General features: G+C 42.0%; 9 protein-coding genes and 4 non-coding genes across 16 annotated transcripts in view; 6 read left to right on the forward strand and 7 right to left on the reverse strand.

Moving 5' to 3' along the window:
* Window positions 1-7,773: 7,773 nt before the first annotated feature.
* nus1 (NUS1 dehydrodolichyl diphosphate synthase subunit) lies at window positions 7,774-20,980 on the reverse strand. Its single transcript, XM_076272600.1, has 5 exons — window positions 20,446-20,980; window positions 18,856-18,987; window positions 14,769-14,921; window positions 10,966-11,065; window positions 7,774-9,550 (listed from the first exon to the last, which is right to left on the reverse strand). The coding sequence occupies exons 1-5, from the start codon at window positions 20,810-20,812 to the stop codon at window positions 9,460-9,462; spliced, it is 843 nt and encodes a 280-aa protein (XP_076128715.1). The 5' UTR covers window positions 20,813-20,980; the 3' UTR covers window positions 7,774-9,459.
* trnar-acg (transfer RNA arginine (anticodon ACG)) lies at window positions 11,631-11,703 on the reverse strand. The gene has a single exon. It is a non-coding gene; the product is annotated as a tRNA-Arg (tRNA).
* Window positions 20,981-21,791: 811 nt separating the features above from the next.
* On the reverse strand, window positions 21,792-25,417 carry LOC143110208 (nephrocan-like). 3 transcript variants are annotated; one of them, XM_076273095.1, is made up of 5 exons: window positions 25,379-25,404; window positions 24,947-24,977; window positions 24,181-24,295; window positions 22,640-23,541; window positions 21,792-22,384 (listed from the first exon to the last, which is right to left on the reverse strand). In XM_076273095.1, the coding sequence occupies exons 3-5, from the start codon at window positions 24,199-24,201 to the stop codon at window positions 21,973-21,975; spliced, it is 1,335 nt and encodes a 444-aa protein (XP_076129210.1). In that variant the 5' UTR covers window positions 24,202-24,295; window positions 24,947-24,977; window positions 25,379-25,404; the 3' UTR covers window positions 21,792-21,972. The 3 variants fall into 3 exon arrangements, with proteins under 3 accessions (XP_076129210.1, XP_076129208.1, XP_076129207.1); XM_076273093.1 differs by having other exon boundaries at window positions 23,985-24,295; XM_076273092.1 differs by having other exon boundaries at window positions 23,985-24,977; window positions 25,379-25,417.
* A 45-nt stretch (window positions 25,418-25,462) lies between these two features.
* ginm1 (glycoprotein integral membrane 1) lies at window positions 25,463-30,770 on the forward strand. The gene is made up of 8 exons (XM_076273098.1): window positions 25,463-25,600; window positions 26,014-26,076; window positions 26,195-26,291; window positions 26,411-26,568; window positions 26,893-27,052; window positions 27,360-27,568; window positions 28,039-28,202; window positions 28,928-30,770. Exons 1-8 carry the CDS (start codon window positions 25,520-25,522, stop codon window positions 29,076-29,078), a joined length of 1,083 nt encoding a protein of 360 aa, XP_076129213.1. The 5' UTR covers window positions 25,463-25,519; the 3' UTR covers window positions 29,079-30,770.
* Window positions 30,771-30,836: 66 nt separating this feature from the next.
* katna1 (katanin p60 (ATPase containing) subunit A 1) lies at window positions 30,837-42,225 on the reverse strand. 2 transcript variants are annotated; one of them, XM_076273096.1, is made up of 11 exons: window positions 42,067-42,225; window positions 41,407-41,569; window positions 41,160-41,302; window positions 40,372-40,555; window positions 39,850-39,965; window positions 39,241-39,346; window positions 38,941-39,099; window positions 38,444-38,570; window positions 38,090-38,221; window positions 37,426-37,552; window positions 30,837-31,849 (listed from the first exon to the last, which is right to left on the reverse strand). In XM_076273096.1, exons 2-11 carry the CDS (start codon window positions 41,566-41,568, stop codon window positions 31,651-31,653), a joined length of 1,455 nt encoding a protein of 484 aa, XP_076129211.1. In that variant the 5' UTR covers window position 41,569; window positions 42,067-42,225; the 3' UTR covers window positions 30,837-31,650. The 2 variants fall into 2 exon arrangements, with proteins under 2 accessions (XP_076129211.1, XP_076129212.1); XM_076273097.1 differs by lacking the exon at window positions 42,067-42,225 and adding an exon at window positions 41,917-42,019.
* Window positions 42,226-48,279: 6,054 nt separating this feature from the next.
* On the forward strand, window positions 48,280-70,021 carry LOC143109246 (cytospin-A-like). Its single transcript, XM_076271902.1, has 12 exons — window positions 48,280-48,477; window positions 49,230-49,331; window positions 50,299-50,772; window positions 51,242-51,315; window positions 65,247-65,851; window positions 66,877-66,973; window positions 67,447-67,534; window positions 67,693-67,744; window positions 68,044-68,140; window positions 68,320-68,436; window positions 68,735-68,794; window positions 68,900-70,021. The coding sequence occupies exons 2-12, from the start codon at window positions 49,292-49,294 to the stop codon at window positions 68,987-68,989; spliced, it is 1,794 nt and encodes a 597-aa protein (XP_076128017.1). The 5' UTR covers window positions 48,280-48,477; window positions 49,230-49,291; the 3' UTR covers window positions 68,990-70,021.
* A 24-nt stretch (window positions 70,022-70,045) lies between these two features.
* Window positions 70,046-71,197, reverse strand: spata45 (spermatogenesis associated 45). Its single transcript, XM_076272608.1, has 2 exons — window positions 70,654-71,197; window positions 70,046-70,556 (listed from the first exon to the last, which is right to left on the reverse strand). The coding sequence occupies exons 1-2, from the start codon at window positions 70,895-70,897 to the stop codon at window positions 70,537-70,539; spliced, it is 264 nt and encodes an 87-aa protein (XP_076128723.1). The 5' UTR covers window positions 70,898-71,197; the 3' UTR covers window positions 70,046-70,536.
* Window positions 71,198-72,068: 871 nt separating this feature from the next.
* Window positions 72,069-75,816, reverse strand: grcc10 (gene rich cluster, C10 gene). Its single transcript, XM_076272607.1, has 4 exons — window positions 75,630-75,816; window positions 75,137-75,211; window positions 74,653-74,829; window positions 72,069-72,997 (listed from the first exon to the last, which is right to left on the reverse strand). Exons 2-4 carry the CDS (start codon window positions 75,186-75,188, stop codon window positions 72,858-72,860), a joined length of 369 nt encoding a protein of 122 aa, XP_076128722.1. The 5' UTR covers window positions 75,189-75,211; window positions 75,630-75,816; the 3' UTR covers window positions 72,069-72,857.
* A 7,871-nt stretch (window positions 75,817-83,687) lies between these two features.
* On the reverse strand, window positions 83,688-85,509 carry ptger2b (prostaglandin E receptor 2b (subtype EP2)). The gene is made up of 2 exons (XM_076272411.1): window positions 84,729-85,509; window positions 83,688-84,518 (listed from the first exon to the last, which is right to left on the reverse strand). Exons 1-2 carry the CDS (start codon window positions 85,440-85,442, stop codon window positions 84,240-84,242), a joined length of 993 nt encoding a protein of 330 aa, XP_076128526.1. The 5' UTR covers window positions 85,443-85,509; the 3' UTR covers window positions 83,688-84,239.
* Window positions 85,510-86,207: 698 nt separating this feature from the next.
* On the forward strand, window positions 86,208-86,281 carry trnai-aau (transfer RNA isoleucine (anticodon AAU)). Its single transcript has one exon. It is a non-coding gene; the product is annotated as a tRNA-Ile (tRNA).
* An 8,954-nt stretch (window positions 86,282-95,235) lies between these two features.
* On the forward strand, window positions 95,236-95,308 carry trnaa-agc (transfer RNA alanine (anticodon AGC)). The gene has a single exon. It is a non-coding gene; the product is annotated as a tRNA-Ala (tRNA).
* A 220-nt stretch (window positions 95,309-95,528) lies between these two features.
* Window positions 95,529-95,601, forward strand: trnaa-agc (transfer RNA alanine (anticodon AGC)). Its single transcript has one exon. It is a non-coding gene; the product is annotated as a tRNA-Ala (tRNA).
* Window positions 95,602-129,450: 33,849 nt separating this feature from the next.
* agbl5 (AGBL carboxypeptidase 5) overlaps window positions 129,451-143,587 on the forward strand; it is an 18,610-nt gene continuing 4,473 nt past the window's right edge. The window contains exons 1-12 of the mRNA XM_076271818.1: window positions 129,451-129,546; window positions 130,692-130,961; window positions 131,143-131,314; window positions 131,560-131,729; window positions 131,850-132,027; window positions 132,318-132,496; window positions 132,841-133,426; window positions 133,601-133,770; window positions 134,014-134,149; window positions 134,374-134,564; window positions 135,197-135,408; window positions 141,310-141,501. Of these exons, the coding sequence (XP_076127933.1) occupies window positions 130,759-130,961; window positions 131,143-131,314; window positions 131,560-131,729; window positions 131,850-132,027; window positions 132,318-132,496; window positions 132,841-133,426; window positions 133,601-133,770; window positions 134,014-134,149; window positions 134,374-134,564; window positions 135,197-135,408; window positions 141,310-141,501 (2,389 nt within the window). The 5' untranslated portion in view covers window positions 129,451-129,546; window positions 130,692-130,758. The remainder of the gene's footprint in view (window positions 129,547-130,691; window positions 130,962-131,142; window positions 131,315-131,559; window positions 131,730-131,849; window positions 132,028-132,317; window positions 132,497-132,840; window positions 133,427-133,600; window positions 133,771-134,013; window positions 134,150-134,373; window positions 134,565-135,196; window positions 135,409-141,309; window positions 141,502-143,587) is intronic.

Consider the following 143,587-nt stretch of genomic DNA (forward strand, 5'->3'; position numbering starts at 1 on the left):
GAAGATGGGCATACCTTTTGATGCTGTCACTCAACCAGACGGAGCCCCACAAGTAAAAGCCTGTCAGTAGTTTCTTGGCAAAAGCATCCTGTTTATAAATATATATTCATAAATGTGCACAAACCAGCTAAACCAAAGTCCTTTTAGGCAAGTCCCCCCACTCGGCAGCCATCTTGAAATTGGCAGTTGGGCAGTTATCGGGCATCTATTTTCCTATTCAAGTGAATGGGGAGGCATACAGGAAGGAGCGGGATATGTGTAGAGCCTACTGCACATGGCATTTCGAACTAACCCCATGCATTTCTGTGGAGGATTCTTTGAGTGCTGTGTCTCCTCATTAGAAAGTCACTGGCTAAACTAAGCTGTCCCGCCTGACACTCACTCCTGCCCCCTGCTCCCTACACAGAGCACTCCATCGTGGGCCAACCTGCTCTGCTTCACCAAGACCTCATCGCCTAGCAACAGCCCCGCTCACTACACCTGATCAGATGTGTAGCCACCGAGAGCACTATAGTCTTTACAGCCAAAAAGGAGGTTGGAAGCCCTGGAATGGTTGATTGTGTTTCAACCCCCTCACATGATCCAACTAACCTTCTTGCCAGTAGACACTGGCATGACAGAGATGTGTCCTTTTAGGGTGCTCCTTCAGTGGAAGGGGAAAGGAAAAGGCAGTGACATGTCCCACGGTGATGATGTGGATAGATAGTCTTCCCACAGGCAGCAGGTTCTGTTCATATTGGCCTAATCTAACTCTTTGACGGATGAAATCGAAAGATGATTCAGGCTGGATTTTAGCTATTGAGGCGGTTTTAAATTGGAGCGTTGCATCTTTTAGGTAATGCCCACTTAGAATGACACTGACATTGACTTGTTCAGTTTCTTCAGTGCAAAATACAGTTCATGCTCTGGATGTGTCTGTACAATTGTATGAGGCATTTCCACTGTATTCTGAGTTATTTTGTTGAAAGAAAAATGGTTCAAAAATCTTTTGACAACAAAAAAAAGAAAAGGATGTCCCCTGTCCGAACTCTTGCAAAGAGTGACTGAACTCTTTATGTAACTTGCAAGGCTAAGTGGGCATCAGAATTGGGGTGACAGCGAAGAGACAGAACAAGCCTATGGTTGAGCATACTTGGTCACATTTTCATGACATTGTCATTTGTCATTTTCACAATGACAAAAAGGCTTTAGGCTGACTTTAGGATGGTATCATAGGACCATATACTGTAAGCACAATACCTATACATTATATGTGTTGTACACACAGGGTATGGTAACAGTAACATTATAATGTTGAACTATAACTCTACATTGGTGAGAAGTAAGGGTCTTTATGCTCATGAATGCCCTTATCATATCCTTTCAACTTCAGAAGAAATGAGATTCAGTATGATAGTAATTCAGTGTGGCAGGTTGCGAACAATTCCGAGGTTTAAGACCTTCTTAAACCTGCCTCAGAGTTTTTGTAGGACCTTCTTAAGGACAAATGTAAGAAAATTCCTAAGAAGATATTGGTGAATGAGGCCCATGTATGCCTGGGGAGGGACCTATTCCAACAAATCAAATTCTTTGTTCCAATTGTGGAACAAGTCACCTCTATCTCAGCATTGTACTCTACACAAAGGTAACATCCTCATGGCCTACACCTGATAAAGGCCTACCATTTGTTGTCTATGATACCTGCAGATAACACAGTAGCCTCTACGGGGGTCTGACCTGAGATATTGGAGACCCAGGAGCTAAATTAGAGCACATGCCCACTGGCCGTCCTGCTCTTTGTCCGGAGAAATCGGTGGAATTGATCCCACTCAGGCTCAATAACTCCCTGTGGATAATGAACCCGATTCCTGAGCGCTTCGGCCAAAGCAGGCCATGCCTTCGGGACTCCGGCGCATCAGATTCAGCCGATTAGCTTCACCCTCTGTGTTGCTGTTGTGTGATACAGTACCCTCCAGAATTATTGGCACCTTTGGTAAAGTTGACTAAAAACAGGTATAAAAAATAATCTTTTGGTGATTTATTGTACTCTCACAATGAAAACAATGGGGGAAAATCCACCCTTGAAGGGAAGCAAATTTATTCTGAGAAAAGGGAAAATCTCATAAAGAAATTTTAATGAAAACATTTTCATTGTGAGATTACAATAAATCACAGATAGATTATTTTTTTATACCGATTTTTAGACAACTTTAGTTGCCAATAATTCTGGAGGGTACTGTATCTCTCCAACTCAATTCTGAGGGACCTGCTGGGTTGAAATATATGCCTGTGCATGACGTTAACTCACATGTGCTGTGCGATAAAAGCTATGGTTGGTGTGGAAGTAGGTTCTTCCCATGCCACAATATGGTAATGGGAGTCAGAGTTCAGGTGGATGTTTATTAAAATGCTGTTCATAAAATGCTATCATACAGATACGCTTCAACACCATTACCTCGCTCAGTTTCACTCTCACTTTCTCCATGTTGTCATGGAAACACATGATCAGGAGGAGCAGCTGATATTATCGGACACGTGTGTGTGTGTACCGGTATGTGTGTGTGTTTCAGAGCAGGTTCCATCCATCCTTCCACTTGGTAGGGCGAGAGGGAGCTTTGAATTCCCTGAGAATTCGGCCATCTTCTCTTCAGAGGCTCTGAGTAATCCCTTATGCCCTATACCGCTGTGTTAGATATGGAGAAGCTTAGAGAATGTATAATAGGCCTCTGCCAAACAAATCAATAGACTTCAAGTTCAGAGATCAAGCTTTTTAGTGTCTACCCTGAAATAGCCCTATGGAATTTTCATCATGAATAATCTTTAAATATATACTGCAAATGCAATCATACCACATATATTGCATTACTATTGCTTGGGAGGTAACTACACTAGTATTGTTTAAAATATGTTTTTGAGAGTCCATGATTGGCCTATTATGTGTGTTAGTTCTCTCGAATCTTAGAGCCCATTTGAATTTATTTATCTGTCTGGTGATCTTCTCATACTGAATCACCAGAAACCCAGGACAGTCAGCGCACCGTTGGCACTGCGTTTGAACACGACCAATGACTGCAATGATTGCATCAGTATTACACAATACAGACGCGTTTTCTTTTAAATTGACTGAACATTGAAACTATTGACTAAATTGACTACATTGAAAACCTTCATTTACAAGAAAAAAATATGTGCTTGCCGTATACCTCCGAAAGGATTAAGAGTTTAATGTATAAACATGAGCTTATTTTCACCACTGGTTTCACCCCTTGGGAATCTAAAGTGAACTGAGAGGTCCCAGACCAATATCTCAATCGAGGAATTGTTCTGGTGTCAGCCAGGCTACATGGTTGGGCCATTTTATTGAAAAGATACTCCCATTTTTTTCCCTTTTTATCAAGAAAAAATGTGATTGCCAATTGGATATCAATACTTTAAGGTAAGCCGCTTGACATTGATGAGCACAAAGACTAATCAGATGGAGAAAACAGTCAAATCTCTGGTCTCTAGCTGTTCGCAAAGCCTCTTGTCCAATAGGCTGTAATCCACAATGCCTCTCCGGTGTGGTAGACTGAATAAAGCACAGTGACACATCATCATCAGTTCACTGTCTATTGTTTGAAGGGTTATCAGAGGTCAAAATCTATTCCCATCTATGGACAAAGACAATGATTAAACAAAAATACAGTGCATCAGTGCATCATTCATTGTGTCAGAAGAGAAAATACCACGGAGTCCAGTGTCATCACTGATGTAGTTGCTTCCTTGAGAGGTGGTCAGCCACAACAAGTAGCCTGGCAGCCTAAACACAATGGACTAAACAGATCAATAAATATAAAGACCTGGTAGTGTCTGCACTCAAAATAGCCCACTGTACAAATCAATAAAGCAGAAAACTCTCAGCTAAGGCCTCGTAAAAAAAAAGTAAGGCTTCAGTTACATATATACACCTCCACAGATAGGCTACCTTGTGGCTGGGTTGTCCTTTTGCCCTTCGTCCTCCACCAGTTTAAAAAAGCTTTGAATCATTTATGGAAGTTTTGATTTGCTCTTTTGATCAAAATGATATCTTACCTAGATGTTGCCCCCCCCCTCTGCAATATTTATCCATTTATCTTGAGGGGGTGTGGGTTATCCACCACTGATCCATTTCCTGCCCTTGTATATTTGCTCAGATATTGGCCATCTTTTGGCATAAGGGAGCTCAATTTAAAGGGACACCAGGCAACGTTTTCGTGTTAATTAATCATCTTCGTAACTTGGTATATGGTTAAATGACTCTTTACGGGGCGAATGAAGGCTCTCTCGCCCGCCCCTACTGCCTGAAGGAAGAATATCCCACTTGCAAGTTCGGTGTATCCTACTCGCCGACCGAAGCAGGATCAGTTTACAGGACAGAGGCAGGCTAATGAAACGCTAGAGATTGTTGCAAACGTGTGTATAATGGCAGAGCCGGCAAAGAAGCAGCGAAAACCCTTGATGGAAGACGCAAAGAAAAGGAAAAGAGCTTCAGACCGAGCGAGGGGGAGTTTCGTAGAGAAAAAGCATCAGGCTTGCCTGGTGTCCCTTTAACTACAGCTTTGCTCTACAGCAGCTCTCTTGTCAAGTTAACTATAAAGCCCACCATTCTGAAAAACAATTTATATTATTGGAATCATGTTGTTGCATTTTTATGTAACAACAATACCCCATGTTGTTGCATAAACAGCAAACAAAACAAAAATAAATTCATTGAAATGTTTTAGCACATGGCTAATCTAATTGAAACAACATACCAGTGTTGATTTGCTGTGGTAATAGACAATATTTATTTAATGTCTAGTTTTATTTAAAATAGGTATACATGTACGGTGTTCATCGTTTCTGTCATATTGATCAATAAAAACATTTGTTCTGTTGTTTTGTTTTACACATTATGTACAATCATACCAAGATGAACAACAGGTAGCCAGGGTTACTTCAGCGCAAAACAGAAAACAAAACACATTCACAATGCAACATGCCCCAAGAACCCCAGCCCCAATTACCCCTCTACCCCAACCCACCCATGACCTCTGACCCCTCACAGTGTCACCCTCTTTGTCTCACCTTAGTACCACAAAAAAGTAAAAAAAAAAAAGATAAACAAATCAAACACAAATTTAAAAAAAAAAATTCCATCACATTTATTAGACTATTTCTTCATCCACATATTGGTTTGTTGTCTCTCTCTCGCTCGTTATTATTTGAAATTCTCTTTAGTCTCTAGGCTACAGTTTTGACGTCACGTCCACTCAAGGATGTCCTTGGTAAAATGCTGGAACCATTGGAGTCACAAAGAAGCAGACAGTGTCAGTTCAGATCAAAGATTCTAGAACAGAGCTCTAGAATCTTTGGTTCAGATGTGCTGAAGCACCACGCGACTAGTTAGTGATATGCTGACATGACACAGCGGTGCCCAGATGGGCAGTTCAACAGGCGTCTTGTACCTGATGGACAACATGGCAGTTCAGTGTGTCAGTGGCTCAGTAGCCGGCCTCATCACAGGTGTCAAGAAACTGAATGTGATGTAGGATGAGATGAAATCAAATTCCATTTGGACATCATGGGGTTTTAGTCGATCATTTTGTAGCAAGTTCAAACCACCTCAGCTGTTAAAGGTGGAACATTTGGAGTTCTATTAAATGTCATCATTCCATTTCTGATCTCTCTTCTTCAGGTGGTTACTTCACTTCCCTACTTCCCTGCAGCAGTAGAGCGGCATTACTGGAGGCTGATATGCAAATGTGCTGGGGAATGGTGGCATTGCCTCTCAATACAAAATAAAAACAAAAAAGGCGGACATGCGAGTCACCTATGTCTGAGCCCGGTCTGGTCTGTTACATAAATTACACACGCATACAAAAGCTATGAGCTAATAAATATTCCTAAGGAGCTTACAGCGCTGCAAATCCCTTCGCTTTTGTGCGGGAGTTATGTGTGGCCCGGCGACGTGATCTGCTGTAATTCTTGACAAATCCCGCAAATCTCTTCACAGAATTGGGGTTGATGTTCCCACCTAGATGTTACACGAGGCTGAATGCTCCAGCCCTCACTAGAGGGCATCTGAGAGCAGTAAACGCGGCGACTGCAAAAAAAGGCCAATCAGCACTTCTCAAGGTGAACAAACCCACCCATATAATGAGTGGAAAGACACTGTATTGCTATTCATTGTACTGTGCAGAATGCATTAATCATTTGATTCAAATTTCTAGGATGTCAGGTGGTTGACAAACATAATCCTGTGGTCCTCCAATCAAACTGATGCTACTTACAAAAAAAATAAAACTAGGTGTATTTGTGACACCAGATCCACCACGGTTGGTATGACTTCTGTATAATGGCTTTTCATAGAGTAAACTGGATCAAAAGAAACATGCACTGGAGTTCTGATTTTTGCTAAGACACTAAGTGTTTCAACTCGGCAGGAAATTAGAAGATGATCAAAACCCTTTGCAGCCCCATTGATGGCATACCCAGGCATGCTGAAATCAACACTAGTGTGTGAAACGTGATCTAGCACCCAACCCGCCGCCAGACCTCTTGCGTTCAGTCTGCAAAGTAAGTAAGTTTTAAAATGTTCGACAGGAGATAAAAGAATCAAGGTCGATGGCAACTGTGACAAGAGCACTCTGCCTCTCCAAGGCCCAAAGACCTCTTGCGTTCAGTCTGCAAAGTAAGAAAGTTTTAAAATGTTCGACAGGAGATAAAAGAATCAAGGTCGATGGCAACTGTGACAAGAGCACTCTGCCTCTCCTAGTCCCAAAGCTTTGTTTATGGTGCGCACTTGAAAAGAGACACAGGGGACAAGATTACCGTAAAAATAACACTCCTGAAATAGGCCTGGGCATTTTTTGTTCGATGCAAAGTGCGCCTTTCACTTTGAATGCGTGGTGTAGGACTACGACAAGGAGAAGCAAGACATTTAGTGTTCCCCTGTAAAAGGTCAAATAAACAGGTTCTTCCCTGGCAGACACGTCTTAAAATCCTAAAACTGCAGTTCATAAATCAGAGTGAACTTTAAAGGCTGAGTGTTGAGTGCTGTTCACTCAGACTCTGGTACCTCAGTACCTTGGAGAGCACACATAGGCAAAAAAGACCCCAGGGTCTGGTCGGTGGGCCCTGAATAATGATGAGGGTTCTCATGGACTCTATAGCACCCCTCCCCCCCCACCCACCCACACACACACACACACTTCCCCTGTGTAGCCACGGCCTTGTGATGTTTCTTTCTGTTTGAATTGTGCCATGCCCCCTGCGCTCCGCTCCCCCTCCAAGATACTGGCCGTGTTGGTTCAATGTGAATATAGATTAGAGAGTTTGGCAGTCATCACACACGCCTGCCAGCCAGACATCAAAGCCTCGGTTTTCAGTCAACGTCTTCAACGTAGACTGCAGATTCTTCCTACTCTGCAAATTCGGCCATGTTCCCTGGCAAGAACTGCTCAGTGCAATAGTGTCTTTGCACGACGAAGCAGATACCAGCCAGGCGCATACTAAGAAAAGATGGCCTTGCTTAAAGCAAGAGCACCTTTTTGCTCTCTTAAAAGCATTTTTTCACTCCTGTCACAGTGAAAATTAATATCCAGAAAAACGAATCCAGCCTTTTAAATTACAGCGTCATGTTGAACGTCCTCTGGAGGGACAGCAAATGTCTCAATGAGGACAGACATCTAAATAAAAAGGCAAAAAATGGCCGTCGCATACAACAAAATGGAAAGTACCAGGGTTTTTGGTGCAGAGTGAGGGTAGCCAAGAAGCCAGGGCAGGGGCAGGAGCTGACTGTTTCAGTAACTTTTTATTGTTTTAACTGTTCATTCACATGGACAATTAGCAGATCGCTTAGTTTTACCAGTGCCATGTTAGCCAGCAATTTTGACAAGTCTTTACTGCACACATGGGGCCCAATAGCAGTAGTTTGGTGTAAACCCTGCACACGCATGCTTTCTTTATTCCAACTTGAGTTAGAGGCCCAGAGAGACAATTCCGGTAGAGAAATCTCTGCTGACAGATCTGCAAACGTTAGCATACAATCACAAAGATGGACAAGAAAACATTTCCTTTTAGATTGCTGGACGGAGAAATAATGACAGCGTGACAGATCGATGCAAAGCCACAGCAGACTTAACAAAGACAGCAACAGCAATCGAGAGGCAGGGAGAGGGAGGGAGGGAATGAGAGATTACAAGTAGGAAATCTGCTGACTAGCTTAGTGTAATCATTTCAGATGCCTCACATTTACAACCCTGGGAGTTACACAAGATTAGTGTGATACACAGTCACTGCTGGGCATGTGCCCACACACACACACACACACACAACAAATTTAAAACCCCCAAACAAGTACTTAATCACAGCAGCGGTTTTGTAATACGTTTTTTTCTCCAGTCACAGAGTTTCCATTAATGTGTGTGTGGTGCTGATGCACCCTGCTGCTGATACTGCTGCCTCTGAAGCCCTTACTGGGTCTCTGTGTGATTCCTTCCTCATGGTCACTCTGCTACTCCTGCTAACTCCTCTCAGGAAGGTCCGGTCACCAGCTGACAAACACTACTCCAGGCCACAAAACAAAAAGAAAGCATGAAACTAAGTCAAGAAGAAGAGAGTCCAGAAAAGTCTATTGAGAACAGCAAGTGTTTTCTCCAATGTTGCATCCCTCTCTCCATTGGCAGGTCAGGAGAGAGTTTCGAGAGCGAGAGATGACAGAAAATGGAAAAAGGAGACAACAAATAAACACCAAGTTGTGTCCAACTGTGTCCCTTCAAAATGATGTGGCCATGAGTTCCTCGCCTTAAGACTTGCTGTGTTTGCAGGACAGCAAAGGTGGGGTAGGGTGGGGTTAGGTGGGGCGTTGGGGGCAGAATGTAAGGGAAGGGCACTCTCCTGTGGGCAAGAAAATGTTCACCGTGTAGTCACATGGGCAAGTCGGGCAAGACAGAGGAACACGCGCACACGCACGCGCACACACACACACACACACACACACACACACACACACACACACACACACACACACACACACACACACACACACACACACACACACACACACACACACACACACACACACACACACACACACACACACACACACACACACACACACACACACACACACACACACACACAATCTGCTCACAAACAGACAAATAACAAACATTAGCAGAGAGAGAGGGAGGTGCCCCAAGGCCCCTGGCCCATATAGGCAGAGGGGGCCTGGAAGAGTCCTGTGTGGGTGAGCGATGAGGGGAGAGGGGGGGGGGGGGGTTGGACATAGACGCTGGACCTCTTGTGCTCTCACTGTAAACTTTGAACTTTGAAGAGCGCGGTTTGGTAACACAAAGCCAAGACCTTCTTCTTCCTTCTCCTCCTCCTCCCTCATTCTCGTCGTCCCTCCTCCAGCACCAGTTCCTCCGCTGCCCCCAGCATGTGATTTCCCAGTTCTTGCCCACAGGGGGGCGCTGTTCATTTACCAAACCTCTGCTCACAGGAAGCAAAGCTCTGAAGGGCACCCAGTAAGTCCTCATAGGAGATGTTGGCGTGGGTGGGCAAGGAGCTGTTGCAGGAGAAACACACACACACACACACACACACACACACACACACTTAGCATCATTGGTGTGCTGCAAGAAAAAAAATATAGCTACACACCATTAGGCATATTTACCATCCATTTTATCTTCATACCATGAATCATCACTGTCATCTCCATGGATAAAATATACCAATTCTAACTTATTCTTAGGGAGTTGTAGAACATAACAGCCATATATTGAAATTCTCATCACTTCTAGAGAGAACATTGTTTAAAGCTGCAGTAGGCAAGTCTGACAGATTGAGGGGACACATTTCATCACATCACATTTTGGTAGTGATGATGGACTCCCTTGTGTTCACGCCGCGAGAGCTACGTCAATAAAGTGTCATGTTGTGTGAATTACATAACCGCTAGAAATTCAGCCCAATCTCTACAAGTGCAGCTTCAGAGAATTAACTTGGGAATGCAATATTGACACCACACTACCATCTAGTGGTGGTATGTGGCAATTTTAAGTGCTAATTTACTGGAGTTCCTACTTATACCTCACATCAGAAAATGAATTAGTTATTACTTATTCAAGAGGATTATCGTGCTGAATTGAGGCACTTTAGAGGATCACTGATGAAGACAGAAATAGAAAAAAAACGACTAGGACTCAAATACAAAAATGAAAAATGATGAAAAAGATCACTAATGGATGATTCTCCTGTGGACGCTTGTTTATTTCCCTCCGAGTGTTTGTCAGTCATCGTGAGTCCTAAAACCTTCTACACCTCTGCGTTCCTGTAGAGGGGCTTGCTGCAGCAGGAGGGGCTGTAATGATGGAGGTGACATGCGACTCAAGTGTGTGACGACGAGTCGCGTTTAACTATTAATCTGCCCAGGTAATTACGGCCTCCAGGCATACCTACACTCCACTGCAGAGAGGAGGCGTGAGTGCACATGTGTAAACACACACACACACACACACACAAACACACAAACACACACAAACACACACACACACACACAAACACACAAACACAGGTGTGTCTACATATGCATGCTCAATCACACAGAGTGCAGTTGTTTCTTTCTCTCATAATAATCATGCTTCTACACACCCACAGACACACAGAATAAACAATCACTACTTGTCTGCACGTTGTCGCATATTACTAACAGCTTTCTAAACACAGGTTGGCAGTTCAGAGATAAGGTTAAAAAGGAATGTTAAAAGCGCTATGTAAATAACCAGACGGATCAGAAATAAATGAGACAAGAAAACAGAAAGGCAAATATGCACCTGTGGGTGCAAGTGCCTGTTGCTAGCATATCTAGCTTATGACTCTGCCTGCCTGTCTTTAGGGAGCATTGCACAGCCACTGTACCTGTTGGCTACCATTCCACCCACACACTCATGAAGAGACACACGGGCAGCGAATACTCACATGAACTCTGACAGTCTGATGTGCCAGGGCAGATATCCCAGGGTGCTTTGCACCGCTCCAAACTTCAGCACCAGGTCTGGGTCTGGGATGTTCCTGGACTCTACAACGGACAAATGAGCAGGGAACTGTTAGAACCGTGAGCTTTGGGAACATCTAAGATCTGCATCACCCACCCGATACATAGCATGGTTGGATTATCTGCTGGCTGCAGCAACTCGAACAAGGTAAAACTGATTGTCTTCGGGGTTTTTTTCTCATACTGACAGTACTCGGTGACCTTGAGAAACGGAAATCTATATAAAAACTTGTCGGATTTTTTCCATTATTATATATTCAATTAAATGATGCTTTTACGGGATGAATGTTTGTTTAGTATGCAAAGGGCCCTATCGTGCACCCGGCGCCAAACACAACGCAAGGTTTGTTGTTATCTTACACCCAATTCAGTGATGAATTTTTCGCCATGCACTCCACTTCAATTCAACATTGCGGCCATAGGCGTACATTTTTTTTTTTTTTTTTAAATCATTACGCCACAAACATACATACATACATACATACATCCTTTACATTACAAGTATGAAATCAGTATTTCTGCACCCTGGGTAGTGAACTAGATAGATAGATACTTTATTGATCCCCAAGGGGAAATTCAAGAAAAGCAACGAGCCAGCCAGGAGTTGAACCTAGAATCTTCTGATCCGTAGTCAGACGCGTTATCCATTGCGCCACTGGGCCGCCTACCCCTACTATCCTGAGCTACAGAACCACGCATCTCTTGCTGCATGGCAGATCAAGCAGCGGACATTAGGTTTGATCCTGGTTGCCTAGAAACGCTACTCCAGACCTGGGCCCTAACTCCTCACAGAGTGTTCATTTTGGAGCAGACAACAATGAATTCATTGGTGTGGTGCAACTCGCGTTCAAGGTACTTGGCAGACTTTCTGGCCGCCTCAAAACGGTGGCACTGGCTGCAATAGGATACCAGTGATAATGAATGAGTGGTCACTCACAGGTTCAACGGCCACATCCATTAGCACTTCTCTGAGCCTCTGAGAGAACAAGCGCTATGGTCCAGAATTAATGGCTCATGGTAATGTAATGCGTTTTTAAACCTTTTTTCCTTCGTTTCAGTGGAAACTGTACTCCCAAGGGGGTGGATACCAGAATCTCGCTGTGTAACGGCTGACTGCTGTGGTATGCACCGCCATGCTGATAATCTTGGGCAGGTGGTCCCAAAAAGCCCAATACAGTCAATGTAAATAGACACGGTGGCCTCAACTACACTGCAGCAGAGTTGTATTTAGAGCAACAGTGCACAGGAATTGACACATTTTCGAGGCGTGCCTTTCTACATTGCAGGGTTGTCGTATCATATTCAAATGAGTTTGTCAGAAAATAACAGTGGCTGTTGCTATAAGCTACCCTGGCTATGCAGTATGCAAACATCCTGCACAAGGGAAAAAATAACCATCAGATAAAATCTGAAAACTGGGGGGAAATGGACATTGTTTGCCAAGTTTACTGCCTAGGTGCAATAGACAGCTGACATGCTACTTTATAGGAATTCACATTATAATGTCAGGTAGCTTTGTCGACGAACGACAATCACTAACACTAATAATTATGTTTAAAGTTAGCTTTTCTAAAATTCCAAGAATAGGCTATGTATGGATGCATGTACGTTTAGTCCCGCTGTCCATAGGCACAACCGTGTTTTCGGTGAGCATGCTGCAACTTGCTGGCAGTAGGCTACAATGTACCCCGGCCAGCTAGGCTATTGCACTGTATTATAATCTGTAGGATAATTGAGTTTATTACGATTTTTATGTGACCGCCCTGCACGAACATATTACTCTGTCAGAAGTTATTGTTATTTTAATATTAGTCAGTGTATAAAGAACATGCAACAACAAAATCAACTTAGATATTTAGATACGTTTTTCTTTGATGTGTTGATTGCTTCTTTACATGAGCCTATTGATCGCTAATGTAGTGGAATAGGCCTAATCCATTTTACTTACTTAAGGTATTCCCAATATTATGCCAGGTAGCTTTGTCGACGAACGACAAACAAATAAAATAGCCTACCTCATGTGATGGACATTATAGAACATAGCCTAGTCCACAGTGCCTCTAATGATCAAGAGGGATTATTTGTCACATACAGTTACAGTAGGCTATATAATAACTACAGCGTCTTAAGTTGCATAGGCTATAATCCGTTGTCATTCACTGTATGGCTGTCAAATTAATAAATGTACTTTTCGAAAAGCAGCATGGCCATCATCACGTGAAATGAGCACAACGAATCAGGGAAGGGAACATGGGCTTCTTACACTTACGTCATGTTTTTTCAAATGGTTCCGCAACACACTACTGACACACCATCTGCGGCTGCGGAGCAAAATGACTTCGGGTCTCCAGCTGATTTAAATTGCTGATACAATGGTCGAATGTGGACGGGAGGGCGAATCGTAACAAAAGTGTGTCGGATACATTTCTATCCGACATAATCTAGATGTAGTCTAAGTGCGTCTGGTATGCGCAGTAGAGTAATAGTGTGAATAAACCACCCGATCAGTATGCATAACATTAGTCTGAAAAGTTAGTTTGGAGAGGTGTTGGATCACTGGGAGTCTGTCTCAATTGGTGTACTTACGTGAGTACACTTTTGTGTAGTACACTATGTGCACTGTGTGCTTACTGGCGGAGTGCGCAAATTTTAACAAAATAGTATTGTCTCATATCAAACACTAACTCCGTGCACTTCACGGAAATGACGATCGCAAACATTTTAACATAACTTTATTGGCGTCCTCAACTCGACAGTGTCATGGTCATACTGTGTCAAAGCATGAAGCGTTTATGTTATAACTTGCTTGTACCTCCATAAAGTCTGTTTTACACTGCTGCTGCTTCAGCTTTCTCAACTGCGATTTCCACAAGTTTGAAAACGCTCCCTCCCCTTCCGCTATTTGGCCAAGATGGCGTCCGTTAAGGGCGAAAAGTGTCCAGCGTTGCACACTCAGCTTTTTGACCATTATGAGTGCACCATCCGGGAACTTGCAGCGCCCTTTGTGTCGTTGGAATTGTCAGTGTGAACACCCTCATGCACTCAAATTAGGTATTGTAAGTGCAGAAGTACGCGATTTGAGACACAGTCTGGATGAAAGAGTGAAAGGTCTTGGGACAGGATTGACCTAATGACCTCCTCCCTCTTTAACAGAGATAACCTGGCTCTGTTGCTAAGATGCATGGCGGCAGCTAGGCAACGGCTGACTCCACACTCAGAGACTTAAGCACCCGAGTGGAGACAAGCTACTTAGGGGTCGAGATGATTACAGAGTCCCTTCCACCGCAGGGTCCTGAAAGCCACAGCTGCCCAGTTCACTGCCTGCATGAAAATGAGATTAGATGGCCTCACTTGGGAGCTGAGGCTAAACCTACTGTTCCTTTTCAGGAGTAGTCCGGATATCCTCTTTGGCAGTAATGGTCTGTTTCACAACCAGCATCATTACAATGTCAGCATTACAAGGACACCATTTCAAGACAGGATCGACAACAGAATATGAACAGCCTACTTTCCTGACATATGTCATTTATGTCTGCATGATAAATGTGTCTGCATCCATACAGGTGCCTTCTCAGGTGCCTTCTCAGGTCTTCATTGAGATGACTGTACTAGAAGAGAAGGCTTCTACTCGTATCTGTGTGTCAGTCTATAAACTGTGAATGTGATGCTACAGCACAGTGAAGATGGTCAGTGTGTGTGTGTGTGTGTGTGTGTTGTTCTAACTCACCTCTGAGTAGCGAGTCGAGCAGAGTGACATCGATGTCTTTGGCGGCTCGCTCCCTTTGCTCGACCGCCCGGCACAGCTTCTGTGCCGCTTCCACGATGCCCTGCCGCCCGTCTTCAGGAGACAGCACCTTCACCACCGCCTGGCATGACAACACTGCACACACACACATACACACACGTCAAAGAAATCCAACACACACACACACGCCTGGCATGACAACACTGCACACACACATACATCAAAGACATCCAACACACACACACACACACACGCCTGGCATGACAACATTGCACACACACATACATCAAAGAGATCCAACACACACACACACACACACACACACGCCTGGCATGACAACACTGCACACACACGTACACGTCAAAGAGATCCAATACACACACACATACACACACACACGCCTGGCATGACAACACTGCTCACACACGTACACGTAAAAGAGCTCCAACACACACACACACACACACGCCTGGCATGACAACACACACATGCACACATGTCAAAGACATCCGACATGCACTGTCTCTTTTACACACACAAACCTGGTAAGACAACACTGCAGGCAAACACACATCACACACACACAGGTAAGAGTCTCAACATACAGCATGTCTCTCACACACACACACACACACACACACACACACACACACACACACACACACACACACACACACACACACACACACACACACACACACACACACACACACACACACACACACACACACACACACACACACACACACACTGCAAACAAACACATATATACGGGTCAGGTCAACAAAGTGAACATACAACATCTCTTACACACACACACCACCGCTGCCTGGCAAGACAACACTGCAGACACACACACGTGTCAGAATCTCAACACACACATCACACACACGGGTCAGAGTCAACATAGTGAACATACCACTGCCTGGCAAAACGTCACACACATAGTCAGAGAGATTCAACATGCACAATCAAATAGACACAAGAAGCAAAGATGTGAATTTTCTATATAGCCTAAAGGCCCATTCACACCAAGAACGATAACGATAACTATAAACAAATATCGTTCTCGTTAATATGAATGACCACGTTCACACATAAACTATAACGATAACAACATGAAGAACGATATCGTTGGGGATCACTTTCAAAGCGATTTTGAGAACGTTAAAAAGCTAATAGCCAATCAGAACCCATCGAATTTTAGCCGTCACATTCATTAACACAACGAGAGAATTTGTTTATCGTTGTTCAGTGTGAACGCTTTTATCGTTATGGTTATAGTTATCGTTATCGTTATCATTCTTGGTGTGAATAGGCCTTAACACGCAATACTGGGACATCCTCCAGCACACACATTAACAAAGCCCACCAAGGTGAGACCAAAGCAGAACAGAACAAAACAGAAACTTCAATACCGACAGGACGCAAATCCCCCTGGCTTTATACAACTCTTAAAGCCTGGTTTATCAAATTTATAATACTTTCATGCTCTTAACAGTCAGTGGCAGTCTAACAGCCCTATGACTGGTAAAACCTTTAACATTGTCAATGAATTCACCAACACTGAGGTGTCTGATTTTATGGATGTGGAAACGCAGATGCAGTTTTCAAGGACGTGAACAAACTAGCCACAAGTGAGAGATACCAACCTGAAGTCATGCACTGTGATAAAACGCAACTGGCACGTAATTAATGAACTTTTTTACTATTCCACGCAACCCCCCGCCACCCCCCCCCCCACACACACACACACACACACACACACACACACACACAGACACACAAACACCGGTCATAAAACCCTGATCACAAAAGAGTAATACAACACTGCAGTAAAAGCACAGATGTCAGTTAGAAATATATCTCCCACACACACACACACACAATTTTTCATCTCAACATGATTTCATTGAGACACAGCCCTACTTGAGAGGACACTACTCAAAGTAAGTTTTCACTCAAATTGTCCACATTATATAAACACTGCCTTGACGCCATTCACTTTTAAATCAAACCTGGCATAGCTAGGCCTGGACAGAGCTTCTTATGGCCATCAGTTTTATAGAGTTTTTGTTTTTTACTATAATGAGGTTTCCCGGAGTCCTATAAAACTGTTCTGCCAACTCACAGTGGAAACGATTTAACCCTGATACCCTTCAACTTCAGTTTGGATCCACAGAGTCTACTGCATCCAAAGCAATGGCAATGACTAATAACTACATATGCAGTCAAAATGTCTCTTCCATTTCCAGTGAAAGAGACAGATATCTCAGACACACACACACACACACACACACACACACACACACACACACACACACACACACACACACACACACACACACACACACACACACACACACACACACACACACACACACACACACACACACACACACACACACACACACACACACACACACACACACACACACACACACACACACACGACACCACCTTGTTGCTTCAACACAACCACCAACCTCTATGCAACACTAACAGTAGCCATAGAATTGGATTAAAACAAGGCAGAAAGAGAAACTATTCAAACTCCAAGCAGACTTCGCCTGCGGCCTTGGATTGAAGACAAGCATGGATAAATGAACTTCCGTAACATTCACAAACACAGCCAGACAGACAAGGACATGTCTAGCCTTGGTGTACTGAACTGGAGATGGAGACAGACAGACACACGGTTATTTAGCATTTTCTTTTACTATAATAAGGTTTCCTGTACTCCTATAAAACTGTCTGGCGGTGGTAGCGTAGTGGTTAAGGAACTGGGCTAGTGTTCAGTAGCCTGAAAAGCTGTGGGTTCAATTCACAGCTTCCACCATTGTGCCCTTGAGCAAGGCACTTAACCCCAAGTGTCTCTGGGGACAAAGGCCCTTGTAATATAATTGATATAAGTCGCTTTGGATAAAAGTATCTGCTACATGAATGAATATATGAATACATATTCTGTCAGCACACAGTGAAACACACACACACACACACACACACACAGTGTAAGATTTTGTTTTATGTGACCTCCATCTGGTTAGGGGCAGGATTTTATTTTAGTTCAAGCATCTCATCTCAATAAGACCCTCAGCTGTGCTGTTTGGTACCGACCCAAGACAAGCAGGCAGGCATCTGCAGACACATTTGTGGCCAAGCCAGCCAGCAAACAAACAAAACTCAACATTCCAACGATTTCCAAAATATTTAGTGAATGCCTTGAACAAGAAGGGTGACCACTTGTACAGACATGAAGAGAGAGAGAGAGAGAGACAGACAGACAGACAGACACACAACCCTGTGAGGCCATCAAAAATTAGCCTCCCGTATGTTCTGTGCATGGTGCCCACCAGGCTGACTGGCTTAAGACATAGCTCTTGTGTGCCATTTCAGATCTAGGAGTGGGAGTGAGGCATATTAAAATAAAGAGGCAGAAATTAATCAACCCATAGAGGCAAGGTTTGACTGACTAATACAATTTCCCCACATCCTCCATATAAACATGCTCTTATATGAAATATGCTCTATGCTCTTATTAAACAAGTAGTATAAATAATCTAGGATTCAACTAAAGGCACATTACAAAAGACATGATCGTTTCATTTCTACACCACCACCCAGACATTCTGAACAGATCAGCCAATGACCCAGGCTACTACTGTATACACATACATCATGCACACACACAAAGTACAACCTGGAGTTGCACTCGTTTTCTTGCATCCCATCAAGTTTTTCCCGGTGTAACCTAACTAAGTAGGGTTGCATCTGTCTCTTCCTCTCCCTTTGTAGGGAGCATATGAATCATAACGGAGGATAAGTAAACCGGTTTCTACTGGGTGTTGAGATGATTTCGCAACTTTTGCTTAATGTTTCGTTCAGTTCTGCCTTTCACCCAAATCCAAATTCCACCCAGATGCTTTATTGAAACAGTTGGAATGCTGGATATTCTAAACTGATTATTAATGAGTGGTGAGTACTGGGTAACGTGAGAACAAATAGTCCAAATGGGCATATGTCTATTGTGCCTTCTGTGTGTGTGTGTCTGTATAGTGTGTGATCTCACCTTGATGGTCTTGTTTGTCGCTGCCATTACTTAAAAACTCCACAGAGTACTTGGAGCCGTCTGCCCCCAGCTGCTCCTGCTGCTGTTTGAGGATCTCCTCCATCAGCCGGGAGTTATTCCTCCTAAACACACCTGAGAGAGAGAGATGCATGTTAGAGGAGTGATGGACAATAAGAACAATGGAAGATGACTGAGAAATACAAAGAGATGAATAGAATAGATGGTAAGAATACAACAATATTTAGAGATGAATGAAGTTGGAGTGTAAGATAAAAAAAAAATTACATGTGATGTTGACCTGTTATATTCTGAACATAACCTTAAGAAAAGACTGATTTGTTCTATTGTGTCAGAGCTGAAGGACTAACTGTTCAGCTAGGGAAATCTTTTCTATTACATTGCAATATCTTAATCCCACTCATTCATTACCTTTATTTGAAATGTCAGCGAGATCTAGTCATCTTTGCTTTTATAACTGTTCCATGCATCCAGCTGTTTCTTACATTAACTCATGAGGGCACGGTCACGTGACGTCCCAGTCATCGTTCAGCTGAGACTTGCAGACTTCAACATCTCCCACCATGAATAATATGAACAGTTCCATCATGACACTAAATTTACCACAAGCCTGAAATCTATTCTACAAGTCCTCAGTCACATGCTGTAATAAGCGGAACATGGGAAGACTTCAGATTCAACAACGAACGATCTTTTCTTAGAATAGAGGAAACTGGCATTCATAACGTACATAACCAGGTGAATTGAGACAGAACAGATAAAGATTTCACATGCCCGTACTTTGCGAATAACGTAATTCAACGGACAATTTGAAAACAATGAAATCCCTTAAAATACGATGTTTTAGTGACCATGTTGCTAACACAACAGAAAATGCAAGATTGCATTACGATATCACAAGACGAACCAGTTCCTACATCCCCAAAGACAGAAGAGCGATTTCCCTCATAGACCTACACCCATTGTTAGTAAAGAGCACGTTTCCTCAGACCAATTTTATTTTAACTCCCTCTCCGTTTAAAACTAGCATTCTCCACTCTCAACGTGGACATAAGAGTAGCTCAACAACAGAAATCTGTCCCAGCTTTGTTATTCCCATGGATATCACGTACGCAAAGATGCCAGGGGCTAATGGGAGAGGCGATGAGCGAGTCAACTGAGTCAACTGTCCTTTCATCCCAGATAAGGTGGAAGACGGTAATGATGATACATCAACAGGTTTAGCCTAAGGAAGGAAAGCTCAAAGTTTAGACAGAATCGTTGTAGCTAAGTATCATGCTATGCGATTCTGTGTCATTCACCACACCCCACTCACAATCCAAACACATGTTACAGTCTGAATACAGCAGGCTATCTGAAAATAGAGAAAGCGTCAACGGCTTTCTCAGGGATCAGAATAACGCTAAAGTTGCAGATTGGCCAATATCAATATTTAGTATTCGAGCATATGGCTGACGACGGTGCGCGTGACTGTCATGGTATGTTACACTACTAGGCTAGGCTACTAGCAGCTAAGCCATAGATTTTTCACACTTGATTGGTATGCGCTTCATTACCTAGAACCAGCCTTACCTTGATTATCGTACACGCTAACATATGATATCCCCACTGCCATGCACCAGACAACAAGGTTAGCTATGTCCGAATATCGCGGTTCCTCTTCGGCTATCAACAAGCCAACATGTAGAGGTAGCTTCTCTAGCGCTTTCCCGTCCGCGCCAAAGCGAAAACGGCGACCGACACGTTTGCCGGTCGTGGGTGCCAATTTCTTATGGTTCGGGAACCCCAGTGCTATTGGAACAAGTAGAGCGGCTACAGCCCTTTTCCATATCCGTCCATTCCACTTCCAGAGATGGCTTCGGAACCAGGTGACTAGCGTTCTATGGAGGTGGAGAAGGGCATGTAGAAGCCGCCAGACGAACTCGAATACCAGTGCCATAATGCAGTCCTTCAAAAAAGAGCCACGATGTGATACAATAATCTTAAATAACTACTCCGTCGCATTCTAAATCCTCGGGCGACAGGCACACACTAAGCTACCGCGGGTATGCCATCTCTCTCACTGCCAACACTTCATTTTGCCGGCTGCCATTTTTTCTGTCCCAACCTTTACACTCTGAACTCCATGAGTATTACATGGAGCTATCTGATTGGACAGTTAACACAATTTGATTACGAAAGAGATACTTGGAATCCAGCTGACAGTCTCCCCCTAGGGGATAGTTCAAGATATACATTAATTTTTAAAGGCACCCTATTAACAGTTTTTTGACATAATAATTTTTTCTACAGACTGCTGTCGGTGCATATTATATCAGAGTTATGTTCAATAGGCCTACTTTGTTGCAAAAGAGGCATATGTAGTTAGTTTATTACTACGCCTCTTAACTGGGGGACCTTCTGGGTGCCTTTAAAGGGTGACTATGCACATTTTTTTTGTTAGCTTAATTTACCTGAACTTAACAGCTTTGGAGTCACTGGAATGGTTATATGACTTTTTCTGGGGTGAATGGTGCGGCTCTGGAATGGTGGCTGTCTCGCTTGAGAGGAAAAACCAGCCATGCAACTTTGAACTGGGGAGTCGGGGGCCCGCCGGCCTCAGAGACAGAAAGTCTCGCGGTCGTTGTAACAAATTGTTTTACTACATTACACCTGCCTAGAACAAGGTAGCGATGGAGTGTGTCAGACATTTGTTATGGCAGAGCCAGCGAAAAGAAGCAGAAAGCAAGTAAACCATTGTCTGAGGAACAGGGAAAGAGGAAACGGCAGACTGACCGATTGATGAGTATTGTAAAATATATACTCTGAAGCTGTAGGGGAAGCTCTGCAGTGAAACCTACAAGCAAAAAGCGAGAAAACTGCATACGGTACAATGCAGATAATATGGTCACGAGATGCCAGCCTACATAATGAAAATGGAATTTAAACATTTTTATTCAGACACGTATCAATTCATCAACACATTTTATAGGTTCATAATCAAATTGCACATTACACTGATTTCCCTATCTCATTCATCTATGTTGCTCACAGAAACATGCTGGCTGAAACTTAATGCATAGGCCTAACCACAGAATAATCAGCAAGTTGATACTGAGGTCACACATCGTAGTCATAATACTCCTCATTCTCTGTCTGTTCCTCTGGGTCAGAGTCCTCTGCATCTTCCACAGTATCCTCTTCACATCTGTGTTGCTCCAGAAGAGATACCCGCCAGTGTTCCCCTAGTGTTGGTGCAGGTTCCACGCACAGCTCCTCCCCGATGTCCACTTGCCGCACCATCAGCGCATGCTTCACACGGAGCAGCTCGCAGGTGCAGTTCCAGGGGTTTCCTCCCAGGAACATCCTCTGCAGGCGGGGCAGGTGAGCCACCAATCTCAGGCTGAGGGAGGACAGTCTGTTGTTCCGCAGGTTCAAGACCTGCAGACGCTTCAAAGTTTTCATCTCCTGTTCCCGGATGGTGGAGATGCGATTTTGCTTCAGGTCCAAACGAACTAATGTGTCAGGAAGGCTGAATAGTGGCAGAAATGGGGAACAGGGTTTTAGTTCATGAAGAGACATAAATCATCTTTCTATGCCTGATATGCATCGATATGTTCCATTCACTTTTAGTTACCTAGTTATTTCTATTATGAAAATTGGCGTATTTGTGTACGCAATAAATATGTAACAGTAAATTGAAAATTAGTTAAAAGCTCTCAGGGTTACATTTTGCAACAGATCACAAGATACTTATTAAAATATAAATGTCAGATGTTTTTCCTACCCTTCTGGAATACTGGTGAGGAGGTTCTGTTCCAAAGCTAGGTTTGTAAGTTGGAGGCAGTTCTTCAGAGCATTGGCCTCAAAATGCCTAATGGTGTTGTTCTCCAGAAATAGATGTTTCAGGTGTCGCATCCCAGACAGGTGCTGATAGGTGACCTCCTGCAAGGCGTTCTGCCTGCAGTCGAGCGTCTCCAGCTTAGGGGCAAGCCTGCTGGGCAGCACCTTTAGCTGGTTTCCCGACAGCTCCAGTGAGGTCAGGTTGGGCAGGCGGAGGCCCCCGTCAACGGACGAAACCTTGTTGGCCGAGACCGAGAGCACCGTGAGGTTCCTCAGATGGGCCATGTCCCGGTTCCGGAGGGCCCGGATCTGGTTGCGGTCCAGGCCAAGGTGGAGTAGTGCCCTGGGGAGTTCGTGGGGCACCCGCGTCAGGAGGTTCCCTGACAGCTGGAGAGTTCTGAGCGACTGCAGGGAGGCGAAGAACGCAGAGGACAAGGAGGAGATGCGGTTGCTGGCCACGCTAAGTAGGTTCAGCTGTGGTAGCCGGAGGGCGCCGTTGACCACCTCAATGAGGTTTCCATCCAGATACAAGCACTCAAGTTTCACCAGGGCGGAGAGGCTGTTGGCTCGGAGGGCGGTGATCATGTTGCTCTGGAGGTCCAGCACTCGTAAACGATGGAGCCCCTCGAAGGCAGCCCCCTGCAGGGCATGGATGTGATTGTGGCCCACACGCAGGACCTCTAGGCTGGACGGGAGACCACGGGGCACGTGGCGGAGCTTGTTCTTCTGCAGGTCCAGAACCCGTAAAGAGGGCTGTGCCTGGAAGGTGTTGACCTCCACTAGTTCCACACCACAGGACGAGAGGCCCACCTCCTGCAGGTCTGACAGGCCTATGAAGTCTCTACCCTGAGAAGAATCACCCCATATCAGAAAAGACATGTCAACATAAGCATTTATTATCTCTCAAAAAAAGGAAGTACACACAGCAATTTAAAAATGATTAAAAAGGTAATATACAATTGTTAATGAGTTATTGAGTCATTAAGAGTATCCTGAGAGACACATGAAACATGAGAAACTGTGCACTGCATGTTGTAAACGTATAGTAAACTTTTAATAAGTTACTGACAGTGTCATAACCTATAATCAACCATAAGGACTCCAAATGAAAGCCACTCTTACAATGAAATGCAAAGCATGAAATGCTACCTCATAGCTGTTATAGTTTGAGCACTTAAAAACTTCACACAGTACGAAATGCATGATACAAACAATTAATATAGCACATATATGATACATGTGAAAAACGTTTACTATCCTGAAACTGTATTATGCAGAGTTAACAGTACCTTAATCTCGTTGATATGGTTGTAGGCCAAATTCAGTTTAGTCACATCCGATGAGATACCAGTGGGTACAGCTTGTATTCTGAAACACTGCATTGACTTTGTATGCTCACACACACATTTCTTTGGGCACACATGACTGCGTATACAGCTAATACTATGAAAGGCAACAATACTAGTGAATAACCAGTACACCCACATCATGAGAAGTCTTTCCCATTAGGCACGAACAGGATGCAGCCTTCCTGAGGGTCTTCAGAACCTCAGCGCTTAAATAGCTCAACCAAGCGAGAGCCAACCCAGGTCTGTCCTGGCTTTATTTGGAACAATGGGCTGAGATTTTTATCTTGGTTAAAAAACAACATTTGACACTGACAAGGAACTGGCATAAATGGTAATAGATTGTCTCTCTGTTTAGAGGGACGTGAGAAACTTGCTGATAAACAATTTACAGCCCCATTCTCTGACGAATGCAATTTCCTGTTCTTAAATACAATGCCCCCCACAGTTTCTTAGTTCATTGATAAGTGTATGTTCTACGGCCTACCACACATATGAAATCTAAAGGCATTCTGTGAAACTGTTTTATTCAACTAAATAACAATATCTACCAAATTTTGAGGCGATAGGGACCATAACTGACAAATTAAAAATACATTATTCAGACAGCTTATATTATTTACAGTATAAGTGACACAAAAGAGTTGGGCTTTAAGTAGGCTACACAGTGTTTGAATACACACATCCAGACATAACAATGCTTGCAGCTGGCTGACAGCATGAAAATTTTCTTTTTGTGTATACACTAATATCTACCTATTTGGCAAAGGGAAAGGATCCACTTAAGCAACGAAGGAAAGCAAGGAATATAATTGAAATCCCTTGGGCATTAAACCTTCTGAACAAGATATGTGTATAGGGCATGAAATCTAAACAACATATACACCTGGGTAGGTTATACTGACCTTTACACATGCCACTGAAGTAGAAAAGTGCCTGAAATACAATCCTGTATTATTTTCTTAAAAAAAAAAAAAAAAAAACATGCGAAGGTCCACAAGACAAGTCTACGACGCTCAGGACAGGCTCCTGTTTTAATTGTAGACTTACAACCTTGCAACCACATGCCCTCATCAGAATTTCCATGCCAGCATGCCATAACAACGACATAAAACGCAGTCAGCACACCTCGAAGGAAGTTAAACTGCGCATAATATTAAAACAAGTATGACCAGTGTGAAATGGTTGAACAGTGATGATGAATAGTTATTTAACATAGTTAGCATGCCAATCATAAACAGCTTAAACAAGCGACAGATAAAGAAAATGTGTGCAGCTGGTTTTCACAAACTACTGTAAACAAATGTAGGCCGAACCAAATTATGTAGGCTACCTACCGGTACTCTGACCATCTGACTGACACTGCTCTGGCAGAATAGATTTCTAGGCTACTGGCAGAACCCTCCATGGGCAGAACACACGACCCACGTGAACACGCACTAGAGTGCGTTGAAGGCACGCAACAACTTAGAATCAAGATGGCGCCCCAAATAACATCAGTTTTCTTTTTACTTTCATTGTCGTATTTGACCAAAGGAGCTCTTACACAATTCAATTCGGTAAGAAATTCGTAAAATATGTTATGTTAGCGTGTTACTCTGAGATCTCATTCGCATTAACGTTAGCTCGACGGTAGCCAGCCAGCGGTAGCTGCTAACGTTATTGTTGGAAGATAGCGGTAACGTAACGTTAGCCAGCTAGCGAGCAAGATAATGCATGCAGGTCATTGCCATCTGCACATCTAGTATGTAACGCGTTTAATTACATGTAACATAGAGAATAACACAAATGTATGAGTCAAACAAGTGTCATTTGAGAGTCATGCTGATTTATCAAGGATTTTGTCAGGTAGCCAGCTGGCTTACTTTAGCCATTAATTAGCACAGTCCCTAGCCAATGTCAGCTAGGTTTATAACAAACAACAAATGCTGTAAAGAACTTAACGTTGAACATGCTATTGTTTGTCTAACAGGAACATATTTTGCTCAACGTTACAACAGCTGGTGAGCACAATGAAAGTACCCAAAATCTACAAGTAAGTATGACGCGCCATCGCCATATAATCGGTGTCGTCGCAATCTTATTGGGATGTACTGTGGCTGTATAAACTTTACACAGTGTATCTAAACTAATCTGACCTGTTTTCTTTCCAGATTAGTTTGAACTTTACTTTCGTAGCCAACCAGAGTTACATTAACGAAATTCCTGTGGCGTCGGATGTAACTAGGCTACCCTGTCAAGCTTTACTTTGTAAGTAATGTTAACCTCATTTGTCATGTAGCCTACTTGGTCTAACTGATCACTGTTGCCTTTATGTCGTGTCATAGACAGCTACGGCAATCTTGACATTGTTTCTATTTCTCTATCAGTGGACAGCAACAATAGCCGCACCACGAATGCCTCGGGTCTTTACACGTCCTGTGTAATGCGGGTCCTTGTGGACCAGTTGCATCTGAGGAGTGATGGTGGGGAAGATGTGTTGGTTTTGGTGCTCAATGAGGAAGTCATCGAGTTAGAAGGGAAAGGGGTAAGATTCTACCGAATATACGGTTTATTAATATAGAAATGTGGCATATACCTAACATGACCTTGGGAAATCACCGCTGAAAGATGGTAGCTGAACTGATAATCGATACACGGACCTACATTGTCTTCCATAATAAAAAATAGTGATGTCTGTTGACGAGGAGCAGAAAATAAGTAACTGGAAAGTTCAGCAGCACAGTTGAAGACATATTAAGACTGATGATAATTGTGTTTACTGATTTAGTTTTTTTTTTAGATTTAGTTTAATTTTGTTTTGTGCTGCAATGCATCTTCACTGTCATTTTATTCCATGACATTTCTGCAGGTTCAACAGCAAGATGTGTGCGAAGTAAAACTAATGGTGAATGAAAATGTGGAGTCCCTGACACAGTTCATCAGCATATACCCAATGTCCAAGAACAAACTCTTCTGGATATCAAGAGAAAATGATATTGTCTTGACTAATCCTCCCATTAATAAGAAAGGTGAGCAGCACACTATTCCTGTCATTCATTGAGAAAGTCAGCTTTCAAGATAGTCATTTCAGCTTAAGCAAGTGTGTGTGAATTTCAGAGACAATGTTTTGATAATATAGCCTTTTGGAGTAATATCTCAGGCATACTTATTACTAATATTGTACCAGATTAAAAATAAAAGGATTCCACATAGATCTTTACATGCAGAATAAGAATGAACTCTCATCACCCCCCTCTCTCATACCTATAATAGTTAGCAATACCATACTGTTGAAGCATGTGTCTATCTGCCCATGATCACCCCGCCCCTGCTCAGTGGAGGACCAGATCGTGCTGCACACCACTAGCCACTATCCGTTTAAGCACGCTGAGACCACCCAGGAGGAGACCGCCGCCCCGGGCAAGCTCCCCGAGACCCCACTGCGCATGGACCCTGACCTGCTGTATGACAGTGAGGAAAAGGAGGCTATATCCGATTACCTGCTGCCAGAGTCATCTCTCCGGGCGTCCATGTCCTCGTATAATGTAAGCTTTTCAAAGTCGCTTTGGTCAAAAGCATGTGCTGGATACCATAACCATAATATAATACTCACTGTTGCTCCTTTGCACACATGCAACACTACCTTTGAACATCACTGGTAACAGCATGTTCATATATGAACTGTAAATGTATTGGAATAAATAAATTAAATAAAATGATTTTTAATTATTAATTATTATTATATTCATAATTAAATATATATTATATTATATTAATAATTTCCCTCTGGGGATGAATAATCTATATTCAGTTGAAGTGTTTGCCCACTCATTTGTTGTCTTATGACCCCTCTTGCTTCATTCTCATCATGCTTGTCCAATAATGCATTTGCTTTTCATAACCGCATTTCCTCTGCAAATTTGCTGTGCGTAATCATCATCTGCTGGTTTGTTTAAGCCCAGTCATCCTTTCTTGTTTCTGCCAAGTCATGTTTTGTGTCTGTTTATGTCCCCAGGCCATGTGTGAGTGGGTGGAGCAACTGCGAGAGCGTCTGCGGCACTTCTGGGCCGAGTCCCTGCCCGTCTTCTTCCTGGTCATGTGGGTGGTGGTGGTAGGCGTGGTGGGCTCGGCAGTCATCGTGCGTGTCCTGGACCTGATCTTCCCCACCTGCGAGCACCCGTGAGTCCCTCTGTCTGTCTGTCCGTCTTGTTCATCACAGTGTGGTTTTACATTTACATTTAGCAGATACCTTTATTCAAATCGACTTACAGAAGAGAGTAACATTCAAGCTACAGTGCAGAGGAGACCTTAGCTAAGAATTACTACTGCATTGTCAATACTAATACTAGGGATGAGAGTTTCGGTTACACTTTACTTGACAGTATCGACATAGTGACATGACACTGTCATGAACGTGTCATAAACAAGTCAAACGTTTATGACAACGCTTCTGTTTTGTCATAACAAGTTAGGGTTAGGATAAGAGTTTCTTATGTCTTATGACCCCATCATAAGTACTAGTCAAAGGGGAAGAAGAAGGTGGAGGTTTTCCACCTACCACTATTTTTTGGTGCGAAAGGGGAGCAAGGAATATTTAGCAGTCAGGACTCAGGGCTGTGTGTTGTAATGGTCACCACCACAAAAACCTTGGTGAAGATTCGCTAGGCAAATAATTATGGGAATTTACCAAGAACAACTTGAGATTTAACGGTGAAACACATAAGGACCATTATGGCTGATGTGTTGTGAGTGAACAAGTACAGAATACCATCACTGTTGATATTGGTTCAGTAGTCAATATTATAATCAAGCTTATGGCTAATGATATTTGTATGAATTTTATTTTCTGTGTCAGGATAAGCCAAACATTCCTGACTTATTCCTTCTTTTGTGCGTGACTTTAGGGGGGTGTTCCATCTGAATCCTGCCACACTGATGCCCGAGGATGAGAAGTGCACCCTGCTAGAGAACATTGAAGTAGAGCTGGAGGAGGAGGAGGAGGAGGGCGAGGGCGAGGGGAATGGAGCTGGAGACCAAGAGAAACAGCAGGCATAGGGACAGCTGTGGATCTGCCCATGAGGCCAAGCGGCATTCGTTCGGGTAAGCCAGCGTTTCCCAATTCTGTTGGCCAACACCACAGCTCTGCATGGTTTGGGGTCTTTCCCAAACCATACTTGGCTGAACTCAAAGAGATTGAGCCAAGGCTAAGTCCATTCTTTCTCTCTCATACACGGCTTGGAGTTCGGCAACAAGATGGGGAAACGCAGAGCTAAGGGAAACCAATGACTTTGTTGTAGCACTTTAAAAAACACATGTATAGATCAACATTTTCCTCATTGATTTTGTTACCAGGAATTGTGGTCCTTTGTTATGACACGACTTGGAATGATAATATAACACTCAAAATAACCTATTTAAAACACTTTGTAAATTCTAAGAAGGGTGGGATGTATCTAATGATTGTTACTTTTCCGCACCTGCTAAGATCGATGTCGTTTATAGTTACAGCTGATAAATAAGTATTGAATACCGTTCTTTTAGTGAACTAGAGTCGCATCTTAGCCATGAAATGGCTAAATCTGGTTCCCCCACCTTTAACTTGATATATTTGTGTTTTTAACATGCATTGCTGAATTCCCAATTCCTAGGAATTATTGTGTAACAAGATTCATGGTGGTATGAGAAGTAACTGTAATGAGATGTGTGCATGTCTATTTCGAAATCATGAGAAGCATTTTACATAGTTATCACCAATTGTCACATTTCAGCTGTAAATAAAACAAAAAATGGCTTAGTTTAGTTCATAATTTAAAGCTATGAATCATCTTGATTCCAAAACCTTTTGCATTGTGTGAGGTGTAAGGAAATGTGAGGGATTGTTAAATACTTTTTTTTTTTCAATGCTAAAGCTTAAAAGGGGCTCTTACTCAGACTACTGTTATGTCTGCTGCTTTATTTTTTTGTTGTCTGTTACGTACTGGATGTTTTTTTTTCCTTTAAAAAAAAATACAGTGGCTGTACATGTAAAAAGAAGTAATTATCGCAGTAGTTGCATCTCGCTGGCGTATGAACCGCAAGCTATCCAATGGAGCACTTACTCACTGCAATCACAGCATCGACCAATGATGTATAGAAGGCTCCAGGTCAAAGACTATACAGCAGAGCGCTTTAGAATCTTTGCTGTAGGTTATGTCTGCTTATTGCATTACTGGCATCAGTGTTGGTTTGAACAATGAACCTAATTATTACCTCCTCCAAGGGGGGGGGGGGGGGTGTTGTGTTTTCATTACCTCTCCTGTCATTTGCTCTCCTGTCAGTGGACATTACACAAAGACGTTGAGACCGATTTTCACGAAACTTACTTTAACTTTGTGAGAGGGTATTTTTTTTGTCATGAGTGAACTAATGGCCTTGGTAGAGGTGTGGCTATTCCCTTTTCTATTTTGCAATAGATTTCAGACAGTGAATGGCACTGCTTAATATTGTGCAAAATCCAGCAGTTTATAGCACCTGCTCTTCTGCCTAGTCCCCTTAAGAACGTGCTGGGTAAAGTCATCCCACTCACAACCATAAGCAGACTGATTCATTTGTGCTTCTATGGTGCCTTGTTTACTTTACCCATAAATGTATTTATGTATGCCACGAAAGCATGTTAGCATGTTTTTTGGTGTTCTCCATATAAAGGTTAATGACACTTCACAACCTTGAACTCTGTACAATAAAATAAATTGCTATTGTTTACCAAAATACGATGACCTGTTCTTATGGTGTCGCTTGTCTGTATCAGCACTTATAAAAAAGAAAACCCTAATGTGTGTTTCCTTCTACAAAGTTTAAATTTATTCAAATTCAGTTTTACTTAGTGTATCACGATTGTCCACGTCTTCATAATAATGCTCCGTTATATAATATAAGACAAATGATGCTTAAAATGTCTAGTGCACACAACAGTGAAGACCAATCATCAGGCAGTTGAAGCACTGACTGAGCCCGATATCACTGCATAAAAACCAAAGGTTGTGGACCGCTGGCTGTCAAGTGCTTTGGCAGAACATCCTTGCTGGTTAAGAGCTCCTACGTTAGAGATAACGACTCTTAGCTCTGTGGTCAGTGTCGGACAAAATCAACCAATGAATAATAATGGAATGTGCATAGCTCCCCATTGTCCAAAGAAGAGGTCTCATTGGTCAAGGTAAGGACATTTTTGTCTTATCGTCCCTCAAGTCTCAACATCACTTCATATAGCTTATCACATGATTGGGTCGAAGTGCAATGTGTCCACGTATTCAACATTGACATGGCAGTGCTGCGAATAGTGTTTTCATTCGGTGATCAGCTGCACAAAACATCTGGCCAAAAACAACAATTGAAAAGCTACTGGAGAGCAAAATCAGAATACAGACTCTTCAATGCTGGCAATGAGTGCCCATGAGTCCATGAAAGAAATAGCATCACCTTCAGTGTCTTGTCTGTCAATGGAACGGGACTTGCCAGTCTGTATTTTCAACTTCACGTAGTATGTTGGGAGTAGAGTAAATCCCATAACCCTTAGAGACATGTTCACTCTAACCCCTTTAACTTGCGGCTGATCAGTTTTCACAACAAAGGAGCCTCCCTTTCTATTCCACTAGCAGGACCCGAACTCTGCAATCCACTTCTCGTACTTCTCCAGGTCGGACACCGAAACAGACTTGGAGACCTTCCTGAGCGCTGCCTCGAAGTCCTCCATGGTGGTGGGCATGTGCATCTCGTCGCGGGAGATGTTCCTGATCTCCTCGGGCGTCAGGCCCTCGATCCGGCGCCTCATGGCCATCAGTGACGCATCCCTGGTTGCAGAGGGAACACACTTTTTTACAGTTCTGAATCACATTAGTAGTGGGGAGCCTGTACACTTACTGTAGAGGTGCACTGATCCGATATTTAGATCGGATATCAGCCCCGATATTGACAAAATAGCTGGATTGGGGATCGGAAAATTTAGCAGATCCATGGGCCGATCTATTTACTTCAATTTCTTGGACTGAGCCGTGGCATGCACGCACGCAACGCGCAACTAGCCATTTCCTGCCACTACTACTTTTGGTGTTTGTCATTAGGCTACATATACCACCATGTGCCATAGATTAATTACAATCTTCGTGCATTTTTATTGCATTTTTAGGCAATACATGAAATGCATGATGTTCAATACAAAATACTCGAAAACCAAATACATTGTCATTTCATCTCTTATCTGTATACACTTTGCCTGGTATCAAGAAATGCAAACTTTCACACTGGCTGTGAAATACTTCTCATTTATTATTCATTCTCATTTATAACTCTGTGTGAACTCCCTAGGTTCTCGTGGGGAAACCGGACTGCACCACTATTGGTAATGTAAGGCCCAACTTCAATTCTCGTAGTGTGCCATGCCATTCTCCTCCATAGCTGATAAACTAGTTACTTGGTAATTGATTGGTGATACAAATTATTAATCAAATGGAGTCAGATTAACGAGTATGTAATAACATCATTGCCATTTAACTCTTCACCCTACTTGTCCACACAAGCTCCTTGAAGTGAGGATATAGCTCGACGTCTCTATGTTTCTGAGGTTATATATATATCATTTATGAGCTTCTTACAGTGGTGACCCCTTTCCGTGATCGATTTAATGTGATGACCTAAAGTTCTGGATGCTTAATTTGGTGAGTAGATGATCCGATATTCTCAAAACCATATAGCAATGTTGTTTTCCTGAGGTTATATTTCTAGTAAGGAATCTGCTTAATCAGATACCTAAGCAATTAAGGTGTGAATCCTAGTTAAACGGTAGCCTACATATATTGAGATGTAACCCGTCCCTGAACTAAGGAATATTGCTAAAAGGTGTTGGGGTTGGAGCCTAGGCCTATATGGCCTATGATTGAACAGTATTTCATAGAGAGATAATTCTTTGGAAACACGTTACGGATTGCTGATTGTTATTTCACAGCCAACACGTGGCTAGTCTTGCGTAAAATTTCATCAAAAACATGACTTAGCTCTCTCCATTAAACGAAAAAATGAACATGGACAATTATGGACATGTAGGTGAGATTTGCTCTACTCCATGCATGGAAGAAAAGAGTAGATGGCACACTACAAAAGTTACAAAGTAAAGGCATCTCAATTGACAATAGCGAAAATGAGATATATAAGTGGTGGTTTTGCACTGAAGTGTATCAGCTAATACAAGAACGGTTTCAACTTATGGAAGGCATTATATATTTGCAGTTTACAAAGAAAATAGAGGAAATTGAAAGACTTCGCAGTTTAGTGAAAATGCCTGCGGATGTGAAAAATGTTGCTGTTAACACAGACGAAACACTGATTTTTCTGATATGAGAGACGATGATGCTGCTGTTAACACAAATGAAGCCTCTGATAATTCTGATGTGTCAACATCTTTGCAAACTTTTTCTGATGTGAGAAATGCTACTGATGAGATTCCAGACCATGTTGTGCAAGACTCGTTCGGAAACAGATATTTCCATGATTATACTAGCCTTCTATTTAAATGTTATGCCCAATAGTCTGCCAAGAGGGCGTCCACACATGGCTGACTGGGTGTGTGGCAGACACATAGTGCTAACATTTAAATGATCACTCAATTTTATGTACTAGGTTTGTTGTATGCTCCTGTATAGAGCAATAGACTCTGTAGGTTTTTTGTGTTTTCAAAGCACCTAGACTGTACAGATAACCTAAGTAGTAAAATTATTCCTTACAACTGACAGGAGAAATTTTCAAATATTAATTCTTAACAGTCCCGACAGGATTATGATTGTAATGTCCAGAAGTGATAAAGCACATATACATACACACACATTCAAGTGAATTTTCTTAACATTAACGCCACAAATTGAGGAATTTGGATTGTTGGGAGTAAGATACATGAAAAAACAGACTAATTTGCCTTTCCTTTTGATTTATTTGACTTTCTTTTGGGTTTGAATTTTGATGTTTTCATCAACAAGAAATTATTTATTTTATGTAACAACCTTTTCAAACTGAGAAACACCAGAAACGTGTTTTATTTCTTTTATTCCAGAATTTGCATATTGTTTTTGCCTGTTCTACTCTTTCCCCTATCTTTTCTTTTTCCTGTCTCTCCCTATCCCAACTCTTAGAAAATAAGACTGTTGCTGTTCGCCCACAATATAACGAGATGTTATGTCAAAGCTATGATATTATATGTCTGATTTCAAAATCCCAGTTATGGATTTGAGCCATTGCCAGGGTCTGCTCAACTCCCCAGGTCACCTTTACACAGAAGACAAAGACATTCTCACCCAGAGGGTGTGACAGCTAAAGGACTTGTGACTGGAAACCTGGATAACTAATGGCAAATGCATGGCACAGATCTGAGATTCTCCTTCGGACACTATGAACAACAATGAGAAGATGGACGAAGGGTCTTGTTTTGACATCTGTGAATTTATGAGTGACTCACGCTGTCAACTGGGCGATCTGTAAGGCCCGTCTTTTGCCCAAACCTTATGCATTTCTAAAGAATGCCTTTTTGCAAATTACATGTGTGGATGCCTGTGTTTGATCTGTATTGTCTTAGCTGGCCATGGCCAAAGATCCCCAACACCCGCTAATGCATAAAGTGACCATTTGCTCCTTGTTCTGGCCCCTCTACTGAGAGATAACTCAGTCCTGGGCCTACTCTTGTCTTGTGGTGAGATAGGCCAACCTCATTATCATACAGTATTGCTCTGTAAATATGTGTTGTGAATAATACATTCATGTTTGGTCTTGAATTAATACTTGTAATGTGGGCAACCGTCTGATTATGGTTTTGGTACAATTGAATGTATCTGTGCATAGTTGTAGATTAAGAATTAAACTGTAGCATAAAGTTATGATATCCACCTGGGCCACACCCATCCACCTCAGACAACAAAGGCTCTGATGAGTCGGGGGTGGCCCAAGTGAATGATAAAAGTGGAGGCTCTGATGAGTCGGGGGTGGCCCAAGTGAATGATAAAGGTGGAGGCTCTGATGAGTCGGGGGTGGCCCAAGTGAATGATAAAAGTGGAGGCTCTGATGAGTCGGGGGTGGCCCAAGTGAATGATAAAGGTAGAGACTCTGATGAGTCGGGGGTGGCCCAAGTGAATGATAAAAGTGGAGGCTCTGATGAGTCGGGGGTGGCCCAAGTGAATGATAAAAGTGGAGGCTCTGGTCCTCCAGGGCTCTTCTGTCTTCTTTCCCATCTTGGGGCTCTTCTTCTCTTCCCTCTTCTCTCTCCTATTGAGCTAGGCCCTTGTCTGTCTGTCTGTCTTGTCTGTCTTGTCTGTCTGTCTGTCTGTCTGTCTGTCTGTCTGTCTGTCTGTCTGTCTGTCTGTCTGTCTGTCTGTCTGTCTGTCTGTCTGTCTGTCTGTCTGTCTGTCTGTCTGTCTGTCTGTCTGTCTGTCTGTCTGTCTGTCTGTCTGTCTGTCTGTCTGTCTGTCTGTCTGTCTGTCTGTCTGTCTGTCTGTCTGTCTGTCTGTCTGTCTGTCTGTCTGTCTGTCTGTCTGTCTGTCTGTCTGTCTGTCTGTCTGTCTGTCTGTCTGTCTGTCTGTCTGTCTGTCTGTCTGTCTGTCTGTCTGTCTGTCTGTCTGTCTGTCTGTCTGTCTGTCTGTCTGTCTGTCTGTCTGTCTGTCTGTCTGTCTGTCTGTCTGTCTGTCTGTCTGTCTGTCTGTCTGTCTGTCTGTCTGTCTGTCTGTCTGTCTGTCTGTCTGTCTGTCTGTCTGTCTGTCTGTCTGTCTGTCTGTCTGTCTGTCTGTCTGTCTGTCTGTCTGTCTGTCTGTCTGTCTGTCTGTCTGTCTGTCTGTCTGTCTGTCTGTCTGTCTGTCTCTCTCTCTCTCTCTCTCTCTCTCTTTATCTGGTGTATCTGTTATCTTTAACTTGTCAAGTTCACCTCTGTGAATTGGTTAAGTTTCCTTTGTTACCATTTGCTACTTTGCTACAGTAGACCATGTGAGTTTACTTGAACATTCGACTGAAGTGATATTGGTTACATCTACCTTTAAGACTGAATGCCTATTAAATCGTTCATTTGCCTACCAATAGTATATCTTCAATTCTCGTAGTGTGCCATGCCATTCTCCTCCATAGCTGATAAACTAGTTACTTGGTAATTGATTGGTGATACAAATTATTAATCAAATGGAGTCAGATTAACGACTATGTAATAACATCATTGCCATTTAACTCTTCACCCTATTTGTCCACACAAGCTCCTTCAAGTGAGGATATAGCTCGACGTCTATATGTTTCCGAGGCTATATATATATATATATATATCATTTTACGAGCGTTCTTACAGTAAATAGAGGGGTTTAGCGAGTGATTAGTGGTGTAAGCCATTTCAATGTACATCACTAGCATGGGATTTTTATCTGAACAAAGCTGTTTTTTGGTGGGAGAAAAATATTGTATGTATTTGTGTGTTTTATGTTTGCTTCTTAGATGTATTATTTGGTAATAACTGAACTTGAATTTGAATGCTGCTCCAAGTTGCTGCTGGTGCACAACTGTTTATTTTATAATAACAACAATTCATTACATTTATTCTTAAGTGTTATTTTGTTACATTTTGTGTTAGGAAAGAAATGTTTAGTTATGGAAAGTAACGTGTAAGTCAAGCCTGATGCCTTAAGTCTCTTCCACATGGTGAGGTATACAGTTTATTTATTCAACAATGGTATCGCGTATCGACCGATACACAAAGCTCAGGCATCGGTATCAAGACTGAAAAAATTAGATCGGTGCATCCCTACTGTAGACCTTGATAAATTATACTGCAGGTGCAGCTATTTCGCAAGAATAAATTCAAAGTAACAGTACTTCACGTTAGTTAATCCTTTCCTAGCCGTGGCGGGAAATTGGACCGGCGCTTATGTCCGGTTTCCATGGTGCTATTTTTATTGGGGTAATTGGGGGCAGCCGTGGCCTACTGGTTAGTGCTTCGGACTTGTAACCGGAGAGTTGCCGGTTTGAACCTTGAGCAAGGCACCTAACCCCTCACTGCTCCCCGAGCGCCGCTGTTGTTGCAGGCAGCTCACTGCGTCGGGATTAGTGTGTGCTTCACCTCACTGTGTGCTGAGTGTGTTTCACTAATTCACAGATTGGGATAAATGCAGAGACCAAATTTCCCTCGCGGGATCAAAAGAGTATATATACTTATACTACTTATTTTACAGCTGGGTGGACTGACAATGCAGATGATGTGTCTTGGCACGCCATGCAACATCAAGTCATCATCTGGGACTTGAGCCAGTGATCTTACAGCTGCCAGCCTAACCCCTTAGACCACTGAGCGCCAGTCTGCACGCTACCCTTTCTTCACGTAGGGCCAGTTTATTCATGAGGGAAAAAAAAAGAGCCTCACCTGCACACATTAGTGATATCTGCTCCGGAGTAGCCCTCCATCTGCTCGGCGATCTTACCCATGTCCACGTCATTAGCAAGCTCCAGCTCCTTCAGATTAATCTTTAGCAGGTCTACTCTTCCCTTGGCTGAGGGCACACACATAAAAGTGATGTTGCGTAATTACTAACCTACCAAGTTGATCAAAGCCATGCAAAACATTAGCATGGGACTAAGCAACAATGCCATTGGAATTACACAAATTAATCCTCAGTCTTACTGCTGTACAAAGCACACATTTGGCACAGCAACTCTGCAAGGACTGAATTAACATTCATCAGCTTTGTTTTCATCATTGTGATCAACTCTTAGTTAATCGTTACTTGTGCTTTATATGTGCTAATAGTCAAAAAACAGTAATACAGTGCAAAAATACAGTAATATGTAAATGTTGCACTCATTTTGGAAAGCTACAAAATGCTAAAAGGGGGTGTAAATGTTGCATTCACTTCAGAAAGCTACAAAATGCCAAACAGCTAGTGTGCTATATAATTAAATACACACACACACAAGTGGCGATTTCGAGTGACCATCCAAAATGCCACTGTGGGTGCCTGCGTCCCCACCACAATGCGAAAAAAGTTCTACTGCATGTAGTGTACAGACACTACAGTGTAGATCTGTACCTGAGGGCAAAGGGATGTAGATCCTCTTCTCCAAGCGGCGACGAAGAGCTTCATCAATGTCCCACGGGAAGTTAGTTGCAGCCAGCACCATCACCATTTTGGAAGGGTCATATTCCATAGTACCACCAACACCTGCAAAACCAAGGCGTATCGTAATTGTTCACCTTTCTATTAGTGTAAAGCTGCCACAGTGTTCTGTACGTATATGATGATTAAGTCAACTGTGTCTATAAATTCATTCTGTCAAAATGTAACATTAGTACAATAATTGATCCGTCATTTAACGTTTTCTTTTCTGTTCTGTTCAAAGATAAAGATCCTTAAATGATGGCCAAGTATTGGTAGCTTCTCTACCATCCATCTGGACCAGGAGTTCGGCCTTCACCCTCCGGCTGGCTTCATGCTCTTCCGACGTTCCTCTACGGCTGCATATCGAGTCAATCTCATCTATAAATATGGTGGTGGGGGCATAGAACCGAGCCTGTGAGTAGGGGGAAAAAACACAGGAGTCACTTGGTCAGCTATTTGTCATGGTAGTAGTTGTCATGGATGGTTTCCAGCACTGTATATTGGTCATTAGACAGACAGACAGACAGACAGATACTTTATTGATCCCCAAGGGGAAATTCAAGGGTTGATATACTATATAATAAGGGTTGATTTCATACTTTATTAAACAGTGTCCAAGTGAAGAGACTAAATCCTACAACCATACTGTTATAAAAGCTGACTTGTTCGTAGACAGCTACATCATGTTTGAGCAATATATTCCAGACCAAAGTGCAGAGTCTGACAGCACTAGTAGCACAGGATGAAACTGGAAGTAAGACAGAGAGAGGCTGTCCACTTACCATCTCAAACAGCAGGCGCACCAGTTTCTCCGATTCTCCTCTGTACTTGGAGGTGAGGGTGGATGAGGAGACGTTGAAAAAGGTGGTTCTGCATTCAGTGGCCACTGCTTTGGCCAGCAGTGTTTTGCCTGTCCCTGGAGGCCCAACCATCAGCACTCCCTTGGAGAGGAGGGGGGGGGGGGGGGTACATAACAGGACAAAGTATGGTACCATTACCATACCATGTTGTGCATGCATATACTACTTAGCCATCATTACTGAAAGGGTTTAACAAATGATCAACGTGAGCTGGGTCTGTACCTTCCATGGCCTCCTGATTCCTTTGAAAAATTCAGGCATCCACATGGGCAGGACAACAGCTTCTTTTAAAAGCTTCTTAGCTTCCTCCAAGTCTGCAATATCATCCCTGCAGATACGTTTTAGTGCGTTTTTAATTTACAGTTACATTTTTAAATTCCATGACTTTTCCCTGACAAAATAAAACTGAATTTCCATGACCTACTATATAATGAAGGGTACAATATATACAGACCAAAGATTTCCGAACAGTCGCATAGTGTTCAAGAATCTTTTACTTTTTTAAGAGCGGAAGATTAATAAATTGAATAAACAATAAATTGAATAAACAAAGTTAGACTAATCACAACTACTCAAGCAAGCAGTAAAGCTAATAACCAGATACACAACAATTCTGAATGGAAATATTCATTGAACTAAGTATTAAGTATTAATATATTTTGGCAAGTAAATTTTAAACTGCTACAACAAAATTCCCTGATATTCCATGACTTTGTCCCCAAAAATTTCCCTGACTTTCCATGTCTGGAATAGACTTTCCAAAATTTCATAATATTCCAAAAATTCCATGACCCGTGGGAACCCTGTATGTTCTGTTGTGGAGCACTATACCATTTAACATTGGGGTTTTGAGATATTATGTCTCTTTCCAGAGTGTCCACCAGATCTTTGTCTTCACCTCCCCTGTCAAACTTCTTCACCTCCGTTTCAGAGACGTCCGATTTGTTCTGCGGAGAAAAGAACAGGATGCTTATTGGTTTGTTCTGCAGGGAAAGAAACAGGATGCTTGCTTATTTGTTTGCCTGTCACAGAGCTCTGTTCCCGGTGGCAAAACTGGACAAACAGGTTTTTCACTTTGGATATTTGCACTGACAAAGGAATATTTGGTCAACACGGGGGCAAAACCCTCTTTTGAGTGAGCGAGGGTGTGTATCAGGAGTCGCCATTGCATCATGGCGTCCATGGATAATCGTATCAAACAGTAAAAGATCGATCTCTAAGGTTGAGAAGTGACATAAAAAAAATAAACACATAAAATGAAAAACACTTAAACAGTAGCACCATGCAACCCTAAGGCTAGCACCTGTCCTGAAGACCAGTACCTAGTACATGACACAAAGCACTTAAAAGCACCTTGTCGTCTTTGACCTTGGCGTTGTCCTTCTTCTCCTTCCCTTTGGCTGCCTTGGGCCGGTCGCCATTGGCCCCCCTCGGTAGCTGGTGGTGCTGCGCCCGGGGCCCCGCACTCAGGCGCTTGTTGTGCTGCTTGTTGTCCTTGTACGGTGCTGGCGCCCTCCTCACAGGACAGGGGGAGGACCTTTAGCGGTTAGGGCACGAGGGGGAAAAAAACAAAAAAACAACAACAAAATTACTCTTTCAATCATTACAATTGAAAGTTCAACTGGTCTTACAAAATGCCCTTCAAGGTGGTCAAATTATGTAATAAAGTATTGTTAAGGATCAAACCAGATCCTTTCCCTCTCAATTGTATCAACTCTACAGAGAACAACAAAAAAAAAATCAAAGAGCAACAGCAAGAGAGAGAGAGAGAGAGAGAGAGAGAGAGAGAGAGAGAGAGAGCAACAAGGACCACCAGTAGTAATCCTTCTCATATGACTCAGCCTTCAGAGGGCATTTCCGTCAGACAAAAACATTCTCAGACTGAGGCCTCTCCTCTGAAGTCGGATTGATGGTCCAAAGGGCATTTAGAATAGAATTCTTAGGCATTTTCCTGCACACAAGGCATGTGTGAATACTGTTGTGTTTTCAAATTCAACAAGTGTCTCAATATTCAGTAATCAGCAAAGATCAAGCCAAGTACAAACTAGGCAAACATTTTCAAGTCATAATACAAACTAGGCAAACTTTTCCCAAGTTATTTTTGAGATGCTTTGTCTGCTTGCATGATCGTTTTCACCAACCTTCTCTCCACTTGCACTGGCCAGATATCATTATCTTGATTAGCGTTAGTGGGCTTCGGGGGGGCAGTGTCCAGTTGAAAGCTCTCTAAAGTATTCATGATGTCACGCACATGTTTGCTTTCTTCGTTGATTTCTTGCCAAACCTGTACAAAAAAGATCACACAACTTCATATAGGCTACTCATACGGCTATGACTGATGTATTCAAATCGGGATATGTGGAAGAAGGCCAATATCAAGGACATCACCTGTTGCCATTTTTGCTGCAATGCTGTATCCCGAACAGAGAAAAGGTACTTCTTGATTTGCTCGAGGACTCCTTGATAACACACAGCAGCAGAGCTGTAATTTCCCAACAAGGCATACTCCCGTGCAAGCTTGACGTTTTCACTTATCTCGAATAAACTCATTCTGGTAAGGCAGAGAGAGAGCAGTTTCTGAGGTTAGTTTGGTTACAGACAACAAACATTAGCATCGAATGAACTACATTTTAAGTCTGAGTATGCCTGTGCACAGCTCTGTAATTATGTTTAAGTAAGAGTTCAACTTATTTAGTTTACTAACTGGATAATTAGCCAACTTTATGGGCTGCACACAAATGATGTAGTCGACGTCATCATACACTGCTTTCATCTAGCTTGTTTTGTTCGACAATCTTAGCTCCCTCGCTAACAAAGTTTTGGGGCTAGCCTGGTTGGAAATTAAAACGGCATTTCAGACAATAACTAACCGCAAAAACACAAACCCCAATAACTTACTTTACTTAGCTGCCTTTCGACCTGTTGCTTGTCAAAGCTACACAACGCAATACGCGGAAGCAACCGGGAAAACCATCATGGAATGCTAACGTTAACGTGGAAACCCGAGCAGTAGTTTGTTAACGGAAGTAAATGAATTTAATAACTTACTTTTGATTGTATCGCAAAACACTACTAGTTTAAGTCTTTCAGGACGCATGCAGTTTCATCTAAAATGTTTCCTTCACTAATTTACACAATAACTGAACTTTTGTCCTCCAGCGTCTACGTCTTGCTGGAACTGCACCCGCTTCTGGAGGTTTGAAGGCAAAGCGGGCGTCACATCCTGTTGGATAACAGTTCGCATCAGAAATAAATGCTCTCCCAGAGGAGAATTCCTCTGAAATTACTTAATTAACGACTTTGACATACCTCGGTAGAAAACATGGTTATTGCCGGATACATTTAGCATTTCCAACAAAATCAAATAAACACAGTTCAAAGTGGTAGGCTACACAAAATTGCATTGCTGTCAAAATAATTATGGATAATAGCCTAAACTGTGCCTTATGTGATATGGATCATCTATAAATCTAGTCTGTTATGAATATAATGCTGTTTTTGGTTGTTTGGGGTTGATCTGAGTAACTATATCACTTGCTGAGTAGGCTACTAGGCCTACATGTTTACAAAAAAAATTCTTCTGTTTTGCTCATCACAACAAATATAAAATGCATAAATAAAATGCATTTTTTAATGCACAAACACATCCTATTAAAACCAAACCAAATTTGAAAATACTTTAAATTGAATTTCAGTTTCTCTTGAAATCCCTCAGAATGCTAAAATACTTTTTGAGCTTTTTGAATACTGTGACAGCCTATGTCTAAACCCTAATAAGCCCATGATGTGACCCTGGGGTAGTCACATTGCATTTGTACCTTTGTATCCTATTTTTGCCATAAAAAAGTTAGCAGTAGACTTTTGTTCCTACTGAATAAATTCCACTCTTGATGACCTTTGGACAGAATCACCAAGAGTCTGGCACAGGCCAGACATTAGCATCTCACTCAGTCTGATCTCAAAATGGCTTCTTTTTAACCAATTATGCTAATCTTAATAATTTTTATGTTAATTGCCCTAATTAGCCTATCCAGGCATGGCTTGTATAATGGACCTTCACCTCTCTATATTGGCTAATATGAACATATGAAGCTGATGTATGGCCAATCAAGAGTAGCCTGTTAGACATGTCTAAAGTTGAGAAAATAGAGGTTTTGTATTTCAATGCCCTTATCTTTATCTGCACTTCCCCCATTTCCCCCTGCCCTGAATAACCTACCCAATTAATCCAAAACTCTGCATCAAGGATCATTACACTCAGATCCACAAGCCATATAACACCTCATCCAGCTTGGCTTCACTGGCATACTCTTGCATATCAAATCCCATTTAAAATTCTGCTTCTCATCGAAGGCCCCAAACATGCTCCTCCTTACTGACCTCCTGGAGAACAACACCTCTGCTCACTCACTGCAATCCTCCTCAGCAGGTCTACTCAGACTACCAAACATGAACTTCAACACCATAAGAGAAGGCACATTCTGTGCCTCTACTGAGGCTCTGGAATTCACACTGTCCCATCACATCAGCCTTTGTGGATCCTTTGCGGACTTTCAAAGCCATCTCAAATCTATGTCTTCAGACTAGCATATTCACTGTGGCATGCAGGCTACTTATTACTGCATTAGTACAATATTACTTTTATTGTAATGTTTTATGAATTCTATTGTGCCTGTCGCTATGACATGACATTGCCGATTTGAGTTTTTGGTCCTTGTGTCTGAATAGGCCGCTCGGGATGGTAAATCTGAGGAGCGTTAATTTACCAATTAACCAATTCTGCAGATTTGAGGGAAAATTATTTCAAATTTAATATACTGTCACCAATGCTTAAAGCTTTTGGCATAGCCTACATGGCAGGTAAGGGGTTTTAAAAAACTATTTAATACTCTTATCTGACTCCTTAAATTGACCAGATATAACACTAATTCAGAGACAGCTTTCAAATAAAGACTAGATGCTCAAAAGAGCTAGAGGTTGGATATATATATATATATATATATATATATATATATATATACTGACATACTGTATCTATGGAGGCTGGAGTCACCCAAAATTGACCACAAGGGGTCAGTATTGTTCCATTATACGGTTCTGGTTAGTCTCGTAGACTGTGGCTCTAGCTCTTATTAGTCTAGAAGGGAAATTACCATGCTCTGATTAAGCATGAGTCACATAACCTTTCTTAGCTTATCTGATCATAACCAAAAATATATATGTGGGAAATGGGATCAAAGAAGATAGTCGTCATATTTTCTACTACTGAATACACCAGAGCAAAGTGGGTTTTTAAGGCATGACAAAAATGAAGTCAAGGTCATAAAAGAAAAAAAATACACCAAAAATCAGTAAATCATAATGATATGATCCAACAACTGTGTGTGTTTTTAGGCTCGCCAATCTCTACATCAGTGTTTCCTTGAGTTAAATTCGAAAATTTGAGTTAATTCGAAACCGCTCACACTGGTTAGATCTTCAGACGGAATGAGATTGACTTTGCAGAGTTTAGGATCCAGGAGCTACTGAAAGAAAGAACATTGGCATCCAGAGTCACATGGTGCAGCAGAGAGAAAGAACACTCATAAGCTGAAAAATTAATAATGTGTGAGGAGGATGTGAATGATGGTCATAATGATTTCACAAAGTAGGCTTACGTCTAGGGAATCAACCATGTCATGGGACATTCCACTACAAACGTAGGCTACATTTCCTGTCCTGGGATTGTTTCAATGAATGAAACTTGTATAATCCAAACGGACTAGATTGTTATCTAGGAGTTTTGTAAGGATATGTAATTCATTAGGCTCACAGATGTTTTCTTTCCTTATTTTTAGTTTTGTTGTTTTGTTTTGTTTAAAAAACTTTAAATATAAATGTATGTTGTTATACTTCACATCAATATACTAAAAAACATGAAATTAAACATAAATTCTAGAAATAAATGGGAATTTACACCTGTCCCTAAGCTTTTGTCATGGCCTGTCTCGTTTACATAAAACACTAGGCCTACATAAAAAATATGCCTTGCACATTTAAAGTTCAAAGGCTGTGACCTCATTTGACCAATGTAATGTTGAAATTGATCGAGGGTAAGTCCTCTCATTGAATGATTTGATTTTAAACTGTTTATGTTTGTTTGTTTTTTTCCATGCATTTTTTTAGTCAGGTTCAGGCCTTGTCACACTAAAACATATCCTATAAAAGAATGGACATGCAAGCAGTTTTGATTTCACAGGCAGAGAAATGGCCATTAAATTGACTGATGTCAGGCCCCACCAGCCCTAACTGCCATAGGTGTAACGAGTGACCTCAACGAGTGAAAAATCCGGTGACCTCAGCCAATCACGATTCAGCCTGAGACTCAACATCTAGGAGACGGGCTCTGTTACACCTATGGCAGTTAGGGCTGGTGGGGCCTGACATCAGTCAATTTAATGGCCATTTCTCTGCCTGTGAAATCAAAACTGCTTGCATGTCCATTCTTTTATAGGATATGTTTTAGTGTGACAAGGCCTGAACCTGACTAAAAAAATGCATGGAAAAAAACAAACAAACATAAACAGTTTAAAAGTCTGGCAAATATCCTATTAGTTCCTATTAGTTATTTTTATTCAAGAATAAACATTCTGAGATGGCACAATAGGTGTTCTTTAAAAGATGGCTTCCATATGACCAGTGGCGTCGTTAGACCTGGGCATTCGGGGCTATAGCCCCGGATCCTCTGGGGATAGCCCCGGATCTATGGGCCAACAACAAAAACTCTAATCGTAAATGATGAAATAAATAGCCCCGTAAAAGAGACTTTTGTGTTTGTGTCCATTGTGTGCATTAACAGCAGCGCAAGAAAATCTGACGTGATCTGGGCAGGTTTAGAATAATTTGTTGCAAAATGTTGCAATTTCAATTCTCCTCTACGCTATTACGCATTGCTGTTTCGTGCTTCTACTAACTAGCCTTAGCGAAATTAGTGTACAGAAGGACAAATGGATATTAGAAGTTTCTTAAGAGAAAAAAAGGGCAGAGCATGGACAAGAAGTGGAAACTCACAGTGTGTCATCATCTCCCGCAACCCAGGAGGACATTTCGATCAGCTCAGTTTCAATATATCGTGATTTACTATTGAATCACATGCGCAGTAAATATGGTAAACCTGACCTCGTTTGAGGGGGCTTCCAAGCAATGCATGTTGTTGATTTTGACAGAATGGAACTTTTTCTTTGGGCAAAAGTTCGTGATAGCCTACACAACCCAAATGCATTGCTTTGAAGCAGGGCTCGAATTATCTTTTTGTCTTTAAGGGGGTCTCTCTATCTCATAAAAAAGTTGGCACACCCCGCGCATAGCCTAACAAGGCGATACAATGAAATAGCCTAGGCGCAAGTGGCGCTTTTGCGCAGTACAGTATGCGCACGGTAGGCCTAGGATTTACCTTGACACACGCACACAACAGACATAGATTTTTCATAGAAATTGATTACTTTTAATTAATTTCAACATGTTATTGATTGTAATAGTCCATATCTCATTTCAATTTCACAATACAAAGAAATAGACTAAACGATTTAGTCTGTGCCATTCTCAATTTCACAACGTAACTCATTTAAACCAGACCACCGTCTCAGATAGGCTATCCTCAGTGTCAAACACAATAATGCATGTAGTGTAACTTATACACAGGGGAAAAAGCAATAACTGGCAGAAATGAATAAAGCCAGCCAAACTGTGTTCTAGTAGGCTAATGTGTTGAACCGTGAAAAATTAATAGACGAACAATTTTGGAGTTTGCACTGAGATATTGTCGGGTAATATTCCGACATCAGAGATTGCTAACAGGTGTTTCAAAATAGCTGGGAACTTTCCGGAGCTCTGAATGGCAGAGGAGATCATCAGACAACACAATCATTGTAGGCTACATTATGGGCCATAATTTATGGCTTTGTCAATCAACATAGAATATAGGTGAAGCGCAAGTTCAACAGCAAACAGGAATTTTCAGCTTATCAAACCACGTAGGCTAGCCCAATGGACGCCTATGCAAATAGACAAAACACTCACATCAAAGCAGGGTGACTTCTTCAGATTTGCGAGTGCTGTCAAATCGATACGGTTTGCTCATATAGTCTAGTGGTGGTGGTGAAGTGTCATGCTGCGTTCAAGAGCGTAGTGTAGGTCTACGTCCCGTAGTAGCCTATATTTTAATTTAACGTCTTTAATGGTAAGAGATTGCACAGGGATGGATAATGAGCGGTTGTTTAATATTAAATTACAATGCCAGACACCTTCAGATATGAGAGACCCCCTCAGGTTTTTGACTTTGTTGCTTTCATGGGAGCCAGTCCTCACTCTATGGGAGCTCGGCTCCCTCTGGCTCCCACGTAATTCGAGCCCTGCTTTCAAGGCACCCATAGCCCATTAATTGAAGGGGATGACGTCCAAATGTTTATCCCGAGACGAACGCTCACACCTGTGCACTTGACAGAGGTGCATGACGATGTTTATTCTACAGGCTATTTTAATGTCATATTTTGGGTGTTGTATGTGGTGCACTTTGACAGAAGAGACGTTCTCCTTACACGGTCTTTAAACATCAAAATATTCAGGATGCCGTGACGTGAGTCATTACAATTGGCCTTCCTTCTCATTCTCAAAGTAGGTTAAAATTGCATGTTCATCAGCCCGATTTTCTAAAATCTCTCGAGGGGAGAAACCCCCGAACAAAAAGGTCTCTAAGTTCTGGGCTCTAGCCCCGAATGTAGCTAGCGACGCCCCTGCGTATGACTCAATGTTGAGATTCAAGAATAAGAATACCCCCCCGCCCCCTTCAAGATCTGTAAGTGAAAATGCGTGTCTGAATGTCCCTTATTAATTATAGCCTATACCCTTTTTCTTTCTGCACATCCATCTTACCACAGCATCCATTGTGCATGCCATCCTGCCCTAAGAGCTTTGTCCGTTTTGTGTTGGTGTCTGTCCATGCGATGTGCAGTAGATGTTCCCACTGCACCCATCATCCATCTCTTCTCTAACCTAGAATCCTATTTGACAATGGTAATAATAAGCCCGAATGATGCACAGACTTTTATTGCTCTTTAGAGTGGATTATGTCAATAGGAATTTTATTTACTGTATGGTACATGTACACTGAAGGCGAGCCATATCATGCCGTTACCGTCTGTTGACGTGCAGGGCAGGCAGAGCTGCAATTGGGACGGCTTTCCGCGCGTGTGCACCACATGCGTCCACGTATGATGCCGAGTGCTGAGATCTCCACTGTAGCCAACTAGCGTGTGGTTATAGTCACTGAGCTGGTTACTGACTTTGGGGAGTGGAAGGTGTTGTCTGTCCTGTTCATATTGATGGAGAGAGCAGGACTAGAGAGACTCATCATAGAATCATAGAATATGAGCGCCCTCACACAACGTCCGGCGGAAAAGTGAAAGCCTTCCCTCTTCAGAGGTGAGTAAATGAACTTGAACAGAATAAGTCTGAAGGTGTGCGGTAGAGCAAACGATCAATTGATGTAGCCTATGAGACATGTGCGTTTTTTCCTCGGACTGGGAGGATAATTGAATAGCCCGAACGTCACATCACCAAAATTCAGTATGGGATCTTGTGCATTTTAGAATCACGACTGGTAGCTGTGACAGCCATTGGCAGCAGCATTTTTCAGCATGATTACCTGTACTGCATAGGTACACTTGACGCTGCGGTTGGGATGATCTGGAATAACAAATCTATAAATAGATCCAGAATAATAATCCAAGAAGGTGGATCTTATCGTCCTCGCACACAGGACGAGTGTGAGTTTATCCTGAATATTGCGATGGCACCTGCCTTCATAAAGCTTGGAGACGCAGTAAACCCGGTTAAGAAATTCTTCTGCAAAGACCGCAGAAGACTGCTACACCAATCTACACTTTTTGATACCCCTAGGCTTTAGGCGTTTCAAGCTCAGATATATTCATGAATAATGAGATACACTGATATCGTGTCCAGCCTATGTATCAATCTGTTAAACGCGTGCTATAGTTTTGGCAGGTCTCGAAATGAGGTCTGAGAAAAGAATGCAGAATAAGGCAGGAATGTATTTTATTTAACTTGTAAATTAACCAATCGGGCATCTTAACTAATTCCTTGAGCTTATGAAGTGTATTAATGAGTCATATTTGTATGTTTATGTGTTTGTGCATGTTTGTACATGTATTTAGGACAGCAGAGCACCAGGCAAGAAGTACCCAGTTGAACCTTACCACTTTTGTTGCAGGGACTCATGGGTAATTTCGCTGGAAAGGATGGCTTTGGCCCCTCAGGTAACTAAAAGTCATATTCATATACTCTAACACTTATAAATATACCTATGATATACCTACATCATGTGTATTAGTATTCAAAGCAACACACTGCAGGAGCATACACACTTTCACACACACACACACACACACACACACACACACACAAACCCTTGGGGATCAATAAAGTATCTATCTATCAAACACACACACACACACACACACACACACAAGCTGTGTACAAGATTTTGCTGAGAAGACCAGAGGAGACTCTCTGTTCACTGTAGCGTGTTAAGCGCTCTCTGCACTCTACCAGCTGTCTCTGTGTGGCATGCCGTTTGAGGAGGGGCACTACACAATGCACAATGGGATATTACCTGCCCTTTGTCTAAACCAGCGGAGCGTCTGTGTGTGTGTTTACATCGCTAGGGGAGACACTTGTATTTGTATTGAGTAGGAGGGATGCAGGGATAGTCTCTGCCACTCACAGACTGGTCACTGCAGTAGCTCATGCTCTCCCAGGCAAACGATGACTCAGCAAACTCATGCAGCTTTAAGGGACAAGCAGCTAGGCACACAGGCTGCTTGGGAGAAGAGGTGTGTATGAGAGAGTGAAGGAGAGAGAGAGAGAAGAGGTGTGTATGAGAGAGTGAAGGAGAGAGAGAGAGAGAAGACTGCTAGGTTACCTGCTGGTTGGGCATATGTTCTGTGTTGCTGTAATGGGTGTGTTTATTGGCTGTGGTCTCTTCTGTTTAGTAGTAAGCTGTCTGTATACAGCAGGGCTGAGAGTGTTTTTAGTTCACCGGCGGGGCTTTCTTAATAACAGTAAGGTCAGGTAAGCATCTCGGGCGCCAGCCTTGTTTGGTTTTAAAATGCATACAGATGCTCTGCATGTTGGAGCGCCATCTAAAGTGCTATAGCCTCAGTAGTGTCTGTCTTTCCCTGTGGCTTTCTCAGCCATTCAGCACGTATCTCTCCTCTGTTCCAGGATCGCACTTTGATTTCTTCCAGACCCCTCCCTCCTCCCCCAGTGCGCCGGACCTCCCAGGGATGTCCCGGCCGTCCCTCTCCTTCTCCGCTCCGCCGTCGCCCACGGAGACCGCATCTGGGGTTGCCCCGGCGACAGCCTCCCTGAGCCAGGCGGAGGATGCCCTGCTGGCCGAAGAAGCCGCGGCCGCCGCGTTGGAGCCATCCACGGACTGGGGCAGCGCCTCTCCCCGGGCGGAGGTTGGTCCACTTCCCCTTGTCTGGCCAGAAGGGAGGAGTCCGGCAGGGGCCGCATCCAGAAGCGTCATCGGTGAGCCTCCGGAGAGAGTGGTCACTGGTGCCATGGCGATGGGTGGTGGGGTCATGGAGGGCATGGTGACGGAGGGTGTGGCCATGGCACTCCTGCAGCTGCTGGAGCAGCACCAGGCAGTGCTGGGCATCTGCACCGGGCAGGACGGCGTAGTCGAGGTCTTAGGTAAGACTCATTTACTTGCTTCGTTCTATTACTTTAATTTATGTCACAGACACACATATGTAAGTTCTTTCTAATCGTTCCACATTGACATTTCAGCCCAGGCGCCCTTCTTCAGTATATAAAACAGTTTGAAAAGGCTGTTTAAAAAGGCTGAGTGCTGTCCTTAATTCTAAACTTATATTCACTGTTGGGAGGATTCAGCACTCAGTCTAGTTTAGATTAAGGTGTTTAGCACACCATCCCTGTTTTACAAACACACACATAGCCATCATAAAGACAACATAGGGGCCACAGCAGAAGTGAAATGGTCTGGATAAGTTTTAAAGCTTTTACAAAGGGCTACTATGTGTCTGTGTGTGTCACATACGTGTTAGTGTTTCTGTGTAGTTTGGTGTGAACTTTAGTCATATGTGCGTTTGAGTAGCTGTGTATTTGTGTGTGTGTGTGTGTGTGTGTGTGTGTTTATTAGGTGTTCTAAAGAGACTGGTGGTGGAGAGGGCAGAGTTCATAGAGGAGGTTCAGAGCCTCAAGAGGACTCTAGAGGTCAGAGGTCATTTTACACTTCTCCACCACAGCACAATACTCTCTCTCTCACATACACACACACACACACACACACAGTACACGCACACACACAGAGCACATTACTCATGACACACACACTCATGGCACACACACACACACACTCATGGCATACACACACAGACACAGACACACACACACACACACACACACACACAGGGGCGTCATGCAAGCCAAAATTCAGGGGGGGCACAATCAGGCAATTTTTTTCGGGGGGGGGGGGGTGTCATGTTACTGGGGGGCGGGGATTTCTCCCCCTGGACATTTTTAAATTCTGGCTGCTAAACATACCATTTAAATGCAGTTTGGGAGGGACAGAAATACCAGCAGCAAGCAAGCAGCAACCCTCCTCTATCTGAGGACTAAGCTAAAGTAGGCTATCTATTTTGTAAGTTAACGTAAAACACATAGGTTGGTCAAAGAACTGTAAGCTCCAATTCAGCTCATTAAAGTGTAAGCTCATTAAAGCATGTTTAGACACACATATTTACACTTAGGCCTACTACACATGATTTTAAAAACAGTAGGCCTACCATTGCAGTTGCCATTTGATTGATATGTGACCTAAGAACAATCTTACATTAAAAAAAAGGTGCTGAGGTCTGACTTTGTGGTGCTCAGAAATTAAATTATTTTAAACTTGATTCATGTGATGAAGGACTTTAAAAGACGTTTGACAGGTTTTAGTGCTGAGTAAGGTTAACACTAAATATTTGAATATTTTACTACTAGTAATATATTTTTTCATTACAATTATGGCAAGCAAATTGAAGCAATAGGCTACCTCATTTGTAAGTTACCTGCAAATCATGAGCAAGTGACCTGATAATAACCTAATTTATGAGCACATGAGAGAGACTATTATACTTTCTTGCCCTCTACATCAGGGTCATAGCGATGCTATTTAATATAAAACAACTTTAGGCCTCCTTTTGAACAGGTAGCCTATCCCTTTTCACTACATGGCTGCCAGATAGGTGAAGAGAACAAGTGGAGAAACATCCAACGCGATGCCTTGGTAGGCCTAATGTTTTGTAGTCACTTCAAATTTAACACCCCTCGTTTCTATGAAACTGGAAACCAGGAGACTGCCAAATATTTGTAAGAGTAGCCTAGCCTAGGCTACGTTACACTGACACCATGTAGGCTAATGTTAACGTAATGTTCTGAATTCGCGGCCAACATCAAATCCATAGTTCTAACTTTTTGATCACCAAGTCAAAATTTCCTGGTCCACCACTACTTTCTATTGCTTAGCTAGACTACTTACCACTTCAACACCATTGACTGTATCTGTTTAAACTGTAACTGTAACAGTTCAACTGTTCAAACTGTAGCCTAAAGTAAAGGAGAATTCCGGTGTGATATTGACCTAAAGTGTGTTGAAACATGATACCGAGTGTGAACGTATGTCTCATAGCCCATCTCGGCTTGTCCCCTGCACTCAAAAATCTGGCGCTAGTTAGCCGATGCTACCAACAGCTTTTTCAATGGTGGTGCTTCCAAAAATCAGATTCCAAAAATAATTCCGTGGAAATGCATGGATTCCAGTTGCTGCTACTGGAAAAAACTGGAATCCATGCATTTCCACGGAATTATTTTTGGAATCTGATCCCTTATCATACCTGTTCATTCTTACTCGTCGCTCGACTTATCGTAACTAAATTGAAGATGGCTGCAAATGCTAAACTTCGTGAAGATACTGTCTGTATAAATCGTCTTGTAAGTAAACTACCAGTGCTTTTTCAAAGTTCTCAATGTCTCGTTTTAAATGTCAGGGCCCTCGGAAGTCTACCAATGAAGTGTGGAGATACATTGAGCCTCGTAAATGGTGTAAAACAGTGATTTATTTGCATGGCTAGCCCGATGCCGAAGCACCACCATTGAAAAAGCTGTTGGTAGCATCGGCTAACTAGCGCCAGATTTTGGAGTGCAGGGGACAAGCCGAGATGGGCTATGAGACATACGTTCACACTCGGTATCATGTTTCAACACACTTTAGGTCAATATCACACCGGAATTCTCCTTTAACTGTAAGTTCAACACGAGCAAAACATTGCGAGCTCAATGCGCGTGTGAGTTGTTACGGGAACTTACACAGACACCAATTTTAGGAAAAGGGCTGATGTTGACCGGTCTTCAGCTACGGTTTATTACACATCCACAAGAATACATTTGAGTCGTTATAGGCTTTGGCTTATTATGGAGCATAATAGGAACAAAGTTATGATCAAAAAAAATATCAGGGAGGAAAAATCCGAGGAGGCACGTGCCCCTTTTTAGAGGGAGAGCAGCTTCACAGAAGAGAACTTCTGACGGCAAATTTGAGGAAAAGTTGGTAAACCACCCTTCTTACCTAATTTGAGGGTGCTGATTCTGAATATTTTGTTTACCAAGCTCAATTCTGAGTTCTAAGCCGCATTATCAGCATTTTAACATAAAATAGCGATTATTTTTGCTTATTTTCCCCTAAATTGGGTTGATTTCAAAAGTAATCACTAAAACCAAATAGAATTGTTCTCTAAATACATGTTTGAGCATTAAAGAAGCCATACCATAGTTTATTAACATATTTAATGGGAACATGATTACAGTTAACATGTAATAAACTCGGAAATTCTAATCAAAACACAACCATATTTTTATTGCTAACATAGTGAGTCACTCGTGGTTTTTAATGCATTTCATCACAATAACAAATTGCACAGATAACCTTCAACTCAGAATATATCCTACAGTACATATGAACTTAGCGGGAATAAGCCTAATGCAGAACTGCATCTACCGTCAGCAACAACCGTCAATAAAAAACATTTTACTTCTAGTAACACTGGATTTGGTATGTGTGCTTGCCTCTATAGAGCATCACAGTCCCGCCCACAGCCGATGCCGGAAGTAAAAATTCAATGCAATTTCTCCATTGACAATTGACCGTTCGCAAAACCCCACCCATCGAACGCAGATGAGCCAATGGCAGTCCAGTAGCTCCGTGCAGGCAGACATGGCCCGTCAACATCACCTTACGGCTCCATAGAAATGTATTGGGAGCCTTGATATTTGTCCGGTTTTTATGGGATTTTATAGTAGGGTGACCAGACGTCCCCGGTTTCCGGGGACAGTCCCCCGGACTGGAGCTGTCCCCGGAAAAGTCCCCGGTTTTCACTGTGACTGACAGACCCGAAATTGGAAAAAAAGAAAGAAAGAAAACACTGACCAAACGTACAGTTGCGCACCCTTCACGCAGTCTCAAGCTAGTCAAATACATAGGTCAAAGCAAGCGCTCAGACCTCAGAGATGTTCTAGAATGCCCATATTCCTGGTTTGACTGGTGGAGTAGCAGCGCGGTAGAATCTTTGAAATGAAACCACTTGTGCAGGGGACTTATTAAAGTAATTCATCACGAACGTGCCAGCTGCTCAAGTCCAGGTGAAACTAAAATTGCAGAGTAGGCTACTCGTCACACAGATAGCATACATATAATACGCAGATATCACGTGAACGGCCGGAATCTAAGCTTTCCAATGATATAGCGCCAAGTTGCTGTGATAAATGGTTCGCGAGAAAATTACCAATGAACTTATGTAACAACTCTAGCATCGGTAGGTCTACAACAAGCGGTTCCTGAGTAGTCCGGTTTTGAAATTGCAACAAAATTTCTACAGGGTCTCCAACTTTGGGCCAAAATTATAATGAAAGCCTATTCTCATGTGAACTATTTATGTCAGTACAAACGTTTTTGTAAATTGTTTAGCCAGGCCTATCCCACCATGGTTCTCATATTGCCAGATTCCAGACAATCACCTACAAATATGAATATAGCCTATATTTCTACTGGCATGCTTCCTAGTGACATTAACACAAAAATATAAATAAAAAAATTCATGAGATGTGAGTTATTTTTTCTTGATATAAGACTGACACACATAGGCCCTATTAGGCTACATTGGACAAATATTATCACATCATACATTCTCAGATATGGGTATAGCACAGACTGTCCTGTAAAAAAAAAGATAGGCATTACAATGACCAAGATAGCTAGATTAACTAGCCTATTTGAACAACACAGCCACTAGGATACACTTTCATGGAGTGCTGAAATGTGCCAATACTATTTTGGACCATTTCTGAACTTTGAAACTGTGAAGAAAAATATGCTTTGTGGTTGGGCAATATCATAACTTATTGCAATATTAAAACCATTCCACCTGTGTGTGCATGGTTAAAATTCTGAAGTGCAAGTTTAGGCTACAGCACAAATATTTCCATCCATAGATAAGAATAATAAGTCTAACCTTTTTTTTAAAAGTGCACCAAATTGATGCATTTTAACGTTAAAATATACCAAATTTTCTTACGGGGGAGCATGCCCCCGAACCCCCACTATGAGGGCTTGTGGACTAGTGCAGGTCTAGTCACACCCCACAGTGTCCCCATTACATGTTTTACCTTTCTCAACTGAAAATGTCCCCGGATTTTGTCTCAGATTTTGTCTTTTATAGTGATATTGAGTTGAGTGAGAGTGTCTATAGAGTGTCCCAGTGACGCCACTTCCATTTGCCTCCATGGGACCTATCTTTCAAAAAATTTTGAACGCCAGTCTATGGCGAAAAAGAAATTATTTTCTGGTCCCGGTTGACTTGTACCTTGAATATGATGTTTGTCAATTTTAAAGACAATTTTTCATGTAAAGACATTTGCAGTTTGTTTCGTAACTATTGAATTACAACATTGTGAAAGATCGTAATTCCAACGACTACAAACCCATCAGTTGCGCTAGTGACGTTAGCTCATTCACAGCCACACTAGATTGTACAAGCATACCAGCAACAGGTCTTAATTGGGCTTTCCTTGCCGATGAAAATACCATGAGTCAGAGGATTAAACACATTAAGTTGTATTCGTCCATAGACTGTACATTAGATACTGTTAAGTGACATAGCAGGCAGCAAGATGCAACCGTTAACTAGCATAACAGCTAATCTTATCGTTAATTACGTTGGTGACGTACATCGTTCGAGACGAGAGATGTAGTCCACTGAGCGGATTCGCACAAAACCAACATAACTTTTGAAGTCTATCGAACAACAGTACTTTCTTGACGTGAAAAATTATCTTTTAAATTCACACACATCATATGTGAAATTCGTGGCACAAAATTAAAACTGGACCAAACACGCTGTTGTACTGTTGTAACACGCTCTGGAAATTCACAATTTCGTCGCCGTTTAAAAAAAAAAAAAAAAACATAGTCCAGTATTTCTTTCGAAATTGAAATGAAGTTGTATGGACTGGACTATGTTTTTTTTTTAAAAAAAAAAGGCGACAAAATTGTGAATTTCCAGAGCGTGTTACAACACACTCAGCAATAAGACTCCTACAGCAAAGATGGCAACATTTCCAGAAAGGTACTGGCTTGATGAAATTCATTCTGGACTCTCTATTCGACCACATAAAGACCTCGGGATACTTCGGTTTGGCTTTAGGGACACTCTACTTACTACCACGTAAGTGTTATGTTGTTTGGAACTGTAGAAGAGGTATAAAAATAGCGTTTTGTAGCGGCGAAATTGAAATGCCCTGCTCACTTCCAGGCTACGAGTTGTGTGACTGAAAACGGTACAATAGAACTTTCTCAAAACACATCCGAATGACATGATTTTGATGTCAACTCAACGTATGTACCCCCAATCATCCGTAAATCGATCTAAAGTACATTTTACTCCGGATAATTCCTTTCACTCCCGTTCATATTTTTTTGAAAGATAGGTCCCTTGTAGCGGAAGTAAAACGGAAGTCACTGGGAGCCATAAAAACTTAACTGCACGTGGTAGACTTAAAACCAGCTACGGCTGTACTAAGCGATTGTATATGCTCATATAGACGCCAAGAGTTCATGGGGCACTAACCTTGTTTTGAGATAAATGCCTTTTATTCGCGATCTCTTGGATAAGTACTTCATTACCCACAATCCTGAACAATCCCACAGTGATGCCTCTGATTGGTGGAAAGGCCGTCATAGTTTGAAACTTTCTCAGGGAAAATTATTGACAAAGATGGCGGAGTATTTTACTGCCTATGGCGAAAATCCTAATGTGATTAAAAACTTTCTTGACGAATATTGGTACTTGTATCAACAAGGATTGTGGTTTATACATCACACGAACTTAGTCAGGGCCAATACACTATCAAATAGACCAGTGTTTCTCAAACTTTTACAGACCAAGGACCACTGAACCATTAGAAAAAACCTCACGGACCACCTAGCTAATAGACACAATAGGCCTACTCACTGAACCACCTTGCTTATTGTCTTTGCACCTTGCTTATTGTGTCAGAGGATTCATATGATTTAAATTGGCATAGCTTACATAGGCAGTGTTGCAGAACTGTTTGGATTTACATACAAGTTGGTTCAATATTGCAAACAACTCATCTATATTATTTTTTACAACGTCTGCTCGCGGACCACTTGGGATAGCTTGCGGACCACCAGTGGTCCCCGGACCACACTTTGAGAAACACTGAAATAGACCACTGTAAATGTTAGTTTAAACACTCAAACTTTTCAGGTAGCCGACAGGCTAACCTTTAGCATTTCCGACATAGGGAGGGAAAGTAATCTCATCGCCATCTAGTGGTTGCGTTCCTAGAGTTTAGCGGAGTGGATGGGATTTTTTTTTTAGAAAAAATATATCTCGGTGCACATTGGGATCTTAATTTAATGCCTTCCATATGTTAGGCACTGGGGTCACCTCTATTGCTTCAAGTGGTCATACCTTATTTTTAGGATCAGTTGAATTGTTTTGAGTTTTTGTCGTAACACGGTGATAAGGAACTACAGCTGCATGTGACGTCACATTGGGCGCTTAATCTCTAACTGATCAATACGCAATTTGCTTAACTGGCTTAACATATTTTTGTAATAACGGAACGTGATGTAAACCGTCAGGATAACTGGTGTTGTGCTTCTACTCACATGAAGAGCTAGCTGTAAGTGTCAATGCTAACCAGGCTAATAAACAAACCATGCTACCGTGAGTAACGTTGAAGGGTCTAGGTATCAAAATAGGGTCTGACATTTTCACAGTTAGAATATTATTACTGTATAGACACTGAAAAATATTTTTGGTGGGTAACATCGCTGATTTGGCTTCATAATATTTTTTTTAAAATAGGTCTATGGGACTTAAAGGAACCATATGTAAGATTGTGGCCAAAACTGGTACTGCAATCACTTTCAAATTACTATAGAGCGGTGTAACCCCTCCCCCTCCACCCTGACTCGAGGTTGCCAACCCGGATGCCAAAACACTACTGACTTTGTGATTAGTAGATAGGTAGAGGGTGGCGCATCAGGCCAAAACACAACATGACATGACAAAACACAACATCAACATCAGTTGAGGGCTGCAACTTCACTTTTTAAATGGCAATATCCTGGCCAGACTAACTGTTGTCAGTGATATTAGTATTTGAAATGAACATGATTTCTTAATGTCTAGTGACATATCAGGGCCATTTTATGATTAATTGAAATACATGTCTTACATATGGTTCCTTTAACGTTAACCGCTTTCACACACACACGATATAAAATACACAATGATAAATATAAAATTCAATATAAAAACACTATTATTTACACGATTACTCCTGAAATAACGGCTATTAACTGCACATTCACTATATAAAAATCACTGTTTGGAGGAAAGGGTTCGTGTGCTGTCGCCGGTTGGAAATGGTTTAAATGGCAAAATAAATTGCGTTGATTTTGCCTATATTATTCAGTGAGGTGCGGTGGTTTATGGGATGAGTAGTTCCTTCTCTCGGAAATGAAAATATGTACACAGTCTTGTACCTTTTTTTGGATTTTCTCTTCGTTTTTTCACTCGAAATGATATGTTGTATGCTTATGAGTTATGCCGTAGCTGGTTAACCTAAGACATGCTGTAAAACTCTTTAGATACGGATTTTTCCAAACGTCAATGGGACAAATGAATGGGTATCTTACATCCGGCACCTAACCGCATTTTGGCTGTGGGCGGGACTGTGCAGCTCTATACTAGAGCTTAATAATGTGCTCTTCTAATATGCCATTGAGCAGCATCACTTGTTGGTGTTAGAGCCTCCGATCCTCAACATCTAGAAAACAGAGTGGCTCTGGCATAGTGTTGTCATGATACCAAAATTATGACTTCGATACAATACCTGCCATAAATATCTTGATACTCGATACTGAAGCGATATCGAAATCCTAAAATATCTGGAAAAGAAAGGACGCGGGCCTTCTCCAAGTGTATTGAGTCATTTGTGTTGAATTTGGTGCACTTTTGGTCAATTCTGGGTTTCAAACTTCTAAACTTCCTACATAATTATTATTTTTGTAGTCAGATAAAATAGTAGTTTGTGTGTGATTAAGCCCTTTATTGTTTGTTATAGCTCATTTATATTGTGTGATGTTTTGGCAATAAATTACCTTTAAATAGCCAAAGTAGGCTAGATCAAGGTCAGTGTTCAAATTACTGCATGCAAATCACTTAATGCTATGCAGAAGAGTCTAATCTTTAGGCCATCTGATGTAGGCTACCCTAGGCCTTCCTGTTTTTATGGGATTTCTTTGACAATTACAAAGGGAAAAAAGTGAAGATGGTCTTCTTTGCTCCAGTGTAATTTAATAAGTACGTTTCAACCACTCTTTGGGTCTTAATCAGATAGGCCTACACCATTATTACATTACATTTGGCTGACACATTTTTAACCAAAGCGACTAACAACATGGTAACAGTTAAGTTTTAAAGCAATTATCTCAACAATTTTAGGACAATTTAAAAACGGTAGAGTACAGTAAGAATAAGTGCATCAGTGAGTGCTGTTTTTAAACAGTTGAGTGTCAGTTCAAGATGGATGGTAAGTGCTAGGATCAGCAAGACTTGTTGTAAGTGGTGCTATGAGAGGATATGTTCTCTAAAGAGCTGGGTCTTCAGGAGTTTTTTGAAAATGGAGAGGGATGACCCTGCCCTTGTAGGAACTGGCAGTGTGTTCCACCAACAAGGAACAACAGATGAGAAAAGTTTGGATTGGCCTGAGTGTATCTGTTGCAATATCTGTGTGCATTCCTACATTAGGTCTATTTCTTTGATAGTCAACATCATTTGCTACCACATAACAAATACCAAATAACAATACAAAAGTTTCTTACAAACTTTCCTGCATACTTCTTTAATGTGCTGCAGTCAGATGGGTTCCCTAAAGACATAACTAGATCTTGAGCATCTATTACCAGTGTTGAATGAGCAGTTTTTGCAGTGAACATTACTGGACATTCCACATTGCTAGACAGCACTTGAGTGAGGATGACTTATTTCCACTTCACAAATAACCATCGCTATCTGCAATAGCTACAGTACAGGGACATTAATCAGTTCAGAGGATTTGTCCTAGGTCCACTTCCCTTTCAGCATCATATGCAGTAATGATGCACTGGAGAATGTTTCTTTTTGTTGCACTATAAAGGATATCTTGTGTAAATTTTATTTTTATTTGCAAATAATGCAATCTCCATAGCACTCTTCAGCAACCCTCAAACATGCACACTCTTCCATTTTTTTGCATGGCTGGGATTTGAATGATAGGAAAGAGCACCAGTGAGATGTTTTAACTAGGCAAGCACAGTCGCCTTTACAGTAAAAAAAAATACAGTGTAAATCCTCTGTAAAGACTGACAACTGTTCATAATAGTTAGTGACAAAGTACTTTCTACAGAAAAATGAGCAGTCACCTACTATTCTATCAATTTATTATCAAGGAATCTATTTTGCTTCTAAACGTCATACAAGTCAGGTTAAGTCGGCTTTATTGTCAATTTCTTTACATGCACTGGTCATACAAATAATTGAAATTTCGTTTCTTACTTTCCCATGCAGACATAGACATACTTTAAATACAGACATAGACATACTTTAGACATAGACATAGTCATAGACAATAAAAAATAAGAATATACAGACATACCACATACAGACATTAAAGTGTGAGACTGAAATATAGAACATATATCAAAATATAGAAATATAGAACATATATAAAAAAAATAGAGGTAGTTGTGTTGTATATTTACATAGTCCTAGCGTAACCTTCTGACAGAGTAGTAGTGGCAGCAGCATTGTGGCAGAGTGATAAATAACATTGATAACATTTACATGAAGTTTAAACTTGTGCTTGTGTGTACTGTATATTTGCATTGATATGCAGTCATTTCCAGTATATCAGGCTTGATATGAAGCAGCAACACGTTAGGCTGCGCAGTCACAGTGCAGTTCCACAGGGCGGTCCTGGGGGGATGTTGTGGGGGGGGGGGGGGTTAGGGTAGACAGGATCCTAGGTTCCTGGCTGGCTGGTGGGTGGGGGGGCTGTCAGTGATGGGAGAGTGGGTAGAGTGTTCAGTATCCTGATTGCTTGGTGGATAAAGCTACTTGCAAGTCTGGTGGTGCGGGAGCGGAGGCTCCTGTACCTCTTTCCAGAGGGCAGGAGGCTGAACAGTTCGTGTGCAGTGTGGGTTGTGTCCTTGACAATCATTAGTGCTTTGCGGGTGAGGCGGGTGGTGTAAATGTCCTGCAGTGAGGGGAGTGGTGCTCCAATGATCCTCTTAGCTGTGTTAACAATGCGCTGGAGGGTCTTCCTGTTCTGATCTGTGCAGCTTCCGCCCCACACTGTGATGCAGCTGGACACGATGCTCTCGATGGTCCCTCTGTAGAATGTGGTCATGACGGGAGGCGTGGCACTTGCCTTCTTCAATTTGCGCAAGAAGTAGAGGTGCTGCTGGGCTTTCTTCGCCAGTGATGCTGTGTTGGTGGTCCAGGAGAGGTCGTCGCTGATGTGCACCCCCAGGAATTTTGTGCTGCTCACTCTCTCCACAGCATCTCTGTCGATGAACAGTGGTGGCAGTTGTTTGTGGCCTCTCTGAAAGTTGACAACAATCTCCTTGGTCTTGCTGACATTCAGCAGGAGGTTGTTGTCTTTGCACCATTTAGCCAGCAGGTTTACTTCTTCTCTGTAGTGAGCCTCATCGCCCTTAGTGATGAGGCCCACCAGTGTTGTGTTGTCTGCAAACTTCACCAGATGGTTGGAGCTGTGAGTGGTTGTACAGTCATGTGTTAGCAGTGTGAAGAGCAGGGGGCTGAGCACACACCCTTGCGGGGCCCCCGTGCTCAGGGTCAGAGTGCTTGAGGTGTTGTTCCCGACACGTACTGCTTGTGGTCTCTGCAACAGGTCCAGCAGCCAGTTGCAGAGGGAGGTGCTGAATCCTAGCTTGTCCAGTTTGCTGATGAGTTGTTGTGGTATTATGGTATTGAATGCTGAACTGAAGTCTATGAACAGCATTCTCACATATGAGTCTTTATTGTCCAAGTGGGTGAGGGCTGGATGGAGGGCAGAGCAGATTGCATCCTCCGTGGATCGTTTGGCTCGGTATGCAAACTGGAAGGGGTCCAGGGTGGGGGGTAGGGTGGCTTTGATGTGTGACATGACTAGCCGTTCGAAGTACTTCATGATTATGGGCGTGAGTGCTACAGGACGGTAGTCATTGAAGCATGATGGTGATGATTTCTTTGGCACAGGTATGATGGTGGCAGCTTTGAAAAGTGATGGGATGACTGCTTGCTCCAGAGAGGTGTTGAAAATGTCTGTAAAAACATCCTTCAGCTCTTCTGCACAGTCCTTCAACAGTCGGCCTTGTATGTTGTCTGGGCCTGCTGCTTTGCGTGGGTTAATGGTGGCTAGTGTCCTCTTCACGCTAGCAGAGGACAGCTACAGGGGTTGGTCGTGGGGGGGAGGTGGGGTTTTCTGTGGGTGAGTGTCATTTTGTGCTTCAAAACGGGCGAAAAAACTGTTCAGGTCATTTAGCAGAGAGTTGTTGTTCTCACAGCTCCGTGGCGCAGGCTTGTAGTCAGTGATGGCCTGTATGCCCTGCCACAGGCTCTGTGCGTCTCTGCTGTCTTTGAAGTGTGTTGTTATTTTGTCTGTGTAATCCTTTTTTGCCTTCCTGATGCCCTGGGACAGGTTAACCCTCGCTGTTCTTAGGCCAGCTACATCTCCAGCTCTGAAGGCTTTGTTTCTGGCCCTCAGCAGTCTGTGGACGTCTCCTGTCAGCCATGGCTTCTGGTTGGCCCGAATGGTGATGTGTTTTATTTCTGTAACATCATCGATGCATTTGGTGACAGTGTCTGTGTATTCCTCAATGTCAATGTGGTTGTTGTGGGTGGCAGCTGTTTTGAAAATATCCCAGTCTGTTGATTTAAAGCAGTCCTGAAGTTGTGATACGGCCCCCTCCGGCCACACTCTCACCTCCTTCAGAACTGGTTTGGTGACTTTTGCTCTTTGTCTGTATCGGGGCAGCAGCAGGATGCTAATGTGGTCTGACTGTCCGATGTGGGGGAGGGGTTTGACTTTGTAGGCTTCTTTCTGTTTTCTTTTTGTAGGCTTCTTTCTGTCATACTGAATTTTAGCTATTATTTCAATTTATATTTTAATTTGAGCTTATTTTCAATTGCTACTTGAGGGTCATTGGGGTAATTCCTGTCCTGTCCCACAACATATCTGATACATAAAGAGTATATTAATGCCTTATTTTTTGCAATTCCTATGATATCTGATGGCAAAACCAAAAAGTATGTGAATTATGTTAATTATGCTAATTAGCAAGCTTAAAACTCAAAATTGAGCTTGGTAAACAAAATATTTGAATTCAGCACCCTCAAATTGTGTGAAATAGCCCCTTTACCGACTTTTCCTGAAATTTGCCAACAGGACTTTTTCTGAACGTTTGTTAGCTATCTGCTCTCCCTCTATTTATTTCAATGGGCATGACGCCACTGCACACACACACACACACACACACACAGAGAGAGAGAGAGAGAGAAAGAGAGAGCACATTACTAATATGTGTACAGACACTGATCCAAAAGTGTACAGTAATGACGCACACTTGGAGTCACTTTAAGTAAACCAGTTAATCAAAAGCGACTTGAATGCATACATCATAGGAGTATGTGTTTGTGGTGAGATGAACTGGTGATTTGTCAAAACCCATGCCAACACTTACCTACGTCATCCGGCCATATTAGTACTTAAGAACAAGCTCACAGAAATATCATGAAACTGCAGGAGCATACACACACACACACACACACACACACACACACACACTTCTGAAGTGTGTATTTGCATGTACTGCTAAAAGAAAATCACCCCTGTCTCTGACATCTAACCGACAGACTGAACAGCTGACCTGATTTGCCTGACATTAGCTATTACTGTAATGGTGCAGTCTGTGATTAGAATGCAATACACGTTTTGTCAAATTCAGCAGATTGCTCCACAATGCCCTCTAGCTGTCCTTGTAATGTGCACACTGTAAAGGGCAAAGAAGCATAATGGTTTAGACTGAGCCTTAAGCAGTTTCAGCCAATCGATGCTGTTCTTCAGGAGAATGGAAGGGTTGTTGAGCTCAAATAACAGCAACCTTTCGCAAGAATGGCAGACTGTACCTTTATTAGATAGATAGATAGATAGATAGATAGATACTTTATTGATCCCCAAGGGGAGATTCAAGAATGTCTTTAGTAATTACTGTAGTTTTGTGTTGTAGGCATATTTATCTGAGCACATATATGGAGCATTTATACTGTATATCTGAGCACAGTATATAGCATAGGATAAGTAGCATACATTTTATCTGATCATTTTTATCTGATATAATGTATAAATTTGTGTATTTTGAGCACCATGGGTTTGAGGAGGCGCTACAGTAGGATAGAATGCGTTTTACTTTTCCTGTGCATGACAGGACGTCAGGCATTTTGCACATGATGTGTGTGATGTCCCCCGTACAGTCAGAGAGGAGTGAGTGGCTGCAGTTCCAGTCCGACCTGCAGGTGGCAGTAGCAGTGGCCGACCGGCTTCGCGTGGAGGCTGAGGAGAGCGCCAGGGAGCTGCGTTTGGGCCAGCAGGAGGCGACAGAGCGCCTGGAGGCCACGCGGACGCTGCTGCGGCAGGCCGAGAGTGACCTCGAGGCTCTGAGGACCCAGCACGCCGAGACCTGCCAGCGCCTGGAGCAGGAGCAGCTCAGGGCCCAGAGCAGACAGTCACGGCTGGACAAGAGCACCCAGACCAGGGCGGCAACAGTGGAGACAGCAGAGGCCAGGCCACCATCCAGGATACCAGCGCAAGACTCTGGGAGCGGCCGAACGAGTGGACGGGAGAAAGCAGAAGGGGGTGATGGAGACGGAGATGGAGAGAGAGATGGAGAGAGAGGCGGAAAAAAGACGAGGGAGGAGATGGAGTCGAGGAGCGAGAGGGGGAGGCCAGGGGAGGGGTCGGCAGGTGAAGGAGAGGTGAGGGCATGCGGGAGGGGAGTGGTGGATTACGACAGGAGGACTCTGCCAGGGTTCGGACTGAAGGATCCGCGGAAGATCGTCATGCTGTCCGAGAGGTCCAGGTGAGCCTGCACAACAAGTCTAATCTGCAGTTTTCCTGTCTATATAATGCAATGTAATATATTACCCTAATATTGTAATGCACTAGCCTGGAAAATCCAGACCCTGGTAATCTAGAAAGATTAAGGGTCTGGCCACGAATAATGAAAATGGCCCACTCATGGGGCAGCACCAAGCATGCCTTTGAAAATCTCACTGCATGCAATTGGATCACATTACAGCCAATATGTTTACTGACTGATTCCGGACCTCGACGCATTTGGATAACACTACGACCAATGTTTACTGACTGATTCGTTGCAGCGCTGTCGTCATCTGTTTAGCTCGCCTCATGGCCCGCCTATATCAGATACACCGATGTGATTGGTTCCTCGCGATGCAAGGGGTAAAAGTAACGTGCATCATTACTCAATGCCAGAGTGTCTCGCAGAGACAATAGGCTACTTGCACAAGGGGCGGGATAATCGGTTGTCTTTCAAATTCCCTCTGCACGCAATAGGATAGCGCTACAACTAATGAGTCCCATGCATTTTCCCACCAGCGGAGCTAGTTGGCTAGTTCAAACTTTTGCCAACTTAAAAAAAGCTTAACTCGTGTCATGCTGTTCGCCAACAGCAACATCCATCTTCTTTGTTTTCAAGTAGCAGGGAATTCATGCCGAACCGTTGCAACTATGCCATCAATCATTATGTTAAGCCCACCTACCGACTCTTTACACGATGTGATTGGCCTTATCAAAGTTTAATTTTTCCAGCTCGCAAGCCAATGGAGAGTTGCTAGACTACCCTGGCTAGGGTGCGTCTAGATCTCTAGGCTAAGTGGATTATATTCATCAACGTTTTAAAGCATTACTGCTTATAAAAACTGTAGGTTTAATCTGTCTTGTCCAGTTCTTTCTCCGCTTAAGCCAGTTATAGTTACAGTTCACTCAACTTTTAGTTGCAACTCTGTATAATTGTTGGCTCAGTGATTTCCTTCATATTTGATGTGCAGGTGTGATCTTCTGTCCATGTTGCATCCCATCCAGGAGCCTCTCCCGGCTGCCCCTTCCATCGGAGTCGCCCCCTGGCAGTGGTGTTGGCGTCACCCAAACAGCGTCGGACGTGGTGGGACCTGCTAGCCAGGTGAAGCAGCTACAGGATTAAGGGCCTCCGCGCCTAGCCGCCATGGGCATAAGTGCAGCGACACCATATGTCACCTGCCCACATACACACAGCACTCACATTTTCAGCTGCAAACATTCGATAAACAGTGGATTTTTGGTGACGCAAATTTTACTGAATCACTATCTACAATTTGGCGGTGAAAGGCTTCGGTGGCGGTGTGTGGGGTCGCTATGTCTGAACGTGTGTGTTTGTGTGTATGTGAGAAAAAATGGGGAGAAAAAAAGGAATGTTTGACTGAGAAGTAATCTTATCGGGGTTTATCACAAACAAACTACCTCCAGGAGTTTTCAAAACAATTGAGGCAGCTTTGGCAGACTCAGATACACAATTTGTTCTCTCAAGCCTTGAATCACTGAGTCCACTCTCTAAACAGAGTGAATGGAGCTTAAGTGCAGGCAGTTCTCACAACTGTGGTGGGTCTCTGTCCTCAGAGTCAAAAGCCGGGGAGAGATGTGGGGAGAGGAAGGAGACTGGACCTACTCCTGCAACGCCAAGACAGCTGGTCCAGTTTTTACACAAGTGTGTTGAATGTTTGTGTGTGTGTGTTTATGTATGTGCATGTGTGTGTGTATGTGTGTGCATGTGTGTTTGTGTGTGTGTGTGGGAGTGTGTGTATGTGTGCTTTACGGAAGGCTGGGACTTTCAAATTGTTTTCTATTTGCATGTGCATCTCACAGGTAAACCAGATGATGACCAAAGCATTGATGTGTCTTCAGTCAGTAAAATAAGGTGAGGCCACTAAGGATCTGCCAACATACACATACACACACTCTAACTAAAGGCAATGATACTCCAAGCAACTCATTGAGCACTGTTGCTGGGCAGTCTTCCTGAGTATCATTATTTTTGCCAATTTCCCATTGATATAGGGTTTTTTTTCTCAGAGAACTTTCAGAGAACTTCAGCCCAGGAACATTGCTCCAAACGTTGCCCCATGTGTCATCCCCTTTCCACTTTGCCCTATGTCATGGGAGTCACCTCTTCCCTCTCTCAGCATCTCTCTCCCTCTTGTTCTGCATTAATGTCAGGCCTGACGATAGCTTCAGTATGCTGCTGCGTCGTCATGGCGGATCCAGGAGGAACTCTCTCCTACGCTGGTGTCAGAGACGAACTCAGGGCTACAAGGTCAGCTCTTGTATATGATCAACCTTTGAACCATTCATATTTTTATCCCATGTCTCTATGAAGAGGTTATTAAATACCCTACTAATAGCCATTTGTGTATTAAAGTATGTCCTTTATCTTATTGCGTGTAGTTATGTACAGTAGTTGCTTGTTAACTGCTGTGGGTTTTCTGTTGCCAGAACATTGACATCACGAACTTCAGCACTAGCTGGGAAGATGGCTTAGCCTTCTGTGCGGTCTACCACACCTACCTCCCCACGCATATACCTTACAGCACACTCAACCCAGATAATAAGGTACACACACTCGGACATGCATAGATCACATATGGTCAGGAAACTAGGCCCATGTCACACAGCATTCTAACTTTAACTTACGTTAAATAGTTATACACAATCAACATCTTTACAGTTGTCTCTAAAAGAAATATTGTCCCTAAGGATTAACTGGAAAAAAACATTTTAAAAACCCACTCCAACCTCTTAAATCTCATTTTAGTTCCTTTAGTTAAATTTTTTTCCTCATGAAATATACAACAGATAGTATACATAAATAACTTGTATCTGTGTCTGTACTAACTGCATCTGCTTTCAGAGGGAAAATCTGGATCTGGCATTTAGGACTGGAGAAAGTGTGGGAGTAGCAGCTACACTGGTGAGATATAGGCTACTGTATACCTTTATATATTTCATCATTTGATTCATTTTGAATATTATTTACTTATCCATTTGTTTGTATGCTTGTTTATTTGTTTACCAGACGGCAGAAGAGATGTTGAGTGCGGGGGGACCAGACTGGCAGAGAGTTCTAGAATACGTGGAGAGTATGTTCCGTCACTTTGAGATGTGACGTGACGAGCGTGCTCTGAAACCTCTTCACACCACGTGAACCACGTCTCTTTTCTCTCATCTCATTCTTTTCTTCAAGTGAAGTAAAATTATATTGATGTTTCGTTGCACTTTGGAGCAGCCTGCTGGCTCGATATGGGAACTGTCTACTGTTGGCCAAAGCAAGCGAGCAAGGACTCTTGTTCTGAAGCCTGAGACTTCCGTCTGGAGTAAAAGATACTGTACTCAATAGAACGGTAACAAAGATGTTTCTTGAAGGCACTTTATTTTGATGCACTGTGATGGTTCTGCATTTGTAAATAGTCAGAGGAATTGTGGGCTCTAAGTTATTTTCTCACTGTCCTAATGGATAAACATTTCACACATCCAACCAAAAGTAAATATTCGTTCTAATGATTATAAAGACAGACAATCAGTATCCTCAACAACAACAAAAAAACAGACCCTGCCTCGTGGGCAGCTGTTTCTTTCTGTCAATGTTTCATACTGACACCTGAAACACCCCTGATTTGGAGCCATATGACAATACTCATATGCAATATGAACCTGCCTTATTTTTTATCATTTGTGGAAAACTATTATTCCTAATCATGGCACAAGGCATTATATATCCTGCAACCAAATAGTGCTGTTTGGAAATAGATAATAAAGTGATGTGCTTAAAGGTGCAGTCAGCTACACAATTTCAAGCCCATAAAATGTTTTTGTCACATTCAGCAATCATCTCCTCACGACCCAACAGCTGCCCATTCCGTGAGTACACTGTAAAAAACAGTCTATATGCAGCATAGGCTCCAAAAATGGCAAACAAACAAAGTGGGGGGAGGCTATACCCCAAACAAAAACCTGCGTGGAGTTTCTCTGAATACTGAAGGGAGGGCTGAGTTACCTCCCTGTGTTTCATTTGGTCCTTGGTTAAAATAGGCTAATGTTTTGGAAAAAAGCGTCTGCTAATCATTTTAAATAATAAACATGAACAAACAGGACTTCCTGCACAATCCCTGACTGCACCTTTAATAAACAGACAGTGGGAGAGGGAAAGAACATTTGTGGTGGGTGGGTGGGGGTATTTTTATGGAGATTCTACACTACAGCATAGGCTACAAGTAAGCTTACAAGACTTCCTGACAAGATGTGACATTTTGCTTATTTTAGAAAACATACTCATGAGGGTGACATTACAACTGTAATGGATTAGAAGGGACTTCACTGAGCTTTGTTGTAGGCTATGTATTTTATTTTCTTTGACCGAATTAAATGTCAAATAATTTTGGCTTGACAATTTTTGCCTTGAGATCATTGTTACATCATCAAACTTTCAGTAGGTGACATGTAGGCCTAGGTTAGGCTAGCATAGAGTATCTGAAATAGACATTTACAAGCATAGGCCTATCAATATCATTGTCCTCGGTTTTGGGGCATTCGATATTGGAGCCAGAACCGGGTTCAATAGATCTAGACTAAAGACAAATAAACCAAAAGACAGTCTGAGTATTTAATAATCTATTTCGTTATCTGTTAGACATCTGGGAATCCTCTGTGTCGTCCTCATACCAAGTTGGACTTATCTGTGAATTAAAACATGACGTATTAGCCTATTCTATAGGCTACATTACCAACGCTATCAGTGCAAAGAAAAGACTCGGGTAGGCTATAGCTACTCACAACTCTCCTCGAAGTGTCTTCGCTCGATGGTTCGGGCACTCGGAGTGTGTTCCATCCAGCCAGTTCGCTCCACTGACGGAGCTGTTTGCAGCGCACTAATATCGTAGGTATTCTGGAGATGACAGTCGAAGTGCCTCTTCTCTGGTCGTTGCCAGAATTTACTGTCAGCTTCAATTCGACACCACGTCTCTCTCCGCACGTTTAATTCGGACAGTTCGTCGTGTTTTGCCTTTGCCATGGCCATAGGCGTCACAATAAAGATGGTTTTGTCGCAACCTTTGAACACTGCCGGTTGTCACCAAAAGCAAGGCAACAGGCAACGTCAGTTCAGAAACCTGAGAATGTGCGTCCGTAGCAACGTTGCAAGACATCAAGCAAGTGGCTAAATGTGACTAATAAATACTAGCATTGTGATATCATATATGACCAACCATAAGATGATGGGATTACCGTTCTTTTGAGGTAAAAAAGAGAGTAACAGCCCAGTGATAACTAGCCAAATTGCGCGCTCTCCCTCTTTCGTTTATGGAGAAGAGATCTTTTTTGCCTATTTATTTGTATTTGATATGGACATTGCACATTAATAAACATGAAATGCAAACATGCCATTTCTGTTGTCCATGGACCGGTGTTAAACGGTCAGAGGCCCTACACCAAAAAAGAAAATACACTTCATGGTATATGATAGTACATAGTAAATGTTAAAGGACACAAAGCACATAACAACAAGAAATAATAATATAGCCTAGGCAGCATAAATTGCCGGTAAAAAAACAAACAACAAAAAAACGCAGACATTCTGTTAGAATTGGATGATAACAGGTCTGATTGCTGATTATCCTCTTCTTTAGGGTGGATTTGAATGTGGTGTGTATTGTTAAGTCTCTAATGTGGGTTGGTATTGAGTTCCATTCATGGGCAGCTTGAAGAAAAAGCAGATTGACTGAAACTACTTTTTCTGAATGTAATTGTGCAGTCTCCTCACTTAACTAAATTTCTGGAAAATTGTAAAAAAAAGTATACTTTAATATAACACAATTAGCAACAAATGTCAGATGCATAGATTGAGACAACCCTTTCTTACTGGAATGAAAACTTAAATCATTCAGTAACTACCTGAATAGTGACTGCTGCAGCATCAAAAGATATTTTAATAAAGTAAATGTGCCACATTGTGCTGCTGTGTATATGGGCAAACATGTTGTATGCTAACTGACAAATAGAATGGTGGCACAGAGTAAGTTGTTTTGCATTTTATGTTATATCTTGTCAACATGTCAATACAATTTAACACAAAATAAACAATTATAGAAACAATAGGTTAAATATCACTTGTCAAAAAAAAGGTTAATTACCAGTTGGGGTAATCAAAAATATCCAGCAACTTTTGTTAACTGTAGGTCTATGAGACCACGTTGTTACCAATACACATTTATTAAGAAATAATAACAATCACAAACCAACTGTTCATTTTCAATGATAGTAGGCAAGCTGTCAACCGATGTAGAAGATGAGACATATATATATATACACGTTTTAAAACATACAGGCAAATTGGCTGCTGTTGGCATTCATGGTTCTCCCTCCATTTCATTATTCAATATTTCCATTTAAATATAAAGACCTTCTCAGTCAGTGCAACAAAACTGTGTCATGTGGCATCTACTTTGTGTTTCCTCTGCAGACAGAAAAGGTAAGATGCACAGGACTGAAAATGTGTTAAAATGTCAGGGTAATAGGAGCAGGAGTATAAGGAATAAACATATGCATTATGGAAATGAGCACTTCAAACTGAGTAGTCTTTTAACATTAGGTAGGCTGTATGGTACAAAACAGACATGTCTAAAAAGTCATTATCATCAGCATAAGCAAAACACACATCTATTTCCAAATCTCTAACCTGGGTAAAAATGAATAATGGCCTGTGCCTTTTATATTATTTGAGCACATGTAACAGGATCAGTAGCCTGGACAATGGCATTGGCTTACATGTTGGCAAAGAGGGTAGCGGTCCTTCTGTTGAACTGAACTCCAGACAAATGCCATGGGAATGTTATAAAATTTTTTTTAATGGAATCCCATTAGACTACGAATGACCCTTTTGTAATGGAAAAAATGCTCCTGCACTTTTTCCAATTAAATTCTTTTTTTCACAGAATGACCATAGTAAAGTTATGTAGTTTCCACACAGATCATTGGCCAGCCTAGGAGGCTGGGATGCCTCCTCCAATCGGAGGTGTTGAAAGAGGTGGTAGGAGGAGGGACTTAAGTTTGACAGACATGGCTGCGATTTCTGGGTCCTGTGTTTCATACATTTTCACCAGCCTGGCAAATTTCAGGACACCTAGAAAAAAGACATTATTATTATCCTTATGAAACAAGAAACAGAGTTCATCAACCTCTAAAGAATCTTTGAAAGAGCACAGGACACACATTTCATTCATGATGATAAAATGAAATTACAAAACATAACTTGATACATGTTTAATGTCATTTTCTTTACACACTTGAAAGCTGTTGACATGTGAATAGTGTTTTATAATAGTGTAATTATAACAGCATCAAAACTGAAGTTATGATTTTTGGCTCTCCCAAATCTAGACACACTCTTGCCAGCCAGCTAGATCACCTTGCCCATATCTCAAGTCTCATGCTAAAAACATTGACTCAGAGCTTTGTCTTGACAAAAAATCTGATGTTTTGTCAAAACATCTTTGATCAGTTACGAGAAATTGCCAAACGCGAACCTTTTCTGTCTTTTTATGATCTGGAAAAAGTCACTCATGCCTTTATTGCATCATAGCTAGATTATTTCAATTCTCTCTAGGCTTCCCCCAGTCCCTATCAATCATCTGCAGATGGTCCAAAATGTGGCTGCTAGACTGCTGACTGGTACTAAGAGACATGAGCACATTACTCCAGTCCTGGCTTCCTTGTATGGGCTACCTGTTCATTTTAGAGTCCAGTTCAAGATCGTTCTGATTGTTTTTAAGTATATTAATGGGCAGGCCCCTAGTTATATCACTGATTACATCCATCCCCACCAAGTCCCCAGGTCTCTCAGATCTACAGGCAAAGCCCACTTCCAGGTATCTCGGTCACGGCTCAAACAAAAAGGTGACAGAGCCTGGCTGGGGCACATGCACCGTACGCCGGCGACCCGTGTTCGATTCCCGCCCCGTGGTACCTTCCGGATCCCACGCCAGCTCACTCTCCCATTCGCTTACTGTCACTCTCCACTGTCCTATCATTAAAGGCATAAAAAGCCCCCCCCCCCCACAAAAAAAAAAAAAGGTGACAGAGCCTTCGCAGTTGCAGTGCCACGGCTGTGGAACCAATTGCCCCTGGACATTAAAAATGCTCCCTCCATCTTTGCTTTTAAGTCAAGGCTCAAAACCCACCTTTATTCTTTGGCTTTCCAAGCTTCCTAACCCTCCTTCTGTTGCCATATCTGTAACTCTTCATGTCTCCTACTGTTGTTGCTGTCATGTTGCTGTTGATCTGTGTCTGTCTGCTGTTGTAGGTCTCACACTGTATTTATTTGTTTACCTTTTTCATTTATTTTATTTTTATGTAATTTGTTTTATTTTGTCAGTGAAAGCTGTGTTTAAATTAAAATTTAATTTATAAATAAATCTTACCTACTTACTTACTTATTATAATAATCTCATGTCATTGCTTTGTTTCTGATTACCAAGTCATTTTGTGACGCTGTGTAAGGAGCACTGATTTGAAATAATCAACCCAGCAGGTACTACAACCAGCCAGGGTACTAAAAATAAAAATAATAAAAAATAACATGTAACATAACTGCAAAATAAACACAGCTGAAACACCTACACATGCACATAGATGCACTTCCATGTGTCATCAGAAGCTACGCATATCACATTGATCATGATAGCAACAAAGAGAACAAAAAATTACATAATAGAGAACACAGCTAAGTACAACATCGATAACACAGACAGATTCCAGCTCAGACCCTCCAGTCCTTACCTTCGCCCTCGTTGTTGAAGCCGTAGGCCTTGATGACCTCCTGCTGGATCTGGGTGGCCACAGGGAGAACCAGCTGGAGCATCTTGCCCATGTCGTTACATGCACTCTCCCTGGCCTCTTCCATCCGCGCCGCGTTCTCCGGCACAGAGAAGGCCTGGATCACCTCGCTCAGTACCACTGCATACACACAAGCATGCACGCACGCACGCACACGCACACGCACACGCACACGCACACGCACACACACACACACACACACACACACACACACACACACAACGCACGCACGCACGCACACACAACGCGCACAAACACACACACACAAAATGAATCACACACTTTAGTTCTGGACTACTGGATCAACAACACTGCTCCAATCTATTCCATACCACCCTAAACACCCTAAATCTTACTGTGCAACTGTCTCCACCATTTTTTGAAAGTGTACATCAAATGTGCTAACTACTGATTGGTAGCCCTATACCTCGAGCCTGTTCCACTGTGAGTGTGGGTTGCTGCGCAGGGGCAGATGCCATTTTGGTTCTGTCTGGTAGAGGACCTGCAAAACAACCAACCACAGTGCATTAAGAAGAATTCTGGGCTACCGTACTTGACCTATGCAGCAAATGTAGCCTAGGCTACAGTATTAAACGTAGATGTTCATATATGTTAAAATGTTAAATGTTCTATCTAGAGTCTTAGAAACTTAGAACACATTTATCTCTGATGCTACTGTCACATTCCTCTCCAGGTGAGTTTATCACTAGTTTCAATATTTTGTGTTGTTACGAATGAATAAACTATTTGGGGTTTGACAATTCACAGTCACGGACTACCTAGTGCAATGGAATGTTAAATGTTTTAAACCGAAAACAGACCACTATCCATATAAATCACAACAGAATAATCACGTTAGAGTCCGACAGACAGGGATGCATTCATTCACACATCAAATGTCGATAAGAGCAATGTCTTACCTAAAATTTCGTGGGCCTATATCTGACTTCGCTATTCGTTATATCCACCAGATTACCTACAGCACAAAGTTCAACTTCATGGAATACAGGGTCTTTAGTCTGTATTCGATATCTAATATAAATACAAGAGAGACATTTCAAGTGAGCCCACCTATGTTTTTCGAGGCGACAAGAATTACATAGTCAACTTCCGGCCCGGCGCAGGATGCCGGGATGTTGTGTCATAATAAAAGTCATTTTACGCTCAACCACTCTCGCATTGCACATTTCCCATTTCCTAGGGTTACAGTTTTTCTCGATTGCTTTGACCTGTTTGAAGAAACTGGGATCCACTTGGTCTTCATGAACATCTTCTTTTGCACAGCAGAAGTCAGTTTTTTGAAGACAGAATTTGCTTTTGCTGCATGTTTTAAGTGTTTTGAGGGAGTAACATAGCCTGGAAAATCCAGACCCTGCAATCTAGAAAGATTAAGGGTCTGGCCACGAGTGATGTAATGACCCAACTCGAGGGGCGACACCAAGCATGCATTTGAAAATCTCACTGCACACAATTGGATAACACTAGACCAATGTTTACTCTGAGTGATTCCGGACTTCGACGCTATTGGATAACACGACGACCAATGTTTACTGGCTGATTCCGGACTTCCAATGTTGCAGCATTGTCATCATCTGATTAGCTTGCCTCTCGCCCGCCTATATCATACACCAATGTGATTGGTTCCCCGCGAAGCAAGGGGCAAAAGTAGCCTAACGTGCATCATTACTCATTGCCAGAGTCTCTTGCAGACCAGAGGAGGCTCCTTCATTGAGGAAAGGGAGGAACACCCTCCCTAAAATTTCAGAGAAAAATAAAAAATATATAAAGTGAATTACTAATCTGATAAATTACTGTTAATATTACTATTTTTAACACTTTGAATGAACAAAATCGTTCCCCTAGGTCAAAATGGCAACAGCACCCCCTATCGCTATTGAAAATTACTGTATGGAGGAGCTTCCTCCTCAAGCCCCTCATTGAAGTCCATTATAAACGCCTCGGACCCCAGCGGCTCGTGAATCACGTCGTTTTCAATGGCCAAGGGAGGAAGCTCCTCCGTACAGTAATTTTCAATTGCGATAGGGGGTGCTGTTTTTAGCGGCAACGGTTCAAGAACGTTATCTGCAGTCTACGAATCTTATGTTGAACGGAAAGCTTGTTTTTTGCTCGTGAAATAAACAGTACAATGGAATCTCAAATCTTTTATACATTCAAATACACTGCGAATACACTGATGTATGATGAATGTTTATCAAAGCAGGAAGACCAGCTCCAAAAATTCATATTCCAAAACAAGACGGTAAGGCTAGTGTAGGCTACATAGTCAGACAAATAGGCCATGCAAATAGGCTACTAATGGCTAACTGGTAACGTTAGCACAGAAAACAATCAGCCATAACCTACTGCTGACCTGTCACATACGTGGACAGTTCACTTGGTAATCATCCAAGTTATGCTTTCATAAATTCCCACTTAGCTATTACAACCTGTCTTTAAATTATAGCGATTTGGCTTTAAAAACAATAGCATGTTACAAATAGACACATTTAAGGTCTATTTTTAATGGTAAATAGTTCCATGGTTTTATAAAACAAGTGTCTATTTTTATTATTATAGACTTTTCTGCCAATATATTACACTGAGCAAAACCTCCAGACTTTCCGTAATTTTTCACATCTGGAAAACAGTATTTCATAACTAGACCTACATATCTTCCCTGACTTCCCAGACCTAAATTTACATTTATTAATTTAGCACTATTATCCAAAGTGACTTAAATATTTAAATTATATTACAAAGTCCATTGTCCCATTGTTTGGGGTTAAGTGCCTTGCTCAAATGCACAATGGTGGAAGCCAAGAATTGAACCCACAACTTTTCTGGCTGCTGCATGCTTGCCTAGCTCCTTAGGTCAGACCTCCCCCCCCCCCCCTGCTACATAGTACATACTGCTGCTATAAATGTGTCTGGGTAGGCGGCCTACATACTCTATTGTTCACATATGCCACCAACACCATCACAACCTCACATTTGCCACTAACGCCAATCAAGCAGACATTCCTTCCTCCGTTATTTTTTTAACCACCAGCCGCCACTGTTGCAGACACAATTCAAATTGTGCTTTCACGAGAACTCTGGATTTCCAGGGTAGGAAAATGTGTCATTTTGGCCAGAGTGCTTGTTCAGGCGTTACTGTGATGTCAGAGTTGACACAAGCATCAACCCGATCGAGAAATTTTTTAATAATGACCTGTCTATAGCCGAAGGCAATAACAAACTTGAAGTGTAGGCTAGGTCTTGTTTTTTTAAGAGGCGGCACTTTACTGTAATTTACCCCATGTCCATCTATTTTAATGATATTTTATTTCTGTCTCTGAGGTATCTATGAATCATAATTATGAAGGGTCGCTGTGTGTTTTGACGGGAAATGAGTGCCTGTCAACCTCAGGTCAGGTCAGATGAACTGCATATGAGTAAAAGATGACGGCACAATGACAGCTATACTCCCAGAGTGAGTTCCTGTGACCCCATCACCCCCAAATATCCTCTCCACACTAAACAACACCACTCAGTGCTAAACAAATCAGTAGCATCACTTCAACCCTGTATACCAACACAAGTCCAAATATACACAGGCTGCTGTGATGTGTTCCAGTTGCAGGATGTGCTTCCAGGAAGAGAAAGTCACGGTGGCCTTTGCGAGATCATTTCAGGGTCATAGGGAAGTCCATGACCCCATCCTTCTCAACTGTCCTGTCTCAGACCCTGGGAACATAATGTAACATGCACGTCTTGATAACTCCATAATCCCCACAAAACTTCTCCTAAATCTTCGAACCATCCCCAAATCTGAGCATGGGCGGATTATGAACTTTCGGGCCCCTGGGCCCAGATGGGTTTGGGGGTCCTCCCCCAGAATTTTTTTAATTTGTTTGATGTGATTTCCTGTATTCTGGTGCATTTTGGGGATGGCCAATACTAAATTCAATCAGATTCATAGCCTACATCCTGATTTGTTGATATTGAGGCAATGATTCCATGCAAAGGCTTGGGCTTCAGGGCCCCCTGACCCCTTGGGCCCCTGGGCCTGGGCCCGGTAGGCCTGTGCAGTAATCCATCCCTGAATCTGAGACTGTGAATTGCTACTTTCAATGTTATTGTATAGGCCTAATGTTTGGCGTTATTGCTCATTGTTATTCTGATGTTAAGTTGCTTTGGATGAAAACATCTGCTACCAAAACCATAAACAGGGATAGTCACTCCAGAGATTTACATATTTTAAAAATAATATAGCAGCTCCTTGAACAGAGACAGCTTTCAAACGTTCAATGTTTAAAATAATGAATATGTTCAAAAGAGTGGAGGGAACAGGCAAGAACTACACAGAAACAAAAGGACAACATAGAAAAAACAAACGAGAAAGAAAAGCAGTTTTGCGTTGGTAAACATATTGACTCAACAGGGCTCTTGCACCTTGTTTGTTTCATTTTTGCTCTTTTCTTGTAACTGTATTGATCTTTCTCATATTATTCTTTACATTAATGTTTTCAAATTGTCACCAGTGCTCTCACAATTTGCAAGGTTAAGTGCTCAAGTTATTTTAGGAGTTTTTGAGTTAAACCAGATGGTTGCTCCCTGAGTTCCACAAATACGTTCCCTGCATCACTATGAAACCACAGAGTTCCCATACGAACACACTTTTGTGAAAACATGTTATAAATATATTAGCAAAAACCCAAACCCATTCAGCGCTATCAGCAATTAAATGGAATGATTTTGACAATAGGAATATTTTTCCAGAAGTTTCACTGGACCCAGCATGGGGAAAAGTATGCAGTGTTTGCCAATGATAGGTGCTCTTTATGGATAATACCATCATGTTCCATTATTGATATTCTTCTCCCTTTCATATACTGCACAATGTTTATTCTAAACACAAAGCTAACTCAATCATAGCCGGCACAGTGCTCTCATAGCACCCCCACACCCCCTATTCTGTAATGGAGTATGGACCCTTTCAAGAGAGTTCCATTATCAGCATCATAGTTGGCCCCACAAGACTTCCTTTTTAACATTCCATATGTTATCTTAATGCAGAGGAAGTAGATTGGGGCCCAAATAGAATGTTCAAGCATTGTTTGTGTTTACCTTGTTGAAAGGGTCTATATAAGGCCTTCGGTTCCCACAGGTTTTCCCCTGCTGCTGAGAGGGACCAGCTGGCCCATCTGTGTTTGAGAGTGGGCACTGCTGTCTGGGACAAAACAAATGCCTCAGCCCAGAGTTGGCCAAACCACACCCCTGCCTCCTCAATCCTAAGAGCATGGCTCCTATGGCCGGCATCAGGGGCGTTACGTTACGCAAGCTAAAACTTTTGGTGGGCACGATTAGAGTTGGGGGGAGTGAGATAGACAGAAAATGATGACACGATTATGTTGAATCTGCATATTCAAAGACTTTTGGGGGGAACTTAACCAAAGTCTGGGCATGTTGGCATGTGGACGTATCGCTGCCTAGCTTCAATGGGCACAACGCCACCAGCCAGGGTGACTTGGGAACAAACCTGACTGGTTCTGATGTGGTCCGTGTGTCTGACACACCTTGACTCCAGCTCTGCACTACAGTCAGCTAAATATCTGTGCCTGCAACAGTGGGTGTTGATGTGTATGTGCTCACATAAGCTTAGAGGTCGTGTTTGTTGTGTATAGTGTAAGCGCAGCTTCAAACTCAGCTCTTTTGCACAAACACATTCCTGGACTGTGTCACTGTGAGCATGTTTTCCTTTTGATCAGCAAAGCTGCTCTGTCTGGCCAACGTGCACAAACAGAGGACACAGATTGTTTAAGCGTTCGCTGTATACTGAGATCCATGTGAGACATATCGGATCCTTTTTTTTTTACTGACCTCATTTTCAGATGGTTACAGTGTGGTGTGTTATTTCGACATCTCAAATTAGGGCCATGTGTGACTAAGGTACATGGAGTTTTCCAGTCAAATGTTTTTTTTAATAACATTGAAAACAAAGGCCCACCAATGCAGAAACAAATGGTGTCAAGTTCTTCAGAAGCAAAGAACATTTTTAAATATGCCTATATTTTTTACATCAGTTTTGAGAAAATGATTCCCATTCGAGATTTTCCCCCAGCCTGACATGTCAACGTTTAAAAAAACGATAATTCTTTATGAGGCGTTTTTGTCTATATTTAAAAAATATTATAGAATAAAGTATTACAGAATAGTGTGAGTAGCCTGCATTTCTTTTATATAGGCATGTGTTGTACGTAAATCTTATCTGCATCTGATCCAGGCCTCCTGTTAATGGAAGTCTGTGTATATTACAAAGATCCTCTGTTTATGGCAAGCCTATCCACATAGATACTTTTAGCAGCCTGTGCGTGATGGCACTAGACACTGACGAGCACAGGAACATTGAACTGAAGCATTAATTATACTAAACAATAGTGAGACTTGCGTTGCTGCGCTTCGAACAGAAATATTTACATTGGCAAGTAGCTGTTTGTTTTTCTCTTTAATAGAGCTCTGTGTTTGCATTCCCAGTCTGTCTTTGGGAAATGGTCACTGTCTGCAGACTGCTCACACTAACCCAGTGATTCTCAAACTGGGGGTCGCCAAAAATATTGGAGGGGTCGCAAAATGATTTGCAGTCTGGATTAAAGACATTTTTTTAAAGGTTTTTAGTCAAAAGCTGCCATTGACATAATGCCTTTGATGTTGACATTGCCTACCTATGAGAGAAGACATTTTCTGCCTCTGCTTCCAATGCCCATCTCGCTACATTTGGAAACCAAATTCCACCGATTAGAGAGAAGGGGGTCGCGAGACTTGGCCCATGTTTTTTGGGGGGTCGCCAGACAAAAAGTTTAAGAGCCACTGCACTAACCCCTTGATGAACAAAAGCTTTAATGGCTAAAGTTAGGCTACAGTAAGCAATTTTAGCATTTCTGAACTTTGCCACTGTTGGACTATATCCTATCCTGTGTGGTAGCCTGTATGGGAGATATCTGGCCGGCAAGGATGCTTGTCTCTGTGGACATTTCCTGATTAATACACTTCAGCCATGTTGAACTTTTAGCTTTGAATTACAGAACAAGACAAGAGTCACATAGTTTTTTTTTCTCAGAGCATATATTTTTGTACTGACTATGAGAACCGGACGCCAGTTATCTTAAATTCTTCAATGTGTAACACACACAGCTGCACACACACACACACACACAGACTACTGCAGCTGTTGAGAACCGAGGCTGAATTATACTCAAAGCCACAGAACATGGAACAAAGCCTTGGGCCCTGTACACCAGAGTCCAAGTCAAGTGTGCAGTATAGGACACAATAATCCAGGTTATAAAGTCATGAGTCTCCCACATCGGTCCTTTCTTTTTCTCTCTCTCTCTCTCTGGGGGTAAGACAACCAATTCATACGCAGGTCACTAAATTACTGAAACAAACCACAGCCTCGCAAGATGAAGTAGGCCTAGCCTGAGGTGCACAGTGATCCAAAGACTTAAGTGTTGTTTCAAATTCTTAATTGGAACAGTGTTGCATGAAAGGCCTGGGAATTTAATTAGCTATGCGGAGATGGGGACGAGGTGGAGGAAGATAAAGATGAAGACGAAGAAGACCATGTTTACTTCAGTTTTGATCCATAGTGTGAAGATTGCTTTCTAATTGTTTGCACACTTTGTGACACATAAATGACAGTGCTTATAGGGCAGGTTAAGTCGGAAATTAAGTTAAACTGTTAAAATTAAGTTAAACTGACATCGCAGGATGAAGTCTTAAACAAACACTGTTAAAGAGCACTGACAGACAAACAGAACACAGAGAATTGTTCACACCCTATAAGGAGCCTCCTCCTCAGGGCCCTGTTAAATAGATAAAGGAGTTATACACAAACCCTTGTCACACAGGCAATATTGAGTTTGTCTTTCTCTCTCTCACACACACACACACACACAAAGTGTACTGTTTAACCAGATCTAAGGATGAGATGCTAGACTTCACTGTATTGTGTTAACTTTGGCTATGACAGACATAGTCTGTCTCTGTGGTTTAGTGATCTTCTTAAATGTACAGTGTCATGTTCATTTGGACATGTTGCTCCATATCTTTTCCACTCTGCTTAACCAGCCTTTCCTGTAGCACTGCTCACACTCACACCAAAAATATCCTCATCTGTTCCCATTAAATATTCTTTAATGTGCTTAATTTTAATTTCACTGAACTAAAAACTAAACTAAAACCGCAGGACAGTGTTTTATGCTATTTAAAAATAAAATAAAACTAGGATTAAGCACACCTGTGTATAAACCGCAGTGCCCAACAGCCCAATGAATCATAATTAGTGGGAAGAAAAGAAACACATTTCCCATAACCCAATATGGCCCCGCCCCAGTGTACTAACCTCATAGCTAGAGAAATTGCTCAAAATCAATGTATTAACTTTTGTTAATTAATAGTCAGGAAATTGTAGGTAACTAATTAAGCATCATATATAATATAAGCATTACTTCCCACCAAACTTTATTCAAATAAGATTGATTTGAATAAGATTTATTCCATGTCACAATTGCCCTGAGACATTCTGCTTGTGTGGACAAGCTCTCAAATACTTCCTGCAAAAGTCACCAAAACCGAGCAAGGCAGATGCCTCTGTAAACGCAATTTTAATTGAAGTATCTGACTCTGACATAGGGTACAATGAAATCTATATTGTTTATAAAATTGTAGAAGTCTGGATTCTTCCCAGCAGTACATTGCTGATGGCCCTCTGGGGTTAAGAGTATTTAATCGTCACATGTTGAACACTATACATGACATGCCCTCAGTTCCATCATGGGCTTCAGGCAACATCCTGTGATATTTTTAACCTTTTGTAAGCAAACAGTCATGATGAAAATTAGGTTCACTTTTTACAGACCATACCGCTATTCTCCTGAGAGTGTTTTTCCCACAGATTGTTTCATTTATTTATCCATTTTGTATATACATTATTTATGTATCCCCCCCAGTGTACAATGAAATCAGAAACATGAACAGAACTACACTGTACAATTCAACTGACATGACAACTCCTTTTGGAGTTTAAATTGTTTCCTGTTTCCTTGTGTGCATGGAAATGCTGTCTGATATATTTTCATGGACGCATGTATTTAATGTGTTTAGCCTTGATCATTTTTAGATTAAGCTTGTGATTTAAAACTTCATAAAATCATCACTGGTGCTATCTTGAATTTATACAGTGATGTGCAGTGACACGCTCATCTTGTCCATGCAGTCATGATGGCACTCCATTAGTTCTTGCAGTTAGTTCTTGTCTTCTCAGATCGTTCTGTACTGTGTCCCATCCTCTCTCCTCGAGCAGTCTGTCCACTCACATTTAGTCAAAGGCATGTAGGTCCACAGCTGTGACCACACATCTGACCTCTGACACAACCTGTCAGGAGGACATCCCTCAATCTGACTGGATCATCCACTGCGAATGGATGCCACAGTGGGCCACACAGTGCACCACGTTTGACCATCCAGGCCCTATCTCTGGTCGTCACTCCTCACGGGCAGAGGGCAACAGGCGTCTGTGCAGGCAGCTTGTGACCATCTGCTGGGCTATCAAGCCTGATGGGTCTCGTGGTGTGGATGGTCCTCTCCACACTGACCAGTGGCTGCTGCTGCCGCCGGCACAGCTTCCCCCACAGGAAGCGCAGGACAGAGGGGCTGAGGATGATGAAGACCCAGGGGTCCACGATGGAGTTGAAGGAGAGCAGGCGGAGCATCTGGAGGTCCTTCTTATGGCTGGTCTCAGTTCGGAAGAAGTTTGTGTACACCTGGATCTTAGAAGAACACACAAGCCACTGCATCAAAACATAAAGCTGACAATTCTACATTTAAATTATTGCCAGCAGGGGTTTGGGCAAGAACTAAAACAATGCTAATTCTAAACAAATCAAATATACAGTATATGGGTGAATACAAACTACTATCCGACTACAGGGGTGAATCTACTACATCTGATTTCAGAAGTGTTGAGTAACTTGGCTTACCACAAGCGGAAGAGAAAAAAATAAAAAACAAACGGTCATCACAACGAGGAGGACAAGATGCTCTACTTCCTTAGTGATGGACTCGTATCTTTTACGACCTCGCGGTCCTCGAAACGATCCACGATTGTGTTTTCTCCTCCGGTACATGCCAAACAGATGATAGCCGACAGATCCATTGCAGAACACCGTGCACAGAATCATCACGAGCATAGCAGATGCGTAGAGTCCCGCGTAAATTTGACCTCGGCGCTCTTTAGGATGCATGTCAAAGAAGCACCACGTACCGGGACAATACAACAGATACTTCCCAACACCTGCGAAAGGTAGTGTACAGAATGCAAAGCAAACTAGGTAGATGAGAGGAATCGTAAAGTATCCGCAGCGCTTGGTAATGTACCTCTCGTAAAAGTACGCGTGCCCAATGGAGAGCCAACGTTCCACAGCCATGGCCAGCAGAATGGACAGGGTGGCTAGGCTGAAAAATGTCATGCTGAAGCCGAAGTGGTTGCAGAGAGGTCTGCCTCCCATCATTTCCAGGCTCGCCTTCCTCACGTATGCGGCAAGAACTACCGGGCTCACAGCAAGCGTCCCGAGTAAATCCGTGATAACCAAAGCAGTAACCAACACGTGAAAAAGAGAGCGACTTTTCCTCCAACGTCGTATCTCCAACAGAAACAACGCGAAGATGTTTCCAAGAACCCCGGCCGCGAACATGGATGCGGAAACCGCTGGAGTCCCTGGGTTGTCTGGGCCAAGGAATTTGCAATGTGTGTCTGAAACATTTGAGCGTTCCATCTCAAAGTGCTCTTTGGCTTATTACTGTTCACACATATACTGTAACAGTTCGATAGGCGAGGGACAACTTCACGGACACAATGCTGTGCTTTCTCTGTGAGTATTTGGTGCACGTGTTGCAAGTCTCCAAATGCTCGCCGTGCGCTCCCGAGCGCAGCGCTATATAGAGTGTACACGTCACACGCTCTCTGACAAAAAGAAGCAGTGATTCACCCCATTGCAATTTGTGATCATGACGTCATTGTGACAGTGAAAGTATGGTCATGTTGCAAATAAAAAAATTGCTGTAGAGGAGCTCGTACAGTAAATGTGTAGTGTATTTCAATTATTTCAGTTGAATAACTAACTATCTTAGTAAAACTACTGCAACAATTAGTAGGCTAAGCTGAGAACTTTTGTGAAACAGGAACACTTTTCAACTTGCATGTGTCAAAAAGAAGGCTATTTTTTCAGACATTTATTGGTTTCGTAAAAAACAGTTTCGTTAGAAACATCTGTTCTCTTTTGTCCAGTATTTTAGTCTATTTAAATAATTAATGTGCAGTTCACCGGCACAGTGAAACGGTGTTTTTACACATGTTCTGAATTCAATACTTTAATTTCATTTTAACAGTCTCACAAAAAGCACAGGAAGAGTACAGTTGTTGTTTGTATTATTTACAAGTTTATGCAGGATTAACGTATGGCCGGTTAGCTCAGTTGGTTAGAGCGTGGTGCTAATAACGCCAAGGTCGCGGGTTCGATCCCCGTACTGGCCAAGAACATTTATTGTTGGTGAAGGAATGAAATACTTGTCAACAATTACGGCAACATTTCCAGTTACCGCAGATATGTGAAAAGTGAAGCAGATAGTTCTGCCTAGGACCTGACAGCTATGTAGTAATTTGCACCAACTGTAGGCAAAGGATGTGAGATAGGGATTAAAGCAACACCAAAGAACTTTCCCTCTGTTGCACGCACGCTATTTGTTTATCCAGCACCGGCTTTGCAAATAACGATGTCCACAGACAAGGTAGAACATTTTGCATGACTTATAAAAGTACGATGTATTGCGACATCAGATGCAAGTCAAATTTGTAGTTTCTTATGTCTCATTCCATCGAACTACAGATCCGTATAGAGCTAAATTTGTCTCAATAATATTTGTATATGCGCAGAGGTGGATCCACAAATATTTCTTGATTTGCAGGTGTATTTTGATATCTACAAATAAAAAAAATATTTGTAACTCGTATATTGATTTTTACAAATATAGATGTGCATTTGTAAATAAAATGCCATTTGTAAAATCGAAAATTTCATTTGTGAAATGTGAGTCTGCATTTGTGGATCACCAGCACACGCATTCTTCGCTTTCCAAAGTTACGTGTTGTTGAGACGTTCTTCACATGAAAGTCACACAAATCCACACGTAAATAGGCCTACTTTAATTCACCGGCACACAGAAATCGCAATCCAGTAGATGGCGACATCCACAAATATTTCTTGACTTGCATTCGTGTTTTGACATCCACAAATAAAAAAAATCATATTTGTAACTTGTAAATTGGTTTTCACAATTGTAGATGTGTATTTGTAAAACTGAAAATTGCCTTTGTGAAATCTAATTTTGCATTTGTGGATCACCAGCACACACAGTTTTCGTTTTCGCATTTGTGGATCAGCATTTGTGGATCACATATTTTTGAGACAAACTTTGCACAGGGAAGCCACCCAGATCCACAAGTAGCCTGCTGACACTTTCTAATCCAGTAGATGGCAGTGTTGTTCTATGGGACTCATCATCTATCTATAAAGCAAGAAGCGTCTGTGTGTCTGTCTGTCTGTCTGTGTGTCTGTGGCACGCATATCTCGCTGCCCGTTTGTCAGACTGATTTCAAACTTGGCAGGTGTCTTGCTACGGGCATGAGTAAGTGCAGTGCCAAATTTGACGTTTGAATAAGAAATGCAAAAGATATCGTTAAATATATGGTAAAAGAAGCACACTTTGGCTTTCGCCGCTAGCAACTCCCCCTCCCACACAGCACTGTACTGTAAGCTACCAGTGAGGATAGAAGCAGGGCTTTGGCAGAACTGGATCAGTGTAGGTTACACGGGTAAAAACTTAACATGTCTGACCTCAACAATAAAGGGAACTCAGCGGATTTTGCAACAACACGCCAACACACAGGTATGCAGTGGCTCTTCAAAATGACGTAAAAAATGATGTGCAATAAACGGACACTTCGAATAGCCCAGGCTACTCTGGACTGTCTTTAGACTTTGAATAAGCAAACGACAATTCCAACTGCAAGGTCCTAAATTGAAACGAGCGATAATGGTCCCGAATTAAAGAACGTCTCAGAATGCCACACATGCAAAGCATAACTAGCAACAAGCAACGAGTGGCAGGCAGTGTGATGCCACTTAGGCCTATATGAATAGCCCAGGCTACTTTGGACTGTCTTTAGACTTTGAATAAGCAAACGACAATTCCAACTGCAAGGTCCTAAATTGAAACGAGCGATATGGTCCCGAATTAAAGAACGTCTCAGAAAATGCCACACATGCAAAGCATAACCAGCGACAAGCAACGAGTGGCAGACAGAGTGTGATGTCACTTATAGGCCACCAGAGACTGTTTTTGATTCACACCGTTGTAAATTCCATATGATGCATCATTCCACAAAATGGTTTGTTTTCTCTATCGTCAAGTTCAATAGGCTAAGCATAGGCTATAGCCTTGACTCAAAACAGCTGTTAGGATTATGTCATTTTGATTTGAAAAAAATGTCACATGCAACCATGCTTAAATTCTGCTCACTTCACATTTATTATATTATCTGTAGGCCTATTCATTATTGAATGCTTACCTGGAATTATGTTTTTCCCTATCATCCTATTTTTAAAGCAGGCCTACCTGCAGGCATGTAATTGGGCTACAGGAATAGCATGTTTGAACGGGCACTGCACTAGTAGAAATAAACACTAGAAGTCGCGTTGAGCCTCTTGGAATGCGTCGATACGGCCGCCATCTTGGTACAGGTACAGAGTCATTTGACTACGCCTGCGAGGGAAAGATGCCAGACTTATTTGTAGATATCAAAACACACATGCAAATCAAGAAATATTTGTGGATCCCCCTCTGCGCATATACAATTATTGAGACAAATTTAGCTCCATAGATCCGCTACCCGATCTGGCAAACTTACATAGTGCGGTTATAGCCGATAGAGGGCCGCAAAGCAAATGCAGAATTGCCGTTCACCCTGTTACGAGTTGATGAACCACTGAAACGATTTTGGAAACATTAATTTAAGGTATAAAAAACTCTTTGGTGTTGCTTTAAGTGTAGACCTAGTGTGATATCCAACAATTTCACATATGTCTTATCACTAAAATATTCAGTGTGTAGGACAAACAGTATTTCTACACTTTAACTGACCACTCCTCTTCCAGCTGAACTTGAAAGGACACTTTTATGAGATAGTTGGGATGGGATAATAAGAGAATGAAAAGATTCTAATCGGAAAGGTGTCCTGTTCTGGCTAGGTTTTTCTGGTTACAATAACTTTTTTGATATGAAATTACAGTCACATGTTTAATTGTTGATCAAGAGAATTCAAGGGTAGGGGCAGGCTTCATTTCAGTCAGTCTCTTTTTATTTTTAAGAGTGCTGGGCTAAACTAGAAGAAAACGTAGTCAAAAAAAGAGATAAGGTCCCACATTGATACAGTATATCAATCTTTTTATTATGCAATAAAAAGATTGATATTTGCAAACTGCGACCTTTTCTCCTTTTCTAAATATTTACTAAGCCAACATTATAACCAAACATTAAAACAACTTTTTAAACTTTAAAATATAAACCAGAAATACATGTTGTGATTTATATTGTACACAAGTTTACAGTTTTTATTTTTAACACAACGTATCACTAGCTATTCCACAGCACAGTGCAGTACCAATACAGCAGCCTAGAGAAAAACATTTTTTTCGACACTTTTACTACCAACCAATAAGAGACCTTCACCACATCTCATTACCAATCACAGTTATCAATATACATCCAAAACTATTACAAATAACATATTCACTATTCCTGTGTTGAGAACACCACATGAACTATTTTAATCTATAGTACATTTCTATTGGGGCTGAACCCAAGGTGCCGGTCGGCTACTCGTCAGGGGCTTCCTGCCTGGATTTATAGCTACCGAGGGAGGGAGAGCTCTGGAGAGGTCAAAGGAGCTTAATCTAAAAAGCCTCAGCATTTCTGGGCCAGGGAGTCTATTCCCAGTGAATGTGTTATCCTCAGATGCCTCTTTCTCCCAGGCGTATCTTATGCCAGCTCAGTGAGATCATAGGCCTTTAGTGGCCTACCACATTTTACATGTATTGTCATTTAGCTGAGGCTATCATCCAAAGCGACTTACAAAATAGGGAGTTTATCTATGGTTCCCATGGCTCATTAGCAGTTCCTAGGAATAGTATGTCAACAGGACACAGCTCTTTCATCTTTTTGTCTCTGTACTCATCCGGTGTTGAAGCAGGACATTTCAAGGGACGCGCATCTCGTCGGTTATTGGTTGAAACACTTTATTTTGCCTTTGAGGGGTTGCCAACCCTTGTTGGTAGCAATTGTTTTTGTGTACAGATCTCGGAGCCTAGGCTGCCTAAAGAGACGCAGTTTTTTGACGGCCTGCTCATGGGGGAGGCAGCGAGTGGATCGTTAGGAAAGATTAGATGAATGTGATAATTTATGTTTGGGCCTTTTTTGGGCCTGAAATCACTGATACAACCTTTAAAAATGGCTAGAATTCTCCTCATTCTGATTCATTGGGCTATTGGGCACTGTGGTTAATTCACAGGTTAATACATGTTTTTTTTTTATTTGCATAAAACATTGCCTAAGCATTTGTTAACCTAAGCATCTGAAGCAAAGCCTTTATATATTTATAGTAGTATAATAGTATTTCTGATATGTTGCTGATTGGATCATAAACGGCCACAGCAAAGAAGAGGAATGACTGATTCTTCTCTATAAGCTACATGTTATTTTCTATATTTTTGATATGTTGCTGATTGGATCATAAACGGCTACAGCAAGAAGAGTGATTGATAATGACTGACTCTATTATTGTGTTACATGCTCCAAATGTAAAGCACTTTGAGCTGCATTCTGTGTATGAAAGGTTCTATACAAATAAAGCGTATTATTATTGTCCTGACCTTTATACGGCTCTGGGTTTGGTACTCCATTTTGAAGACTAAATGATGCTGGTGTGGGACTCCATTCTGGATGATGCGGGCATGGGGCTCCATTTTAGTTTTTATTTTATTTATCCTTTATTTAACCCGGAGAGTCCCATTGAGATCTTGCATCTTTTTTAAGGGAGCCTCATTCTCAATGACATTGGTTTGTGGTCAGAGTGCATGCAGCCTTGGCTTGTACAAATCATGTGCATGAACACACTCAGTGACTCTTCAGTGTGTTTTCACATGTGTTTTTGTCTGAAATCAGACATAACTCTTCCCTGTGGATCCTGTGACTAGTGGTGACTGTGGATGAGAACAGGGCAGACAGTTTGTACTCCCATGATTCATATTTCATGGTGTCGCAGATACTCCAGCCCTCTCAGTGACCCACGGAATCCCCGCTGTCCGTTAGACACTGGAGTGAGTTGAGTCACCAAGGCAACTAGCCTTATCCTTAAAAAAATACATTCCCAAGAGTCCTTCCCAGTGGCACTTCTCCTTGCACAGGACTTGGTCATGACTATTTTTCTAGGAATATTTTTCTTTGACTATTTTTCTAGGAATTTCTCGAAACATACTGTACTGACATAATGTTGACAATTTTCCCGTCGTCTTGAGTCAGGCTCTTACAGTACGTCACTCTGCTATGGTTGTAAGGGATAGCTGGGAAAGTCTGGAAACCAGACGGGTCAAGGACGAGACTGTCAGCGGATGCAGCTCTGTGATCACTTTTTCACTGTGCTCTGCTTTACAGCCACACATTTTTCCACTTATCTTTCAAAAAGAAAACCATTTAGACCACGGATGACGTTCTTCAGATGCTGCCATGTCTTGAAATTACTCATATGTTGCACAAAGTGTGAATGTTTACCAAGACATGGAAACAAGAGTGAAAAAACCCTTAAGACCCAGTTTAAAGGTGTTTCTTTCTAATATCAGGTAATGACTGTGATTATGGACTGTAACTATAAGAAGCTTCACTCTGCAATTTGTTATTGGATTTTGTGCTGAACAGATAACAACAGACAAACAGGGAGTGAGAAAAGGTTCTGGTTTAGTTTGAGATTTGCCTGACAGTCCACATGCTGTCCTCCAAATTGTCACAAAGTCATCACCCAAGTCTTTCTCATCTGACCCACCAATAGGAAGGCTACAACCATGATCAACTGGACAACTGACACGTCCAGACTACATCAAAATTATACTCATCATTTAAGATGTTTGTGACAGCTGATGAGGATTTTGCTCCGATGCCAAAAACATGTGGAATGCATGTGGCATGTTGGAAAACACATTTACTCACTAGCATCCTAAGTACCCATGGAGGTATTATATATAACTGGAGAGAGTGACTAAGTCCCGCCCTCCATACAAGTGAATGGTGGAGGCTAGGCTAGTAAATCCGGCCAATTCATAGTCAACGCCATCTTGAACACTGGGGTTCGGATCCAGCGCTGATCCAGCGCCAGTCGGCTCTGACCATGCGCCAAGTTGCAAAGCTGGATATGACGCATGGACCAACGTCGATTTTTATTGGATATTCTGTAAAAAGAGAGTCGTCCTCCAGTAAGAGGGTGGCGATAATGCACATAAAGTCCTTGCCTCATAACAAGAAGAAGGAAAAGTTGCTCGGGAACGCGCATAGAGTCCGAGTGGAGTCGCCCTGAAGCGCAACTTAATTTCATTGGATAACACAGCGGCTCTAATTAAGAGCGGTCTGCCTGCTGTTCTGCTGCAAATATGCATTCGAACATGACGTGAAATATCCGTAGTCGAACTATAAATAAACTATTCGGTTTTTAGTGCCAAGTGTAGCGCATTTTTACAGTCTATGATTAGTTTGTTTTTTATTTTATTGTTTGCCATCTCATAGCGGGTGCTCTAAACGTATTCTAGCGTTGGCCCATGACCAAATCAAGCCAATAATAGCCAGTAGCCACAATAATGACTGGAGCCAGAGCCCTCAATAGCCACCCTGTTTTGAAAATAATATTGAAGATATTCAATATTATTGAAGATAGTATTGAAGATAACGCACAGAACGGTCAGCCTGAGCGGACAATTACGTCCCCAACTCATCTAAAATGTGGTGTCTTTACTTTGAGTTGTACACAGCATAATGGTAAAGTAACGGTTAAAGAGAAGGTTGTCTGCGGACTCAGCAAAAAACAGTTTACTTACGCATCCACGACATCCAATCTTCGCGCTCACCTGTGGAGTTACCATCCAAATGAGGCAGCGGTGTCAGAGGCACAGTAGACGGCCAGAGCATCGCCTGGCGTCCAACATCGTATGATTGCATACTTTCCGTTAATCCTAAATTATGTCCAGGGTCTGCTATTTACTTAGGCTGCAAAGCACAGGTATTTAATTGAGGTAGGCTTATTCGAGGCAGACCTTTATTTCTTACATTGTACGTTATTGTGAGACATGCGTTTTGTTTGGAGCGGCATACCAGGCTATCAAACGCAGACGATTTTCGGTTTTGGTATGGGATTTAATTTACTTTTTGACTTTTATTATATAGTTAAATGTTGAGACGGATGGGCATTTAAATCTAGAGGGTATTTGATGATCACTGTAAAGTTTCGTGTAGTTGAAAAAGTGTTTCCAGCTGTTTATTGCGAGACAAGGCCTTTCTTTCATTCATTGAACGTGCGCTGTGCTCTAATGGAAACCTTATTGCATAGCGAGGTAGCCTAAATTGAGTTTTTTTTTAAATTATGCATTGTTTACTTTTTATTAAATTCGTAGGCTGGAATGCCTCGCGGCAATAATTGTGTTTAAATGTAGTAGCCTAGTGCTTCAGCCTCTGGCAAGCTCCAAATGGGGCGGCTATAGGTTGAGAGCAACGTGTTGGAGACCCATGGTGTAACGAGACAAGGTCTTTATGCCGCTGTTGTGTAATTTATTGTCTTTAATCATGTTTAGGCTATGTTTGTTCGGGACAAACAACAACGGAACAAGATCAATACAATTTTCTTTATTTGTTTATTTGTCATATGATGGATAAACAACCATAATATGCACGTCTTCTCATAGGATCCTCAAGAAATACGCACTGAATAACGTTTGGCTGTAGCCGCCGGATAGGTACCCGCCCACCAACATGTACGCGCATGAGAGCTCGTGCCCAACACGGATTTTCGTGCATGGAGCTGGTTCCAAATGCTCCATGCAGCGCCATATTTGAAAATGGCGTATGCTAACATGCCGAAGCTAATCTGCACGCTCTTGACCCCCTGTAAGTACCATTCTGTCAACTTGGGGGTTCCTGTGGCAGACTACGGGTTTGGTAGCTTCCTGTTATGTCACTAGCTCTTATGTCAGGCATGTAGCACTCATAAACCTCAAACTGTCCAACAGGTGGCAGCATAAATAACAGCATGATAACCCTTCTTCAGGTCCCTGTCAGTGTGCTAATATAGCCTTCACCACAGGGGAATTAGCTCAAATGGTAGAGCGCTCGCTTAGCATGCGAGAGGTAGCGTGATCGATGCCCGCATTCTCCAGCTTTTGGTCTTTTAAATGTAATTCAGTGCAGAGTCTATTTCCTCACCTGGAGAAGTGAATGGAACACATAAGGTCATAGTTGTGTGCATGTTACAATTCCTGTGTGAGAACATTAAACAAAACTTCCTAAAGAGAATCATGACATTAGTTCCATCTGGAGCTGAATAAACACCCAGTTCTGAATCAGCTGCAGGCCCTGGGCCACTTCAAATAACTGAACCTAGGGAAGGACCGGAGCACATGATTATTTTTGAAGATTTTAATGGTGCAAATAAATAACGTTTTGATGTACAGTGCCTTCATCAGAGTCAAAGAATCTGAGGCACGACACAGTTCTGAATCTTATTGGAGATGTGGGAATATATGAGAGAAACCAACTTTAATCAGAAGTGTTTTTGAAGAGAATGTGTCTTTTTGCCCATTTAGGCCCAGCTGCCAAAATCAGATTGTTGTTTTTGGTCACCATTGATCTGCTGATCTGAACCAATGGAGATTGGGAGGCAGGCATTCTCATCCAGCATCAGTGCCTGACCTCACAAATTAATGAGGTTTTAGATGAATGAACAACAGCAACAAAAAACACAGCCAAACTAAATCTTGTGGAAATTTCCCTAAAAAAAACCGGTTATAGCTATTCTATGCCTATAATGGGATATCCTTAACATTCCTGTAGGTGGAATGGCCAGGTGTCCCAATATTTTTGTCCATATAGTGTATATTATATACTAACTTGATCTTGGTTTATGCAGACAAGGAGAGAAATGATCACTGGATGCCTAAGCAAGAACAAAGAAATGACATCCACCACCACTGTAAGCCTTCAACTTTGTATTCTTTGGCAAATACATGAAGAAATTGATCATGGTGTCTTCAATCTGTCCAGCAGGTGGCAGCACAAATAGCTATGTTGCTTCTCCAGGTTCCTGTCACCTGTTGTTTTTCAAAAGAAGCATTCACCCCAGGGGAATTAGCTCAAATGGTAGAGCGCTCGCTTAGCATGCGAGAGGTAGCGGGATCGATGCCCGCATTCTCCAGTTATTGGTCTTTTAAATGTAATTCAGTGCAGTCCATATCCTCACCTGGATAAATGTATGGAACACAAGGTCAGGGCACAGGGACTTTGAATCTAAATCAGTTGCATGAAGAGGTGGGTCATTCAGTCTTCTGTCTGTCCAGTAGATGGCAGCATGATAACCCATACAGTGTCTCAAAGTCCCTGCCAGCTGTCAGTCTTTAAGAATGTGAAGGACCCTAGGGGAATTAGCTCAAATGGTAGAGTGCTCGCTTAGCATGCGAGAGGTAGCGGGATCGATGCCCGCATTCTCCAAGCAGGATTCTTTTTGAGTGTAATTCCAAGTAATGTCCATATTCAAACACTTAGAAATGTATGGAATTAAGGGTGTAACGGTACACAAAAACCACAATTCGGTGTGTACATTGGTTTCAAGGTCACAGTTCAATTTATTTTTGTACAGTAAGCCTGTAGGTAGTGCAAGCCTAAAATTCACTGACAATGTTGCTGATACGCAACGGGAATAGTATTTTTGTCAAATGTTTTTTGATGTTAATTGAATAAACTAATTTTGACGTTAACTGACTAAACACACACCTAATGTTTGTGTGGGAACTCTGTCCACTGTCCTGATTGTCCATTAACATCCTGTGCTTAACTCTCCGGTATAATTACGTATACCTTATATGGTACACACTGTCATAGTTGTGTGTGCATATAACAATTCCTGTGTGAATGAGTGGTGATGCAACAGAACTTCCGTAACAGAAACATTACACTAGATCCATCAGCCAGAAACTGAATATCTACATCAGAGAGGGTTAAAGCGATGTGGATATTCAGTTCCTGCCTTAAGGAGCCTAGCATCCCAACTGTTGGCCATGACAAACACCAGAGCAGAACCAACAGTGGACATCCCTGCAGCACCCCTCACAGTTGTGTGTTATCTTCCTATGCACTGTACAAATACACTTTAATGTCAACCGTATGGGGCTACATTGTCCTTTGACATCCACATGTCTGCTTAACAGTTGCTTCATTGAAAGTACAATATCAATGACTTAATGAAAGAAACGGTTTCCTCCAAACTAACAGAAACCTTTACCTTCTCAAAAAGCCTTTCACAGATGAGAGGACAGAGGGTTTAGGAGATCTGTTGGAGGACACTGAGGCAGGTGACTGAAGAAGGAGGTCCTTACTTACATTGCTGGGTGGCTGATTCAGGCAGGGAAAAAGATCCCTGGTCTATCCACCTGCACACACTGCCAGGATGTTCTGGTCCACACAGAAGAAGGTGGCCACACATACGTATCAACTAGGGAAAGCTTATCATTTGTGAAGAGGAAACGCTACATATCCACCGCTGGCCTCATACAGCCCTCTGTGTTGCTGCAGCAGATACTGTTGAGTATGGAGGCTGTAGTTACCGAAGGCCTTCGGACGTATTGGGCCAGACCCAACGTCGTCAAAACTGTAAAGACAAAAGTACCGGAGACAGACATTTTCAATCCACTGCACGATTTGCATCATGAACATGCATCTCAATTAGTCGCACTCATGCTGCCGACATTTTTGTAATGTGCATGCTGGGGGCTGAACTCAAGTGCCAGAACTCACAGGCTAATCAAAGGGTAAACAAACCCTCTAAACTACCTCAACAAAGGTTACATATATATATATAAAAATCAGCTGTGGCTGGCTGTCATTGTAGCATTGAAGATGTTGACATGAACGCACGCGGAGTCTTGTAGAGCCCGCAAAAATCTGGCCATGGTTGTTGATGATTGATTGTTGAGTTCCAAATCATGATAAGTTTACATAAGTTGTAAACCTGGGGCATTCAATCTCCAAACTAAACTAAGCAAAGACAATGTTTATCAGAATAAGCTAACTGGACATGTTTCTTATTGTTACCAACCTATAATAAAATGAGGTATAAGTTAATTGGCAGCTAACATATAACAAACTATGGTAACTTAGCCAACGAACAACACAATGACTGTGACAGATAATCACACACTGCAACACTGTTCACGTCTTTCTCAGCAAAATGACATCTATGACGTAGGGCTAAACACACCCCTTTATGCAGACCGGAACTGTGCCGTTTTTCTCCCATAGTAATGTATTACATTGCTCTATCTTGCTAGTAATCAAGGATCTTTGTCCACATTATCTATACCAAGAAAAAGGAGGATGGGAAGAGATGGGAATTAATCAGAAATGATGGGAAAGGCGTCTCTCTCCCCATTTAGGCCCAGCTGCCGAAATCAAATTGTTGTTTTTAGTCACCATTGATCTGTTGATGCGCAGACAAGGAGCGAGATTATCACAAGAGTAGGTGCCCAAGCAAGAACAAGGAAATGTCGTCCACCACGATCATTGTAATGTCATCCACCACTAATCCTTCAACTCTATGTTCTTTGGCAAATACTTCAAGAAAAAACTGCCGATTTTTCCCTAATAAGCCAAAATTTCATCATTCAGTATATACTAACTACAACCATGGCAATAGGCTATGCTTATCATAGTCTTGGTGAACCTGGTTTTGTCGGTTAATTTTTTTTTCTTTGCGGTTTCTTGTTGCCTACAGTATATAGAAAAACAGGTTCACCAAGACTATGATTAGCATAAATACATAAAAAAACATTTAGTTACAAACTACAAACACTGAAATGTAACAAAATAAAATACTAAAAAAATGATATAAACAGAATAACAGGTGTCCCAATATATGGAATTAATTAACTTCATTATTTCCGCATATCAGGACACCTTGGCGGATGTTATCCCTTGCATAAATCCTAATGTCAAATCCATCAAGTGGTTTTAATACTGTCCTGTAGTGTAGCGGGTACCCTCCCTTGTATAGGAGTTAATAAGAATAGGGAGGGTGCCCGGTAATATCCCTTGGGCAATTCCCTATATTCAGCTCTTATGTTGACCTAAATAACGACTTGTCCATAAATCCAATTTAATTTGTGCCCACCTCTGCTAGTGCCAACTTAGTAATTTGCCCAGACTTGTGATCATAATATTGAGATTCAGGAAGATGATCCAGTACAAGATGAGTAATTTTGTAGGTTGTTCACGCACACAGGGCTGTATTTTGGGTCACCAGCGCATGGCGTAAAGTTCGTTATTCACCGGCGCGAAGTTGAATTCGTTATTTTGCACGATTATTTGTTAAGCATTGCGCCCAGGGGTGTGGCAATTAACAACCTAGGGAGGGACCTGGCGCATTGTCTAAAAATCGCTATCATACACCACCTAAATCTGGTCAGAAGTCAATGGCGAGTTGTTCATATGCTATTTTAAGAGCGCATGTCAACAGTCATATTGGCAGGTGCACGCACCATCCTTCTATCATTCATGAATGCACACCAGCGCACGTCCATGCAAAGCATTACAAATTGCACGATTACAATGGTAAACATAATTAGAATAAACATATTACGAAATACTGTACATCTCATGATGAGTAGTTATTCACCATCATTTGCAAATTGGTAATGACGGTTAAAAGTGATTAGGGGAGAGGCGAGAGACACGTATGGAGCACAGCTGAAGACGCACTGTCACGAGATATAAGCAACTCCTCTGCAGGATAAATGTTGTTTTATTCAGTCATTTGAGCAACATTAGGGTAAGTGTTGCTTTTTCCAGCCTATGTTTTCGATGGTAACCCATTGTCAGTCAATAGTGAAAGTAACTGCATATAACTGTCTTGTCGTTGACTGACTCCTTGGTGAAGTTAGTTTCACTTTGCCAATGAGATCAAATAATAGACGAGTGCAAATGCGTGAAGGCTATGCTAGGTTTTAGTAAAGCATGGTTTAAGAATGACTATTCCATACGGTCTGGCAAGCAGCCTCCAAATGCGCAGTTGAATGCCAAAATACCGATTCATTTATTTGACATATCGCGCATTGCGCCGTTAAAGGGAATGACAGATGTCATTTTCATTGGTTTAAAATGATGTTACGCCCCAAACACACCCATATGACTGATTAAAAGACCTAGGAACACCTTGTTACGCCATGCGCTCCACTTTTGAGAACGAAACCCCTCCCAATGTGAACTGGACATCCTACTAAATTTGAATAGACTTTTGACGAGTGACGATGCACTTTAGAATGTCATGATAGGGCCCACAATGTACTCCCTCTCATACCAACCTTAAGTTTCTTGAGACCTAACCTAGAAATAATGACAGTTGACTGTTTTAAAGGTGAACTGGCGAACAGCCTTTTTAATTCAGACCTTCACAGTAGCCTCCATACAGTGCATTCAACAGAATAGACAAAGTAATGGAAACGAACGTTCACATTCAAACTTAAAAAATGCACTAATTTATATCACACTCAACTGAAACATACACACATACCCAACAACTAGTGATGTAGTACTCGAGTCCGGTCTCGGACTCGAGTCTGGTCCCGAGACCCATTTCTGCTTTCTTGGTCTCGTCTCGGACTCGTTCCTTCAAAGACTCGGTCTTGACTCGGTCTCGGACCACAGTGGGAGGAGAAGGACTTGTAATTTCAGACCGAGTCCTCGAGACCAACGCATTTTTTTATGTTCTTATAAAAAAAACAGACAACACATAACAACAATAATAATAAAATGCAATGTTGACCGGCATTATTTGAAAATGACATCCCATGGTGCAATGCAAAGATACTGTCGTCAGAGCCGTTTATTTATCTCTATGGCTCTGCTGCCGGTGAGTGTCTGTAGGTCAGCATAGTCCATATTAAGACGTTAAGACTGCTCCTCTAAACAATTCCCAATCTAGCTTAGTCTGTAGGCCTAACGGTTGATTATTAACTAGGGTGATATTAAATTATGAATATGAAAACTGACATTTTTTTATGGCCTTGGTCTCGGACTCGGTCTCGACTCGGACTTGCTTCCTCAAAGACTCGGTCTTGACTCGGACTCGACTGTATTTGAAAACCAACAGACTCGGTCTCGACCCTTCAAAGACTCGGTCTTGACTCGGACTCGGCATAGGCGGTCTCGTCCCCATCACTACCAACAACAAAGGAATGCCACATTCTACTAAAGTGTTTATTCCAACACTTTAATCATCAGTTTCTTGAGAACTTTAACCATCCAATAGGAAAACATGGAACCAGTTATGTGGTTGCCTTAACATTGTTCAATCTGGGCATGCATTGGCAATGTCAGAGACTTGTTTCCACTTTGTACTGCTTGACAAGCTCAGTTGTGTCTTTATGGGTGCATCATACCCATACCCTCCAACAGATCTCCTAAACCCTCTGTCCTCTCATCTGTGAAAGGCTTTTTGAGAAGGTAAAGGTTTCTCACTCACTCACTGCTCCCCGAGCGCCGCTGTTGTTGCAGGCAGCTCACTGCACCGGGATTAGTGTGTGTTCACTGTGTGCTGAGTGTGTTTCACTAATTCACGGATTGGAATAAATGCAGAGACCAAATTTCCCTCACGGGATCAAAAGAGTATATATAATTATACTTACTTATTGTACTTTCAATGAAGCAGCTGTTAAGCAGACATGTGGATGTCAAAGCCCCATACGGTTGACATTTAAGTGTATTTGTACAGTGCATAGGAAGATAACACACAACAGTGAGGGGTGCTGCAGGGATGTCCACTGTTGGTTCTGCCCTGGTGTTGGTCATGGCCAGCAGTTGGAATGCTAGGCTCCTTAAAGGACAGGTTCGGTATTTTACACTTAAAGCCCTGTTTTCAGATAGTTTATGATTAAATAGAACGTTTAAGATTGAAATTTGGACACATGCTGCTGTCCTGAGAATTTTCGGTTTCTGTGGTAGCGCCCCCCCTCCTCCAGAACGCTGCATAGGTGCACTGGAACAATCCTTCCTAAAACGCATTAAACTTTCGTTTACAAAGACGTGAAACTCATCGAGTGGTCAGGGGTGTTCACTGATATGCTCACACAAAAATCGCTGCAAAAGATTCTTTCCAACAGGTTTTATCGTAGTTTTTGTCCAACTCCATTGACTTGTATTGGATGTGCTGTGAGGTACGGTATTACTCCACTGCCGGAAACGGATATGGGGTTGTTTGTATTCTTTCTGTAGTCTTATCAAAGAGTATAGAGTGTGCTAGTGACGCCACTTCCACTTGCCTCCATGGGACCTATCTTTCAAAACATTTTGAACGCCAGTCTATGGCGAAAAAGAAATTATTTTCTGGTCCCGGTTGACTTGTGCCTTGAATTACCCATATGATGTTTGTCAATTTTAAAGACAATTTTTCATGTAAAGACATTTGCAGTTTGTTTCGTAACTATTGAATTACAACATTGTGAAAGATCGTAATTCCAACGACTACAAACCCATTAGTCGCGCTAGTGACGTTAGCTCATTCACAGCCACACTAGATGTACAAGCATACCAGCAACAGGTCTTAATTGGGCTTTCCTTGCCGATGAAAATACCATGAGTCAGAGGATTAAACACATCAGGTAAGTTGTATTCGTCCATAGACTGTACATTACATACTGTTAAGTGACAGCAGGCAGCAAGATGCAACCGTTAACTAGCATAACAGCTATCAGCTAGCTTCTAATCTTATCGTTTCATTACGTTGGTGACGTACATCGTTCGAGACGAGAGATGTAGTCCACTGAGCGGATTCGTACAAAACCAACATAACTTTTGAAGTCTATCGAACAACAGTACTTTCTTGACGTGAAAAATTATCTTTTAAATTCACACACATCATATGTGAAATTCGTGGCACAATTCAAACTGGACCAAAAAATAATTGTTATCTCTCCATTAACTCCCGTTCATATTTTTTTTAAAGACAGGTCCCTTGTAGAGGAAGTAAAACGGAAGTCACTGGCACACTCTATAGAAGTAACAGTTGCGGTATCGTAGGCTACTACGCTATCCAAATTATTGTCACGTCCAACCATGGCTAATGCTAAAATGTCTTGGAACTTGCACGATGTGAATGATAGCCTACGTGAATCATTACGTTTTCATCATGAAAGTTCCACAGCCAAAAAAATAGTAAACGTACAAAATCATGTAGCCAAATTATTCATGTAGGCTAGGGTTAGTGTTAGGCTTATGATGTGAACATGACAGGTTATGTCCATAACAAATAAGTTCTTACCCCAAGTTCTTCCAACTCTGTCGTCCCAGGAGGTAATGTGGGAACCGCTGTATTTTTCAGGCGAAAGAGCTTTTTGGGCGATTTCTTTCGACCTCCAGCGAAGTTCAGTAAAATGCAGACCGCAGAGACACGGTGATCAGCTTTCTGCAGATTCTCAACAGGTGTGCTCACATCCAACCCCAGAAATTCCAGCCACAACTTTAGCATTTCTGGATCGTTGAAAGGAAGTCTGTGACAACTTTTTTTGCTACGAATTTTCCCGCAATTCGGAACTGCACAAAATCACCTCGTTTTTAGCTGTCTGTTGCAAAATACTTCAAGACAGCGATCTTCTGCTTCTTCTGTGTATTCAATGAAATGCAAGTGGTTTGCTTGTAATTGGCAAGACGGTGTAAGGTGCATTATCGCCACCAACTGGGCTGGAGTGTCTATTATTCAAGCTCTCAACGGAAGAATGTACGGGGTGTGAGGAGTTTGAAAAAATAGCTCCACAGTTTTACAACGCATGGTAAACACCTGTTGGAAAGCGTCTTTTGCAGCGATTTTTGTGTGAGCATATCAGCGAACACCCCTGACCACTCGGTGAGTTTCACGTCTTTGTAAACGAAAGTTTAATGCGTTTTAGGAAGGATTGTTCCAGTGCACCTATGCAGCGTTCTGGAGGAGGGGGGGGCGCTACCACAGAAACCGAAAATTCTCAGGACAGCAGCATGTGTCCAAATTTCAATCTTAAACGTTCTATTTAATCATAAACTATCTGAAAACAGGGCTTTAAGTGTAAAATACCGAACCTGTCCTTTAAGGCAGGAACTGAATATCCACATCGCTTTAACCCTCTCTGATGTGGATATTCAGTTCCTGGCTGATGGATCTAGTGTAATGTTTCTGTTACGGAAGTTATGTTGCATCACCACTCATTCACACAGGAATTGTTATATGCACACACAACTATGACATTGTGTTCCATATAAGGTATACATAATTATACCGGAGAGTTTAGGCATAGGATGTTAATGGACAATCAGGACAGTGGACAGAGTTCCCAACACAAACATTAGGTGGCGGACTGTCAGTTTAGTCAATTAACGTCAAAAAACATTTGACAAAAATACTATTCTCGTAAAAATACTATTCTGCGTATCAGCAACATTGTCAGTGAATTTTAGGCTTGCACTACCCACAGGCTTAGGTGATTTTTGTGTACTGTTACACCCTTAATTCCATACATTTCTAAGTGTCTGACATTACTTGGAATTACGCTCAAAAACAATCCTGCTTGGAGAATTCGGGCATCGATCCCGCTACCTCTCGCTTGCGCGCCCTGTATCCCGTCAACTTCGCTAAAGTGAGCCCAAAGTAAGCCCACATTAGCCAATCACGTTTTTCCCCTGTGACTTACGTTTGATCAATCACGTTCTTCCCCTGTGGCTTACTTTTCAGAGTTCGGTTCTCACGAGTGGTGAAGTCCCGCCCCTTCCGTTTGCCTCCATGGGACCTATCTTTCAAAAAAAATTGAATGGCAGTCTATGGCGAAAAAGAAATGATTTTCTGGTCCCGGTTGACTTGTGCCTTGAATTACCCATATGATGTTTGTCAATTTTAAAGAAAATTTTTCATGTAAAGACATTTGCAGTTTGTTTCGTAACTATTGAATTACAACATTGTGAAAGATCGTAATTCCAACGACTACAAACCCATCAGTCGCGCTAGTGACGTTAGCTCATTCACAGCCACACTAGATTGTAGAAGCATACCAGCAACAGGTCTTAATTGGGCTTTCCTTGCCGAAGAAAATACCATGAGTCAGAGGATTAAACACATCAGGTAAGTTGTATTCGTCCATAGACTGTACATTACATACTGTTAAGTGACATAGCAGGCAGCAAGATGCAACCGTTAACTAGCATAACAGCTCTTATCGTTTCATTACGTTGGTGACGTACATCGTTCGAGACGAGAGATGTAGTCCACTCAAGGGGGCAGGCGAATTCCCGGAAGTAGAAGCATCGATGTAGCGGTGGTTCCAGTAGAAGTTAAGTCTTATAGAGACGAATGACCCATTAGACCAGCCTCAGACGAGTCCAGGAAGTGACGTCAATTCCAGAAATAAGTACATAATTTACTTTACTCTTTATGGAGAATACAGTTGGAAAAAACGTGTTTTCTTTTACAGTTCATGGAAAAAATAGTCACATTAGGTAGAATCTTTTTATTATTATTCGTAATTCACATGTATTTATTAAATAATCGATCGCGACTGACTGTCCACGTGATCTGCCAGTCAGCTGGGAGGAGCTCGTGACTCACGCATAGGGACTCACGGCAGATATTGCGCGAAATGTTGGTTTATTTAAATGTTAGTATCGTTTAGATGTACTTCCTATTCATTAACATGAACATGATGACTGACTAAATAAATGACTACGATGTTTAATAAACCATTGTAGGCATACAAGTTATATCACATCAATTAGTTTTCTGTAGGCTAGGCTAGTGTGACATGCTTTACACTAGGCTACAGCATAAAAATAGGCTCAACAATAGGCTATCAACACGTTTGCAGTATCACTGTTGCAGAAATCACATACAAGAAAGCATCCTCTTGATTGTTTGTACATTTTTGCATATTCCAACATAAGGAAGCAGCATGAGGAAACTTGTCGTTTTTCTGCCTTATTTTCTAACTACTTTTACGAGTCTGCAGTATCACCGAGTACAGCTGTTACAAGAGGGTCTGGCGTCCCTTTGTTATGACGCAACTTCCTGCGACGGTCATTCGTCGGAAAATGACTTAACTCCCTCTCGGTGGTTATCAACTCTCTGCTAACCCCATAGAACGCCCATCCATTTAGGATTTTTTTGAACTCCCATAACTTCATATAACATATATCATGTGCCAATATTTTAGCTTCTGTGTTATCTACATAAACAATAAAAGGCAAAACAAGACTCGACTACCTCGTACGTAACGTTAGGTTCCCGTAAGAAGAATGTTTAGCATGTCCGGTTGAAGGGAAGCTAACGCACTGAAGGGAGATAACCGTATTGTTTGGATAAGAAGCGTAGTCCAGCCAGCACGGAAACTCGTGAACAAAGCTATGTAGCCTACAATAGCATTGTAGCCTATGTTAAGGTAAAGCATAGAGGCAAGTAAACTTAATGGAAAAACAGTAGTTTTACCGTTAGGTAGTCTAACGATAATCATTTCAGAGGTTTTCGATGGATTGACGTAGTGCTAGGTCAGAAAAGTGGAAAGAAGATTAGCCTCAAGGCTATAACTTTTTTGTTTTGTTTTACCATGACTGTTTTTGAAGATGATCATGTGTGGTAGTTTCAACATTAACACGACTTGATCACTTGTGAGGATGATATTAATAATAATACATAAATAAATGTTTAACTTTGATGACTTTGAAGGCGAAGGAAGTGTGAGAAGAATTTCTGTGTAGCCTATCTATCATATGAGTTACAAGATTCAGTTCGATGGCTAACGTCACGAAGTTAAGTGCGAGTCTGCGCAGTATTGGGGGGACCAACTGAAAAATGACTCAGTACCCTCCCATTGAGAACGACGGAGTCTGTTCGTCCATTTCTTTTACTGTCTATGAGTCCACTGAGTGGATTCGCACAAAACCAACATAACTTTTGAAGTCTATCGAACAACAGTACTTTCTTGACGTGAAAAATTATCTTTTAAATTCACACACATCATATGTGAAATTTGTGACACAATTTAAACTGGACCAAAAAATAATTGTTATCTCTCCATTAACTCCCGTTCATAATTTTTTGAAAGATAGGTCCCATGGATCGGAAGTAGAAGGGGCGGGACTTCACCATTCTATTCTCAATGTCAGCTATCGCATTGGCCAGTCGCTTTTTTGTGGTTTTCATGGTTATTGTCCTTTATCAATTACAAGGTTATGCTTTTAGACATGATGTACCATTATTGGACACATTTTCGGCTACATTCCTAGGTGTTGCCAATGCAGATAGCAATGTTAATGTTCGATAGCATTAGCGGCCAGTAGAGGTGCAATCGTTAAGTCCAACGTGAATAATGAAAATTTCAACCAGCTTTAGTGTATTCGACACATTTGGCTCAATTATTACATGCTAACTAATGAATAATAACCAATGAATTAACTTTTCCTCGTTTTGATGTGTTAAGCAAACAGAAACTTACACCAACTTAATATTTAGTAATAATGTGTTGGGGCATGTAAAGATTAAAAGCTAACTATGCTAGGTCTCGGTGCCACATGTGCAAGCATAATGGCGTCTAGTTGTGGATGAGTAATATTTCTTTCAAGATAAATTCATGTATCTGTTTTATGCAATTTTACAACCAAAAACGAGCCTCAATATCCTATATTTTGCTGGAAACTTGAGTAAAAGGAATGAACAAAGCACTCGTTGTCGATTATTCATGGGTTTCATCAGGTCCCTTTCAACAGGTGTACAATCAAGCACATTCACTTTAGTGTTGGCGCGATTAATACTGTAGATAGATATACTTTATTCTTCCCCAAAGGGAAATTACAGTGTTCCAGCAGCGCAGACCAACACAGCATTCACAGATAGATAGATAGAAAGATAAATTACTTAAAAATATTATTTTTCTGCTTAGGGGGGAGTCGTTATAAAGTGTTATTGCAGTGGGTAAAAAAGTCTTTCCTGTAACTTTATCTTTCCTTCTTACAACGTAATAGAGTTCTCAAGTGTGACGTCACGCTGTCCTGGCAACCGGATTTTCAGTTCTAAACAAACCAAATTAACAAGGGGAAATCCTATGCCACACGAACATTTTATGGAAAAGGAACGATTTTTTTGCAAAATGATTTGCGAGTTTGCTTTACCAATGATGTAAGTAATATTTCTTCATTAAAAATAAATAAATAAATAAACTAACGTCGTGTAAACTGCTGTCAGTATGGTGCAGTGTTGCTTACTCGAGGAAAGTCAAAGTATCCTATGCAGTCAATCACACTAAGGGAAATAGCTTATATCCGCGCTTATTAGTCAGCCTATCTATTCTATGTGCAGGCTATAGGTTTCACATTCCCTTTTAATTTGTATTCTCTACAGTTGTCATTATAGATAGGTTGTTGCATAACTTAGTAGAATTTGACCATGTTGCATGTCCATTTATATAGAAACATAGGCCTACTTTCGAAGTGTTTTCGAGGGTTTAATAACCCACGTTTCACAATATACTGTGCAAATAAAGGCCTAGACTCGCGATCAACTAATGTTGTTGCGCTGCATTACCTCTAAGTGTCGCCAACTGACGAAATTGGAAATGTGCGTACGCCAGACAAGAAGTTTGCGTGGAGGACCGCATATTCTCACGTTCAAGTCAGTCTTTGTACATCTGGACGTGAGCGTGAGAAGTGGTGTACGCAGCAAACTTTGTACATGAGGCCCCAGGGCTGTTTAATGGTGGAGTTTGGAGATTTCCAAGGCCGCTCCATGAAGGAGGTATAGGAGGCCCAGGCCCTCATCAAGTACCTGGTTACTGCAGCTGCCTGGCCCAACACCAACATGGCAGTTTTCAAGGCATACGTCTTGAAGAGACGCACCTTGAAGAGATCTGTAGCCTCCAGCTCCTCTGCACCTCCGTCTGCAGGAATCCAAACTGGTGCATGGAAACCTGCCACTATGAAAGCGCTGCTGGCGCGTAGCAAAAACTTGTCTCCCTCACAGCTGGCAAGAAAGCTGATGTCACCAGTTAAACCTTGTGAGTAGGAGTGATCTTTGAATTTCTCCTACAGCAGTTCTAAATGTATAGCTTTACCATTTTACCTGACTATACAGCTTTGTCCACTTTTCTCCAGCTCCAGCACCGCGGTACATCTTAACTCCGGCTGCAAAACCCCCGACCGAACACTTGGCCCACCAGGAGCTTTTCCCTACTGGTAAGTATGCACCATCTTGCATACATTAGTCTCTTGTGTATTCACAAGTTCCAGTAGTTTTATTGTCATGTACTCATAAAAGGAATTATAAGTAATGCAATTCTTATGCTCAAGAGCCAGCTCCACTTTAAAGAATAAAAGCCTAATAGTTTTAACATTTGTTCTCCAGGGACTTCTGAGGATGACAAAGAAGAACTGGTATCTGCTGCATTGCAATGTGAAGCACAGCTAAATACAGGTGTGGCATATGACACAAATGGCAATATTATTTTGTGGAAAATTTCTACATTTTATATTTTACTTCACAAAACAGAATTAGATCAAATTAACTGGAAGGCATTCTTTGAGTGCACTTCTTCAAAAAAGTGTACACTGGCTTCTTTGCTTCTTAATAGAAGCCATCTCCATTTCCTTGCTGTTTCTCTCTGTAGTATTTCTGCACTGTGCCTGTGTTTGGGCTGCATTTATGGCATATTACTATCAAATGCAACAGTCATCCTAAAATTGTTTTGCTGCCTGTTTGCTTTGTTTCTCCTTGATTAGCTCTTGCAACAACTGTGCGTTTAGAGGCCTGAGCTGATCCCCCTCCAGTAGCGATGCCACAGGTCTTGTTGTTCATCAGCCACCAGCTGAGCTTCCCAGTCACTGGAAGGATCAGCTTCCACCTTTCCAGCAGGAGTGGATTCGGCACACATTATTCAAGGCCAACCCACGAACCGGCTTCAAGTGCGCCTTGATATATGGCATTTCATGCGGCGGTTTGCTGCAGGCGTCACAACGGAGGCTCACCCCCTGTATGGCGTTTTCATGGCACGCCTGTCCACGTGCATTTTTGAGTGGGATCCGGAGAATGTTGCTGCTCTTCGCCGCGCCAAAGAGTGTGAGCTGACTACGAGGGTCAGCCACATCTCTGGAGGCGGTGACTACACGTATTACCCGGAGGGAGTTGGCGCTGCACTGCAGGAGGAGGACCAGAGGGGTGGAGGAGACAGTCAGACTGATTGGGTCACTGATCAGTCTGTTTGACAGTGTAAGTGGGAAGGACACTCTAGGTGTTCCTCTGCTGGACCACGAACGTATTCAGAATATATGGCAGGAGAAACATGTGGGCTGTACCCAAGACCCAGAGGACCTGCTCAACAAGAAGACAGGCACCCTGAAAAAAGGCGGTGTGGAGCTGTGCTGCTACAGGTGTGCCAGTGGCTCTACCTCCCAGGAGAAACACGTGGGCTGTACCCAAGACCCAGAGGACCTGCTCTACATTAAGACAGGCACCTGGAGGTTGCAGATCGATTTTTCAATAGCACCATCAAAACAGATGGATATATGCTTGGCAAGCTAACGACTCTAGCAATGCTAACGTTAAACGCTAAGACGAGAAAATAGCACAAACTATCCAAAATAAGCTGATTCATTAGTTGGCATCTAATTGAGCCAAATGTGTCTGATACACAAAAGCCAGTTGGATCTGTCATCATTCACATGAACGGATTTAGCGATAGCACCTACTGGCTGCTAATGCTATCGAACAATGACATTACTGTTTGCCTCGGCAACACCTAGGGATGTAGTAGAAAATGTGTCCGACAGTGGTACATCGCATCTAAAAAAACATATTGTAGCGTTTCACCAAGCCAGAGTTTCATGAACTTGTTTATTGTCACAAGGCACACAATGCAGCATGTAACACACAGCGGGCCGTGTCAGGCCCAGAACCGAAAGAGGCAGAACTTTCCCGAACAGTAGCCTATATTCCCCGGGGGTCCCGCCCCCCTCTCGCCAGGCTGCCAACCATGAGCGTGCCCGGGGTTATGCATAGCACGGCCACTCCCTGATTGACAGCCGGTCGCTACAATAAAACAACAAAATTGTCAGTGCAACTTAAAGGAAAATCCGGTTTTTAGCACTTTAAAGGAATTATCCGGAGTAAAATGCACTTTAGATCAATTTACGGATGATTGGGAGTACATACGTTGAGTTGACATCAAAATCATGTAATTCGGATGTGTATTGAGAAAGTTCGATTTTACTGTTTTTAGTCAAAACTCGTTAGCCTGGAAGTGACCAGGGCATGTCATTTTGCTGCTACATAATGCTATTTTTATACCTCTTCTACAGTTCCAAACAACATTACACTTACGTGGTAGTGAGTAGAGGGTCCCTAAAGCCAAACCGAAGTATCCCGAGGTCTTTATGTGGTCGGATAGAGAGTCCAGAATGAATGTTATCAAGCCAGTACCTTTCCGGAAATGTTGCTGCTGCAGCTGGCATCTTTAGGGGAAAGTCCGTAGCACTGGTAGTTTACTTACAAGACGATTTATACAGACAGTATCTTCACGAAGTTTAGCATTTGCAGCCATCTTGAATTTAGTCATGATAAGTCGAGCGACGAGTAAGAACGAACAGGTATGATAAGGGATCAGATTCCAAAAATAATTCTGTGGAAATGCATGGATTCAGCAACTACGTCACGAAAACATGCGTGCGCAACTAATGGCGGCCTTACATTGTACGATTTTTCACAGTCGGCGACAAAATTTCCAAAGTCGGACAGAAATCATGGGAGTTGTACTGGAATCGCGGCGCGCTCCCGTCAACTAGATTGTTAAGTGTAAGGTGCCAATCTTAGCGGTTTTAAGTCAGTCGGAGTCAGTCCTTTTCTAGTTTTGCCGTTACGACAATATCAAACAAGTCTCTCATGCAAACTCATGCAAATAGTGACGTGAACTATAAAAACCAATAGTGACCTCTCTCCAACACCAAACAGGAAGGGGCAAAGTAGGCGACAGCTGTAGCCTATGATTACAGGGCTGCCAACTTTTCAAAAAACCTTGGAGTGAGATTTGGTGGGGCCAACCAAAATTTTGCTGCGTAAATTTTTGTTTGGCTCATTCAGCATTATACCGTACAGTAAAAAGGAACCACGTATTGCACAGAGGCATGCTTTATATCCTCGTATTCGGTACGGTTTGCTGTTTATTGTGAAATATGGTTTGCCACGTGTTGTGTGAAGGGTTAGTTAAATATTAAACCGAGAGTAATGGGTGTGCACTGTGTGCAAAATGCAAATATGATTAGCCTAAATTGCACGTCGGTTCAATGTTAATTTTCTCGCGAACCATTTATTACAGCAACTTGGCGCTAACCTTTCGGTTTCATTCAGTTAAAGTTCTTGTGCGTAGGCTATTATAGAATTGATCCTGTCGATGCCCCTGCTATTTATCAATGTAGCCTTTTATTGTTTTTTTGCCATGAATCTTCTGAGCTGTGATGAAATCGTGTGTTGTTTAACGTTGGGACGATTACTGTAGGCCTAGGCTATACTGCCCATATTGGAATAAAAAAAAATAAAGGCCCACCCTAGGCCTACTAAGCAAAAGTCCACTCCGTTGAAAAGTCCTGGCTATGGCACTGTTAATGACCTCATGTCGGAATGACAGGACGTTTGAAAAAAGGTCAAGTGCCGCTACTCCGACAATGAAAAAAAAAATGTCGCAGTATAGTCAGGGGGCCAATTCTGAAAAGGGCTTCCGTTAAGACTTTTGCGGACATGTTTTGGTACAAGCTGTCGCCCTATTTCTTTAGGTAGAAGACACCCATAGGTAAGATATTAGGGTGGTTGTCAAGCTGAATTTTTTGTGTGTGACTTGTACAAGCAATTTCAGGCCAATTTTTTGGTTTCCTGCTCAACACGACATGCCAGCAATAAATGTTGAATATCTCCACAACCACAAGGACCATATACATAAAAAAAGGTATCAAATGAAAGCTAACACTCATGGGCTGTCTGCAGAAGTGTATTGACATTTATTGTACAGTGTAAGAGATAACAGAACTGAAAAAAACAATCTCCGCCTAAAGAGAACCAGTTTTCAAAGTGAATATCAGCTTGGAAACATAACATAGTATCCCAAAACCTCTATCAATCAGTACCCCTATCTATGGGAATGAGTCAAGCCAAGTTTAAAGCTTGTAGGGAGAGACAGTGCAATACTGCACAAGTTATAATTCTTTAATGTCAAGGCGGAAATGTAGAACTGTAGATGGTGGTCTATGGTGCTATTTTACTTCATTAATGTACCAGGTTGTAACACAAATTATATTTAATTAACATATCACTAGTTATTAATTCCATCCTAACATTACTGCTCTCTCACTTCTTTAGGGTTAGGGGTAAGTAACTAGTTAGTAGTAATAACTGTATAATAGTCGTATGGCAAAGGTATGGCAGGGACACAAAAGAAGAGTTTACTGTTTTGATAATGAATACCTTCCCAATACAAAACATGCATGCATGCATCCAAGGGCATAATATAAATCTAATCTACAAAACAGGAAAAACAATATCATGCCAAATAATCTGAAACAATATAGTTGCTAGCCTAGAAATCTAGACGCACCCTAGTGGCAGCAAATTACATTTGCTGCCAGGGCTAGAAGATGGATCTTGCTGTTGGCAAACAGCTTGACACGAGTTAAGCTTTTTTTAAGTTGGCAAAAGTTTGAACTAGCCAACTAGCTCCGCTGGTGGGAAAACGCATGGGACTCGTTCTTGCGCTGTCCTATTGCGTGCAGAGGGAATTTAAAAGACAACCAATTATCCCGCCCCTCGGACTGAGCACTGCGAATGGTGAGTACCCAGACCCTACATTTTAATGTGGGTCTGGCTCGTCAGGCTATATAGTTGCATATAATGTGGCAAAACTCAATAATAATGATGTGAGTACCTGAGTATTCTTGCACCGAGCTGCACAGGCACATCCACATGCCCCACTACAAAATATTCCACTTTTTTGACATTGCCTGGTACTGCACTGACTTCCACTTTCCTTGCATCCACATATCATCAGCTCCAAGCACCTGGCCTGTACAGGTTCTTTGGTTAAAAGCTGGGGGACAAGCATTCCATCCTTCATGTGCCAACCACAACTGGTTGGTAAGGGCAACTGTGGATGGGTCACTTGTGACTGTTTCCAAACCTTTGTTTGATAGTGGGCCCTCATTAGGTGCCGAGACAAGGCATCCTGAGTTGGTGGTAAAGTATCCAAATTGGCTTTCACTTTCCAAAATAGGGCACAGTGAACATCATGGATTGAAGTGCTGGTCGTTTTTGGATCATACAGTTTGTAGTTTGTCGACCAGTAGGCATGGCCGAAGTGCCCTTGAGCAAGGCACCTAACCCTTCACTGCTCCCTGAGCACCGCTGTTGTTGCAGGCAGCTCACTGCGCCGGGATTAGTGTGTGGTTCACCTCACTGTGTGTTCACTGTGTGCTGAGTATGTTTCACTAATTCACAGATTGGGATAAATGCAGAGACCAAATTTCCCTCACGGGATCAAAAGAGTATATATACTTATACTTATAGAATAGCCAAAGTTGTGAAGAAGATGAAGGCACAACCTCATGATGCAACAACCAAAGGGTATGAGAGGCTCATCATTCAGTGCAATGACACATGTACTGTTGTTGCAGCTTGTGTTTGCAACCTGCTGAGCCCAGAAATTTGGATGAAAGCAGGAACTGCCAAGAAACCACGCTACATTAAAGTGCATGATATTAAAATGTCAAATGAGATTCTGGATGGTCTGTTGGCATTTCATGCCATCACTGGATGTGACACTACCAGTCAGGTCACTGGAATATGAAAAAGGATGGCGTGGAAAGTGTTCCAGCAGTGCCCTCATCTTCTCCACAACTTTGGTGAGGATGAAGTACCAAGTCCAGCTATTCTATCCTCAGCAGAACAGTTTGTCTGCAAACTGTATGATCCAAAAACGACCAGCACTTCAATCCATGATGTTTGCTGTGCCCTGTTTTTGAAAGAGAAAGCCAATGTGGATACTTTACCACCAACTCAGTGGAAACAGTCACCAGTGACCCATCCACAGTTGTCCTTACCAACCAGTTGTGATTGGCACATGAAGAATGGAATGCTTGTCCCCCAGCTTTTAACCAAAGAACCTGTACAGGCCAGATGCTTGGAGCTGACGATATGTGGATGCAAGGAAAGTGGAAGTCAGTGCAGTACCAGGCAATGTCAAAAAAGTGGAATATTTTGTAGTGGGGCATGTGGATGTGCCTGTGCAGCTCGGTGCAAGAATACTCAGGTACTCGCATCATTATTATTGAGTTTTGCCACATTACATGCAACTACATTGTTTCAGATTATTTGGCATGATATTGTTTTTCTTGTTTTGTAGATTAGATTTATATTATGCCCTTGGATGCATGCAGGTTTTGTATCGGGAATGTATTCATTCTCCAAACGGTAAACTCTTCTTTTGTGTCCCTGACTAGGACTCAGATTGAGCACATGGACATGGTCCCTGGGTGCCTTCTGTTGGCTGCCTTCCTGAGTGTCACTGCTTGGAAGGGGGAAAACATACCTTTGCCATACAACTATTAGTTATTACATTACATTACATTTGGCTGACGCATTTTTAACCAAAGCAACTAACAACATGGTTAACAGTTTAAGCTTTATAAAGCAATTCTCTCAACACTTATAGGACCATTTTAAAAAGCTCTAGTACAATAAGAATAAGTGCATCAGTGAGTGCTGTTTTTTAAACAATCGAGAGTCAGTTCTAGTCAGGTGGTAAGTGCTAGGAATAGGATCAGCAAGACTAGTTATTACTACTAACTAGTTACTAACCCCTTACCCTAAAGAAATGACAGAGCAGTTAGGGTGGAATTAATAACTATAGTGATATGTCAATTAAATATCATTTGTGTTACAACCTGGTACATTAATGTCAAATGTAAAAGTCAAATAGCACCATAGACTACCATCTACAGTTCTACATTGCTGCCTTGACATTAAAGAATTACAACTTGTGCAGCATTGCACTCTCTCTCCCTACAAGCTTTAAACTTGGCTTGACTTAAACTTGGCAAGATAGGGGTACTGATTGATAGAGGTTTTGGTATACTATGTCATGTTTCCAAGCTGATATTCACTTTGAAAACTGGTTCTCTTTAGGTGAAGATTGTTTTTTTCATGTTCTAGTTCTGTTCTCTTACACTGTACAATACATGTTCATTCTGACACTTCTGCAGACAGCCCATGAGTGTTGTGATACCATTTCTATGTATATGGTCCTTGTGGTTGTGGAGATATTCAACATTGTTGGTATGTCATGTTGAGCAGGAAACCAACAAATTGGCCTGAAATTGCATAAAGTCATATACACAAAAAAAAAAAAAAAAAATCAGCTTGACAACCACCCTAATGATCATGCTTGCACATAAATTGGATTATATTGCACATTTGCCCAAAATTACAGTAGGTAACATGGAAGAAAATGAAAGCACTTTGGGGGGGGGAAATCCGCTTTTACCACTTATAAGAGTATGGTGTTAAAATGGACAAAAAAACATTTTCTAAGCTGACAACCTAGCTAGAACACATGTTAAGGGGTTAAATATTAATACTGGATAGGTTGTATGCTTGTACCAAAAAAGTGTCCGACAGAGTTTTAATATCAGTTTTGGCCCCCTGACTAGTAGTGGGACGCCTGAAAATTAATGTTAATGCCGCCACTTCGACAATTAGACGCCATGTCTAAGTAGCGGCATGTCGGAATAGCAGCATGTAACCTAGGCTGACAAACCTAAGTTCAGCAGTGCTAACGTTAGCTAGCTAATGTAAACACATTATTCAGTTAGTGAATAGGGTTGGGCGACGTCGCCTAAATTGGCATTTGACGATGTGTACAGTAAACATCGTGATGGACGATGATATCGTGGGGGGGGGGGTAGTGTGGTAAACACTAATTAATTAGCCTATAGCCTATGTCTGTACAGAAATACATTTATAATGTTCTCCATAAAAAAATAAAAAATATATTATATAGGCTATACGGCCTGATGAAAGTGGACAGCTAAGAGAGACATACTGACCTGGGCCCACTTCCCCGAAAGCATCTTAAGCCTAAGAGCGTCGTAAAGTCCCTCTTACGAACGTCTTAAGATTTGCCGACTGTTTCCCGAAACCATCGTAGCTTAAGAGCGTCGTGAAAACACTCGTAGATCTACGAGTGCTCCAGAGTACTCGTTACCGGCTAAGAGCGTCTTAACAGTACTTCTCACTGAGGTCACCAACAGGACATACAGAGGAATTACAACTTAGAATACATAATCCAATTTACGTTCCCATTCTTTATTGTGTTTACCTGTGATGAATCAGATTTTAGCGTGCAAAATAGCCTACATTTAATGGTCATAATAATGAAAAGCGGACAAAAATGTAATCAAGTTATGAAACGAGACGTTGCCAGAATAGTTTGACCTTATCTTTGCTAAGTGAATATTTTATTAGGCCTATGAGGTAAAAAGCAGAGAAAGCAACATGTGGTTTAGTCTGTAGCCTACTGCATCAAAATCTAAGCCTACACATTTCCTCTCTTTCTTACTCGACTTCTTTCTTATCTTCAAACGTGTTCATAAGTGGCACCGCGAAAAATTATTGCATGGTGCAACAATCTAATCTTAAAATAATTACAATTATTTATGTCTCTGTGTGGTATATAACCTACTTGGGATGCTTACATGCAGATGTCAAAGTGTTTTATTTTCGTATTGATGTGAATTAATGTGTAGATCCGAAGTTTAAATGGTAGGCCTATAGCTGTGACGTGCAGTCACCTGACATCACCGTCAAATCAGAGGATATTTCAGAACTATTAACGTGGACAGCTCCCCTTAAGAGCATCTTAAGAGCAGTGCACGCGCGTTCACGCTACGAGCATGTTCGGGAAACAGTCGGAAAAATCAAACGAACGATCGTAAGATGAATCGTAGAAAACCCTCTTAAGAGCGTGTCTCCGTCGTTATCGGGGAAGTGGGCCCAGGCTACCGAAGTTGTGTGGAAGATCTGCTCCAAGAAAATTGTTGTGAAAGACGGATAGACAATCAATCTGAACACTTGCGTGTGCACCGACCAGCGGAATATTACACATTGCCAGCCTTTGCTGGGCCCAGCAAAAAAGCTACTTAAGACTACTATCGTGGTCACTCATTTAAAATCTTGGTACTATGCAGCATCCCACGTTATCAGGCTACCGTCTATGCTGACTATGAGGGCGGCGGGAAGTGAAAGTAAAGGGCTGCGATCGCGCAGTCCAGGCTATATATAGGAGGGCAAAGTAAAAACACTTTTACAAATAACGAATCCCGATTACCACTCCGCTGCTGTCTGGGACTTTTGCTAAATGCATGAAATACAAGCCATACAGTGAAAGACGAATAGGCTACCTTCTGATCCTATAATTAACTAAAGAAATGGTTTATTTTAACACAGAGGAGAAGGACGCATTTGGCGCTCGCTGTAGCCTTGCAAAAATATTTGAGCGCTAGAATGTCCTAGTCGTAGCCTAACAATAATAAATCTATATTTTCTGCTAAAACATTAGGCTACCTATTAAGTCCAATGTAGGCTATAGGCTTGCGAGACATGTAGGCTACAAAAAGACAATTAGGCTACACATTCACGTCACAGTCAGGAATTATTTGAATAAGAGGGTAGACTAATACGTCTTTTATTTTACAAGATGGTAGACTAATACGTGATAACTGTTTGGTTGACAGCCTTTAAAGTAGGCTCAATTTCATTTTCAGGGAAAGTTTTTTTTTATGTTTTAGCCTGTTACAGCAGGAATTAGTGACTGGCATGTGGGGGCGTGGCATCACGATGGTTGCTTTCCATCGTGATGCCTGTCAATCATCACGATGGACGATGATATCGTCTATCGGCACAACCCTATTAGTGAATCCAAGTTAATGTTACCACCAAGAACCACCCAGTAAGTTACATGGCTATAATATGAGGCTACCCTGAATGATTTAATAAGATGTTGTTTGGCATGATTATTATCGTAAGTTACGTGTTGTGAAGAGACTACTTCGACTGTGTTAGCTAGTGACAAACGTTAGCCACGAAGCATATTTAATCATAGACTGTATAGAACCTATGACATTATTGTGTAGCCTAGTAAATTGAGTTTATCCAACCTGCTGGCAAGCCAAAATGCGTTGCACATGGCTTTATCATTGTCCTCTAAAATGCAATAAGCAACTTGAATATATCGCACACCCAGTTTGAACACCCTGATGGACACTGAACTCTGGGGGTTATTTGAACGTTCACTGAAGTGGTTTAGGCTACTGGAGCAAGAATTCCGCCCGTCTTTTGCGCAATTGGCCATTGATTGACGGCCATTAATGAAATAATATAGGCAGAGAATGTCTAATAATAATAATCAGAAGGGCTCTGATATAGGTGACCTGCACGCACAGTTTGTTTGATGCATGGAGTTTCCGACCGTTTTCCCCTGAGAGCTTAGAGAATAAAATGAGGAGAGCTACCTGTGTTTTACATATAATGTGTAACATTTATTCACATGGCCAGTTCAAAATCACCTAAGGTTTTGACTGAAATGTGTGCCGATATCAATTATTGGGAAAAACATTGTTTGGAGTGGATGGCGGGTGGATTGTTGATGTAGCTGCAGTTGCAGATGACATGACTACAGCTCATCCATGCATCTAGGATGTTGGAATTTGATAGGATACAGGAACTGAGATAAATTGAAAATGAGGATTGGTAATGTCGGAATAGCGGTAGCCTACTAAAAAAAGTCGGAGTAGGGGCATGTCTAAATATAGGGATGTCGTAATGGTATGTCGTAATAGTTGTCGTAATAACGGGATGTCGTAATAAAGAGTGAAGTCATTTCAACTCAAGTTGTTTTTTGAGTAAATATTGTGATACTTTTATAGTGAGAAAAACTCAGCACAACCTGATTTGTCCTCTAAAAGCTTAATTAAGTTGAACCAACTTAATTATATTAATTTGATCATATAATATAATTCAGTTGTTCTAACTATATAAGTCTCACAATATTTACTCAAAAACGGCTTGAGTTGAAATTACTTAAAAAGATCAATGCAAATTGTTACCTCAATTTTTTTAAGTTGAGCCAGTGTATTATTTTTTAGAGTGTGGCTTGGGCAACTGCTGTAGCAAGACAACACCATCAGCCGTGTTAACTTGCTACAATCATCAGCTGACTTCTTCTAATTGTATAGACTAACTCAAGTAAATTTCACTATGACTTTAGGGCTGGTTCGTGGCGCAAGTACGTAGATAAATGGTTATCATGTAGGAGGTTTCATTTAGGAAGCAGGTTCGATACCCACGTGGAGTTATTATAAGGCTATTTAGGTAGGCTATTTATTGTTTTGGTGGCATATTCATGGTCCAGTGCATGTAGCGTAGGCCTACTACAGACAATTTTGACATAAATTGACAAATTGACATTAAATATGTCATGCATATTTGTATTTGTTCGTCTACAGTTTCCATCAGAAAGTGACAAATCTGCAAGCGGCCACATCTGTCAAAGAAACGTCATCACTCGTGAAACGTCACCAACGCAGCCAGTTAACATGGGTGCCAGTTGCCATGTAAAAAAATACATCGGTAGGTTGGTAGTTGTAGACCGCATAAGTGAATGATCAATAAATGAAACGCCTGCATTAAACACTACGCCAAGAACCAGTTACTTCCCAGGGATATCGGTGAACATTTGAGAAAGAAACACCTCATTTTGTCATCTAACGTCCATGATCAGTCATACTGATAACGTTATTTTTCAAGCTGACGCAAGTTAATAACATTCACACCGCATATTTAAATGTGTAGTTAACATTAGGTAGGCTGTGAAGTTTATTGCACACATATATTTAATTAATTGGTATTACTAGTTGTGTTGAGTGCCTGATTAGATGCTTTGTAATGTTGTAAAATTGTCTGACTAACTTTATTGTAACTTTCCTTTTTGCAGATAAGATATATGGCTGAATGTACTGGAGGTGGTGGCAAGGTGGTCTCCATGGTCTACATTAGTCTGCAAGGGTATGCCTACGTGAAGTGGTTTGGCTGGGGTGGTCTGACGTGGCATGTCCTCCCCCTTTCTCCAAGTTCCCTGACATCCATCTCCCTGACATCATCACCCACTGTCACTGGATCAACCTGAAGCCCCTTATACATGGGACATGGCACAGCACCACTACGTTCTGAAAACACATGACTTTCTATAACTTGCGTGGCACCAAGAAAGGTCTGCCGCTGCTCTGAACCTTCTGTTAATGTGACATCATTTATACTTGAGGCTGTACACATCACTTTGTTTCTATTTTCTTTATTGATGTCACCCAAACTTCCACTTTCTGTATCAGGGGCGGTTCTAGGGTCGGGGCCACAGGGGCCCGTGCCCCATCTGAAATCTCATTGGCCCCTGACTGGCCCCTGTACCGTCAATCATCAATAAGTGTCAAACTTGTTGAGAACGACGATCAGAGATGCAATTCCATTCCCAAACAACTGGTGGCAGTAATGCACCTATGAAGCTTGAAAGCTAAAGCAAACAGTGAACCGTAAAAGAAACAATACATTTGGCTAACCAGAAATGTCTCTGCTAACCCTTTCGGACCCCAGGTCCATTGGAATGGACATGATATATTTTTGGGTCTAAACCAATGAAAATCTGTGGTTTCACCATTTTAAGCTTTGCTACTGATTGGATCCTGATGATCCAATCAGAATGCAGTTATGACCTGTAATTTGATCTGAGAGCACTTCAGACATCAAACAACACAAGCATGGCTCTGAAGCTAGATAGGAACAGGAGTAAGCATCTTTTTTCCCTCATCAATATGAATTTATGTTTATGTTAGCCTAACCAATTTGCACTCTGTATAATTCTAACCATTGCAGGTGATGATATCTGAAGGTAGTTTGAATATATTGTAACAAACTGCAAGGTTGTCTCAAAATGGTCTTTATTGGTTACGCACCAAAAACACACGAACACATAATTCCGGGCCAGACCTGACCCTTATGCTCCAGCACTAAGCATCTATATGAGGCTGTATCTAAAACACACACCACTCAACCCTAATTATGAACACTGTAACTAGCTGCAAACATAAACACAACAGACAGGACATACAACGTTGTCAACCCACATGGTTTAGACAGTTTAGAACAAGAACATTACACATACTGCACAGCATCATGGGAACACAGTCATAACAGCTAGGCTCAGATCATTACAATATTTCATAACAGTGTAGTACAGGATTTTTTCAAAGTTTAATGTCCATCCCAATGGACACCAGGTGTTGGGAGATGTTAGCCAACACTCATTTAATTATTGTCACCAGGTTATTTGCTGCCGCTAGGGTGTGTCTTGATTTCTAGGCTAGCTTCAACCCTCTCTGGTATAACACTCTCTCAGCCTACTGTGTAATGTCATGCTCTGCCACTCCATCCCTTCAGCTGGAGTGCCCAGAGTACGCACTGAAAGCTCTGAGATTGTGACACTCTGAATAAACGAATAATCCGACCCACGCTCCGAATTTACGAACGGTTAAAAGTTTCAGAGTGTGCATTCGGAGTGGCAATTTAAGAATGCACTCTAAGTAAAATGAGTGCATAATTCAGTAAAAACAGTGTATATTATCTTGATATATAAAAACAATCTTCCAATGACATCTCCTGGGGTCTATGTATTGAGAAAACATACATTCGTTTTACTAAATCATTGCTAAAAATCATTTTACTAAAGCTTGCTTTACTAAATTGTGCACTTGTTATACTACATTGTGCACACAATGTGTGTATTGTGCTCTTGTTCTCATTTTGCTAAATTGTGCTCTCATTTTACTAAAAAGTGCACTCATTTTAGTAAATAGTACGCTTATTTTACTAAATTGTGCACTCATTTTACAATGTGATGTAGTGAAATGAGAGTGGAATTTAGGAAATTAGCCCACAATGTAGTAAAATAAATGCACTGTTTAGTAAAACAAGCACAGGGTTTACTAAATTGAGCAAAAATTTAGGAAAATGAGAGCACAATTTAGTAAAGTGAGCAAACAAATATGTTGCAAGCATACCTCCAGTGTTCCGTATTGGAACATGTAATTAAACAGTTCAGTTCACAAGACTGTGAAAACAACAAATTGCAAAAAACAATGCAAACAGTGTGTGTATCGAAAACTGCTAAACATTTAGCACTAGCACCACAGGTTTATTGTGTGGACACAATCCGGCACATTACTTTTTTAATTAACCTGCAAAAAAAAAAAAAAAATCTATCATGTTATATTTTAAAACTCCTTACAAAAAAACATCATTTGAACTGTTCAAGTTCATGTTCCATGTGATGTCAATGTGAATTATAAGACAAAAAATAGGTATGATGTTGTCATATGATGTTGGTATTTTAACAACTGTTTGGACCCGATGTCCATTGAAATGGACAACAAAAATAACAATTAAAAGGAATTATAAAAATATATTTTTTTATTGATTCTCATTTATGGTTGCATTAAGGATGGGAAAAATCATTATTATATTTTTCACCACCTTGGAACATAATTGGGGTCTGAAGGGGCTAATGTGAGATATATTGGCTCACGGAAGTATCAGCTAACGTGAAGAACCGATTTGGCTAACGAAAGTATATCAGCTAGAATTCTAACGTGAAGAACCGATGGCAGCGTTTCATCCTCCACAGAAGTTTCTTGGTGAGACAAATCTCTTTGTTGGTTATAATCATCATTATGTGAAAGGGACGTTTATTTGCTAGTGCGCCTTACCAAATGTAAATAACTTCGCATGAATTCTGTCTCAAAGTGTTAGGACAAAGAGAGTTTCATTGAGATACATTGGTTAAATGTTCCACTCACTCAAGCTTTATATGATTTAAAAAAATAATAACTGGTTTTACAGTTGCCAGACGACATGCTGAATACAAGCATGGATTTTGTGAAACACGCATTTGTGTTTCACCTCCAGACTGGGATGGCGCAGGAGCTGGCGACTTCAACCCTCAGAACCGGTCAGTCACCAAGCATAGCTGCTCCTAATGGTATGATGCTATTTCCTATTGCCACTACAGTGAGCATATTTTGTCATTCATTTTAGAAACGCTAGGTTGACAGTGGGTTATGAAAGTTAATAACAATTAAGTTACTCAAACTTGTTTCATTTTCTTCTCTCCAGACATTTCCCATTCTAGAGCAGATGGTTCTGTGCAACCTCTCCTAAACTGGTATTCCGCAAGATGCAGCACGGAAATAGGAAGAGGCCACTCAATGACTTCTGATACAAAGACTTCAAATGGTAGGAATATTCCATCTTTAGTGTTTTGCTACCCCTTCCGTAATTTTCGCTTTCAAATGACCCATCGTCAGTCTTCAAATCAGAATCAGGCTTTTCTAACTGGAAGCAAGAAGGTGGCTTCAAAGACCATTCCAAATAAGACCATTGTAAAAATAGTTGTTGAAAAAATTGTGTAAATATTATGTAGTTGTTGCTCACGTGCTGTGTGTGTGTGTGTTTGTTTTAATGTACGCAAACTGGCAGTGAAAGTGGTTTCTCTTATCAACAAAAGGGGAAACAGTTAAAGTAAAACTTGTTTAATTGAACGAAAAATGTGTGTATGATGATGTATGATTTCTGTTTAAAATATCAATGTATTTCCACTGAAGTGTCTATTATATTTTAGTTTTATATTGTGTTTTCAATGCACATTATAAATAAATGGGAAAATTGTTAAGAATTGTATTGGCTTTTTTGTTTTTTAGCATTTAACATTCAAGTATTTGAACAAGGTACTGTAAGACTGGTGAAATGTATGCACCTTACTGCTGTGGTGTAGTCTAGTTAGCTGTAGTGGGTATACTGTGATCAACCCCAAATATTAATACCTATCCTTGTCTGTTTTAAGTGGGTATACTGAGATGGTGATGCTTTTTAAGTGGGTATACCAGAGACTTTCTAATGAGGAGACACAGCACTCAAAAAATCCTCCATAAAAATGCATGGGGCTAGTTTGTAGGGGTGTGACTTTCGAAACCGACGTCTCGAATCAGTGTCGAGGCTTCGAAGCACAAGTGTTTCGAAACACTGCTTCGAAACGTGGTTCAAAACAGCCATGTCATGTGACCACTGCTTCGAAACATCGTTCAAAATCCCCATGTCATGTGACCAAAGTTAAGTGAACCTTCGGTGCATGGTGTCGGCAGGCGTGCCAGCGCGTTCAATTAACAGTGTAACTTTCTTTTAAGCAATAACCATGATGGTGTAGTGGTTACGGCTCACACACACAGCTGCGTTCCGTCAACGCATGCCAGTGGGTGTTCCCGACGGTAGCTATGCAAATGACTTGAAGTAAAACCGTAATGTGATTGGTTGGTGCCGTCCGTAGATTGGCTTGATTGGCCGGTGCCGTCTGTCGGTGCAGCCATGGAGGTATTATATATAACTGGAGAGAGTGACTAAGTCCCGCCCTCCATACAAATGAATGGTGGAGGCTAGGCTAGTAAATCCGGCCAATTCATAGTCAACGCCATGTTGAACACTGGGGCTCGGATCCAGCGCCAGTCGGCTCTGACCATGCGCCAAGTTCTAAAGCTGGAAATGACGCATGAACCACGTCGATTTTTATTGGATATTCTGTAAAAAGAGAGTCGTCCTCCAGTAAGAGGGTGGCGATAATGCACATACTTTGCTTGCCACGTAACAAGAAGAAGAAAAAGTTGCTCGGGAACGCGCATGGAGTCCGAGTGGAGTCGCCCTGAAGCGCAACTTAATTTCATTGGATAACACAGCGGCTCTAACTAAGAGCGGTCTGCTTGCTGTCCTGCGTTTTTTAGTGCCAAGTGTAGCGCATTTTTACAGTCTATGATTAGTTTGTTTTTTATTTTATTGTTTGCCATCTCATAGCGGGTGCTCTAAACATATTCTAGCGTTGGCCCATGACCAAATCAAGCCAATAATAGCCAGTAGCCACAATAATGACTGGAGCCAGAGCCCTCAATAGCCACCCTGTTTTGAAAATTATATTGAAGATATTCAATATTATTGAAGATAGTATTGAAGATAACGCACAGAACGGTCAGCCTGAGCGGACAATTACGTTCCCAACTCATCTAAAATGTGGTGTCTTTACTTTGAGTTGTACACCGCAGATGGTAAAGTAACGGTTAAAGAGAATGTTGTCTGCGGACTCAGCAAAAAACAGTTTACTTACGCATCCACGACGTCCAATCTTCGCGCTCACCTGTGGAGTTACCATCCAAATGAGGCAGCGGTGTCAGACGCACAGTAGACGGCCAGAGCATCGCCAGGCGTCCAACATCGTATGATTGCATTTCCCGTAAATCCTAAATTATGTCCAGGGTCTGCTATTTACTTAGGCTGCAAAGCACAGGTATTTATTTGAGGTATGCTTATTCGAGGCAGACCTTTATTTCTTACATTGTACGTTATTGTGAGACATGCGTTTTGTTTGGAGCGGCATACCAGGCTATCAAACGCAGACGATTTTCGGTTTTGGTATGGGATTTAATTTACTTTTTGACTTTTATTATATAGTTAAATGTTGAGGCTGATGGGCATTTAAAACTAGAGGGTATTTGATGATCACTGTAAAGTTTCGTGTAGTTGAAAAAGTGTTGGAATTTCCAGCTATTTATTGCGAGACAAGGCCTTTTTCATTCATTGAACGTGCGCTGTGCTCTAATGGAATCCTTATTGCATAGCGAAGTAGCCTAAATTGAGTTTTTTTTTAATTATGCATGGTTTACTTTTTATTAAATTCGTAGGCTGGAATGCCTCGCGGCAATAATTGTGTTTAAATGTAGTAGCCTAGTGCTTCAGTCTCTGGCAAGCTCCAAAGGGGGCGGCTATAGGTTGAGAGCAACGTGTTGGAGACCCATGGTGTAACGAGACAAGGTCTTTATGCCGCTGTTGTGTAATTTATTGTCTTTAATCATGTTTAGGCTATGTTTGTTCGGGACAAACAACAACGAAACAAGATCAATACAATTTTCTTTATTTGTTTATTTGTCATATGATGGATAAACAACCATAATATGCACGTCTTCTCATAGGATCCTCAAGAAATATGCACTGAATAACGTTTGGCTGTAGCCGCCGGATAGGTACCCGCCCATCAACATGTACGCGCATGAGAGCTCGTGCCCAACACGGATTTTCGTGCATGGAGCTGGTTCCAAATGCTCCATGCAGCGCCATATTTGAAAATGGCGTATGCTAACATGCCGAAGCTAATCTGCACGCTCTTGACCCCCTGGGTGCAGCAACAGCTGAACTCCTCAACGCGAGCGGCGGGAGAAACGCGACGCGACGGACCCACAATTCAGTTCGGCAACGGATCACGTGAGCCCATGTAAAGTGAATGGGATGCGTCTCCAGCAACGCGAAGCACGCAGGTGTGTGTGGGAGCCGTTAGTGAGGGTGTTTTTTGCACGGTAGCCCAGGCTGCTAAAAATGTGGTTCGATCCCCGTTTGATTTGTAAGGTATTGTTTCAGATCGTATCTGTTTATGTTTTCTTACTTCACCATTAACCACACAGTTTCAACTAAACTCTCAGAATGGTCAAAAATCGAGAGTTTTTATAAGAAGAAAGTGATTTAGAGAACACATAGTGGCAGCAATAAGATTCTCTTTATTGTGACTTCATGTGGTCTCCCATCCAGTAATTGACCAAGGGCATGCTGCTTAGCTTTTGACAAAGACTGAACACAGGTAACACAGCGTAGCCTGGCCCTTACCGCCTGTGACTACGAATTCTCTTCGTCATACAGTCTGGAACAAAGTAATAAGAATCCGTCTCCGTAATGGGCGGATGCTTATTTCGAGGTTTAAAATCATTGGAGTTCCCTTAACCAATCAGCAACGTTTGGTAATGACGTATGCTGTGCGCCGGAGTTCAGGCTATTACGCTTTCCACTTCTGCTCTCAGTAGTAAACAGACCGCTGGCTAGTATGTAGGCTACCTGACCGCCAGGGCAGTCTCTTCGTAGTGGATATATCCCTAACTTGCGCCAGCCACAGACCGAGAGTTGTATACCAAAAGCGTCATGTCACCGAGATTATATCAGCTCTTGTCACACGCCAGTTTTCCTCTTATCTCTTCTCGCCGATTATCAGACGATTGTTGTTCTACGCAGCCCGGTGACTTCGTCGGAGCTACGGAGCTTTTACTTCGTCCTACACGGGCTGTTCAGACTACACTCTTGGATAAGTTGGATTGTACTGATGACCTACGTGTTATTTAACCTGGAGCTTGCTCAGTTAAACTAACAGTTGTTCGGCATAAAACAACGCAGCCTCACCTTGAGCCATGCTCCGTGACTGGCTAACGTTACTGTCCACAAGCACGGTAGCCTCGCCTGGAGCCCAGCTCAGCCACAGGCCTCTGTCAAACACAAACACGGAGTGGTTTACCTTGAGCCCAGCTCGGTAACCGCTAGTCCCAGTCAAGCACAATCACAGCAGCCTTTCCTTGAGCCCCGCTTGGTAACCGGCTAGCTCAAATCAAGACACACAGCCTCGCCTTGAGCCCCGCTCGGTAGGCTAGTACCCTGATAGCACAGGGGCGTTGAATCCACGTTGAATCAACCTCCGCCGCTTCAAACAAACGTGGATTCAACGCCCCTCAACGCCCCTTTGCTATCTGGGTAGCTATCATTCCATTCCTTAAGTAGGCCGCATTGATTTTGTAAAGGTAATTTGAGAGTAGGGGGGAGAATAACGAGCAGCAAACGTTTATTTGAAAACATGAAAAGTAGTGATGCATGTAGTACACTTGTGCGTTTAGGTTTAGTAATCACCATCTGATAAATCAAGCTTTTTTTCCAAAGCCAGTTGGAAGGAGAGTTTTACGACGTCCTTGCCATTTATAAAATTGACAAGACAAGCCTCATGTTCCTGCTTTAATTGTGTGATGCCCTCGAGAGTTGAGACAACTTCGCGGATAGCTTCTAGCGTCTCTTCCTCCGTCGCCATTGTTGCTATAATGTTGAACTACAAGCTTCGCTGGACTACAACAAGCAACTCGGCAGGCAAGTTCCGCGTCATCACTCAACTGTTCGCTAATTGGCGCGGTTGTACGCGAACCGCATACTGTCTGTTGGGCCAGACTACGTGCGAGGCTGAAATCAAATTTTGGCCGGAAGTACGTAGGATGGTAACACCAGGCTAACACAGCGAGCCACGAAATTTAAAGACTACATCTCCAATACGAAGCATTTGACAGATTTGTTTCACCCTAAACAGCTCTGAGGTGTCGGAATTGTTTCAAAGCTTCGGAACAATTCGGCACAATTGCTTCAAATGTTTCAGTGTTTCATAAAGCCTCGCTTTGCCCATCCCTACTAGTTTGTAACGCCAATATGGCCGTTGTCTACACATATCTCACCCCTTCCTCGGCAAAACGTCAACATGTGAATACATTGAGCCAATCATGTGGTGTGATGTGAATACATTGAGCCAATCATATGGTGTGTTGTGAAGACATCGTGCCAATCATGTGTTGTAAACTCGCCGCTGGAGCAAGATTGGTGTTGTGAAGCCTTGCGCACGCACATTTCTGCCGAATAGGATGCCCGATGAGTGACCAAAAAGCGTTGCAATATGGCCGTCGAGTGGAGGGACTTGCCTAAAAGGACTTTGGGTATACCGCATATAGTCCTGCATATCACGTAGACAACGTGCCTCTGCCTTACTGAACAAGGGATTTTCTGTGTATGGATGTTGACCGGTTCTTGGCCCCTCAGTGTATGATGTGGCCCCTTTATGGCCCCTGTCTCAGAAAAATCCTAGAACCGCCACTGGGGCTCGTCATCACTTTTGTTGTCACATTGTAGTTCGTTTGTAGTCCATGTGGCCTTTCATGTCCAACAGTTTTAATGTGAACTTGGGAATTTGCCGTTTTTGCTGCATATCTTTCTTTCACAAGCGTCTTACACTATATTTTAAGCAAATACAGTTGTTTGTTTAGGATTAGTGAGTGTATGTTTTAACCTTTGTTGTGGCATCCGTGTTTGTGACACATTCCGATGGCAAAGCACATGAACACTTGCTGTCGGAAAAACAAAGTAGCCATGGGGGCGGTCCTTGTCATTCGAAGTGCCCTGAATGCACCAACAGTCTATGGTCTCCTCAGATCAGCGTCTCTTTCTGACGAAACAGGAAGAATGCTTAGTGAGTTGAGCGTCTTTGGTGTACAGTCTCTTTAGCTCAGTGGGTTTGTTTGTTTGGGTTTAAAGACCAGCGGTGTGGTCGGTTCGGTCGTCGGGAGGAGGAGGGAGACAGGAACGGATAAAAGGTAGCGATAACCTTTCAAATTCCACAAATCATCTTATGTTTTAAGCATTTTATTTCTTGGTAGTTGTGAAGTTATCTCCAAGTTAATTATGGCATATCATGACATTATCGTTTTTTAACATCAGCCAGTTAACGTTAGCTAGCGTTAACCTTAGCTGTCTGTCTTATGTTGAGCTAGCTCTAAGCTAGAACGAGCAAAATTGATTAAAAACGCATAGTAGTTTCGCAATGTGCAAACAGCCATATTTTACCATCCAGACGACGACCAGTTGCCATCATGCGACCGATTGTTTTGTTTCAAATCAGCATAACGTTGGCTTATCTGGCACCAAGGTTGGTTGTTTGATTGCTGAGAATGTTTTGTATTGTAGTCATTAGCAACCTAGCCAACCCTGTACATGACTCCAACCCAATGCCTTGAAGCTATGTTCGCTTCCTGGATTTAAAGGATGACCATTGCCTATCTGCTCAACATATATTTGATAAAGGTGTTTGTATAGATAATGTTTACGAAAATGACAAGGACGCCTATTGTTGTAAGCTTATTAGCCTTAAGCCATAGCTAGCAGGAGGACCCATACACACAGCTGCCTGTTAACAGGATGTCTGTTCGCTAGATTTGTGAAGAGGAGGCATTAATGTAGAACTAGGCGAACTCTCATTTTTAGGCGTCGTATCGTTAAGGGCACCCAGTAAACTTCAACACGAACAGCTGTGCAAATTAAAATAGTTTCTTTCTAACTACACGTTACTCGCTTGGCTTGCTAGGCGGTGTTTTGATTTTCAAAGCAAAAGCTGTTGCTTTTTAGTTGAGGCTGTAGATCATATTTGGCGTGCGCATAGTGTCAGCTGAGTGTCAGCCATCAATTCAACAGGGTCATTCAACGATTGTAGTCGCTGAGATATTCAGTTTTCATTCATTTAATATTCAGGCTGACATTACGCAGAGCTTCATCCAGACCACAGATCATGGGTACACAAGGACAACTATAAGTAGTATGTAACCACTCCTTGGTCTGTTTTTGAAAAATCTAATAATGGCATTGCTGCAGCTTTGAATGAGCAATATACCTTCAATCATTTTGTTGTATTGTAGCATTTTAAGGTTCTGTGAACCCTAAAGGTGACGTGGAAACTACTCTATAGTTCCTCCATAGTGTCAAGAGATAGATGATGTGAGTTCTGAACGGAAGCTGGTGGACTGTGGACCATCATGGAGGCCCGGTTTGGCCCCGTGGCGTTCAGCTCTCGGTTTGATTCTGGGAACCTGGCCAGGGTGGAGAGAGTGGACCGGTCTGGATCAGATGGGGAGCCCGCTGCCAACGGCAACAATGGCTCTCTCTCCACTCCAGATTATGAGTTCAACATCTGGACCAAGCCTGATTGTGCAGACACAGAGTTTGAGAACGGCAACCGGTGAGTGGCAGCTGGTTACATTGCAGAATGACACAGAAGTTTCCATTAATATTCTGGCATTTTTGAGATCCCAATTAACAGCATGTGTATCTGACTTTGTCACGTAATTCCCTCCCTACCGATAGTTTTAAGACCGGTCACATTTGGTGCCTGGAATAAGAGTGCTTTCTGATCTTTTCAGGTCATGGTTCTACTTCAGTGTGCGGGGTATCGCCCCAGGAAAGTTACTGAAGATTAATGTGATGAACATGAACAAGCAGAGCAAGCTGTACTCCCAGGGCATGGCCCCGTTTGTGCGCACATTGCCCATCAAGACGCGCTGGGAAAGGGTTCGGGAACGGCCCACGTTTGAGGTACGCCAGCGCATACCCCACTTCACCTCACCCCACCCCTCTCCTCTGCTTGAGTCATTGGATGATATCATCTGCTTCAATCTCTTTTTTTCAGCTTTGCCTAATTTGCTTAGTCAGGCTCAGTGACTGAATCTGCTCCTCAGTCAGAACCTATTATGTCTAATACTGGGGTGTGTGGACTGAGAACTTGTGTAAGGATGGTGACGGTCAAAGCTGAGTGGATGTGTTTCTGTGGTTTTCCCCAGCTGTCAGAGAATCAGTTCACCCTGTCCTTTGTCCATCGCCTGCTAGAGGTGCGTGGCGCCACCACCTACTTTGCCTTCTGCTACCCCTTCTCTTACGCCGAGTGTCAGGACATGCTGCAGCAGCTGGACCAAAGGCTGCTGAGCACCACCCATTCTCTAGGACCATGCAGGTACACACACACACACACACACACAGACACACACACACACACATATACAGATGCGTTATTGCTAGGTTATGATAATGTTATGGATGTTTGAGGCTTGGTGGGTTGTGCCTTTCTCCCCAGTCCTGTTGACTCTGTGTATTACCACCGTGAGCTGCTGTGCCACTCTCTGGACGGGCACCGTGTGGACCTGTTAACGGTGTCCTCCTGCCACGGCATCCAGGAGGACAGAGAGCCCAGGCTGGACAAACTTTTCCCTGACCACAGCACTCCCAGAGCGCATTGCTTCGTAGGGAAAAGGGTATGAGCACATATTATGTAGTTTTTCATGTGTAATTTAATTCTGTAATTGTATGTAAATTATTTTTTTTAAATTGTCATTGTACGGTACATGTCAATTTAATTAAGGTAGATTGTGAAGTTGGACATTTTTTACTTCCATCAGACGCTGTGAGCATCTCTACTGTATAATCTCTCCATAGTGACATTTTACTCTGTGTTGTCGTGTATCTGAACATCCCAATGTGCTTGGATCATATTGACCACTAATAGCTGGGGTTTTGATTGTGGTGTGTCTGTGGGGTTTGTCAGGTGTTTTTCCTGAGTAGTCGAGTGCATCCAGGAGAGACGCCGTCCAGTTTTGTCTTCAACGGTTTCCTGAAGTTTATCCTCAATCCGGATGACCCGCGGTCCCAAATACTGCGCAGGATGTTTGTGTTCAAACTCATTCCCATGCTCAACCCTGACGGTGTCGTCAGAGGTCACTACAGGTCAGTCAAGGGGCCAAAGGGCAATGTGATGCTCTCCTTCATGAATGTTAAATGAATTTTCTGGTTTCCTGGACAAGGATTAACCCGCAGGAAGAGTTGATTAAGTAGGTTAATGTGCATTGGTGATCTGCCCATGTACCATGCTTACACATGTCATTACAACACTGCCCATATAAGAGCAGATGAGGTCACAGTACAACTTTTCGCTATATCACATTTCAGATATTCTGTGTTCTTTTAGCCCAAGGCAAGGCTGTTGTGTAATGTGAAGCTTGACCCAGATACACAATCTGGAGTGACCTAAAGAGAGCCACTCAGGTGTTGATCCGTTCTCCCTTCAACAGGACGGACTCCCGCGGGGTCAACCTGAACAGGCAGTACTTGTGCCCAAGTCCCGAGCTGCACCCGTCCATCTACGGGGCCAAAGCCCTGCTGCTCTTCCACCACCAGCACAACCGCCTGGGCCCCCAGCCGCCCTGCTGGAAGCCCTCCAGCGCCCAGGGCCCCCTCAGTGCCAAGATCTCCAACCTGGCCAACACCCACCCAGGCCCCGGGCCCGGGCCCAGCCCCTGCCCCTGCCCCTGCCCCGGGCCCAACCAGCCCAGCGAGCTGGAACGGCTCAACCGGAGGAACGAGGCAGAGCGCAGCGGGGATGGGCTGGCCATCACTGTGCCTGGCCTGCCCATGCAGCTGGAGGCCGAGGGCGAGGCGGGCAGCTGGGAGAAGGACACCGTGGAGCGGGAGGAGGGGCCCTGTGACGAGAACGAGGCGGGGGCCAACCCCGGGGCTCCTGCGCCCCAGGGCACGGCTCCCATGGAGCAGATCCCGCCCCAAGAGAGCGGCGTGGCCTATTACGTAGACCTGCATGGCCATGCCTCCAAGCGAGGGTGTTTCATGTATGGGAACAGCTTGACTGATGAAAATGATCAGGTGTGTGTGTGTGTGTGAGTGCATGTGCGTGTCTGTGTGTGCATGTATGTTTGTGTGGTTGGCTAATATGCCCTAGTTTCTATTATCAGGAGGTCTATTTTTACTCAGTAGTTTGAATTAATGTTTAGCAGCTGCAGTCTCTCTAACTTCTCTTTCATCTGTCCTGCTCTGAAGGTGGAGAATCTGCTCTATCCAAAGCTGATAGCCGTGAACTCTGCCCACTTTGACTACCTGGGCTGTAACTTCTCCGAAAAGAATATGTATGCACGGGACAAGCGTGACGGCCAGTCTAAAGAGGGCAGTGGAAGAGTGGCCATTCATAAAGCTATTGGCCTCATCCACAGGTACGGCTGTCTGTAGAGCTCTGTAAAGCACACCTGCACACTGCAAACCTGCTTGTGGGGTGTTCTTTCTCAATCCCTTACGATACTGTTATTGCCAAGTCATGTTTTTTTGAGAAAGCATATTGTATATTGTGTAACATTGTCATCAACAATGCTTAAATAACTCACTTCTGTGTTTTGCATAAATGTTCTAGTTAGATTCAGATGTTTGATCAGACATCCTTTGCTTTCCCATGTATGCAGTTACACTCTGGAGTGCAACTACAATACGGGTCGTTCGGTCAATGCCATTCCCCCTGCGTGTCATGACAACGGCCGAGCCACACCCCCACCACCTCCCACCTTCCCACCCAAATACACACCTGATATATACGAGCAGGTAAATGCGCAGTACCGAGACACGGTATTCTCATGCTCAAACATACATGATATGTTTCTAATCTCAAAACCACTCTGTAAATACTGAAACTCTGTAAGAATGAAATATCGGTTTGGTCATGACTGTAAATGTGATAATTTTGTCCCAGGTGGGATTTTTAGGTATCCTTAACACATTGTGTGTGTGTGTGTGTGCGTGTGTGTGTGTGTGTGTTTGTGTGTAAGGTGGGGCGTGCTGTCGCCGTGGCAGCCCTGGACATGGCGGAGTGTAACCCGTGGCCTCGGCTCATTCTGTCGGAGCACAGCTGCCTGCCAAACCTGCGTGCCTCTCTGCTCAAACACGTGCGCAACAGCAAAGCAGTCAACACCAGTGTCAGGAGGAACGGCTCCAAAACTGGCAGCCCTCCTAAGAACACGTAAGAACCAGTCAAACAAGCCAACTTCATCCCACTCCACTGTATAACCCACATTTTCATTTACTTTCATTTCGTTTATTTGATTTAATTTAATTTACTGTATTTGTGAATGGCAATATCCGTTACTTCATATTCATGTCGGTCTCCTAATGAAAGAATCAGCAAATCTAGTTTAGAACTACAATAATAAAATTAACAGTGAACAGTTATAGAAAGATGCAAGGGCTACATTAAGGATAGTAATCATAACAATAATGTCAATACAATATCAACATCAATAATGAAAATAAACATTACACAAACCAAAATAAAGATACAAAGTGGTACTACGGGAGGACAGACTAATGCTAGCTGGTTAGCAATAACTTTAGAAGATATCTGGGCAACACCGTTCAGAGGTGTTTTATTACATCAAAACATAAATTCCTTCACATTCTGTTACTGTTTCTAGTTTATTTTTGAGTGTTTTAATATACAATTTGTGCACAGTGCATTTTGATAGTTCACAGTAACAGCTAACACACTGATGGCTTCTTGTATCTGTCTTTAGTTTGTTTGTTAGTTTATTTGTGCATCTGTCTTTAATTTATTTTTTAAATCTATGTTTGTTTGTTGTTGTTGTTGTTGTTTAGTGGCCTGAGCACCTCTGCCTCAGAGAACTCCCTGAGCCGGACGCGTAGCAACAGCACCAGTGTCGGCGCGCCCCACGGTGGCCAGCAGGTGTCCCCGCAGCTCAAGAGCTCCCCCAGCTTCACCTTTGGCTTTGGCCCCTCAGGCCACGCCCCTGCCCCCTCCTCCTCCACCCCACACAGGCCCGCCCACAGGGCCCTGGGACCAGTCAGAGGTAAGAATACAGAAGACATGCCTCCTTGTCCATACGGGGGAGGAGCTTACCATATATGGGTGTGTTTAGGACTGTGTGTGAGAAAGGTGTGAGCATGGGATTGAACTGGTTGCCATGTTCACACTGTGGCTGTTGGCTCTGTCGGCCCGATTGCTTGGAAAAACATGGGTTCTGAGTAGAGATGCACCGATAGATCGGCTGCTGACCGGAATTGACCGATTTTCATGTGATCGGCCATGACAGGCGACCGGCCGGTCAGTCTGAGACATGCCGATTTTATGCCGGTCAAATGCACTCGTGCGTCGCAATTGTAACAACATCCAGCTGAGTTTGCAAAGTTTGAAGAAGCTAGCAACCAGGCCAACACTCAGGGCTGGATGTAGGGCTACAAAGAAAGCGCTAATAGGCTACTGAGTTTTTCTATGCAGCAAACGCTGTGCTTCCACTGCGTGGAATTTACTAAGCTGTCACTTCATTAGGCTATGTAAACATCGCTCATCACCGCCTGTCCCTGCCTCTAATTGCGTGCCCACAGCTGAACCACAAGCGCTGCTGAACGGAGATAACCGATGATAATGCGACATTAAAAACTTGAGATAATGCGACATTAAAAATAATCAAAGCGATCATAGGCTACATTTTCAGCCTGTTGGAAATTGGACTAATTTAACATAATTTTTTCCCCCTTTTTAAATGTATTTTCTTTTTTTTAAAACTTTTTTTTTGTTTATTTGTTATGTTGTCTGTCTTGTATGTATTGATGTCATGGGTACGCTGGCGACTACGCCGCTCCGTCCGACATCTTTTGTCCTGTGTTTGTTATTTTTTAAATGTATTTGTCATGTCTTGGTGTCACGGGTACGCTGGCGACTACGCCGCTCCGTCCGACATCTTTTGTCCTGTGTTTGTTATTTTTTAAATGTATTTGTCATGTCTTGGTGACAGGGGTACGCTGGCGACTACACCGCTCCGTCCGACATCTTTATTTTTTTAAGCGACCTTGGGTGTCTTGAAAGGTGCTTTATAAATAAAATGTGTTATTATTATTATTATTATTACATGATAATAAGCTGTCAACAAACAGTGACATACAGTAGCCCTAGTAGTTCTTTGGATTGAACTTTTTCACCGCAAAACAGACGTGCGCTGTTTTCATATATGGTGGAGCACCTAATCGCTATTAGCACTTCTCCTCCCCTGTGTTTGCTAGATAGCTTACTCCCACTTTTCCCTCGCCCTCCCATAAATTCATCAATGCATATGAAAATATGTTCCATGGTAGCATGTTCAAATGTATCATGAAAATTGTTCTTATATCTTTATTTGGATATTGGATGTGAGAAGAAAAAAAATGGGTGTTCCATAACAGTGCATTTATATTAGTAGTCTGTGAAATGAATGTCCCACACTGTGATAAGTTGATTACATTTCTATATTAACATGTTCTATTAAAGAAAAGATAGAATATAACTTTTTGTGTGTGTGCTGTAAAATGGTTAGAAGAAATGAAATCGGAATCGGCTAAAATCGGTATCGGCAGGTCAAACTCTATGAAAAATCGGAAATCGGTATCGGCCCAGAAAATTGCAATCGGTGCATCTCTAGTTCTGAGGAGCTTGGATGTTGAGAACCTGTTGTTTCCATGAAGGGATATTCTGTGACCTTATTTATATGCTTTTTGCCATTTGAAGTTGCAAATCCAGATGCTTTTGGATGATGTGTCTTAGATATGAAGTCAAATTATTCAAGGGCTTTTCTTCTCTATAACACACAATGGATCCCTGCTTGTGCTCTTTTTATGCTGATGTGCAGTAATATATCACATTAATTAAAAATAATAAGTCAAATTTAGCAGCCTGAGCTGCTGTTAACATAGCCATGTTAATTGAATGGAGAGGTAGGAACAATGAAATTACTTCTTATTTTCCTGCTAGTCAGATGTTAAATTCACTTTTCAAAATATTGTATCAGTGATTTGGTGAAACGATTGTCTGGTAGTTGGTGATGTCAACATATTCTGTGCTCTTCAAGAGACCAATAGCTTGAGCATGTGAATGCAGACTAATCTTGGTTCCATTTTGCATTAATGTTACATAGTGGACCTTTTGAAGTGGTGTGTAAACTCTGGCCTTGTAGCTGCTCTGCTTGTGCATATGTGCCTTGTTTTCTCTCCATGCTTCTTTGTTTGATATTACTGTATCCCTCATCCCTATGAAGGTATATTTGGTGCAAAAGTGGCGAGCACTTGTTTTCTTGATCGATTCGCTCGATGTGCACACATATAAATCGTGTTGCAAAAGTATCCGTCACTCGTAGAAGCAGATTCGAGCACTTGTATCAATTTACTTGTAGTCGTGCAAGAAAATCAAAGCGATCTGTAGAATTTTATTAATGAGAAATTATTTTACAGATGCACAACTTCAGATGCATTAGTTCACATTTGGGTTTACAAATGCACAAATGTTGTGCATGTTCTCAGATTATGAAACACGGATGTGCAAATGTATTTCGCACCAACTGCGCTGCAACGATTGGAGCAAAAGTGTCGAGTGCATGACTCTTGAAAGTTGTGACTCACAGGATAGGATTTGTGTACAATCAAGGATTTGTTGTAACAAGGATTTGTGAACCCGTAGCCCCTATTTTGTGTTAACAAGATATTAAAAAAATATGTACAACTTCAACTTTACTGCTACACATTTATGACTTTAGTGTGCGCATGCAAAATCTGCAGTTAAATGTGCTCGCCACTTTTGCACCAAATATACCTTCATACATCATTCCGTGTCAAATCAGACAAAATTCAGGAAAATGGTTTCTGCACTCTCTCAGATTTTGCTCAGAGTTTGTTAGTGCTTCGGACTTGTAACCGGAGGGTTGCCGGTTCGAACTCCGACCAGTAGGCATGGCTGAAGTGCCCTTGAGCAAGGCACCTAACCCCTCACTGCTCCCCGAGCGCCGCTGTTGTTGCAGGCAGCTCACTGCGCCGGGATTAGTGTGTGCTTCACCTCACTGTGTGTTCACTGTGTGCTGAGTGTGTTTCACTAATTCACAGATTGGGATAAATGCAGAGACCAAATTTCCCTCACGGGATCAAAAGAGTATATATACTTATACCTAATATTTAGATCCCAAAACTAAGACCTGTAAAATATTTTTTGTTAAATTCCAATGTTTTCATACATTTTCCACCTTTTGATTTTGTATATTTTTTGCACTCAGAAACGCTTTGTCTTGGAGGCCATGTTTGGGCATTAAAAACTTGAAAAGTATTATTCCTATTTGCCCAAACTTTGTAGGGTGGAAGATAGACACGTTCTCGGTATGATTGAACCGTTAAAAGTTAGTACTGCATGCCCATTAATTATATAACACCTTAGATATGGAAAAAAGTGCAAAACTGGTGATATTGAGGGTCTGCAAATACAATACTTGATTAGTGTTTCCCCAATTTTTGAGGTCTTTGCAACAAATCCACATGAAGATATTAAGGATGAAAACAAAGTGTGATTACAGTTTTTGGGTAATGTTAATACGACTAAAATGGTATGTGGGGTAGCTAGTATGAACACAAAAATCAACATGGGAATAGTTCAGCTTATAGTCATTTTGTGTATAAAGTGCCAATAATGTACCATGTTTCGTTCATGTATAGTGTATTTCACCAAGTGTACAGTCTACATGTATTGTCCCTGTATGTTGCTTTTATGTCTGTTACTCTTATCTTATTGTACAGTGTCTTTGGGTGACAAGAAAGGCGCTTTAAATAAAATATATTATTATTATTATTATTATTATTATTATTATTATACATAAATACACTTACTTGGTTACATTGTATACCTATGGGTTTTTATTCTGGGCCCTGAAGCAAAGCAATGTTTTTGACTCTATTTATTTATCTATGGTACAACATTGGCACTTTGTACACTAAATGCCCATACACTGAGCTACTTTCACATTGATTTTCAAGTGCCTAGGAGCTACCCCACATACCATTTTTAAACCTATGAAAATGACCGGAAAACACAACCTCCCCTTTTTTAATCTTTAAAATCTTCAAGCCCATTATATGTGGATAGCTCAAGTATTGGGACAACATTGATCAAATATAGTAGCCTGACGTAGACATACTCAATTCTAGGCAGAATATGAGTCTGATACTGCTCCATTGGGACGTAATTATGGGGCGTGTTTCAACCAATACAGGGAGGGAATGCCTCTGCACTCAAATGAATAGACCTAACCAACCAGAGCAACGAAATAGCTTACCGTGAGGTGTAGGAAGAAAACACACGAACCATCCTTCTTTTCCACAAATACCTTAACATTGTTTTCTGGTCTCTTGTAAAAGTTATTGTGCCCTCAATATCTCCTACAACACTCATTAGCTAAATCTAAGAGATACGTAGTAGGGTAGGCTATTGGGAAAAAAACTGATAGCCTATATCCACTCCGTTTTTAAAAATAATTCTGTTGAACACTGATATGCTACAAACATGTTATAAACAGCTGGGAAAGGCTCTCGCAAATCCCTCGAACAGGTGGTCAATCAGAGATTTCAAACGAAGGAGGGAACAACATGTCACAATGCAATACACTGTTTTCCCTTGATGAAAGTGAAACCATGAGTTTTCCCACATCTCAACTTTGGCCAAAGTTTTCAGAAATAATAATTTTTCAGTGATAAACTAAGCAATAAGCCCCGTACACAGCCCCGTACAATAAGCCCCATACATTGACTTATTTGTGGCGGCCCACCACAATATCAACATGGACCACCACACAATGATTTTCCAGGTTGTACTAAATTGTGCTTAAATCTGTTTAGCATCATAACCACGCTGTGCTAATTTGTTGTTGTTGCTTAGTTGTTGTTGTATTCAAGTTAATTTTGCAAACCAACCACCACAAATGGAATTAAATTCTGTGGGAACTGGAACAGAATGCGGTCAAGGTGTATGTTTGTGCTGGATTTTACAACGGCATCGAACGTGATTCAGCCAATCACAATCAAGGACCGGAACTATCAGTAGAAACCTCATTAAATAATATACATTTTCCATATGGGGTCTTAAAAGCCATGTCTCCTTCTAGCCACAGCTAGATCACATCTAGGCCTAATCTAAGCGTGCTCAGATGACGTGATGGATGAGGCGCTGTTGCTCACCTGTCCATCATCGTAAAGCCCGATTTGATTGGTCCGCCAGATCTAGGGCGAGCATAGTTGCTCAAATGTTGTGGGCGGGACTAAGTTCGGCTGGCACCCAGGCTGAAAATATAGTATGTAAAGAAAAAAATAATGATTAATACCAAATGCTTACAAAAACAAGTTTTTGCATTTTTTTCCAAATCTTGGGCCTTGTACAAAATTAAATTAATTGAATTTCATTAAATGAAAATGCCGTAGAAACTTCTAATGGTTCAGTCATACTGCAAACATGTTTGTCTTCCACCCTACAATGTTTGGGCTGCCTATGAATAATACTTTTCATTATATTAATGCTCAAACATTGCTTTCCAGACAATGTGATATTCAGGCTGTAAAACTAAAGTAATTTCAAGGGCTGAGAATAATATGGAGACATAGGATTTGAACAAAATAACGTTACAGGCATTGGTTTTCGGACTCATTCTTGAGATAGATACTGTAAGGTTTGAATAAAATCTGAGATGGTGCAGCAACAACCTTATCTGATTTGACACGGAATGACCCTTCTCCAATATCTTTCATTTGTCAAGCTTTGATTTGAAGATGTTTCTTTGCAAGGAAAAAAAATCTGCATGCCATTGTGTTCCTTTGTGGAAGAGTGTGCACATGTGTGTTTGTAATTGAATGTGTGTGAGTGTGTGAGAGAGAGAGAGAGAATGACTGAGACGTGTGTCTTTATGTCTCTGTAGAGTCTAAAGCTCAGGAGAAGAGACGATCCCATCACCACCGTCCTCTGTTACGGTCTCCTAACACCAGCCAGCCTGCCCTCTCTCGCCCCTCCCTCTCTAACTCCTCGTCGTCGTCCTCCTCGCCCTCCTCCTCCTCCTCCTCCACCTCCACCTCCGGCCCCAACCCAAGCCCCTGCTCCATCAGCATGGCAGGTCTGTACTCCCTCCAGCCGCCCAGCCTGGCTCAGCTGTTACCCTCCCTGCAGGCCATGCCCCGCACGGGGCTCCTCACCAAATTGAGTCCGCTGCTCCATCAGGGCCTACCCCCGCTTGCCTTCCTCAGTGATGCCAGCACCCAGGCAGGGCAGGTCCAGGCCATGCGACCTTCCCAGGATTGAGAGCAATGAGAGTGTGTGTGCGCGTGTGTGGGTGCGTGCGTGCGTGCGTGTGTGTGTGTGTGTGTATGTGTGTGTGGAGTGCATAAGTGTGGTGCTAAACCCATAGCTGATGTCTCCAATTTCAGATTTAAAAAAAAAAAAATCATTGTTATTATTTGAGATGACATGAAATGCACCTGTATAAGCAAATCATTTTATTAACAGCCTGGTCTCTAGCACCTTATCATTTCCCTGTTATATTTTATGATGTCTTTCCCTGTAGCAGCTATTTAATACGATTATTAACTTGCAAGGCTAAGGCAAGCAAATAAGCGTGTCTTTATGAGACAAAGGTTTCTTTTTGTAATCAAGAAAGATCAGAGAGGGGAAAGGCATTTCTGTTCCGGATGCAAGCTCTCCTAAATATTCCATAAGATCACATGTTACACTACTCTTTATTTGAAAGTATTACAGTGTAAACACACTAGTACACAATATTACACACAATATTAACCTCTTGTAGCACAATAGGATTATCATGCTGTAGGAACATTAAAAGTCTAAAGGAGGCTTTTGGAGGATTTTTGAACTGATATCAGAAGCAGTTCCACGACCTGTGACCAATCTCTGTTTTTTTTTACTCATAGTTATTGAAAGATGTACAAGGACCTTTGATAATTCCAATGGTGTTTATGTGTGAGTTTCTTTAGAACATGCCAAATGACTCTTTTGCTGTGTTGCACTCATAATTTAAAAGTCAAAGTGTATATTATTTAGGCAGAACACTGTGGTAACCATGGGAACACAGCTGAATATAGTAGCTATTATTTGTGTATGTCTGCGTGTGTGTCTGTGTGTGTTTGTGTCGCGTGTATGGACATTCAGCCTTTTGTATGTTCTGTTACAGGCTTTTTTTAAAATCATGCAGCTGAGATTTGTATGCGTTTTTTTTTTTTTTAGTTTTTTTATTCCATTTTTTGTACAGATCAATCCTGTTTGCTGGAGACCTGCACTGACACACAGATGCTTGTTTATGTGCAGCAGACACAAATGTTTTTCTGTTTTTTTTTTTTTTTTTCTGATCACATTTCAATGCTTTTATCACCCTAAAGGCATTTGAATGAACACTAATCAGCTGTCACATGTTAGTGTATCTATCTGTCTAAACGACAGCGTATGGCATCTGTCGTGTATGTATCTGTGACCCAACTGTAAACCATGTCTTCATATGTTAACCGTGTGCCAACTCTTGTCAGATGTTTGTAGTAACAGCTACTGGCTTCTAGATTAGGACTGCAATGGTTGAAAAACCCCCCCCCCCCCCTCAGACGGTTTGTTTTTTAGACTCACACCTAACAGGAGCCTGAAACCATTGTGCAAGTGTGCACCTCTGTAACCTTCTCCCTTCCCTCCTCTCACAAACCATCTCCAGTACAAGCCTGTGAATGATTTGACTATACACACTCTTAAGATGTCCCCATCAAGTCTGCAGGCGTGCATTTAAAACGCCACAGAGGTGCTTTTCACAACATGAGTTGTTAACCCCGTTAGAATAAGGATAGCTCAGATGGACTGTCTTCAGCTGTGTTACTGGTCTTGTGGTATTTGGTGGAAGTCTTAACTGATGTCCTGAGTTAGAATCATTTTACCTTGTGGATATGAGGTCAGAAAGGCAAGATTTTGAGGAAGAAAGGCAACTTTTGTTTGAAGTTGATTGTTTAGAGACAGTTTGGCCTCTGGCTCAGTTTTGTGTAGGTGGCCTGTGATTGGTAAATCAGGTGTTCTGAAACATGGTTGTAGAGTTGTGGTTATGGTCTTCCCAGCTGTGGTGACCCATCCAACATTGTTGTAGGGGAGAGATGGTATATCTATGCTTGAAAGCTACAATGAAGGATGTATGTCCATGCTGTGCCTATTGTTTG

Source organism: Alosa pseudoharengus, unplaced genomic scaffold (genome assembly GCF_046254945.1).
Source record: "Alosa pseudoharengus isolate Yale_2024_CS ecotype anadromous, Long Island Sound unplaced genomic scaffold, YU_APseudo_1.1 YU_APseudo_1.1_scf_7, whole genome shotgun sequence".
Classification (NCBI taxonomy): Eukaryota; Metazoa; Chordata; class Actinopteri; order Clupeiformes; family Clupeidae; genus Alosa; species Alosa pseudoharengus.

Bases quoted from the DNA above. Each gene is read 5' to 3' on its own strand.
- katna1 (XM_076273096.1), bottom strand. From the start codon at position 41,568: ATGAGTTTATTCGAGATAAGTGAAAACGTCAAGCTTGCACGGGAGTAT. The intron at 40,556-41,159 runs GTTGGTGAAAAC...TAACCGCTAAAG, and splicing joins CCAGTGCAAGTGGAGAGAAG to GTCCTCCCCCTGTCCTGTGA. The intron at 38,222-38,443 runs GTAGAGAAGCTA...TTGGTTTTGCAG, and splicing joins ACTCCTGGTCCAGATGGATG to GTGTTGGTGGTACTATGGAA.
- ginm1 (XM_076273098.1), top strand. From the start codon at position 25,520: ATGGCGCCCCAAATAACATCAGTTTTCTTTTTACTTTCATTGTCGTAT. The intron at 26,292-26,410 runs GTAAGTAATGTT...TTTCTCTATCAG, and splicing joins ACCCTGTCAAGCTTTACTTT to TGGACAGCAACAATAGCCGC. The intron at 27,053-27,359 runs GTGAGCAGCACA...GCCCCTGCTCAG, and splicing joins TCCTCCCATTAATAAGAAAG to TGGAGGACCAGATCGTGCTG.
- nus1 (XM_076272600.1), bottom strand. From the start codon at position 20,812: ATGGCACTGGTATTCGAGTTCGTCTGGCGGCTTCTACATGCCCTTCTC. The intron at 14,922-18,855 runs GTGAGATCACAC...GTGTGTGTGCAG, and splicing joins CGACAAACAAGACCATCAAG to TGTTGTCATGCCAGGCGGTG. The intron at 9,551-10,965 runs GTGAGTATTCGC...CTCCTGCAACAG, and splicing joins ATCAGACTGTCAGAGTTCAT to CTCCTTGCCCACCCACGCCA.
- LOC143110208 (XM_076273092.1), bottom strand. From the start codon at position 24,185: ATGATGTGGGTGTACTGGTTATTCACTAGTATTGTTGCCTTTCATAGT. The intron at 23,542-23,984 runs GTACTGTTAACT...GATTCTTCTCAG, and splicing joins ACCATATCAACGAGATTAAG to GGTAGAGACTTCATAGGCCT. The intron at 22,385-22,639 runs GTAGGAAAAACA...GCCACTATTCAG, and splicing joins CTCACCAGTATTCCAGAAGG to CCTTCCTGACACATTAGTTC.
- spata45 (XM_076272608.1), bottom strand. From the start codon at position 70,897: ATGGCCATGGCAAAGGCAAAACACGACGAACTGTCCGAATTAAACGTG. The intron at 70,557-70,653 runs GTGAGTAGCTAT...TTTAATTCACAG, and splicing joins AAGACACTTCGAGGAGAGTT to ATAAGTCCAACTTGGTATGA.
- ptger2b (XM_076272411.1), bottom strand. From the start codon at position 85,442: ATGTTCGCGGCCGGGGTTCTTGGAAACATCTTCGCGTTGTTTCTGTTG. The intron at 84,519-84,728 runs GTAAGCCAAGTT...TGTTCTTCTAAG, and splicing joins TTTTTTCTCTTCCGCTTGTG to ATCCAGGTGTACACAAACTT.
- LOC143109246 (XM_076271902.1), top strand. From the start codon at position 49,292: ATGGGTAATTTCGCTGGAAAGGATGGCTTTGGCCCCTCAG. The intron at 65,852-66,876 runs GTGAGCCTGCAC...CATCCCATCCAG, and splicing joins ATGCTGTCCGAGAGGTCCAG to GAGCCTCTCCCGGCTGCCCC. The intron at 68,437-68,734 runs GTACACACACTC...ATCTGCTTTCAG, and splicing joins CACTCAACCCAGATAATAAG to AGGGAAAATCTGGATCTGGC.
- grcc10 (XM_076272607.1), bottom strand. From the start codon at position 75,188: ATGGCATCTGCCCCTGCGCAGCAACCCACACTCACAGTGGAACAGGCT. The intron at 74,830-75,136 runs GTATAGGGCTAC...GTGTGTATGCAG, and splicing joins CACAGTGGAACAGGCTCGAG to TGGTACTGAGCGAGGTGATC. The intron at 72,998-74,652 runs GTAAGGACTGGA...TCTTTTTTCTAG, and splicing joins CTTCAACAACGAGGGCGAAG to GTGTCCTGAAATTTGCCAGG.